The sequence below is a fragment of the Pinus tabuliformis genome, chromosome 3_2, assembly GCF_031772625.1.
Source record: "Pinus tabuliformis cultivar Carrire ecotype Pingquan chromosome 3_2, CPIR1, whole genome shotgun sequence".
Lineage (NCBI taxonomy): Eukaryota > Viridiplantae > Streptophyta > Pinopsida > Pinales > Pinaceae > Pinus > Pinus tabuliformis.
In genome coordinates, this window is record NC_142302.1 from 412107119 (window position 1) to 412251297 (window position 144179).

The following is a 144179-nucleotide window of genomic DNA, read 5'->3' on the forward strand; positions in this document are numbered from 1 at the left end:
GTAGACAGTGGAGCAGTTGACATTCAGCGCAGATGCTCAGTGGAGCAGTTGACATGATCCAGAATTGCCTTGTTTTTGAGTGTTTTCAGGTGGAGAACTTTTATTCAGTGCTGTGGTTTGCTGACCTTGTTCCTCTAGGGGTAGGAACAACATGTTTAGGGACTTTGGATCCCTTAGATTATGGACATTTCATGCTTCATGCTGTAAGGCACAAAAATGTCTATAACAGTTGCCCCCTAAAGTATGAGGTCGTTTATCGGGTGAAATGCTTTATCAGGAGGATCCGAAGTTCATTCAATCGCTGAGAAGTGACCTGTAATGAAATACAATACAATACATTATGATTCGTTCTGCTTTCATGATCTAGCTGAGGCGGGCATTCCCATGCTCATCTTTATAAATTCATTTTGGTACATAGAACAGACGATCGTCTGATGGTAGACTGATAATTTTGGTGAAAATTATCATCCTTTGAGTAGGATGATCATCTGCTGCAATGATGTACATGTCAAATGTCTTTATATTTCCTGAATATATATCGCAGCCCGGATGGATGAAACTAGATCTGGGGTCTTCAAACTCATTCGATCTTCACTCTAAGTACAAGTCGATCCATGTGAGAATTGCGCTGAAGTCGAACATGGAAAGACATCGCTTGATTACCGGTCAATGATGTAAACCGTTAACAAGCGCGAGAGGAATCACCGATAATGATAATGACCCTCAAGGTACGACAGTACAATTCACGTGGTGTGAATAAAGGACTTGGCGTCGAACACCACGCAAAATCTTTCGGTCGAAGGTCATTGATGTATACCTGTCGCCGGAAGTGAGAAACTTGCCATTGAGGCATGCAAGCTTCAAAGTACTGAGGGGGGTGTTCCTAGATCAACTTCTTGGATAATGAGCTGAAGTCGACAAGAAGCGATCCGTCAAAGGAGGGCCTTAATGAATCCCACATCAGTGACACGGAACGGAGCTAATGATTTTAATGGAGGTGAAAACAATCTGTGACATATGATTCAGGGTGGCGGTCATGGATGGATGAAGGATAATGTATGGCAGTGGATGGGACACGGTTGACTCTTTCTGAACAACATCTCTTGAACATATAACGACACTGATGCGATGGATCGGTAGCATTACCCCAAATGTGGATGGTTTGGCGAGACCATGGTGATGAGACCGGTGAATGAAACAACCCAACCCGATGTGATACGGAGGAAAAGTTTCATGTTCAAGAGCGACTTGCTACCATTAAAGCTTTGAGGTTCTCCTAATTTTTTCCCAGTCATTTCTGACTAGTACCTCTTTATTTTTGTCAAGCTTAAGGAGGATAACATATGCTTGTTCTATAACCTGCCCTTCGGGCAAGCCCATCGCTATGTTTTAACGAGCTTAGCGATAGGGAAACTCGTTCTCGTCTAAAGACAAGTTTGTCGCTATTTAATCATTTTAACGAGTCTAACGACAAGGAAAACTCGGTCCTTTTCATTTTTAGAGAGTCTGAAAAGATACATAAAGTCAACTCCAAAATTCCTTTTTCGTCATCTAATCCCTTAAGTCCGAAAAAGTATAAAACAATACAAAAGGGATGAGTTTTCGATAACTTTAACGAGCCGAATAAAACAAGCGCTCGACCTTTTTGTGCAATAATCCCTCAGGTCCAAAAAGATTAAAATCTAGAGGAGGGATAGCTCTTCCGGTCACTTTAACGAGCTGGAAGGCCAAAACTCGGCAAACTTTTCATATTTTACGAGTCAGTTGAAAAGAGCTTAAAGAAGACTCGTCTTTTGAGGAACGAGTGATAAACAGGGATAGCAACTGATTCCAGGTACAGGTTGGAATTTTCCAATCACGGCAGTGTCACAAGGATGGCTAGGTGAAATCACTCTTCGCAGCTGTTCCTCAAAATGGGTAAACAATCATATGGAGGTGAACGATCGGCCAAATGAAAGTGGAGGTGGCAGGTGCAAAACACGACCAAGGCTTTTTATGGCTGATAAATTTACGATCACAGAGGTTATTTACCGGAATAGGTTCATTTTTTATTTAAAAATGAGCTTAAACTCTGGGGGAAACATTGCTCACTGCTTTTATTTATTTTTTAACGAGCATGAAGACCGCGTTAAAACTGCTCGGATCTTGCGTTTATTTTTTAACGAGCATGAACTTTATGCTAAAACTGCTCGATTACCCAGTCATAAGATAAGAGTGTCTCCTGAAAGATTCCATTTTTTATAGAGCTTGCGCCTTACCAAAGCTATGCTCACTCATCCTTTCTTTATGCAAGTTCGGAAACGGCTAATCCTACGAGTTTAAAGGGTTAGACCTACAGGTTTAAAGGGAGGACCTAAAAATTTAAAAAATAAATAGTCGTCCCTTGCTTGCACTCCAAAAGGTTGCATGCCCCCAGGTATAAAACAGAGTTTCAAGGTTACCTCTACTTACCCTCCGCCAAAACATTTGTTTTAATCGAGAGAGGCTTACCTCTTTCAGGCTACCCAAAGATTGTTCTGTTATTCTTTCAACAGAATACCTCCTCGGCAATGTCTACCGAAATAGACAAGGGTGAATGACCTTTGTCAAACACGTAACTTTGACAAAAGAATCTTATTCTAGAACAACCCCTCTTCCATCCACGGACGGGGTACGGACTAGTCATATTCTCCCGCGGAAACCTACTTTACACCCAAGGTTTTCTCTGCCCGAAGCAGACCAGGATGCATGCCCCCTGGGTTCCAGTCCCATCTTTCCGAATCACTCGCACTCATCGGGAAGGAGGACTGGGGGTGGAGACATTTCTTGATTGAATAGACCATTCAGGGTTGGTATGTGACTATTTGCGATGCGTGATCCCGGAAATGAAAGTTGGTCTACGAGCTTGACCATTCTTCCTTCGTGTGGAAAACACATTACTCTAAAGAGTGAGGAGACTATTGCTCCCATGCAATATATATAGTCTCGTCCAAGGAGTAGGTTATAATCCAAGGGTCCTTGAACGACCATCACGTTCATTTGAACGGTCTTCCCTTTCAATGTAACAGGCACATTGGGGAGGATCCCTAATGGTCGACTGGTTCCTTTATCGAAACCCGAGAGATTTCTTATCTCAGGCAAAAGCGCCGGGGAACCCAGTGCTTTCCAAGCAATAGAGGAAAGGATACTCACAGATGCCCCTTCATCAATGATAGTTCCAGCCATTACCATTCTGTATATTTGGACTATGATTCTGAATGGTATACTGGCTGGCAACCGGGGTCTGCCTAATTGGTTCCAATCAAAGGACACAACCAGGTTGCTTGGTGGTGGGACCGAATACACGGCCGGATATGACCCTGACGATGTTCCTTCCTGTGATAAAGGAATGGGCGCATTGCCCTGATGCTCATCAGAGTCTGTGTTGATGAAAAGAATCTGGATGGTGTCATCCTTATTCTCTTCAGTGAGGGTGTCATTTGAAGATGAATCTTCAGTGACGGTGTCATTTGAAGATGAAACTTCTGAAGGGAGAACCGGGTCAACTGCCGTTTCGACCTTTGGACTTTCGTCCGGTCTGGATTCAGTAGGTTCATTTTCAATGACTGACGCTTCAGCTGACCACTTGAGCGGGCCAGCTGTATTCTCAACCAACGAAGGACTTGGCACGAGTTTTTTGTATCCAGGAGGAAGTCTCAACGGTGAAACCGGACGATCTTCCAAAACTCTCTTCGCTTCGTCTAAGAAGGGACAACGGTGGATGGCGTGATCGCCTTCACACAGTCTGCAGGGGGATCTTGCTCCCCTTCTTTGTCTTGAACCTTCACTTTCGCTGGTTGACGGTAAGCATTCAACATGGCTATCAGAGGTTGATGCTCCCGAATTGTGCAAACGAGGGGACCAGTCCCTTAGTATCCGGGGAATACAGGGACAATCTCTATGGAAGTGGTCTCCTCTACATATGACACATGGCGATTTAGGCCCGGTCTGTGCTGTGTGTGGATTTTTGTCAGATCTCTTTTGCTTGCCCCCAGTCGCCTTAGGCTCCTTCTTCTTCTTCTCCTTCTTCTCCATGGGAGCTTGGCTTTTGCCGGCTCTACCTTGCGAAGATGAAGGATTGGAGGAAGAGTTATAGGAAGTAGAAGGCTGGTGGGCAGCTCTAGACTGATCTAACTGTTGACTCGACTGTTCAGGAACCATGGTGTTCTGAACTACATTGGTTGAGAATAACCAAATTGGCAGGCCAATTGTCAGTCCTGGAAGCGACAATGTGGCCATGTGGGGCGCACCAACTTCTCCCCAAGAGGAGAAAGGACTAGGATTTCCATCATGGGGAATTCCTTGGTTGGGGCGTTCCATGTTCTCAACCTACAGATCAACGCAGGAATAGGAGGTGATTATGTTCCGTTTAAAATAAATTTTATAACGACGCTTTAGACACAACTTGCTTTTTCAGTTTTAAAGAGTCGAGAAAAAGCTAAAGATGACTCTAGTCTCCTTCGATGTTTTAACGAGCCCGAAGTGACAAATGCTCGGATGGACTTTTTCAGTTATAGAGTTTGAAAAAGGCCAAAAGAAACTGCTCTGGAGTTCTAGGCAGAGGGTGTGCCAAACTTTTCGCAAAACCACAGAATACGTTTTACGGTACGAGTGGTCGATCTTCGTGAATGCTGTGTTCACTGCATTGCGATCAGTAGGGCGGTCGACACGGCTTCCTATGGATAAAGGCTTTGTTCCTATAGGGGTCTCCCAATATATACGCGACGGTACGTGGGAGCACAAGTCCGTATTAGTGCCACCGACTCTCAGGAGGAATCACCCACCTTCTTCGAGATCGACAGTCACTATGTTTAACGACGCCGGAACACGTCTCTACCTTAGACCTCTATGTGTTTGCGTTATGTTTCAATGCGTTGTTATGTAAATTCAATTTATTTTAAGTTGATCTTGTTTAGCAGTTTTCCTTTATGGATCACCACGAGATGTATGGTACAACTCCTAAATGCAGTCTAAGATGATAAGCAAGCTTTTCAATCTTTCAACTTTGAAAATCTTAACTACTGAGGGAAAAGAAAGACATCATCTTTTCACACAGATCATAGAGCACACGCTAATGCACTTTTCCCTAAATCAACATACAAGCTGTCAAAATGCACATGCACAATGCAGGTATTTCTTTTCTCTTTCTTAATGTTGATGTACTACAAAAAGAAAGCTGTTGTATAACTTTGAATTCAATTTCAAGTGAAAGCAAACAAGCTTTGTCCAAAATCAAAAGACACCTTAAGATTTACTTGTTTCAACACTAGAAATACATAAATTCAAACCATATGACGAAAGCAAAAGCTCAATCAGCTATGAACAGCAAACAAACTAACTCTTAAGATCAAAACGACACTTATCACAGGTCTAGATCTAAGAGGCCACAGCAAGACTAGTTCACTTTCGTTATGGGAAACTGCAAATGATATAAGAAATACACAAAGAACAAATACAGTTTCTTTGTACAACCGAGGCGGAATAGTGGCAAGGAAAGGTGGTTTCAGATAGGTACATTGACTGATAACAGGCTGCAAAAACAAGGATGAAAACAGGGCAACAAACAACAGGGAACCCCAGTTGCACAAGGCAAAACTGGTTCAGCGCAGGTAGTACACTGTCAGTTTGACATTCAGCGCAGGTAGCCCCTTCGGGACCTGCGATGAAATGCAGACTGCCTTCACAGTGCCTGCAATGAAGAGAGAAACTCTCGTTTCTCTTGGTTTCCGGGTTACAGATTGCTCAAAAATCCACAGTTTTTGGCCAAATCAAAAGCTATCAATCAAGTACACACTAAAGGGTAATTAGGAGGATGAAAAGCTATCACTAAGAGCTATTCAGAGTCCTTGTGGATCAGCTCTTCAAATCATAAACATGCCCAGAAACTGAGCTAGAGTAGCTGCCCTCTACTTTGCATTTGAAAGATCCAAATGCAGTTCGATTCGGTACTCCCTGTGTTTAGGAAATGAATAGCAAAAACACAAACAACCAACAAGATACGATCCCCAGTGGAGTCGCCAATTTGTTGTTGGGAAAAGTATCCAATACGGAATGACCCTATCCCACTCTAAGGGTGATAGTACCTCAGCAACAATCGAAGCAAAGCTATCTAAGATTTCTTCTTTATGAAAGTAAAATAGGGGAGAAAGAGATCCACTAACCGATGTCTTTCGCTAATGGTTGATCCAATCTTCTCTCCTTGCTGCTTGCTCCCAGCTCCTTGCTCTTTCACTGGCCCAGCTACACCAAGATCCTGCAAAATGGCAAAAGAGGAAAACTACAAGAAGCATACATTCATAATTGATTCAAGGATTAGAATAAATCAAATACACAAGTATAACAATACATCATTGAGACACATGCATATAGAAGAACCTCAAATGCTTTATTAATGGAAGAAGTAAAGTTCAGGAAGTGATACAACCATAAGAGGCCCAATCCAGCATCACCTTCCCAGCAGAAAGAAATCTCCTCTTCACCTCCTTCAAAGCAAATCACCCAATAGTTCTAAACTCAAACCAACAGCACTTCCTTACATTCACAAGATTCCAGCCTCCTCAGACCTCATGAGAGAGCTCTATATATAGGAGTTTTGGAGAAAGGATGAGTCAGCTTGAGAGCTGACTAGTGTCCTCTCTCACTTCAGTTATTCTTCAGTTCTTGAGTCCACTTGGAGGTTCTTGCTTCCACTTGGAGATCTAGACCCTCTTACTCATCACCAGTCGAATTCCTTGATCCAAGTGTCATTTTGGAAGCTTCCTGGGCATTGACACCTTGAGGAATGACTGTGCCACATGTCCCAACTCGCCCAGCGCAGGTAGCCTTCTTTGCAGTTGACATTCAGCGCAGGTAGACAGTGGAGCAGTTGACATTCAGCGCAGATGCTCAGTGGAGCAGTTGACATGATCCAGAATTGCCTTGTTTTTGAGTGTTTTCAGGTGGAGAACTTTTATTCAGTGCTGTGGTTTGCTGACCTTGTTCCTCTAGGGGTAGGAACAACATGTTTAGGGACTTTGGATCCCTTAGATTATGGACATTTCATGCTTCATGCTGTAAGGCACAAAAATGTCTATAACACCAATGCTTTAAACTCACAAAAAATTGTGAAAGTTTGATCCTTTTTCAGCATGAAAAATATCCAGCATTTACGAGAATAGTCATCAACAAATATAACATAATACCTGTGTTTTTCCGTGTATGCTATCGAGAATAGTCCACACACATTTGAATGGGCTCGCTCTAGAATAGCTTCTGCTCGATTATCTCTATCGTGAAAGGAAGACTTGGTGTATTTTCCCAAAGTACACCCCTTGCATGTATCAACTTGCTCAAGTGTACCTTTGGGAAGACCGGTAGAGATCTGTTGAAATCTTCAAATCCCCATGATGCAAGTGGTCCAATCGCTTGTGCCACAACTCACCAACTTCTCAGCTCTACACCCTTTCTGCTTTTGTGCTCAAAGAAGCACACTCCTCTACCTCTAGTTTATAGATATTCTTCACCTGAATCTCTATATTTTTTACCTGACTTGTGGCTATGTGTCAAAGTAATGCCTTTCCTTTCAAGAAGATCACATCATAGCCTCTATCCTCAAGCATGGCAATGGATACTAAGTTCTTCTTAAGCTCATGTACATATATAAAATTCTTCAAGGTGAGTGGAGCCCCATGCTCCCTCTGAAACATATTTGTGCCCAATCCAGTAACACTATACTTCCTGTCATCACCCATATCGATATGAATCTAAATATCTTCCTCCTCCAGGTCACTGAATAAATCTTTGTCGCCACTCATGTGGAATGAAGCTCCACTGTCCAAGTACCATACACTTCCCATCATTGATGACATCATGCATGTAATGAGGGAAAAGTCCAATTCGAATTAAGAGGCCAAAGCCTCACCCACCGCTTTTCCTGATTAATTCTTCTTGGACTTCTTGAGTGGACAATTTGTACCAAAATGGCCTAGCTCATGGCAATGAAAGCACTTAAATTTTTTCATGTCTTTCTTCTTACCTCCATGATAAGAATTTGATTTGTAATGGGAAGCTTTCCCTTTCCCCTTCTTCGCCTTAATTGCTAAGGCACAATTCTCTTCATCATCAGTCTTTGATGAAGAGCCATCCCTGGTGTTCCTCCTGCATCAAATCCAAAGACAGTCATTCCCAATCGGCAACTTCTCCTGACCATTGAGAGAGTCTTGATAGCTATGCCAACTCTTTGGAAGTACTAGAAGATCAAAGCTCACCATATCATCCTCGGCAACCGTGATTCCAACACTTCCAAGTTCATCACGACACTGAGTGAACTTGGTCAAGTATTTAGGAATTGTCTCGCCTTTCTCCATTTTGATTTTTTGAAGTTTGTGTTGAGAAATGGAAACAAGAAATTCCAGTTTAATTTTTCCTTGAGTTAAACTGTGAATTAAATTTGAATTCTATTCTCATAGCAACTTAAAATAGTTAAATTAATTTTATTAAACTTAATTAACTTAGGAAATTTGAGTTGGAAGTCTTTTGGAAGTCATGTATATGTTCTCCCTACTTTGTAGGAGTCCAATGTGAGTTGTAAAATAGAAGACTCAGTTTCATGAGTCAGTTCAGTTAAATTAGTTTTGAAACTGATTGAGAGAACTAATAATGAGTTAACAATTAGTGGTGACACTAATGAACTCCACTAGTGCTACTCTAGTTACCTAAATATTTACTAATTAGAAACTCATGCATATCAATTCTAAGAAATAAAGAGTTGAGAGTAGAGTGCAGGGATAGTGTACTATTTATTTTAGATTTTTCTGAGTTGCACTGATAGTGCATGCATTCAAGAACTGATCCTTGAGGGATTACACTAATTTCAGAGGTTTTATTTCCCTTTAAATACAAGCTATCCTTCATAGGAATTACACATTGGAATAAAGACTTGGAGAGCTTGTGAAGAGGCTAAGTTTTGGCCTTGAGCTTGCTTATGACTTGGAGATTTAATTTGTTGAGTGTTGGGATTATTCTTGTGAGAACAAGCATTGTAATTTCATCTTGAATTTCTGGATTAATACAAAATAGATAGTGGGGTTTTGAGCTGTGACTTTCAATGGATATTTATTGTGTTATGTGCCTTTGATTCTCTTCCTCTTTTGATTATTGTTTTCTCAATGTTTATGGACTTCCTCTGTAAAGAGTAGAAGTATATTCTTGTCTCTTGCTTTAGAAAATTGCAATAGCCTATGAATCTACAGGATTTTCTACATGGTATCGAAGCTAAATTGTTTTTTAGGCCGATAGTTTGAAGAGAATATATGAGAATTTCTGTGCAAAATTTTTAGAAAAAAATTTCATATCTAGATTCCTTGGGAAAAGATACCCAAATTCAAAAAACAAATCAGTCGAATCAGAGTTCAGATGAGGGAGATATCGCTAATTTAAAATTAGCTCTCTAGAGGAGATTTTGAAGTTTTGAGTTTCTAGGTTACAGGTGAAAGTTGACTTTGCATACATACTTAAGGATCGATAGATGTCATTCCATGGGTTGAGGCTTGAGTATGCCTTGGAAGGAATATCGAATTTCATATCCTTGAGGGACAGGATGGAGGCTGTGCTAGAGAACAATGGCTTGAAGGAATTTGTTGAATAAGCAATTCCTAAGCTAGCAGCTACTGGTGCACAGAACTTGGCCGAGTGGAAGAAGTGTGTGACAAAGGCAAGGTGGATAATCCTTGAGGGAGTTTGAGATCATATTTTCTTGAATCTCCATGGAAAGGAAACCACACATGCTATGTGGAAAACATTGATGGAATTGTATCGGAATAACAATGATTAAAGGAAGTTGGAATTGAAGGATAAACTTTGTAAAATCAAGATGGAGAAAGGCGAGACAATTCCAAAGTAATTAAGCAAGTTCACTCAATGTCGGAATGAACTTGGAAGTGTTGGAATCACGATTTCTGAGGAGGATATGGTGAGCCTTTCTCTTCTTGGACTCCCAAAGAGTTGGCATAGTTATCACGACTCTGTCAATGGTCAGGAGAAGCTTCTAGATTGGGAACGATTATGGTCAAATTTGATGCAGGATGAGATTAGGAGGAATACCAGGGATGGCTCTTCATCAAAGACTGATGATGAAGAGAACCATGCTTTAGAAATTAAGGTGAGGAAGGGGAAATGTAATATTATCGATGTGGAGCCCAATGCGATTGTTGCCACTAGAAAATCTAGAAGGAGGAACCCAAAGATCCATAGGAGGAGGAGCGCCTGTTTCACTCCCAGATGTGGGTAAAGGGTTCCTCGCTATAGTTCATTGTCGAAAGAAGGAGCCAAAAGAACCTCATTTCGGCAGAGGTCGTGAAGTGGCTGGGCTTACCGACCACAACACATCCAAAACCGTACACCATCGGTGGCTTCACCAAAGACGGGATCTTTATGTGAGCCAACATTGTCGCCTTCCATACAATATCAAGCCCTTCATGGATGGAGTATTATGTGACGTTGCTCCCCTTCATGTTTGTGATGTATTATTAGGCCAACCATACTTGTGGAAGTGACATGCTGTGTATGGGTCAAGGCTTCATGCTGTTATTGTTACTTTGGGAAATAAGTTGTACAGGATACCGGAGTTAGCACCGCCTATCGCCATCTCTTTGGTTACTGAAAAACAATGCAGTAAGCTCATTTCCAAAACTGGGAAATTTGTTTTCCTGATGATACACCCTCAAAGAAAGAAGAAGACGGTGGCCACAACCTCCAGACAGGGCCCCTCTGCACGACAACAACATATGAACAAGGTCATGGAGGAGTATGAGGACATCTTCACCTCCCCCACAGGGATGCCTCTACACTGCCAGGTGAAGCAATCCATCGATTTGACCCCAAGTGGACCACTGCCCAATGGACCAATCTATCAACGCTCTATTTTGGAGAATGAAAAAATCAAGAGGCAGATTAAGGAATTGATGTAGAAAGGTCAAATCCGATCGACTTCATCGTGTTGTGGGAACTTGATCGTGTTGGTACAAAAGAAGGATGGGACTTGGAGACTCTGTATTGACTATCGGGTGCTAAACAAGATCACCGTTAGGAATAAGTATCCAATCCCACAAATTGATGACCTTCTGAACCAAATGAAGGGGGAAAAATATTTCAACAAGATCGACTTGAAGTTAGGATATCACTAGGTACCAATCAAACCCTCCAATGTGTGGAATACTGCCTTCAAAGCTAAGGAGGGAATTTTCAAATGGTTGGTTATGCCTTTCGGGTTGATGAATGCTCCTACAACCTTCATGAGGCTAATGGATGACATATTGTAGCCATTCACCAACTCATTTGTAGTGGTATATTTGGATGACATCCTGATCTTCAACCAGAGTTGGGAAGAGCACCTCCATTGTTAGAAAATTATATATTATAGAGCAATGGAACACATAAAATATTGCAGAAATATAAACACAAAAAATGCATAAAAAAAGAGAGACATAGATATACGTGGCTCACCCAATTTGGGCTACGTTCATGGAGAAACAACTAGTCCTTCCTTTTCTATTATCTAGCAAACTGAAGAGATACAACCTACAACAGATCCATTGTAATTCCCTCTTCACTCTCAATCTCCTCTCTCTTCCTCACTCAGAATACATATATATAGACCCAAAAAAATTCCATCATATATAGCGAGGGGTTTCCTTCTAGGGGAAAAAACCCTAAATTAAACATAGCTTCTACCGTCAGATCTACACCTAAGGAATGACCCAGATTGACTATGAAATTACAACATTTTACAAGGCAATTTTACATCTATTTTTAGCTTCGGGGGTGCTTCCCCCAATCCCCCACTAGGGGGGGCCCTACACCCCCCTGCAGCGTATATTTTATGGGCAGCTTTGCCGCCCCATCACGAACTGGGGTCCAATGCGGTGATACCTTTGAATATAGAAGATAATCAGGCTCCACACCCAATAATATCCCACTTGGAGATTGATTATAACAACTCCACCATTGCTTCATTTTTTGGAAAATGACTCCACTTTGGAACTGGTTGTTTTCATCTTCTTCATCATACTTGAAGACTAATTGAAATTGAGCAGACTCTTAGTTTCTCCCTGGTTACAACTTTTGTTAACATATCTATAGGATTATAGCTAGTTTGTATCTTTTCCATCTTCAACTGTCCATCTTCCAATGCTAATCGTATGAAATGGTACTTGAGCTGTATATGTTTAGTCTTAGAATGAAATGCAGAGTTCTTTGTAAGATGTATGGCACTCTGGCTGTCACTGTATAACCTCCCCAACTCCTGCTTCTTACCCAATTCATCCAGAAACCTTTGTAACCAAATCATTTCTTTACTAGCCTCTGCAGTAACAACATACTCTACTTCCGTTGTTGAGAGTGCAACAACACTTTCCGTTGTTTGAGACCCAACTGACCACTGTTCCACCTATAGTAAACACATACCATGTTCTGCTCCTCTTGTTATCTATCAACCACCATATCTGCATCAACATATCCCTGTAGAGCAATGTTTGAATCGCCAAAGCATAATGCTTGATTTGTGGTACCTCTCAAATACCTGAGAATCCACTTCACCACCATCCAATGTTATTTTCCTGGATTGTTCATGTACTTGCTTACAACTCCCACTGCATGTGCAATATCAGGCCTTGTGCAGACCATTGCATACATTAACCTTCCAATTGCTGATGCATATAGAACTTTAGACATATGAGCCATTTCTTCCTGAGTCTTGGGACACTCCTTCTTACTTAATTTGAAATGGCTAGCCAAAGGTATACTAATTGGTTTTTCATTTTGCATATTAAACCTTTTCAACACCTTTTCTATGTACTCACTTTGAGACAATGTTAATTTGCGATTCTTCCTGTCTCTAGTTATTCTCATACCAAGTATTTGTTTTGCAGCACCCAAATCCTTCATTGCAAATGAGTTCGCCAATTTTATTTTGAGCACATTTATTTCCTACATGTTAGAACCTGCAACAAACATGTCATATACATACAATAACAATATAATATAGCTGCCATAATTTTTCCTTTTGAGATAAACACAATGATTAGAGTGATATCTAGTATAACCTTGTTCAGACATAAACCTGTCAAATTTTAGATACCACTACCTTGGAGCCTGTTTTAAGCCATACAAGCTCTTCTTCAACCTGCACACTAGTTTCTCCTTCCATTTTACCTCATATCCTTGTGGCTACTGCATATATCTCTCTTCCTCCAAATCCCCATAGAGAAAGGCTGTCTTTACATCTAACTGTTCAAGATGTAAATCTTCAGCTGCTACTAGACTTAAAATAGTTCTGATTGAAGTCATTTTAAAAATAGGAGAGAATATCTCATCGAAGTCTATACCCTTTTTCTATGCAAACCCCTTCATCACAAGTCTAGATTTATACCTTTTTCTACCTCCATATTCTTCCTTCAACCTGTAAACCCATTTATTTTGCAATGCTGTTTTACCTGCAGGCAACCTGAGTAAGACCCAAGTCTGCTTATGTGCTAAGGAGTCCATATCTTCTTTCATGGCTTGCTTCCACTTCTTCCTGGTTTCTACTTGCAATGCTTCTTCATAACATTCTGGTTCACCAGAATCAGTTAACACTACATAATATAATGAAGGAGAGTATCATTCAGGGGGTCTACTTATCCTGGTAGATCTTCTAACACCACTTTCAGGTGTTTGAGGTGCTTGTTGCTATTGTGGTTGTTGTTCTGGCTGTTGATCACTATGATTTTCAGGCACCATCACTTTTTTCTGTGATCTCTTCAAGCACTGTGTATTCTTTGTTTTTTTTTTCCTATTTCTTTTCCTGCAACTGATCCTTATACAAAAAATTTTCATTGAATATGACATCTCTGCTTCTAATTATTTTGTGTTTTTCATAATCATAAAAGTGATAACCAAAACCATTAACACCATATCCAATAAAGGTACATTTCTTTGATTTTGCCTCAAGCTTTGTTCTATTTTCTTTATTAATGTGGACAAAGGCTTCACAACCAAAAGTCTTTAAAAAAAAGTAGTTTACCTTTTTACTTGTCCATACGTCCTTTGGAATACCACCATCCAAGGAACTTGAAGGCCCTTTGTTTATTAGATAAACAACAATATCTACAACATCTGCCCAAAATTGTAAAGGCAATCCTACATGCAATCTCATGCACGCTCCATGATTATCCCATTCATCCTTTATGACACACCATTTTGTTGTGGTGTTCTTGGAACTATCTTCTCTTTGCGAATTCCATTTTCTGAACAGTACCTATCAAACTCTTTGCTGCAATATTCAGCTTCATTGTCTGGTCTAAGACACTTCAACCTTTTTCCTGTCTCATTTTCAACCAAAGCTTTCCATTTCTTGAAAGTATCAAATACATCAAATTTATTTCGAATACAATAAATCTAGGTTTTTTTTGGTTGCATTATCAATAAAAGTAACATAATAACGAGAGCCACCAAGAGATGATACTTGAGCAAGTCCCCATACATCTGTATGCACAAGCTCTAATTTTTAGCTCTTCTTTTCTTTCCCAACTTTGAGAAATATGGCTCTCTTCTGTTTTCCATAAACACAATTTTCACAGAATTCCAAATCAACATGCTTCAAACCTGACAACGAATTTCTTGAGTGAAGGATCTACATCCCCTTCTCACTCATGTGCCTAAGCCTATGATGCCACAATGCCATATCTTCTCTTATAGAGGTTAACACGTTAACAAAATTAGAAATACCATTGCATAAATACAATGTACCAACCTTTTCTCCTTTTGCTATTACCAAGGCTCCTTTAGTGACCTTCCAGGTTTTATCTGTGAAAGTAGTTACACAGCCTTCACCTCCCAACTGCCCTGTTGAAATCAGATTTTTCTTTAGATATGGAACATGCCTTACCTCCTTCAATAGCCATTGATTTCCATTTTTTTTCTTTATGAAAAATGTACCCATTCCAATGATTTTATAGGGTTTATCATCACCCAATCGAACCTGTCCAAAATCTCCTTGAACATAATCATGAAAATGTTTCCTATCAGGTGTGGCATGGAATCAGGCCCCTGAATCTACCACCCAGGCATCAATAATATTTTCTAATGAAAGAACCAAAGCATCTTGCAACACATCACCTGTCACATTCGCTTCATGATTGTTTTCTTGTTGCACGTATCCTTCTTTTCCTTTCCGAGACTTGCAGTCTTTCTTCAGGTGTCCCGTCTTCCCACAATTCTAGCACACTATCCCTGATCTGGACTTGGATCTTCCTTTTCTTGACTTATTGCGATATCTAGGGCTCTTTCCCCTTTCCATTTTTCTTCCCCTAGTCTTTGCAGTCAAAAAATTACCTGATGTCTCATCGGAGCTTTTCCGTCGCGTTTCCTTGCTAAGGATTGCACTGACAACATCATCAAACTTTAAAGTACTAGATCTAGATACAGAGTTACTAATGGCTATAACTAAACCATTCCAACTTTCTGGCAATGAGCACACAAATAACGGAGCCCTAATTTCATCATCAAAAGTTACCCCTACAGAACTTAACTGACTGGTAACTGTATTAAATTAATTTAAATGATCAACAACAGATCCACCTTATGACATCTTCATATTAAATAAATGCTTCATAAGAAATACCTTATTTGAGGCCGAGGGTTTTTCATATAGTTTGGCCAATGTTGACATTAAACCCTTTGTTTTCGTTTCCTTTGAAATATTAAATGCTACAGACGCTGCTAGGAACATCTGTATTGTTCCAAGTTCTTTTCTGTCGAGAATATCCCATTCTATGTTTGTCATACTCATCGACTTCTTTGCCTTTCCGCTCAATGGTTGGTACAAATCTCTCTGGTACAAATAATCTTCCATCTGCATCTTCCACAGTTGGTAGTTTTGGTCGTTAAATTTTTCAACCCTAAACCTACCATCTTCCACCATTGCTCCCACTCTAACTAGGAACCCTTCTCTCCTGCAAGTTTATCAGCCAAATAGACCTTCGACTCTGATACCAGTTGTTAGAAAATTATATATTACAAAGCAATGGAAAACATAAAATATTGCATAAATATAAACACAGAAAACACATAAAACAAGAGAGACACAAATATACGTGGTTCACCTAGTTTGGGCTACGTCCATGGAGAAACAACCAGTCCTTCCTTTTATATTATCCAGCAAAATGAAGAGATATCCATTGTAATTCCCTCTTGACTCTCAATCTCCTCTCTCTTCCTCACTCAGAATATATATATATATATATATATATATATATATATCTCTCTCTCTCTCTATATATATATATATATAGATGCAATAGAATTCCCTCATATATGGCGACGGTTTCCTTCTAGGGTAAAAAAACCTAAATTATACATAACTTCTATTGTCAAATTCCACCTAATGAACAACCCAGATTGACTACGAAATTACAACATTTTACAAGGCAATTTTACATATATTTTTAGCTTTGGGGGCGTTGCACCCGATTCCATGCAAGGGGGGAGGCCTTGGACCTCCCCATGCAGCGTATATTTTACAGGCGGCTTTGCCACTCCATTATGAACTTGGGTCCAATGCGACGATACCTTTGAATACAGAAGATAATTAGGCTCCACACCCAATATCCATCACATCCAACAGGTTCTCAAAACACTGTGGAAACACAAGCTATGTGCTAATTTGGAGAAATGCACTTTTGGCATGACCCAAGTTTAGTATCTGGGATACATTATTGATGAACGGGGAGTGCATGTGGACCCAGCCAAGATCCAAGTCATTCGGGATTGACCAACCCCAACCACTCTGACAGTGCTCCACAACTTTCTAGGTCTTGCCAATTTCTACCGCAGGTTCGTGTTGGGAATCTCTCATATCACTTGGCCCTTGAGTCAAGTCACCAAGGGAGGAGTGAAAGCAAAATTATTTTGGTCTGAATCTCAACAGGTGGCATTCACAGAGTTGAAACATCGCCTCTGCTCGGCACCTGTGCTCGCATTACCAAACTTGCAACAACCATTTGAGGTCAAGACAGATGCCTCTGACTATGCTATTGGGGCAGTCCTTACTCAACACCGGCATCCAATGGCATATCATAGTGAGACACTTTCAGAAAAAGTCCAAAAGTATCCCACTTATGACAAAGAGATGTATTCCATTGTGCAGGCCTATCGACAATGGAAGCATTAAATTTTGGGGAAGGAAATGGTGATCCACACAGACCACCGACTCCTACAGTTCATATAGAAGCAAAGGAAGTTATAGAACGATCGCCATTAGAAGTGGTCCACATACCTGAAATAGTTCCATAATAAAGTATAAGAAGGGAAACACCAATAATGTTGCAGATTGCCTCAGCCGACCACCAATCATGGCGTTAACCACCGTGATAAACTCTTGTGGGCACAAGACTTCTGATTGGCTACTTCTCTACAAAAGTGACCTAGAATTTGGCCACACATACCAGACGCTCTTGGAGGGTTAGCATGTTCCAGATTTTCACCTCCAGGATGCCGTGTTATGCCATCTAGGTCACCTTTGTGTTCCTTCAAGCGAGCATGCCAAGATGATTTGGGAAGCGCACTATAGTCGTGCTTCTAGCATTTTGGGGTCAATAAAATGATGGCAGTACTGCAGAAGTATTTCTATTGGCCGAATCTTCGAAAGGATGTTGGGAAGTACATCAGATCCTGCACTGCATACACCATTGCCAAACTAACCATCAAGAAGCAAAGCCTCTATACTCTACTGCCTACCCCTAGTCAACCTTCGGAATCCATCTCCATGGATTACATGTCAGGACTTCCTTCTACTAAGCATGGAAATGATTGTGTTTTTGTGGTCATCAACATATTCTTGAAGATGGCCATTGCGGCGGCCTGCAAGAAGAATATCACAACAAAAGCCACTACTAAAATCTTCTTTGAATGAGTGTGGGTACACTTTGGGATCCCAAAATCTATCATCTTAGATTGGGACAGAAAGTTCCTCAATGCATTTTGGTCCAGTCTCTGGTCAATGCTGGACACCAAGCTCACTAAGTCCACAACTTTCCATCCCCAAACTGATGGCCAGATAGAGGTCGTCAACAGGATGATCGTACACATTCTGCGCATGTATAAATCAAAGCATCCATGCACACGGGATGAGAGCCTCCCCTATGTCCAACATAGCTATAATTGGGCTCTCCACAGATTGACTGGCCACAACCCCTTTCAGGTGGGCTTGGGATTCTAGCCACTATGTCCCATTGATGTGGCCATGCCATTTGCAGCTACTCAGGTAGATTCAGCTCATGTCCAGTACGAAAATGATAAGGCAAACAACTTAATTGAGCACATCCAACATATCCATCAGCAGTTACATGACATTATCAAGAAATCAAATGCCAAGTACAAGTAGCGACATGATCAACATCGGGTGCCACAAAAGTTTCTAGTGGGCGACAAAGTATGGTTGCATTTGCAAAAGGAATGCCTCACCGGACCCTATCCGAAACTCAGACCACTTCAATATGGTCCTTACACCATTACCAAGGCTGTGGGAGACAATGAATTTGAGCTCAGTATTCCCCCATTCCTTGGCCTGCACCCAGTGTTCAATGTGGACTGCCTTCGACCATACTTCCCACCATTGCTAGACACATAAGACATTGTAGAACAACTCACACCTGCAAAGTTAAATCTAGATTGCATGGAACAAGCCACAACTGATCGGATCATGGACACATAGAGCAAGAACACCTGACAATAAAGGATCCAACTATATCGATTTGTCAAAGTAGTCCAACTCCTTCACCAGGGCAAGTGGCTCACCAGGGACCAAGTTCAACAGAAGTTTCCTCATCTCATGGAGGAACTCAACACATTGGGGACCATTGCTTCCTATGCAGGGAGGAATGATGCAAGTGGATATTGGTGCCGACCCAACAATTCCACTTGGACCTCCACCATTGTTTCTTTCAATTTTTCAGTTTCCTTATTTGTAGTACAATTTACTATTTTTGGCAGTTTTTTGAGTCCTGAACTTCCGAATCCGTTTTGAGGCCCTAAATGACGTTTTTTGGGAAAAATGGGAGCAACATGGGTCCAAGGGCCAATGTTGCTCACTCAAAAGTTGTATTCCTCAGATAGATCTTTCTAACGAGGTATTTTGCGTGTCAAACGAAGATTGTATGCCAAAGTTATGACCCCAGGACGTTGATGTACCAATTTACCCAAAACGGGCCCATAGTTTGGCGCTTCATCTCCTAGGATTTGGTTTTTGGATGTTTAGGGTTTTCCATTGTTTTTCAACAATAAATAGGCCTTTGAGCCTCATTGTAAGATAGTTAAGAGGAATGTATCCACACATCTCTTCTTAGAGATAACCTACCATCGCCCGAGCGAGTTTATTTCAAATTTTGTTTGTAAGCATATTCAATATTTTACATCAATGAAATGAAGTATTATTTCTATTGCATATTTGTATTTATGGTCATATTTGTAATTCGTTGTGTTCCTGTTTAAATCTGGATCAACTCACCTTGAACTTATGCATGTACCGGACTGAAGAAAAACTTGGTATCCGTTGCCATGCTTGAGGATAGAGGCTATGATGTGATATTTCAAAAGGAAAGGCATTCCTTCGACACATAGCCATGGGTCAAGTAAAGAAGATAGGGATTCAAATTCATAATATATATAAGATAGAGGTAGAGGATTGTGCTTCTTTGAGTTCAAAAGTGGAAAATATGTTGAGCTGAGATGTCGGCAAGTTGTGGCACAGGTGATTGGGCCGCTTGCATCACGCAACTTTGAAGATATTACAACAAATCTCTACTAGTTTTCCCAAAGGTACACTTGAGAAAGTTGATACATGTAAGGGTTGTACTTTGGGAAAAACACCAAGTATTCCTTTGGAGACAGAGGCAATTGAGTAGAGTCTATTCTAGAGAGAGTCCATTCAGATGTGTGTGGACCATTCTCGATGGCATCCACGACCAAACACAAATATTATGTTATATTTGTTGATGACTATTCTATAAATGTTGGATATTTTATCAAACTTTCACAAAGTTTTGTGAGTTCAAAGCATTGGTAGAGAAAGAGTTTGGAAAGAAGGTTAAATCTCTATAGAGTGATAATGGTGGTGAGTATGTCTCCAATGAGTTTAAGAAATTCTGTGTGGTGAAAGGGATTAAACGAGAGTTGGCGGAAACCCATAACCCTCAACAGAATGGGATTGCCGAGAGGAAGAACGAGAGCATAGTAGGGGAAAAAAGGACGATGTTGCATGATTAGGGCCTACCACTACACTTATGGGCTGATGCATGCAACACAATGGTTTATGTTCAGAACTGTAGCCCACATCGGATACTTGAGATGAGGACACTAGAGGAGGCTTATTCCGGTAAGAGGCCAGATGTTGGTCACTTGAGGATTTTTAGGTCATTGGTTTATTGCCATGTGATCAAAGATGCATGGAAGAATCTTGAGCCAACAAAATATTTGGGGATCTTTGTGTGGTACACTGAAACACCCCACAACTATCAGGTGTACATGCCGACCAGTAGCCCACATCATATACTTGAGATGAAGACACCAGAGGAGGCTTATTTCGATAAAAGGCCAGATGTTGGTCACTTGAGGATTTTTGGGTCATTGGTTTATTGCCGTGTGACCAAATATGCACAAAAGAAGCTTGAGCCAACAACATATTTGGGGATATTTGTGGGGTACACTGAAACACCCCACAACTATCAGGTGTAGATGCCGATGAGTTGGATGAAAGTGGTTCACAGGGATATCAGGTTTGATGAGGAGAAGGCCATGCGATTATCCCTTGAGAGGGAGTTTGAGCTACATGCAGATGAGGAAATTTTATCTCCTAAGGTTGAGGGGCCTCAGATTGAGGTGGAGAAGCCACATGTATATGTTAAGAGAGTGGAGACATCCACTCAGGCAGAGTCTTTCAGAGAGGGAAGAAAGTGCACTAGAGAGGCTGACAAATTGTTGGATGATGCATGGGAGAATGTGGGAGCACCCTCTTCTCAGCGCAGATAGAGGAGGTCACTAGAGGTACATTGGATACATGGAACTTATGGGTGGATGTGTTGTGACAGAGCCATCTTCCATTCAGAAAGCAGTTCAGCAGCCGGTTTGGGTTGATGCGATGGTGGAGTATGACTCCATAGTTTTAAAAAATGTTTAGGATGTGGTCATGAGACTGGAGGAAAAGTAATTTGTGAGCTCCCATTGGCTTTAAAAGGTAAATAAAACTACAAATGGTAGTGGAGAGAAGCATAAGGCTAGATTTGTGGTCCATGGCTTTTCACAGGTAGAGGGGATTGACTATGATGAGACCTTTGCTCCTGTTGCAAGGTACTCGTCAATCAGATCTATTTTGGCCCTATCAACACAGATGGGTTAGAAGATCCATCAAATGGATGTGAAGACTACCTTCCTCAATCACATGATTGAGGAAGAGGTGTACCTAGAGCATCTCAAAGGTTTTGAAATCTTGGATTGTGAGTCGCATGTGTGCCGAATCAAGAGAGCGTTGTATGGGTTGAATCAAGCACCCCATGCTTGGTACACCAAGATAGCTACTTCACTAGGTTGGGCTTCATGAAGAGTGAAGTGGATGAAAACCTGTATTACATAGTGGTGGAAGGTAAGTTGTTGATCATTGTACTTTATGTAGATGATCTCATACTAACAGGGGATGAAAAGCTCATCAAATATTGCAAGGAGGACCTTGCAAGAGAGTTTGAGATGAAGGACATGGGGCTCATGCATTAATTTCTTGGCATGGAGGTATGCCAGGGATATGGGGAGTTGTTTGTATCTTAGGTAAAATATGCCAAGAGATTCTGCATGGAGAGCAGTAAACCAATGGAGACTCCTCTAGCTTGTAACTGTAGGAAGGAGGATGCTACTTCAGGGGAAGTAGTGGAAGCTACTGTTTACAGGTAGCTTGTGGGTTCACTCATGTACTTGGTGAACACATGACCGAATATGTGCTATGCAGTTAACCAACTTAGTAAAGAGATGGTTAGGCCTACCAAGCCATATTGGAAGGCGGAAAAACATGTATTGAGATACCTTAGAGGCAATACTTAGTTTGGCTTATGGTACAGACAAAAAGAGGGAGTGAAGCTTCAAGTCTTCACCGATTTAGATTGGGCGGGGAGTCCATCCGATAGGAAGAGAATATTAGGAAGGTTATTCAGTATTGGGTCAATGAAAGTTTCTTGGTACAACAAGAAACATAGATTAGTTGCACTCAGTTTGGCAGAGGAAGAGTACATGGTTGCAAATTAGGCAGCATGTGAGGCTATCTAGATGAGGAAGATCATGGTAGGCTTGTTTGGTCAACAGATGGATTCGACAATGATTTAATGTGATAATGTGAGTTGTATCAAACTCTCTCAAAATCTAGTTTTTCATGATCGGTCCAAGCATATTGATATCCGGTATCATCATCTCAGATATTGTGTATTGAGGCAGATCATGTTGTTATATTACATTCCCATAGAGGAGAAATATGTTGGCATCTTGACAAAGGCATTTTCAAGATGTAAATTCGAGTTTCATAGAAACAGGATCGAGGTAGTTGATAATCCCTTTCTTGTTGAGAGGGAGTGTTGAGAAATAGCAACAAGAAATTCCAGTTTAATTTGTCCTTGAATTAAACTGTGAATTAAATTTGAATTTAATTCTCATAGCAACTTAAAATAGTTAAATTAAGTTTATTAAACTTACATAACTTAGGAAATTTGAGTTGGAAGCCTTTTGGAAGCCATGTATATGTTCTCCCTACTTTGTAGGAGTCCAGTGTGAGTTAATTGTGAGTTTTAAAATAAAAGACTCAGTGTCATGAGTCAGTTCAATTAAACTAGTTCTCAAACTAATTGAGAGATCTAATAGTGAGTTAACAGTCAGTGGTGACACTAATGAACTCCACTAGTGCTACTCTAGTTAGCTGAATATTTACTCATCAGAAACTCATGCATGTTTATTCTGAGAAAGACTCAGTTGAGACTAGAGTGTAGGGACAATGTACTATTTGTTTTAGATTTTTCTGAGTTGCATTGATAGTGCCTGCATTCAGGAACTGATCCTTGAGGGATTGCGCTATTTTTAGAGGCTTTATTTCCCTTTAAATACAAGCTATCATTCATAGGAATTACTCATTGGAATAGAGACTTGGAGAGCTTGTGAAGAGGCTAAGATTTGGCCTTGAGATTGCTTATGAGTTGGAGATTGAATTTGCTGAGTGCTGGGATTGTTCTTGTGAGAACAATCATTGTAATTTCATCTTGATTTTCTAGATTAATACAAAGCAAATAGTGGGTTTTGAGACGTGGCTTTCCATGGATATTTATTGTGTTATGTGCCTTTTATTATCTTCCTCTATTTATTATTATTTGCTCGATGTTTATGGGCTTTTGCTGTAAAGATTAGAAGTAGATTATTGTCTCTTGCTTTAGCAAATTGCGTTAGCTTGTGAATCTACATGATTTTCTACAGTTTGTCCTTCAGTGACAATTTCCTTTGGTCATTACTATTATGATACAAGTCCATTATTTCTTTCCACATAGCATACGGATTTCCTTGCCATGGATACTCGAGACAATGTGGTCTCGAACTCCCTCAAGGATTATCCTCCTCGCCTTCGCCACACACTTCTTGCATTAAGCCAAATTATGTGCATTTGATGCTGCTGGCTTAGGAATTTATTGATCAACGAATTCCTTCAAGCCATTATCCTCTAGCACAAATTCCATTATGTCCCTCAAGACTATAAAATTCGAGCTGCCTTCCTAGGCATATTCGAGCCGCAAATCGTAGAATGCCATTTGCCGATCCTGAAGTATGTATTGCAAATTCAAATTTCACCTGTAACCCAAAACTCAAAACTTCCAAATCTCCTCTAGTATATTGTTCTCAGCTTTGATACCAAGTAGAAAATCCTATAGATTCACAAGTTCATGCAATTTACTTAAGCATAAGATAATAATTTACTTCTACTTTTAACCAGCGAAGCCAATAGATCGATGAAAACAATATGAACAAGAAGAAGATAAATCAATGGCACATAACACAAGATGTATCTAGGGAAAGTTGCTGCTCAAAACCCCACTATCTATATTGCATATATCATAAATATGAGTGAAGATACAAAGCTTGTTCTCACTACAACAATTCCACACAACTATGCTAAAATTTCTCAGCTCATAAGCTAGCTCAAGCTAAATCCTTAGCCTATTCAAAAACTCTCCAAGCCCTTAATCTCTAGTGTAATTCCTAGGATGAATAGTCCGCATTTAAAGGGAATTCATGCTTCCAAAACTACACAATCCAAACATAGGATCAATCTCTGATGCATGCATGGTATTTGCACTCCAGTAAATAATACCACTCATATTACACTGTACCTACACTTTAGTCTCAGTTAGGTCTTTCTCTGAACTGGCATGCATGAGTTTCTCATGAGGGAAAATTCAGTTAACTGGAGTAGCACTAGTGGATGCATTAGTGAACCAACTGATTGTTAGTCCTCTATTAGTTCCAAAAACAATTTGGAAATAATTTATGTGAACTTAACTCAGTAAACTGAGTGATCTAATTTCCAACTCAATTTAAACTCATATTGGACCCCTGAAACTTAGGGAGAAGATATACATGACTATAGAAATACTTCCAACTCGAAATTACTATGTTGATTAAGTTAATTAAACTTAATTAACTATTTACAAGTTGCTATGAGAATATAATTTTATTTTAATTCTCGGTTTAATTCAAGGACAAATTAAATTGGAATTTCTTGTTTCCATTTCTCAACAGGGCAGAGCAAGGAAGTGTTGACGGTGCTGGATTAACCAACATGTCAACGGGATCTCCCTGGTAATAAGTCCCAATTAGACCTTAGACCATTTGGTGTAGGAGTCCTAGCAGTGGGGCGTAAGGTAATTCCTTGACCGCGATGTCGCACAGAGGCAAGTAGGATAACTCTGTAAGTAGCAAGGGTGTGACCGCTGTAGTGAGTCAAGGAAGGTGAATGAGAGGTTTTAACACCTAGGGGGTGAGATGAGTGTGCCCCTTGGAAACTTGTAGCAATACTTAGATGAGAAGGGAACACATGAGCTTAGATGCATCACAAGCTGGAAAGAAGATTAGTCGATAATCCAAAGTGATGGTTAAACCAACAACACATCTGCAACAAGATTCATATAATCGCATATGAAGCAGTTCATACACAACTACATAAGTTAAACAACATATATTTCTAAGCAATCGGAGCAATCCAACTACAATAACAACATATGCATGAAAATGTGCTGCCTCTTATTATATAAAGAAGTGTAAGTCCCAATCATACAATACATCCATGTAAACCTTCTAGCCCCAACATTGGAACGTTACAACCACATCTGCCTGTTCCTCCAAAGAGATGAACTATCTCTGTGCAGTGGAGAAGCCAAGGTGCATTACAATACTGTCCAAGATTTCTCCAAGATAGTCTTATCAGAAGCTTGGCTGACCAAAATCCTATACAATGAGTTATGAGTGACTATTTATAGCAAAGGGTGGGGTGGCCCTTGACATTCCCCTTTGTGACTTTTCAACTACCCTCATGACTCTTCACCTACTCTATGACTGTTACATTCACTATTAACACTTGACTTACACTTGACATGACTCAACATTACAATGCACATGTACCCATGTGAACACAATGGATTGAGCAAGCCAATCTAGAGATCACTCTGACTTAGACAACTATAGAAGTCCAACTGCTCAAAATCCTCATGCTGATAAATAATAACATATTGATGCCAAGCTATGTAGTTTCTGATAGTGTCCGTTTGTTCGCGGTGACATCCTTTTGGAACCTGACCTTCGCCTCCATATCATCCGGGTACACTGCTCGGGCTTCTCTGTCCAACTAATATGAAAGCATGCACATCATTATCTTCAATGTGGCCAGACCAACAACATACTTGTGCATGATGTTTGCACTAATGGGAAAGTATGGGTTGGTGGCGATGTGAATCAACTCATCGAAGTACGAGTCAAGCTCTAGTCAGACCCACTTCTTGGTATTCTCTTGGGTGAGAGTCCCGATTGATGGGATCACATGCATGCGAACCAAAACATCCATACTCTTGAATACTTGTGCATGGGAGGCCTGTATGCTAGTGATGAGCTGCGAGAGCTCTTCATAGTTCTGGATTTGACTCCGAATACGTGCTTTTGGCTTGACCGCATTGACCCTCATCATCTTAGGCAAGTGAAGTGGGGATCTCTTGTACATCATCATCCATGTTTGCATGTCATCAACAACAACATGCATGTTCGTCAAGATGCATGATCTCCTAGCACATCGCTAAGTCTACCATCTGTTGAGATGGACGACTGCCTTGTGCACGGTACCAAACTTGGAGTACAATGCTCGCATAACTGTGTCAAGGAACAATACTTCATCTAGTATTTCCTTCTTTAGTTCAGCTCGAGCGGACATTATCACCAAGTCTCCTTATTGCTTGTCCATTTGTAGTTCCTTTACCATTCACTCATTCTCAGCTATTAGGAAGTGAACACTTGAGCTAGTGGCTTCGACATACACTCTGGTTGCATCAACCAAGGTAGCTGGATGTTTGTGCACATCAGTCACAATCACTCGTTCTTCAACTTGCGCAAGAGATGTTTGATCCTCCGGAGTTGACATTTTGCGAGACTACACAACTCTATGTTGGGATTCATCAAACGAGATGTTTTGCATCTCTTCTTCTGGTTGATCACCAAGGATCTTGGTGCCTCCTTGGTCATCTAATATTGCCTTCTTCAGTTCAGCTCGAGTGGACATTGTCACCAAGTCTCCTTCTTGCTTGTCCATTTGTAGTTCCTTTGCCATTCGCCCATTCTCAGCTATTAGGAAGCGAACACTTAAGCTAGTGTCTTTGACATACACTCTGGTTGCATCGGCCAAGGTAGTTGGATGTTTGTGAAAATCAGTCACAATCACTCATTCTTCAACTTGTGCAGGAGATGTTTGATCCTTTAGAGTTGAGACTCTGCAAGACTGCACAACTCTATGTTGGGATTCATCAAACGATTTTTTTTTTCATCTCTTCTTTTGGTTGATCACCAAGGATCCTGGTGCCTCCTTGGTCATCTGAGACTTTCTCATCATCTGGATGCACTGAAGCGGGTGAGTCGACCTCCTTGTGGTGAGGCATGAGGTCGGTATCCTATTCCAACTCTTGCTGCTCCATGTTTGGATCCAACTATTAGAGTGCCTATTCTATATCATGAGAAAAATCTTGTCCCTATGATGGTTCACCCTATTTCCATGATGCTAGATGTTCAGATGAACCACTACTTGTATGGGCGCTGCTTCTTCTATTTGCACATGTTGCACCCCCTGCTGTCCTTCCCTCTCCTGTTTGTGCAGCTCTTGTTCTTTTGAGAGTTTCTCCCTCATCTCATGCAACTCCTTCTTTGCTTCTTCCATTCTCTTCGTATCCTTCTTCCTTCGCGTGATTTTCTTGTTGCATTGCCGCCTCTTTGCCTCTATAGACATAGCTGATTTCTCTACAAGTGGATCTGCTCGAAACTTGCAGCTTTGCTCCTCCTCCATGCGATCAACAATCTTCCTCTTCCATTTTTCACGCACTAGTATGCTTGGCTCTGCTTCCACTGCTGCTACTGCTGGTGCTCTCCGTGATGCTGCTTCACACTACTTCGTTAACCACTCCACAACAAATTCGACCGGTTCAGTGGGTCTCAGGACATTGTAGCAATATCTCCATGGGTCCTCCTTAACCTAATGAAATTCCCCATAGATCCAATTGAATTGAACTCTCGTGCAGTGATCCTTCACAATGCAATGTGGGTCATACAGATTGTAGCTTTGGAGGTTGAATGGGTACTTCTTCATCAATTCCGCTTTGACATCCGCTTGCTTGATACTTTGGATCTCATATAACCCAATCCGCAATGGAAGAGTGGGCCAAGGTGCCTTCTTCTTCGCTGCAGTCTAGCTGTCAATCCTACTGAGATGTGATATGCTACTTCCTGCATGAAAAGTACATTCAAGGCAAACTTTGGTAGAACATGCGAAGGCTTCTCCACACTGATCATTTAGATGAAAGTGGCGGACAATGAGGCATACCAATCTGCAATACCTATCAATGCCTCCATTGCTTCCTTTGACATGAAGGGTGGATCTGGTTAGAATATCATCTTGTACAAAGGGACAACAAAATGATCGGACAATCGTGTGATTAATCCTTTGAAGCTGCATTCAGACAACAACTTGAAATATGTGTTCACAAAAGTCTCCACCAGTGACCATGCCCACTCCAAGCCTCGGAACTCATGTTAGGCACAGACTGCATCTAGGATGTAGGTGGACATGTAAATATATGCATGCATACCTCTGGGTGACTATCGAGCCTTTGTGACTTGTTCGTTCAGCTAATGAGCTAGTATGTCGGATCAGTTACATGGTTTTCCTTCTCTAGCCACGTGGTCCAGTGCAACTACCCAATTCTGTGGGAATATTTTCGTGCTTGCCTGGCCATACAGTCGACAAGAAAATATGACCAAGTATTGGTACACCTTCCTCAGTATATTTGTCTTGTAGACCTAACTGGGTGTCATCCTGAAATGAGCTGGCTCCTTTACCCAATCCTTCAAAACGTCTCTGGAGTTAGCACTACTGTTGGGTAAGATGAATGGAGTGTCCATGACAGTCACAGGCTTTGACATCTGATACATCTCATCATAATCCTATTCCCAGAAGGTCGTAAGCTTTGTCCCACTGACACTGCGCAAGGTTATCGTCTCGGGATTAGTGTGAGAGACGATCCAGTGTATCATGTCCGCACATGGGAACACAGGATATCTGCATGCAATCTGGTATAAGTGGACTTGTGAATGTTCACATACACCTGACGGTCTTCGAGGTGTTCCCCAAAAGTTCTTGCAAATGTTTCATTGACCTCTTGCCACTTCAGTTTGATGTCCTTGTCTAGATACAACTTTGTATCTTCATAGATCGACATACTAGAGGACATTTGCTTAGCTGCTGCTCCAGCTGCATTTCCGTCAGTGTCCTAAGATCCTATTCTCTTGGAAGCTATTGAGATAGATGAACAATTGAAAGATCTGGAGACAAGCAACATGCATGTAAAGAAATCTGTCCGTGAAAACAAAGCAAATTCTGGGGAATGACACAACACATACCTGGGAAACTAATGAGCAAGATTGTAAAATTTCTTCTTGGAGGCTAGGTGACTAGTTGCTAGAACTGCGCAACAAGAAGTTTGGGCTATCTGGGAGGCAGGATTGGCTACTGGATATGCACAATGCATAATCTAGACTGGCTGTTGGGATTGCACAATGCGTAATTCTAGCTAGGAAGGACTATATGCCCAGGGACTGAATTGCACAATTTCCTGGGCCAATAATCACTGTCCTACAGAAATGTGCAAAACAACCTTGGAGGCAAGTGCTGGGAAAAAATTCTCATTTTTGGAGAGGAAGGCAGATCCTTGCTTCCCTAGATTGCACAATGCAGTCTCAGTGAGGGCAGAGTCCGGGCCAAGGTTGGCCCAACTCGCCAATGGGAAACTGAAAGCAAATAAGACAGTGAATGCATGGTGAAACTTAAGTGAAAGCATAAGTGATTGAAAGTGCATGCAAAACATGAATGAAATATTCAAAAAACAGATCAACATGCATGTGGGTGAAGCAGTTCTCCGGTTGGGTGAACGTTCGTGTAAAACAGTTTCATGCATGTGGCAACAGTGAGATAGCAACGAAAACTGAAACAGAGCTAGGAAAAGCTAGTATACATGTAAACACCAACAAGAACTTAAATAAATAGAGAAAAGAACACTCACACAAGAAAATACACAAAAAGTGACAGAAATGCTGAAAAAGACAAGTTGAGGCCACTTACCCGTGAATAGCTGAGCCAGATGTGTCGAAGAGTCCTAGATGTGAAGTGGGATGTCAAAGCTCCAAGTTCGATGTGAAAGAATGAGCTTTGATGCGTCGAATAAATAATTTTGGGCTCATGACATGCATGCCTTTTGCATATCACCTTTTTCTATTCCGAGAAGAACAAGTCATGCAACCATGCAAGTCAAGTTTCCTTGGTCCTGGGTGGAACTGGTCAACCAGACTGCTCATGCATGTAGCTGCTTAACTGCTTGAGAAAAATGCGTATTTATTTCTGGGAGCTAGGCTGCTGCCCAGGAGGTTTGCACAATTTCTGGGCAAAGTAGCTGAATGTTGCCCCAATTTGCACAAATTTTAGGCTGAGCAGCCCTGCTGGGGAAATTTGTGCAATTTCTGCTGAGAGTGTTAATTGGCATAATTGCACAATTCTGGAGCCTAGTAAGTTTTCAAACAGAATTGTGCAATTTTTGGAGGGAAGAGTGGTTTCCCTCTGGAAATGTGCAATTTTCTTGGGGAAGCTGATCAACCTGCAATTGGACCAAGTCCGGGTGGACAACCAATGAGGGAAGTGGATCAAGCTATGATCGACATGCTGCCTTTGTACATGAAGAACGCTGAAGCTTGTGTACTCGACGAAGCAAGACAGAGTGTTGTGAAAGGTTGGGAGGGGGACTCCAAAACGGGCTAAGGTGAAATTTTGGATGGTAGTTGTAGCCGCTACAACAGGCAACAGGGGTCATCTAGGCAGCTCTATGCAATTCTAGGGAACAATGCAGAAAAAGGACACATATGACCAGTTGGGAAATTTTGCACAATTTTGAGGAACAATATAGACCCAGGTCAGAGCAGTGCAGGATATCGGTGTGCAAGGAGGAGGATTGATGACTGTGCTTGAGAAATGCGCAATTTAGTTAGATAGGGAGGAAATTTCTATGCAATTCTGGGAGGAAGATAGGCTGCTCATCTTTGGGATTGCGCAGTGCAGCTGACCTAGAGGAAAAATTCAAGCACTTCACAATTCCAAGCAGCAGAGTAGGGTTATTAAGGGCTGAGACTATGTAGTGCAGTTCAGTCGGGGTTCGATGGAAGAGGGTTGTCCGGTCGGACAAATTTTCAGGAAAATGGTTAAGTGTTGAACGCAAGCAAACTTGTGTAGACTGACATTGTGAACATACACTTAGCATACTCGATGATGAGACAACATAGACCACCATTACAACAGGACAAAACATGCCCTCAGTGAGACTCTCTTGGAGTTGAGAGTGACAAGTGTGGCACTTGTGATAGACCTTCGGATGACCGTGACAAAACTTGCGCGACATTGTTTAGAACTCTGTGTGTGAGTACAACAAATGTTTACATGGTGAAGATAACCTAAACACATAAAGATAGACCTTCAAACTCACCAAAATAAGATCACAAGCATGAAAAAGTAATGAACATGCATAAATACGACCATTGGTCAAACAAGCAAAAGGCGGAAAGACTTCACAAGAGCTCATCAAGTGAGCTCGAGTGTTTGCAACCATCGAAGGAAAAACCAAGGAAGACTCCAAAATTTGGATGTAAGCCAAAATTTTGGAGGGTGGTTCAGCCGCTACAACAATAATCCATATATGAATCAAATGAGTTGAAATTCTGGGTTTGCATACATGGTGTCACCAAAGAGTGGCTTTGGATATAATGAATTGATGCTCACCTACAAAACATGAGGGTTGAACAACAAAAATGTTGAAGGAACTGGGTTGTTGAGGTAAGATGGAGGGATGAGTAAGTGGGTCATCCCAAGAGTGATTTGAAGTGATATGCGACTATAGAGGTTCTTGTAAATGGGGAATAATAAGGGTACTAGAGTCGACACTACCAGATACACTAGGAGGATTAGGGAGAATTTCTTCCCCTTGATTCTCATAAAGTAGATGCCCCCTTACCCAAACATTGTGTGGCAATGTAATGGCCACAAGGTAGATGTGGTTTGAATTTGTGGGTTCATAGTAAGGGTTTATTGAACCAATAAACCTCACCATGGATAAAGTCTTTGAACTCCGCAACATATTGATCATGGGTTTGTTGTAGAAGGGATTACGCATGATGGTGGATATCATCCCAAGGATAATCAGGGGTGGGCATGGCTTCCATAATATATTCATCAGAATGGAAGATGGAGGGACTAGATGAAGAGAGACCACATGATGAAGAGGATCTACTTGAGGCATCATCATGAGAGAAAATGTTCACATACACATCGTCAAGGTTGGAAGACAGGTCACTAGCAGATGGGACATATATCTATGTTGAGACTGAAGTGTTCGTCAAAGAAGGTTCAACAGAATCACAATAGGGGACATCAATGGATTCCCAATAAATTGATCTCATGGATAACAATAGGTAGAGAATATGAGTAGTACTATTTGTCATCTTGACATTAGGGGTAGGGATCACAATGGGTGGTTGAGAGACCTCTTGTTATGGCATAAGGGTGAGACCAAAATCTGCAGGTAGAGGAGAGGTGGATTCACTACGAGTGACCTCTAATTTTAAAATCACTTGAAGTGTATCATGAAAGTCTTCGAGATGGGGACAACAGTGAGAATAATGGCCATGATTATCACACAAAGCACAACAATGATCCATGCGTAATGATCCTTTCTTCTTAGCTGAATTAGGTAAGGTGACATGTACTTTAGGAATGTTATATTTAGGGAAGGTATCAGAGACCACATTCTTGATATGAGGGAGTTTAGGACAATTATTGGTGGCATGACCAACACATCACACAAAGCACATGGAGGAACGAGATTTGGCAGCTTAGGAGGGGTTGGAGTTATTAGGGGTGCCTTGTCTTTGGTTCCTTTTTTTTGGGCTTTGCTCCCCTCACCAAATGCTTTCGAAACAGGATTAGGTTGTTTTTAAGGTTGTTGTGGAACTGAAACAAAGGAAAGGGTAGGAACAACAGGTTGAACCGAGGTTAAATAAGTGTAAGATTTGATTTGATTTGGGGTTGTGTTTGCAGGAGGATTGATCTACCATAATGGGATTCCTAAGGTAACGTTAGTTAAACTCAACGTAGCCATGATAGGTGTAGAATAAAATCCATGAGGTGGAAATAAGAACGATACCTCACCAGGAGGGTAATGACATAAAGGAACTTCTCTGAGATGGTTAAGACCCAGGGGAATGGTTGCATGTTGAAAGGGATTAGGAGAGATACAAGTGGAAGGAAATGGTCCTTGAGGAGTAGTACCGGAAGGTTGGGTTGAGTTAGGAACAACAGGTTGCAGAGGTGCTGGTTGTTGTGAAGGCATACCCGATCGCTTGTGAGCAACCTGTGATGCTTGAAGCATGCAAACACTAGATGAGTTAGCCTTAGAAGGAGTATGTGGTGGACCATTATAAGCACCAAGCAAGGTGGAATCGTTGTAGGCTCCAAGAGAGACATTGGTGAGGGACGATAGAGTCTTATTGTCAGTCATTGATGAGATATTGGATTGAGGTGAAGTCTGAGATTTGGGATCATAGTGATGATATTTCCATTATGGGGGAATCACATATTATGGTGAATGAGAAATGCGAGAGTTGAAATTGCACAGGTATAACTAAGACCCAAAAGGATGTCGTAATCTAATGGGGCATCAATGACTTCAATGTCAGTAGAGACAGTCTTGCTGGAAACAATAATAGGACAGTTGCAATATAAGCCAAGGGGTTATGAGCGATGAATGTCCCAAGCATGGAGAGTGATGGTGGATGTGGGTATGTTTAGTGAACCAAGTCACTTCCAAACACTTTCATCCATCACACAGGTGGAGGCACCTTTGTGTATGATACACCGTTGAACAGTGGCGTTTCTTATGGAGAATAGGATTCGGAATGCAATAAATAAGGTAGGGGAGGATGTTCTGACTTGTCAACGTCAAAGAAAATCATACAATCGTCATGGGGATCCATAGAACACAAAGTAGAAATTGGAGCTTTCTGTTAGGATGGGAACATCTGGAGAACTTCCATCATTGACATGGTAGCAAGAGATTGTGCCAAGTCATCTACTATGCTATAGGTATGGGTGGCTTTAGCAGAAGAAACGTTTCCATGTAATGGAACTTTTGGGATATTTGTGATAACCTATACCTTAGGCGGAGGGATCTATAAGTTAAGGTACCATTAAATGATGGTAGAGTCTTGGTGGAAACTTGGGGTTGGGACTCAGTTGTTAACTTAGTGGGTGGCTTGTCATATTGGCACGATCGAGTCTGGAGGTTGACTTTCTTGGTATTGACCTCATCAGAATTCATCATAAGAATATGATAATAATTGTGACCAGATGGTGGAGTTGGGGGAGATACATTACCTTGCATAGGTTGAGAAGCATGATATCCTTGGTGAGGAAAAGGATTGGTAAGAACAATCGGTTGAGATGAAGCAGGAGGAAGAGGAGGAGCTATGGGTTGCAGTCCTCTAGAAGCAGCTACTTGAGCTTCCCATACTTGATGCATCTAAGGTAAAAGGGAACACTCATGAGTATAATGTCCATATACGATACAACATGAACAAGATTTGTTAGTATGAAGACCCTTGGTTTACTTTGGCAGTCTGCCCTGTTGTTGGGTTGCAGGATTAGGCTGGTTTCCCTAAGGTGCATTAGGTCGTTGACCTTGGCTACCTTGATTACCTTGAGATTGTTGGTTCTGGTTAAATTTATCCTTATTCCTTTTCTTGGGGTTTGGGGGATTGGCTGTGCTCTACTAAGCACACACTTGACCTTGTGGACAAGGTTGTTGGTGTGGGAGAGGTGGAGGAGGCATGGGCGGCGGGGGTGCTGGTATCGGCAGGGCTTGAGTGCTTGGAAGTGCATACAGATAATAAGGATATGGGGAAACATTAGGATAAACAAGTGGAGCAATAGATGGCCCTGACATCGATTGATTCACGATGAGGATATCCATATGGCGTGCTAGGACTTGGATAAGAGTTTCCATGTGGAAGATTGAGGGAGGGATAGATGTAAGTGAAACTGGTGCCTCCCTGAGGTTGACCATAACTCATCAGAGGTGGAGCATATGGTTGAGGGTGTGAAATTGTTCCAGTTATACCATAAATTCCATGTGATGCCCCTGGTGCATTAGCAACACTAGGTCAAGGAAGATCGGGGATGACAGTATAAACATAACCTGACAGGGCATAGGTAGGATCAAATTTCAAGGCTACTTAGAGCACATCTTCCTCAGATTACAGGAATTTTGAAGCGAAATATTTAGAAATGGGGGCATAAATATATATATATATATATATATATATATATATATATATATATATATATATATATATATATATATATATAGATATATATATATATATATATAGATATAGATATATATATATATATATATATATATATATATATATATATATATATATATATATATATCTATCTATATCTATATCTATATCTATATATATATATATCTATATATCTATATATATTTTAATGTTGAAAAGGAAATAAAAATAAACAACAAATCAAGCACACGAAACCCCACCCAAAAAAGGCTATCAAGTATCTAAGCAAGAGAGGGCAAACAAGCTACTCAATGACACATAAAATGCCTAAAAGAACTAATGTCAAAGGGACTGAGATCTAGAGGCACTAATCTATTGTAAATGGTGCAGAAAAAAAACACAAATCAAAGGTGACAAATGTTGCAAAGGATAGGTATGAATCTCCAAAACCTAGGATGATCAAGTGGATCCTAAGGGGGAAAGGAAAAATACAAACTCTAATGGGACAAAAGGTGAAGTAAACCTATCCAAAAGTGTTATAAACTAATAGATCAGACTGAAAATTAGTGGTTGAAAATTTTGAAACCCTAGACTCCTCACCTAGCCAGTATCTTCCTAAGAATGTGGAGGTGTAGTATAAAACCTAGGGGGATTTTTCCTCCATCAAAGAGAAAAATTAAGAAAATCTAGTCTTAGGGGAGATTGAAACAAAGATAAGAAACTCTTCCCAGTTTACACACTATTATCACTCCTTCAGATCTCCAAGGCTGAGGAAGAGTCCAGCTGAGGTAACCACAGATCAACCTTTTGACTTGCTATCTAGCCCTACCAAGCAGGAGAGGGATCAAACTACAAAATCACAGCCAAGAGGGACGGATGGATTAGGGTTTTAGGCTAGTTATGATGTGTAGAGGGTTTTTTTTTGTATGAAATTGGGTTTCTGGATGAGGATTAGGTCAAAGAAGCTAGGCCTGGGAAAATAAGATATGATTGCAAACATTCAAAGGCGCGAGGTAGGTAGTGTTAGTCTCAGTATATGCATAGTTCCATCAGGGATCAAATCTACTCTATGCATTTTCATTTTAGGTGTGTCATACTGAATTTTGGATCATTCCATTAGGTCATGTTAAAATGGTCCACTGATGGTTGTCTTTTTCTTAGAAAATCAAATCTTCCCTCATGAGGTACATTTTCTGACCCATTTCCATATTGTATTCAGTTGAGGTTTCAAATATGTTACTTTAGGTGTCAAGGCAGTTGTCTTTCCATTAGGTTTTAGGGTTCATTTCCAAGGTTTTTCCATTAGGTCTTAGGGTTCATTTCCAAGGTCAAAAGCATGATTTCAAGTGTAAATAAAGGGCAGCAAAGGTATGAGGATGACCAATAAACAAAGAGTAATTGTCAATAAGTCATAATGATTGTATAAAGATATTTTGTCACTAATGTAATTTTCATCTCAAAAAACATGTTTTTGAGATGAAAACATAGTATTTTTAGTTGATTTATATTCTTTTGATGTAATTCAATCCATTTTATGTAATAAGTGTTCCTAGCTGCCCCAAACATTTCTCCTTGCTGCAAGAAAATGAAACCACTAAAAAAATCAGTTCAATCCAAGCATCATCCACTTGAAAAGAGACAAAGAGAGAAAGGTATTAAACAGAGAATTAGAGGAAAGAAGAAAAGGTTCCAAAACATTAGAAAGTGGGTTTTTCTAATGAAAAATAAAAATCAATCTCTATATAAGATGTCACACTCCTTTTCCAAACTCATCACTCTCATTTGACAAAGAGAAAGAAAAGCATTGAAGGAGAGAGGGGAATTGAGGCCAATTGGTGGCTAAGGAGACAAGGAGCCGCGCATAGGAGACAGGGTGCTGCACATAGGAGATAGGGCATTGCGCAGAGAGTAGTTGGAGGAGGCACTATGCATAGAGCAGTTGGAGGAGGCACTGTGCACAGAGGCTGGAGCACTGCACATAGGAGTGGAGTGCTGTGCATAGGGTAGTTTTTCCAATGAAAATTTGAACAGCGGCATAGAGCTGGAGCGCTGCGCACATATAGGTGGCGCTATGCATAGGGCCAGCAAGCACCAAAACACTTTGTCAGCCACTCAAAACGTGTTGTTTTCCTTCTATAGCCTATAAACAAGTTCTAATCTCTAAGATATCCTCTTGGCATTCAATCCATCAGTTTGAAGTTGGTTTGCTATTTCGAAAATCAAACCCTAGATTTCCTACAAATCCCTCCTATAAATCCCTCCATGTCCCTTTTACCCTAAGTCCCTCAAACAAATCCCTCCATATCCCTTATTCCCTAATCCCCAAAGCAAAATCCTAAAACCTTATTTACTAAACAGTCCCTATCAAAGAAGAATACACTGCCTCTCATTTTCATATTATATATATTCCATCCTACACCACATAAGTTCATCTCCCCTTCCCCTATCCCTAATACCCAATACTTACTCCTTCATTACCTTCTCTAGGGTTACACAACTTGAAAATTTGACAAACATGGACAAAGAGGATAGAGATTATGAGGAGGAAAACAATGGCAGTGAGAGTTTGGGAGATGAACCTCAGCATCAGAGAAAACCACACAAGGGAGGCAAAATTATCAGGGAGGAACCATTAAACATTAGAGAGTTACAGGCTTCTCATATGATTGTCACTTGTTTCATGCATCTAGGGTGCTATGAGTTTTATGAGCAAGGGGAAAGAGTTCAACATCATCTTGAGCTGACTAGGGATTTTGTAGCCAATCTCCGTGATAACAAAGTAAATCTTGTTGGGGTGACATTTACAGTTTCATCCTCCATCATTGTTGATGCTACAGGGATTCCAAATGTGGGGGAGAAATGGTATAAGGCACAAGATTTGAATGAGCACTATTATGATCCATACATCAAATCTAGGTTCATAAATTAAAAGAAGAGGACTTTTCCTTTCAAGTTCCTTGAAGACAAATATGCCCCTATGATGAGGATCATTATGAAATATTTCACATGTGAGGGCAGATTTTCTAGATTATACACCTATCACATTAGGCTTCTTATGCATTTTACAAGAGTAAAAATGTTGAACATCCCTTATTTCTTATTTAGGAACATTGAGAAGATGACCTTCATTGTACAGAAAAAGCCATACCCCCAGCAGATGAGTAGTCTCTATCACTATTCCCTAATTAAGACGATTGTGCTACATCATCTCAACCTCCTTAACATCTCCTGGGAGACACTCATTGCCAATGACATCTTTTAGGGTCCTCAAATTCATCCACCGGTGCCTCAAGAAGCAGAAAGGCCTTCTAGTAGTGCCAAAGTAAAGAAAAATGAGAAGGTTAAAGAGACTAAAGCTGTTGAGGAGCCAGAAGCCTACAAGACATATCAGAGAGGGGCTAGAAAGTTGTTTGCAGTAGATAGGCAAGTGTTTACTCCACTTGATGTGGAAGGGGCCTTGCCTTCTTCATCAACTCATAGGAAAATGCTTGCTCCACAAAATGTGGAAGGGGCTTTTCCTTCTTCATCGACACAACAGGTACAACAGGTGCAACAGCTGCATAAAGGGAAATAAAGGTGCTGGAGGAAAGCCTTGATGATGAGGAGGAAATGGATTTTGATTTGATGGAAGATGATGAACCAGAACAACCACACATCCATCATGGCATTGAGATAGTTGACTTGGAGGCCCAAGATGAGGCAACAAACGAAAACATCACCATAAGGGAAAAAGATGCACAGATCTAAGCACTGATGGACAACTTGGTGAGAGCTAAGTATGTCATTTCATAACTTGAGCAAGAGAATAAGCAACTAAGTGAGAAACAAGTCCTCATGGAGCTGGAAATTCTCAAAGCAAAGAGGCAAAGTGATAAGGGTAAATCAACAATGCAAGAGGAAGAAACACCGACTACCTTGACTGCAAAACAAAGAATTGAGAAGGAAATTAAGGAGGATAAAGAAACTTGGCTTGATAGGGTCAATTTACATTTGGAGAAGCTGATCCAAAAGGCCAACAAGGACAATCGAATCGTGAGGCACATGGCTCGCTATTATAGGACCCGGAACAAGATTTGCAACATAAGGGTCAAGTGGATGAAAACAAGGCTAAAACAAGCACTCAAAGGAAAAAAGGAGGATGATAGGCTTAGTTTGCTTGCTAAAGCTTCCTTGGATGATCAACATACTTAATGGTGGTATTTTACAAAAATTTTGAGCAAGTTTTGAAGAATTTGGCAATTTTTGACACATAAATTTTGGCTCTATGCACAGTGCCACTGGCGCTGCGCTTTTCATAGGGGCATCCAATGAGGGAATGGTCAGAATTTTTGGATTTAGACTGATGAGTACATGTACCCTGAGCATTTTCTAAGCTTTTAGAGCATAAATGGTCAACCAAAAGGTCAAAAAACATCCAAACAATGAATTTTCTGCCCTTTTTTGGACACATAGAAGCAGTCTTGAGAGAATCAATTTTTGGGGGGTCAAATGAGCTTCAAATGAATAAATTCAATATGTTATTGAAAGAAGCCTTGAATTTATTTCCAATGAGCTGTCATGAGCTCAATTTGGACACTGGGAAGGCCTCCAAAATGGATCTCCAAAAAGCGCTGCGCATAGGCTTGGGTGTTGCGCATAGGACAAAAATTGTGCTGAGTGTCTATTTCACTGTGTCTTCACTGTAATTTTGGGTTTCCTCTCATAGATGGTGTTTTAATGATGTAAATGATGACTAGGAATGTAAATATGATTTATAATAAGTATTAAAATGTAGATTCATTATTAAAAGTCATCTTGAGGACAAATGAATCAGTTTCCTCACTTTTAGAGGCAAGTTGTTAGGATGCCTAGATTCCAGTTTCTTGTTCAGTTTTGGTTAGATTAGCTCCTCATATTAGGGATTCGACCCCTGAGGATGGGAGGAATTTGAAACAATGGCTATATATTCTTCTTCTTTTTCATTGTAAAGGGTTGGACTCAGCTGGATGCTTATGCTTTGAGTAGACATCATTTTGTATCAGTTTTAGCAGGAGATTAATGAAAAGTTGCAGATATTTCTTTGGGATCCATGTGGTATGATGCTCAGTTCAGTTTTCTTTATGTTTTCATGTGTTAAAATGTAATTTTGACTCCATTTCATCATTTCATGCTCTTTATGTGAATGTATACAAGTCTGAAAGGCATAATCCATAACTTCTATGCTATGTTTTGGGTAGACATTTCACAATCTATGTTTTCTTCAGTTTAGGAAGAATCCATGTTGCTCACATGCTCTAGCTCCTCACTTGTATTGAATCACCTCACCCATCAAACCCTAGAGTGCTGAGCCTTCTGCCTACATTGCCCCATCAAAACCTGCAATTTTGACCTAATTTCCTTTCCCAAACTGTCCAACTCCTCTTGATCCAACAAAACCCCTTCAAAATCAAATCAAACCTTGTGCTAATATAGCTAGCTTAATATCATTTTCATGATCCAGTCATCTTGGCTGAAATCCTTACAGAGAGAGCCCTCTCCTGGCCTAGTAGGGCTAGCTACTTGGCTAAGCATGGTTTGTGGTTACCTTGACATTGCCTTCCTTCAGCCTGAGGTTCAATCTAGGTGATAACATAGTGGCAACCATACTGGGGAAATGAAAGATTAATCACCCCAGTAAGATGTTTCATTTAAATTCTTAAACTTGTGGATGATGAGTTTTAGAATTTACTAGGCTAAATTGGATAGTTGTAAAGCAATATATAAAATTTCAAAATTAGACATACTGGCTTCTCGAAAGTACACTAGATCCAATTCAGATTTGAATCCTCCAACCATTGTCAGTGATCCTCATAAAATTTGGCGGAAATCTAAGAAAGTTGCAGAGAAATTCAGTTTATCCAAAGAACAATCAAGTGAGGATTTCATTCCTCGTGTAAATTCACTCTCGGGAAGGTTAGATACTTTGCAAGACATTGAGTTTGATGTTAATTTTGAGCAAAGTTTATTTCATAGTAAATATTTAAGTTGGATTGATAAGATAGTTGTTGATTCCTCTATATCTTTTGATAACCCCATTGAAGACTTGTTTCCACAAAGTAAATCAGGGTCACAACTTATTCATACTCTCGATCAGTTGCAAAACCTTTCTTTGAACTTAAACACTTGGGTGCAAAATAAGACTCATAGGCCATCTTTTGATTTTCAAAATATCTCCTTTACATCTACTGCCACCCAAAAAATCCCTTACCCATTGCCTTCTTCTTTACATATTGTTCACACTACTCAAGCTATCGTTAATCCCCCTTTGAGTATACCGAGTACCCCAATCCTTGCTTTAAATCCACCACCTCCCCCACCTCCAATCATGTATGCCCGATATGCACCCCTTGTTTTACCTCAAAATCCTAGTGCCATGCTCGCTGATTATCAAACCAAAATACCTTTATTTGATGGCACCCAAATCATTATAGCCCAATATCACGTAGACAAGATGAACGATTTCTTTGACCTCCATGAAGTTGAAATTGAAGATGTGACGATGAGGCTGTTTGTACAAAGTTTTGGAGGAGAAGTTCAGAAATGGTTCAGAGCCCTACCAGTAGGTTCTATCACTACTTTATCCATTCTCCATAGGTAGTTCCTAGATTGGTGGGAGGTGAAGAAAAATCCACTTCAGATTCTGTCTGAATATGAGAACATCAAAAGAAATGTTAGCGAGAGTGTGCAAGACTATTGTGTAAGATTTAATGCAGTGTACAATGCTATCCCTGCAAACATCAAACCACCAGAAGGATTGGCTTTGCTTAAGTTTCCAGATGGATTTGATGCTGATATGGCATATCAGTTATGTGAACGTGACCCTACAACTATAGAAGACATGCAAAACAATGCTGTGCGTTGGACACGTAATCCTCTATGAGTTGGTGTAGAATGTGAACAACCATGAGAGTCCAAGAGACCTTGGGATGTGGAACCCAACGGTCACATGAATGTACTATAAATGTATATCATTTATTAATAATATATGCACTCTCATACTTATCTTTAATATTCTGTTTCTGCCATGTGTGTGTTTAACATGGTATCAGAGCGGGTGATCTCCTACCCTGCTCAAGTATGAGCCACTTGTTTATGTGAGCTTGTTTTTCTGTGGCCTTTCCATACATGTCAGTCCTATACCTCTATTCTAGACTGCCATCTATGTCAAATCTCTTTTGTTGAATGAGTTGGTCGAGAGTTAAACTTTATACCATACCTTGAATTTCATGAACCACCTTAATACGCTTTCTAGAATCTATCTGCACCGGTCAGAGTGTAGGTCTCAAATTAGTTTTATATAGTGTAACTCCTGTCAGATTTCTCTGCCATATTTTCTATCCTCTACGTTAGTTTTATTGAATGGTGTCTTTAATAATTAGTGGGGTTGGTTGAATGATGGCTCCCTACGCACAATTTGCCTGTTGGCCCCAATACACTGCTCTCTGAATGCTCCTTCGACTGGTACGCTGCCACCCATACCAACCGATTTCCTACAGGCATAACGCCCTCAATCGAGGACCAGAACTTGAGTTTGGCACCTTAGATCACTCGGCCATCCTTAGCTATATCTCACATTCGAGATCCTTAACAGAGAGATAGCATTCGGGTTTGTCACGTCGAATTATGTCTATAATGTATCAAATTTTCTGGAAACCATCCCATGTGTTGCCATCATTGTGTTAATCACATAGACTGGCAACCACGATGATGAAACCTACGAAAGTGAACTTGATGCTAGAACAGACGTTGCTTCGGTGTTTACTAGTTCTAAGATTGTCAGTGGAGAGTATTAGCGTATGGAGTGATTAGAGCGAAGAACACAATGTTTGCAGCAGAGTTTTCGATTCCAATGGTGGTATGACTACACAAGAGAAGCACAACATTATGTGGATGCTCCATACAAATTAGGCACACTGTATCATCCCACTCTTTCTTCTGAGCATTGATTTCTTCATCTTTCAATGAGTTTTCTCCAGAGATAAGATGCTGCTCATTGTAAGGATGATATCTGGAACACCTAGCCTTGTGCGAAACCAAGTTATTGGACTGCTCAAGATCCTTTGGCATCTTTATCTATTAACTGATTTGGGTATCACCTCATAATCGCTCGCAGACGCCGAAAGGAAGTGCTCATCAAGTTCCGCTAAGACCTCATAATCACTCTCATTAAGTTACTCGACGAACGTCTCTGTCCAACTTTATGTTTCACTTCAATCGAGCCAGAGGAAATGGTGGCACATTTGCATTTGAATTTTCATTGTCCTCCTCCATGGCCTCTTTGTCTTCGTTCTCCTTCTAGGTATCACCATTTTGTGGGGAATCTGCTCCGAATGAATGATATTCATACTCTTGTTGCTGTTGTAACTGCTTATCCTCTTTTGAGAGCTCCAGATGGGGATGAGGTTGATTGTATTCTGCCATCTGTGCATCTGTGAGGGATTTCCATAGCTAAGAGAGAGCTTTTTGCGGGAATGTTAGGGTACGATTGCTTGACCTTTTCTCTATTGAGGTTGCAGAAATTGAAGTTTGGCGATAGCTTCTTAGCCTTCTTCACTATTTCCCTTGCCCTTCTTGCTCGATCCAACCATGGTATGTCCCATACAATTACCACTGTTGCTACCTTGATCTGATACTCTGCACAATTGTTCTATGTATAACATCTGATTCTATGTATAACTGTCAGTTCTACAATTCTGGATGTATGTTTGGCTGTTTTTACCCCCAACATATAGTCAATCTTTAGCTACATCAAAGTAGATATTCGATAGGTCTACTATAGCAAAGAGTTGTATAATATAGAAAATATTATAGAACTGATAGTGTCCACCATTTCACTATACCCATCTTGCACCTGAAACAAGGCATAGCTCACCATTATATACATCCACGAAATTATTCTTGGTCCAGAAAAGAAACTGTGTGTGATTCACATCTTGTTGTTGCTTAGGGACATTTTGTGAAACAACTACTCAATCAACTTGCAAGCCTACTCGTACTCTTGCATGCAATACATTTAAGAGTTCAACACAATCCAGAAGCAGAAAGAAAAGGTTGAATGTTATGAGTTTGGTATACGTGTGTGTTGATTGATTGAATTGTGCGTTGATTGAAATCTTGGGAGGTTGAACGTCTCTATGCATTAAATCTCAGTGCACTAGTTTATTTCTGAAATTGATTGTGTACCATTTATATGACCTAGGGACTCCTCAACCTAAGGAATCTAATTGAATCGAAGAAAGGAAGCGTGGACACCATTTTTCCAATCTGCATTGGAATCATATGGACCTGTAAAAAGAGGCAACTTGTTCAGTGAATCAATTCATGTATTTGACGAAATTTGCGAGGTAGAGGAAGGTTCCAATCCAAATAATTGTTCCTGATGAGCAAACTGATAACTAGACTCCTGTTGTTTTGACATCAGAGCACCATATTCTCTGCTTTCATGAAGAGTTTCCTAGGACCTTTCCTCAGGAGAAGGCGCAGGTAGTGGTGACCGACCTCGCCAATCAAGAATATCAGGCTCTGCATATCAAATATGATATTGTGCATGTATATTGATATCACCACGACCCCAACTTGATTCATCAATGACAAGCGCTTTAATGCATGGAGTCCTAAATGCATTGAAGTTTGTGCGTTAAAATCCTGATAACAAAATTATTATTGCTTATATATTGAGCAGTGTTACATATATGGGTTGCTGTGTTGAAGCTTTATTCCAACATTCTTTTTTGAGTTATCTTGAAGATAACTGCAAACAATTTGTATGATCGTTTGGTCCTTTTTCAGAGACATTGTTGTAGATTTTGACAATCTAGAGACCATTATCCAAACCACTCTATTAATTTCTATTTTTATAGCTTACAAAAAGCAGAGCTACTTCAATACTCTTTTGTTGTAAGTGAAAATGGCTCTAATTGGTGATGTATTAGGTTTATTAAATACCTTGATACATTCCACTATATATGAGATGGTAAACATCACCAAGGACAATTTTTTCGACATTAAAATATGTTTGCAAAATGCACAAGACAAGATTGAATTTTTGCAGCTTGAATCTACAGAAAACAAAATTACAACAATGGAGTCGTCATTCTGAACTTGTTTCTGTTTAGAAAAATGAAACAGACTCCCATAAACAACAAGTCAATAATGCTACAAATTCAGATCTAGTGCCCAATGAAGCAGCAAAGTCACATGCAGATGCAAAAGTTCAGTCTGCACTTCCCAAGCCCATCATCAGACCTTGGGAAGAGCTTGTCCACAACAAGCACAAAAATGGCCTTGGATATGATAAGGATGTGTCCTTTCATATTCCAGATTACTCAAAGCCCATCCAGTTTCATAGTGCTGGATTTATTCATGACAGTTCATCTTCAGCGGTTCTAGATTCTGCCCCTCTTCCACAGCAATAACAATAGATTGTGAAATGCCAACATTGTGACCGAATTGTCAATATGAAACAAACCTCCTACAAGAATAAATATTCATCTTGGATGGATCACTTCTTGGCAATGGGCTTCAACAACCAAGAAGATATTTCGCTCATATAACAAGATTTGTTCTCAAATATTGAAAAGTCTTGCAGTTGAGATTTCTTCATCTCCTCACCTTGTATCTGACAGGGGGAAATGATGGTCATCTACAAGCTTGAAAGCCACATCAAGTGAGCCTGAGCCACAACCTGCCATACTAGATTCAGAGTTGTAGCTAGAGACAAATATGCCCCTTGAGCATGCCTTCAGTCGGTGATACCTCTTCAAAGAATTGGGGACACTTCCTCTAGCAGAAGACTTCAGCTTCTTGCCAGTTTTGGAAGAGTTCTAGGAATTGCATTAAGCATTACAGAGTTGTTGGTCATCCTTAAACCATCACAGGATGAGACCTCCCTTTTCAGGTTGAGGTTATCCCTTTTATGCGGGGTGAGACCTCCCTTTCATGGTTGAAGGTTTCCCTCTTCAAAACATCAGGAGCACTTCCTCTAACAGAAGATCTGAGCTTCATGCCAGACTTGGAAGAGTTCTGGGAACTGCACTAAGCATTCCAGTGTTGGTGGTCATCCTTAAGCCACCTCCCTTTATACCAACATTTCAGAGAGCACATTCAACCTAGTGCTGCCATGCATTTTTACACATTTTATATTACAGCTCTCTTCTTGGACTCATACATAACCCTTCAGATAAAGGGAGGGGGGGAATGTTGGACACCTAATCCTCCACGGGTAGGTGTAGAATGTGAATAGTCATGAGAGTCCAAGAGACCTTGGGATGTGGAACCCAATGGTCACACGAATGTACTATAAATTTATATCATTTGTTAACAATAGATGCACTCTCTTGCTTATCTTTAATATTCTGTTGGTGCCATGTGTGTGTTTAACACTGTGAGCGTAGAAGTGAACTTACTGGCCAAACGAGCGAGGATGAGATCAGAGAAGAGAGTGACTGTAAAAGAAAAAGCATCTACTTCAGATGTAAAAATGGATACATTGATTCGAACAATGGAAAGGATGGTTGACCGGTTGTCCATCACAGATAGACCTGAACCTCAGATCCGGAATCCAAACTTTAGAGGGCAGTAGCAACCCCAATTCTGAATCAAGCAAAGAGAACAAAAAGCACCGGAACAACCAACACAACAACAACAACAGATCAGAACTCCCTTACAGTAGAATTATGTTCAAGGCGTAGAAGAAGAAGACGAGGAAGATTCGGTAATTGAAACAAATCACTTTTTCACTACTGATGGTATGCCTATATTTTTGACTAAAGATGAAGAGTATGCAAAAATTTCTGACATTCAAAAGGATGAGGACTACATCTTGGCAAATGATGTTGTTTTGGAGGCTGAATCTGATGATTATCAGCGTGGTTACATGAATGCTTTGAGCGCACAACAGAGGAAATATCCTTTGAGGAGTAGAGATGTACCGGTCAATCCTATTCAGAAGAGGAAGGATGTTCAATCAAAAAATGATCCCCCAAACAATCAGAAAAAGGGAAAGGAGCTTGCCGATCAGAATTCCAGCAAGGTAAATCAGCCATCAACAAGTACAGCTGCAAAAGAGAAAGACAATCAGCACAAGGATAGTGCAACAAAGGATCAAACAGATAAGAGAGACATCAGTGTCAAAGAGGTAGAAAAAGTCACGTCTTTTAATTTAGAAAGTGAAATTGCTAAATTGAAAGTGTCCATTCCTTTGATTGAGCTTGTTAAGAATAGCCATTACAAACATCATGTATCTAGAATACTGCAAATTGATCCTTTGTCTGACATGGTGAATGTTGAGGATGATCACCCTGAACTTATTTTTGGTCCAGCTATAGAAGGTTAGCTAGAAGATAGTGAAGTCCCACCCTTTTATCTGAGTCTTAGACTGCATGAGTATATTCTTCATAATGCTATGCTTGATTCCAGAGCTTCCCACAATTTTATGCCCAAGGCCATCATGGAAAAGCTGGGCCTGGATATCACCCAAAAATATCATGATTTGTATTCATTTGATTCTGGTAGAGTTCGCTACATTGGTCTCATCAAAGATTTGGTGGTTTCTTTAGATCAAATCCTAGCCAAAAATGTCTTGATGGATGTGGTAGTAGTTGATATACCACCTCAATTTGGTATGCTGTTATGTAGATCATGGGGAGCCAAACTCAAAGGCACTTTACAACTTGACTTCTCTTATGCTACAATCCCTGTTTTCGGTCAATTGAGGAAGTTGTACTGGGAAAAGAAGATGAAGTATATGATCACTAGTAAAGAGAAGCCCATAAATCATCCGATAAATGTTGTACATATAGATTTAGAGTCTTTTGTTTTGTACATTGATAGTGGATTGAATGATGTAGATATTCAGCTTGTAGAAGTAGATGATGTACCATAAATTTTTGAGAGTTTTAGAGCAGTTCTTAATCAAGAAAAGGAAAAAATGGAAATTCCTTCTGAGCAGCCTCCACAGGAGCAGAAAGTTAGTGAAGAGTAGAAAAGTGAAGTAACCATCCAAGGTAAGATCGAAACTAAAGCAGAATTCCAACATCTAGAAGATGAAGCTGGCCTTTGGAGCATGGAATTTGATGGTGCTTTGGGTAAAGATGGTGCAGGTATTGGAATTTGGATTAGAAGTCCTGTGTTTCAGCCAGAAAAAGTCCTAAGTAATGTTAGAGTATGTTCCTATAAATTATCTTTTGATTTCTCTAATAATGAAGCGGAGTACGAGGCATTGATTATAGGTCTAAATTTTTTGAAGAAACTGGGTGCGAAAAGGATTTCTGTTTATGGTGATTCAAAGCTTGTGATTAAACAAGTAAAGGGAGAGTATCAAGCAAAGAATCCGCGGATGAGAGCTTATAGGAACGTAGTTCTGGATATCTTGAAAATGTTTCTAGAATACACCTTGACAACAGTGCCGAGAAGTCAAAATATCATTGCTGATTCACTTGCTACAACAACAAGCAATTTGAAAATTCCAATGAATTCTAGCAATAAATTTGAAATTCATGTCAAACATAGGCCTACTGTTCCTAAAAATCTGAGATATTGGCAAGTTTTCTAGAATGACAATGAAATTAATTCCTTTTTGCATAATGAAAGGAAGTTTAAGAATGCTATCATTGATGATGTTTATGATTCTGATGAACAAAACATTGAGGTAAATCAGATGGATGTTTTATAGCTGAAGGATAATGTTATTCCTAGAGGTCTCATACCTTTAGAGGAGATGTTCGATCAAGATGATGTGGTGAGAAAACCAACCTTGGTTCCTACTGACAAGGGAGTTGAAGATGTAAACCTTGGGACAACAGACCAGCCCAAGCTTGTAAAGTTATCAAAAACATTGTCTCTCAAATCAAAGGCTAAGTATGTTAAGTTGCTTTCTGAATTTTCTGATGTTTTTGTGTGGGATTACTCAGATTTGAAAGTATATGACAAGAACATCATTCAACATACTATTCCTATCAAGCTAGATCAAAAACCTTTTAGACAAAAGTTGAGGAGAATCAATCCAAAGCTGCTGCCATCCATCGAGAAAGAGGTAAATAGATTGTTTAAAGTTGGTATCATTGTTCCAATTAGATTCTCTGATTGGATTTCAAATTTGGTCCCGGTACGAAAAAAGACTGGAGAGATAAGGTTGTGCATTGATTTCCGGAACCTGAATAAAGTATCCTTGAAAGATAATTACCCTCTTCCTAAGATGGACCATATTCTGCAAAGAGTAGTTGGAGCATCACGAATGTCACTACTAGATGGCTACTCAGGTTACAATCAGATCTTGGTGCACGAAAAAGACCAAGACAAAACTACCTTCATAACACCATGGGGAACTTTTCAGTATGACAAGATGCCATTTGGGCTGAAGAATGCGGAGCCACTTTTCAGCGGGCAATGGATATAGCTTTCGCTAACGAGAAGGATGTCTTCTTAGTAGTTTAATTATATGACTTGACAATATTTTCTGGTTCTGATGATGAGCATTTACACCACCTAAGGATTGTTTTTCAGAAATGCAAGAATTTTGAGATTTCTTTAAATCCAAAGAAGAGCATTTTTGCCATGGAGGAAGGTAAACTCATTGGTCATATAATTTCTAAAGATGGTATTCACATTGGTCCTTCAAGGGTGGAAGCAATCCAACAAATATACTTTCCGCACAACAAAAAGGAAATTCAATATTTTAATGGTAAGATGAACTTCTTACGCAGATTTATACAAAATTTAGCTAAGCATTTACATGAATTAACTAATATGTTGAAGAAGGACAACACTATGAAATGGACCAAGGATGCCATGAAATCTTTTAACTTTGTAAAGGTTTCTTTGACCACAACCTCGGTTTTGATCAGTCCCGATTATGCTCATGATTTTATTATATTTTCATTTGCATCTGAGCACACTTTGGCCGCGATGTTGATGCAAAAGAATGATCAGGTGGAACAACCCATTGCATTTCTTAGTCGGACTATCAGAGATGCTACTTTGCACTATAACATCATTGAGAAGCAAGCTTTGGCTCTTATAAAGGAATTGAAGGATTTCCGTGTTTACATTCTACATTCACATACCATAGCATACGTTCCTAACGCAGCTGTCAAAGATGTCCTCATGCAAACCGATCCGGAGGGAAGAAGAGGTAAGTGGAGAGCAGCGATGTTAGAGTATGATCTTGAGATTAAGCCTACCAAACTAATCAAAGGTCAAGGCTTGGAAAAGCTCATGGCCGAGTTGAATCTTCATTCTCTAGACATAAATCTCATTGCAGCAATGTCAGATGAAGAAGATGGTGGCACACTCATTCAGGTATTAGAGATGTCTCTCAACTCACCTTGGTATTTTGATATAGTATATGTTCTTCAACATCTTTCTCCTCCTCCTGGAATGTCAAGAAGTAAAGCTAGATCACTAAAACTAAAGTCTGCAAAATTCTGCATCTTGGATAGTGCTCTCTATTGGAATGATCCAGGAGGGGTTCTCCTTAATTGTTTGGTTGAAGATGAAGCTCAGCAGGTACTGAATTATTTCCATAAAGGAGATTATGGCAGTCACTTTTTTTGGAAAACAACATCTAATAAAGTTTTGAGAGCAGGATATTATTGGCCATCTTTGTTTTCAAATTTATATAAGATAGTCATGAGCTACCATGAATGTCAAGTTTTTCAGGGAAAAAGGAAGATGCTTCCTCTTCCTCTGAAACCGGTTGTAGTAAACGCACCTTTCCAGCAACGGGGGCTTGATTTCATAGGAGAAATTCATCCTACATCATCAGCACAACACAAATGGATTTTGACGGCTACCAATTACTTCACCAAGTGGATTGAAGCCATTTCGACAAGGAAAGCTACGAACATGGTAATCATTCAGTTTTTAGAGTCCAATATCTTGTCTGGTTTTGGTTGCCCTCACAAGATTATTATAGATAATGCAGTAGCATTTAAGTCAAAGAGAGTGGTTGAGTTTTGCAATAAATACAATATCACATTGGGTCATTCCACAACATACTACCCACAGGGTAATGGACTAGTTGAGTCTTCAAATAAATCCTTGGTAAACATTATTAAGAAGATGTTGGAAGTAAACAAAAAGAATTGGATGTTGGAATTATGACATAGGTTTGGCGCTATGACACAGGTGTTGTCCTTGATGGCAACTCACTCAGATGACAGATCACAATTCAGGCTCTCAAAATGAAGGAAAAGAGGCATATGCAGGTTCCTATTGACAAAGCCGCGTATACACGTGGATTCATAGACCAAAATGCGCGTATGCGTATACACACACTTTCATGCACAAAAAAGCGCATACAGTTTGGAAAACTTGGTTTTTGGTCCTTGGTATTTGGACCTATGGTTTTTGAACCATGGTATCTCGTCCGAAGTGTTGAACCCAGGTATTTGGACCCAGGTATTGGTTCTAAGTGTTTTTGGACCATGTATTGAGTAAGGCCTAAGACTATAAAAGGAGGAGGAGATCATTAGGCAAAGACACTCAAGGATTGAATATCTTATAAAGAGAAATATCTAGTATATTGGTCATTGGGTTATGGTGCATAGCTGGATCTGAATCAAGGAGGAACCTGAGCGCTAGAAGAAGGATAAGTTCTATTGATGGGTCAAGATCTTAAGGCTTGAAGAGAAGTATCTTTGTGTTATTTTGATCTTTTATATTTGGCGCATGACTTGATCTATAAATCTGATGATTTGGGTAAAAATGATGTTTGAATAGTTGAAAAGGGTAAATTATCTTTTACAGATCTGTACGCAGGTTCAACACAACAAAGGCACATATACACGCTGGTTCGGTAATTCAAAACTACGTATACGCAGGTTTTCCTTGATATAGGAGTGTATGCATGCATATTCTACATATTGAAGTAGCGTACGTCCCATAAAATATGTTTTAGCTACTTCTATTTATTGCAATAGTGTTCTGGGTTTAGGATTGGTTTCTGGTTACTGTTACTGTATTCTGGCTACAACGATCAGAGAAGTGATTGTTTGATTCAGTTTTGGTTGGTGCAAAGAAGATTGGTTGATGCAGATATATTTAATGTTTGATTGATGTTATTGATGGATCCAGTCTGAAAATTTATGAAATGTGGTCCCTGGAAGAAAAGTGAAGGTTGTAGCCTTATGTAAGCCAGCACCTACGCACTAGTACATCAACTAGTACAAGATCTAAGAGGGTTGTAGCTCCCTTCCAGAAGAATTTGGAGAATGAGAGAAGGTTGTAGCCTTCTGCAGGTAGAAGCCTATGTATTGGTATAAGACTGCACCAGTACAAAAATATTGCAAAAGATGTTTCTTATTAAAAGAAGATAGAGACAAATTGCAGTAGGTGGTTTTCACCCACATTGGGTTTCCACCTTATATCATGGTGTTCATGTGTACTTCTTATGTGTGATGATTTGTTCTATTTTATTGCACCTGTTTACTGTTCATATGAAGTTCTGATGCACTAATTAAAGATCAACATTTAATGGATTAATTGAATCATAAGTTTATTGGACATAAGCTAGTTGCATTAGACAAAGTTGGGTGTACACGCATGTTCCCTTAACTGAAGTAGTGTACATGAATATAACTATGGAAATGAAAAAGTTAGTGATTTGATAATACTAATTCAACACCCCCCCTCTCAGTATTATTTCCAACAATTGGTATCAGAGTGGGTCCTTTAGAAGAAGCTTGATCACTTGAAGGAAGATATATCATCATGAGCAACTACGAAAAAGAGGCATCCATCAGGCCACCAATTTTTGATGGGAGAAACTTCGTCCACTGGAAGGTAAGAATCACAACCTATCTTCAATCTCTTGGAATAGAAGTTTGGGATATCGTGGAAGGAGGATACACATTTCCAGCAACAACTCCTACAAATACGGCAGGTAAAAAGCAGTATGAAACAAATGCAAAGGCTGTCAATACTCTATTGGGAATTCTATCACAATAAGAATTCATCAAGGTTATGCAGCTCAAAACCACCAAAGAAATATGGGACAATATTTTTCTAAGCTATGAAGGAGATGATCACGTAAAACGTGCAAAACTACAATCTCTCAAAATTCAATATGAAACTCTCAAAATGCACAATGATGAAACTGTAGCAAATTATTTCCTACGTATAGATGTGATTGTTAATCGCATGAAAAATCTAGGTGAAGAGATAAAATAAGTCACTTTAGTTGAAAAGGTTCTAAGATCCTTGTCTTCTAAGTTTGAATCAAAAGTTTCTACCATAAAAGAAAAGCAAAATCTTCAGAGTATTACTATGTCACAGCTGCACGGAATCATAATTGCTTTCGAAATGAGAAAAGGGGGTCCATCAAACATGAGAGAAGCCACATTCAAAGCTTCAGGAAAAGGAGAATACAATGAGTCAGAACATATGTCAGAAGGAGAGGAAGAATCAAATTTTGTCAAGAACCTTCAACGGGGTTCTGGAAGATTTAGAGGTAAGTTACATTTCAAATGCTTTGCTTGTGGAAGAGTCGGTCACTATGTAGCCAAATGTCCTCATAAAGATAAGCTTGATAAAGGTAAGGAACTGGTTAAATGGAATAGAAAACAGAGCGTAAGTAAGAAGAGCTATTATACACATGAAGACAACAATGGACTTTCAAATAGTGATGAAGATGAACATGGTAATCATTATAGAATTTTGATGGCTTTTGAATATGATGATTTCTTGGATGCTATAGATGAAGATGATCTCTATGAAGAAATTTCTAAACTTAAAATTTGTTTAGAAGAAAAGAGTATGATTATAGATACTCTGACATTCCAACTTGCTGAAAGGGAAAAACACAATGAAAAGTTAGAATGTGAAATTGTGGGACTTAGAAAAGATATTGAGAAAACAAAAGCTCTTAATCTTAGATTTGCTAAAGGATTTGAAACTTTATATGAGATTATCAAAGTGCAACGTTCTCCTCTAATAAAGACATGTCTTGGATATACTGAAGAAGAATCTCAAGCACAAAAGCCATCCACCTCCAAAAGTTATCTTGATGCAGCAAGGAGAAGTGAACAGGTTGACAATCGGCAGCAAAGGCATAAAGCGGATCACCAGGTAAATCGAGGTCAATCTACTTCAAGGATGAATAGAAGCTACAACCAACTGCAGGTAAATCATTCCAAATTTGCTTCAAGAATGAATGTCAATGGAAACTACAATCACATGGTTAGTAGATTTGATAATCATAGGAATTTTTTTAATCACCAATGTTTCTCATGTCATAACTTTGGACACAAAGCTGCTCAATGTGTTGCCTACAAGACCATCATGACTAGAGAAACACAAAATTAAAGGAGTGTGACTGGGATCATGAAGAGGACCTACAATAATTTTTCTGCTCTTGAAAATGAAATAGAATGCTCTATTTGCAACAACTTCGGTCATAAATATTCTGAATGCAGGAGTAAGTTTCGGCAAACTTCTCAGAAGGAGCAAGCTTCATTGAGTCCCAAAACATGGAGAAAGAAAGAATAAAAAACAGAAAGATGTGGTATAGCCTTATATGCGGAAAGACATGAAAATTAGTGGTACACCGATAGTGGATGCTCGAAACATATGACAGGTGATAAAGAAAAAATTCAGTCATATAGTGCCTTAGAAAAGGAAAGGAAGGTCTCATTTGGAAATGACACCCATATAGCCATAAAAGGTAAAGGGTCTGTTCTCTTAAAATAAAAGGTCAAATCTGGGAATTTTATGTATGTTGATGGCTTAAGGCATAATCTATTGAGTGTTAGTCAAATGTGTGATCAAGGAAATGAGGTAGTATTTCGATCAAATGGATGTATTGTTCGTGAGCTTGATACAGGAGAAACAATGATCAAAGGCATAAGAACTCCAAATAATTTATACATACTCAAGGGAGGACAACAACAATGCTATCTAAGCAAAAATGATGAACATTGGCTATGGCACAGAAGATTGGGGCATCTGAGCTTCCCTCAGATAAGGAAAGCATGCAAATATCAGGTTGTTCGCGATCTTCCTGACATCAAAATTCCAGACAATACAATATGCAAATCATGTCAGTTTGGTAAGCAAACCAGAACACATTTCCCTGAGAAGGAAGGATCAGCTAGTAAGCCACTTGAACTTGTCCATACTGATTTATGTGGTCCATCAAGGAAAAAGTCACCTCGAGGAGAAGAATACTTTATATTGTTCATTGACGACTTTTCTAGGATGTGTTGGATAGGACTTCTGAAGCATAAAGACGAAGCTTTCGAAAAGTTCAAATATTTCAAAGCCTTGGTTGAAAATGAATCAGATCACAAAATCAAATGTCTCAGGTCTGATCGAGGAGGGGAATTTACCTTGGATGAAATTTTCGACTTTTGTGAAGAACATGGAATAAGAAGGGAATTCTCTACTACAAGGACTCCTCAGCAAAATGGAGTGGTAGAAAGGGTGAACAAAACGGTTCAACAAATGGCTCGTGCTATGCTTGATGAGTTTCGAACTCCTGCAACCTTTTGGGGTGAAGCTGCATTTGTTGCCGTTACTATTCTCAATAAAACAAACGTCCGGGTAAACAACACTCAAACTCCTCATGAACTTTGGTATGGTAAGACTCCCACTGTAAAATACTTCAAGATTTTTGGAAGCAAATGTTACATCAAAAGGACTAATGAAAAGCTTGGCAAGTTTGAACCTAGAGCAGATGAAGGCATTCTCCTTGGTTACTCTTCCCGAAGTAAAGGATATAAGTGTTACAATAAAAGACTTGGTAAAATTGTTGAAAGTATTGATGTGGTGATTGATGAAGCAGGCAACAATCCAAAATAGATAAAAACCGAAGATTTTGAAGATGATGAGGACTATCCTTCAACATCAAATCAGACTAATGCTGAAGAAGAAACTTATGAGGCACCAGAAGAACAGATAAGGGTAGAAGAAAAGACTCCATCCAGGTACGTCCAGAAGAACCATCCAGAGACTCAAATTTTGGGGCAAAAAGAGGCAGGTGTACAAACAAGAAGAACTATTACAGAAGCTTCAAGCTATCTAGCATTGCTCTCCTCTGTCAAACCACAAAATATAAGTGAAGCATGCAAAGATGAATGCTGGGTCAAGGCCATGAATGAAGAACTTGAGCAGATTGAAAATAATAACACTTGGGAGTTGGTTCCTAGACCTAATGATAAGAATGTCATAGGGACCAAATGGATATTCGAAAACAAGCTGAATGAAAATGGAGATGTTATTAGAAACAAGGCCAGACTTGTTTGTAAAGGGTATGCTCAACAAGAAGGTATAGACTTTGAAGAAACTTTTGCACCGATTACCAGACTTGAAGCCATAGGAATGTTCCTTGCTCTTTCTAGCTTTCAAAAGTTCAAAGTATGTCAAATGGATGTGAAATCTGCCTTTCTAAATGGAGACTTAGAAGAAGAAGTGTATATTGAGCAACCAGATGGATTTATCCTTGGAAATGATCCAAAACTTGTATGCAGACTCAAAAAGGCTCTCTATGGTCTTAAATAGGCTCCAAGGGCTTGGTATTATTGTCTGGAAAAATACCTCCATCAACAAGGTTTTTCAAAAGGATCAACAGATAGCAATCTATATATAAAAATAGACAATGATAAATTGCTAATACTTGTTGTGTATGTTTATGATATCATCTTTGGTAGCAATGAAGAAGCCATGAGTCAAAACTTTGCTTTGGTGATGCAGAAACAATTTGAAATGTCCCTGCTTGGTGAGCTCACATACTTTCTTGGTTTACAAGTCCAACAAAAAAAAGATGGTATCTTTCTATCACAAACCAAGTACCTCAAGCAGATCTCGAAGAAATATGGCATGGAAGAGTCGAAACCAGTATGTACTCCTATGGTAACAGGATGCAGCCTCAACAAAAATGATGAATCAACAGTAGTACATCAACCAACCTATAGATCCATGATTGGTAGTCTGCTCTATCTAACAGGTACCCGACCAGACATCATGCATGCAGTGGGAATAGTTGGAAGATTTCAGGCAAATCCGAAGGAATCTCATCTTCAGGCAGTTAAAATAATTTTCAAATATCTTCAAGGAACTCAAAACTATGGCTTATGGTATCCTAGAGATACAGATCTCACACTTCATGCATATACAGATGTAGATTGGGAAGGAAGCGTGGATGACAGAAAAAGCACTAATGGTGCTGCATTCTTTATGGGATCCATATTAGTGTCTTGGTTCAGCAAGAAACAAAGTTCAATTGCTTTATCTACAGCTGAAGCAGAATATGTGGCTGCTGCATCTTGCTGCACACAACTACTTTGGATTAAATCACTTGTACTCCACCCATCTCCATTCTATGTGATAATACAAGTGCAATCAGCATTTCAAAGAATCTTGTCATGCATTCCAAGACCAAGCACATACCTATCAAATATCATTTTCTTCAGGAACAAGTGCTTGAACAAAAGGTCAAATTGGAGTATGTTCCCTCCAAGGAACAGGTTGCTGATATATTCACCAAACCACTGCCTAGGGAGACATTTGGATACCTCAGACAGAAGCTGGGAGTAGTTGATTCATCATCTTGCTATTGACACTTATCTCTTTCAAAGAAAAGTGGGTCTACATGAGTTTCATGAAGCGTATCTGCGTACATACGTCGGTTTTTGTGGATACAGTCGCGTATATGTTGGTTTGAAGAATAACAGTGGAACAGACTTAGGATGAAAAGAGTCTGATGTGGGGCTGATCACCTGCCACAGGTTCAGGGGGAGCATATAATTATAATAGTGCATTGTTGGCATTACCTTAGAAGATCTTGGTACAATTTCACAGCTGTTTTTGATTCAGGTGGAACAGGTGTAGAGGGAGATCATGGTTGCTGGTCTGGATGGTGATTAACAGATGATGCTGATGATAGTTGTTGATGACTATCATAGTATTGTCTTAGATATTTGGTCTCCATGCCATGTATTTCTTTTATTATCAAGGTCATGTAACGACCTATTTTGTTTCCCCACTATGCCTGGGATGGATGATGTAATATTCTTGTTTTATCATGTATAAGTTTTTGGTATATCCCCACGTGGTTGGGTGGATGAGTCAATTTTGATATATCCCCACTTGGTTGGGAGATGGATGTATGTATGAGTCTTTGGTGATAGGAAGGTCATTTATGATGTATAGAGTCATGTTCTTTCTTGTAGAACATCTTGTTGCAGACCTTTCCTACAGTTAGGGGGAGCATGGACTGCACAATAGAGCAGAGTTTCAGCATGTACTCAGGGGGAGCATAACCGTTTGACCTTGATGACAAAGGGGGAGAATGACTTTGAGTGACTTGGGGTTGCCATCAAGTCCAAAGGGGAGATTGTTGGCATTATGACATAGGTTTGGCGCTATGACACAGGTGTTGTTGTTGATGGCAACTCACTCAGATGACAGATCACAGTTCAGGCTCTCAGAATGAAGGAAAAGAGGTATACACAAGTTCCGATTGACAAAGCCACGTATACATGTGGATTCATAGACCAAAAGGCACGTATATGTATACACACACTTTCATGCACAAAAAAGCGCTTACAGTTTGGAAAACTTGGTTTTTGGTCCTTGGTATTTGGACCTATGGTTTTGGGACCATGGTATCTTGTCCGAAGTGTTGAACCTAGGTATTTGGACCCAGGTATTGGTTCTAAGTAGTTTTGGACCATGGTATTGAGTAAGGCCTAAGACTATAAAAGGAGGAGGAGATCATTAGGCAAAGACACTCAAGGATTGAATATCTTATAAAGAGCAAGATCTAGTATACTGGTCATTGGGTTATGGTGCATAGCTGGATCTGAATCAAGGAGGAACCTAAGCTCTAGAAGAAGGATAAGTTCTATTGATGGGTCAAGATCTTAAGGCTTGAAGAGAAGTATCTTTGTGTGATTTTGATCTTTTATATTTGGCTCATGACTTGATCTGTAAATCTGATAATCTAGGTAAAATTAATGTCTGAATAGTTGAAAAGGGTAAATTATTTTTTACAGATTTGTATGCAGGTTCAACACAGCAAAGGAGTATATACACGCCGGTTCAGTAATTCAAAACTGCATATACGCAGGTTTGCCTTGATATAGGAGTGTATGCACACAGGTTCTACATATTGAAGTAACGTACGTCCCATAAAATATGTTTTAGCTACTTCTGTTTATTGCTGCAGTGTTATAGGTTTAGGATTGGTTTCTAGTTGCTATTACTGTACTTTGGCTATAGCAGTTAGAGAAGTGATTGTTTGATTCAGTTTTGGTTGGTGCAAAGAAGATTGGTTGATGCAGATATATTTAATGTTTGATTGATGTTATTGATGGATCCAGTTTGAAAATTTATGAAACGTGGTCCCTGGAAGAAAAGTGAAGGTTGTAGCCTTCTGTAGGCTAGCACCTATGTACTAGTACATCAACTAGTACAAGAGCTAAGGGGGTTGTAGCTCCCTTCTAGGAGAATCTGGAGAATGAGAGAAGGTTGTAGCCTTCTGTAGGTAGAAGCCTGCGTACTGGTATAAGATTGCACCAGTACAAAAATATTGTAAAAAGAAGTTTCTTATTAAAAGAAGATAAAGATGAATTGCAGCAGGTGGATTTCAACCACATTGGGTTTCCACCTTATATCATGGTGTTCATATGTGCTTCTTATGTGTGATGATCTGTTCTGTTTTACTGCACCTGTCTACTGTTCATATGAAGTTTTGATGCACTGATTAAAAATCAACATTTAATGGATTAATTGAATCATAAGTTTACTGGACATATGCTAGTTGCATTAGACAAAGTTGCGTGTAGACACAACTTCCCTTAACTGAAGTAGCATAAATGAATCTAACTATGGAAATGAAAAAGTTAGTGATTTGATAATAATGATTCACACCCCCCCTCTCAGTATTATTTGCAACATTGGAATTGAAAGCTTGTCAATGCTTTATGGTCCGATAGAGTGAGCAATAAGAAATCAATAGGTATGTCACCTTTTGAATTGGTATATGGTACTGATACAATGTTTCCCACATCCCTTGCAGTCCTGGTCATGAGATTATTGCAGGAAGCCAGCAGTGAAGAAGATGATATTCAGTGCCAGATTAATCAAATGATTCACCTTCACTAAAAAAGAAACGAGGTTTCCGAAAACACTTTCCAGCTACAAGAGAAGATAAAGAAGATTTATGACCGCAAAACCAAGGCAGAAAAGTTTCAGTTGGAAGATGTAGTGCTGTGATGGGATGCACGAAATGAAGAAAAAGGAAAGCATGGTAAGTTTGACAATCTATGGAAAGGACCGTATAAAATCTCAGCCTATCGAGGACATAATGCATTTTTATTAAAGGAAATGGATGGTCAAGAATGCTCAGGAGGACTAGTGAATGGTAGGCTCCTGAAACACTACTATTTTTGATGCAGTTTGCTGAAGTTGCTTCACTGTCATTGTATATACCAGTTTTCTTTCCTTGCAATATTTGAAGTACAATGTCATTTGAGCTTGGGGCCTGAAGTGAAGGCTATAAAGCTTAAATGATTTTTGCTGAGTTTAGTTGGTTTTTGAGTAAGTTTGGAGTTAGTTGTGAGTCAGTTTTTAGTTTGTATCAAGTCATCATTCTTCAAAATTTTCAAAAAAGTTTTCAGTCTTTCATTTGTTTGACTGTATTGGCCCAATCAGCTAGGCACTTGGTCTACGGTGTTCTTGACACCTCCAAGGAGCTGCCATCCCCAATAAGGCCAATGTTAGTGTAAGTATATGCATACTTCCATTAGAGATCAAATCTGCTCTATGCATTTTCATTTTAGGTGTCTCATACTGAATTTTGGATCATTCCATTAGGTCATGTTAAATGGTCCACTGATGGTTGTATTTTTCTTAGAAAATCAAATCTTCCCTCATGAGGTACATTTGCTGACCCATTTCCCTATTGTATTTAGTTAGGTTTCAAATATGTTACTTTAGGTGTCAAGGCAGTTGTCTTTCCATTAGGTTTTAGGGTTCATTTCCAAGGTTTTTCCATTAGGTCTTAGGGTTCATTTCCAAGGTCAAAAGCATGATTTCAAGTGTAAAAAAGGGCAACAAAGGTATGAGGATGACCAATAAATAAAGAGTAATTGTCAATAAGTCATAATGATTGCATAAAGATCTTTTGTCACTAATGTAATTTTCATCTCAAAAAACATGCTTTTGAGATGAAAACAGAGTATTTTTAGTTGATTTATATTCTTTTGATGTAATTCAATCCAATTTATGTAATAAGTGTTCCTAGCTTCCCAAAACATTTCTCCTTACTGCAAAAAAATGAAACCACTGAAAAAATCAGTACAATCCAAGCATCATCCACCTGAAAAGAGACAAAGAGAGAAAGGTATTAAACAGAGAATTAGAGGAAAGAAGAAAAGGTTCCAAAACATTAGAAAGTGGGTTTTTCTAATGAAAAATCAAAATCAATCTCTATATAAGATGTCACACTCATTTTCCAAACTCATCACTCCCAATTGACAAAGAGAAAGAAAAGCATTGAACGAGAGAGGGGAATTGAGGCCAATTGGTGGTTAAGGAGACAAGGCGCTATGCATAGGAGACAGGGCGCTGCACATAGGAGATAGGGTGTTGCACACAGAGTAGTTGGAGGAGGCCCTGCACATAGGAGTGGAGCATTGCACACAGGGGCCGGAGCACTATGCATAGGAGTGGAGCATTGCACACAGGGGCCGGAGCACTATGCATAGGAGTGGTGCACTGCGCATAGGGCAGTTTCTTCAGTGCAAATTTGAACGGTGCTGCACATAGAGCCAGCGCGCTGCATACCCGTAGGTGGCACTATGCATAGGGCCATCAAGTGACAAAACACTCTGTCAGCCACTCAAAACATGTTGTTTGTCTTCTATAGCCTATAAAAAAGTTGTAATCTCTGAGCTATCCTCTTGGCATTCAATTCATCAGTTTGAAGTTTGTTTTCTATTTCAAAAATCAAACCCTTGATTGCCTAAAAATCCCTCCTATACATCCCTCCATGTCCCTTTTACCCTAAGTCCCTCAAAATCCCTCCATATCCCTTATTCCCTAATCCCCAAAGCAAAATCCTAAAACCTTATTTACTAAAAAGTCCCTATCAAAGAAGAATACCCTCCCTCTCATTTTCATATTATATATATTCCATCCTACACAACATATGTTCATCTCCCCTTCCCCTATCCCTAATCACCAATACTTACTCCTTCATTACCTTCTCTAGGGTTCCACAACTTCAAAATTTGACAAACATGGACAAATAGGATAAAGATTATGAGGAGGAGGAAAACAGTGGCAATGAGAGTTTGGGATATGAACCTCAACATCAGAGAAAACCACACAAGGGAGGCAGAATTATCAGGGAGGAACCATCAGACATTAGAGAGTTACAAGCTTCTCATATGACTGTCACTTGTTTCATGCTTCTAGGGTGCTATGAGTTTTATGAGCAGGTGGAAAGAGTTCAACATCATCTTGAGCTAACCAGGCCTTTTGTAGCCAATCTATGTGATAACAAGGTAACTCTACCCGGGGTGACATTTACAGTTTCATCCTCCATCATTGTTGATGCTACAGGGATTCCAAATGTGGGGGAGAAATAGTATAAGGCACAATATTTGGATGAGCACTATTATGAGCCACACATCAAATCTAGGTACAGAAATGAAAAGAAGAGGACTTTTCCTTTCAAGTTCCTTGAAGACAAATATGCCCCTATGATGAGGATCATTATGAAATATTTCACATGTGAGGGTAGATTTTCTAGATTGTACACCTATCACATCAGGCTTCTTATGCATTTTACAAGAGTAAAAATGTTGAGCATCCCTTTTCTTACTCAGGAACATTGAGAAGATGGCCTACATTGTACAGAAAAAGCCATACCCCCATCAGATGAGTAGTATCTATCACTATTCCCTGATTAAGATGATTGTGCTACATCATCTCAACCTCCTTAACATCTCCTGGGAGACATTCATTGCCAATGACATCTTCAGGGGTCCTCAGATTCATCCACCGGTTCCTCAAGAAGCAGAAATGCCTTCTAGTAGTGCCAAGGTAAAGAAAGATGAGAATCTTAAAGAGACTAAAGTTGTTGAGGAGCCAAAAGCCTACAAGACATATCAGAGAGGGTCTAGAAAGTTGTTTGCAACAGATAGACAAGTGTTTACTCCACTTGATGTGGAAGGGCCTTGCCTTCTTCACAAACTCATAGGAAAATGCTTGCTCCACAAAATGTGGAAGGGGCTTTGCCTTCTTCATTGACACAACAAGTACAACAGGTGCAACAATTGCATAAAGGGAAAGAAAAGGTGCTACAGGAAAGCCTTGATGATGAGGAGGAAAGGGATTTTGATTTGATGGAAGATGATGAACCAGAACAACCACACATCCATCATGGCATTCAGATAGTTGACTTGGAGGCCAAAGATGAGGCAACAAATGAAAACATCACCATAAGGGAAAAATATGCACAGATCCAAGCACTGATGGACAACTTGGCGAGAGCTAAGTATGTAATTTCATAACTTGAGCAAGAGAACAAGAAGCTAAGTGACAAACAAGTCCTCATGGAGCTGGAACTTCTCAAAGAAAAGAGGCAAAGTGATAAGGGAAAATCAACAATGCAAGAGGAAGAAACACCGACTACCTTGACTGCAAAACAAAGAATTGAGAAGGAAATTGAGGAGGATAGAGAAACTTGGCTTGATAGAGTGAATTTGCATTTGGAGAAGCCGCTCCAAAAAGCCAACAAGGACAATAGAATCATGAGGCACATGGCTCTCCATTACAGGACCCGGAACAAGATTTACAACATAAGGGTCAAGCGGATGAAAACAAGGCTAAAACAAGCACTAAAAGGCAAAAAGGAGGATGATAGGCATAGTTTGCTTGCTGAAGCTTCCTTGGATGATCAAGACACTTAATGGTGGTATTTTCCACAAATTTTGAGCAAGTTTTGAAGAATTTTTGCCTTTTGAAGAATTTGGCAATTTTTGACACAAAATTTTTTGCTCTATGCGTAGCGCCACTGGTGTTGCTGTTTTCCTAGGGGAATCCAATGAGGGAATGGTCAGGATTTTTGGATTCAGAATGATGAGTACATACACCCTGAGAATTTGCTAAGGTTTTAGAGCAGACCTGGTCAACCAAAAGGTCAAAAAACACCCAAATAATGACCTTTCTACCCTTTTTTGGACACACAGAAGTAGTCTTGGGAGAATCAATTTTTGAGGGGTCAAATGAGCTTCAAATGAAGAAATTCAAGATTTTATGCAAATAAGCCTTGAAGAGCTTTCCAATGATCTATCATGAGCTCAATTGGGACACCGGGAACGCCTCCAAAATGGACCTACAAAAAGCGCTGCGCATAGGGCTTGGGCTCTGTGCATAGGACAAAAATTGTGCTGGGTGTCTATTTCACTGTGTCTTGACTGTAATTTTGGGTTTCATCTCTTATATGGTGTTTTACTAATGTAAATGATGACTAGGCATGTAAATTTGATGGATAATAAGTACTGGAAGGTAGTTTCATTAGATTAAAAGTCATCTTGAGGACAAATGAATCAATTTCCTCACTTTTAGAGGCAAGTTGTTAGGATGCCTAGATTCCAGTTTCTTTTTCAATTTTGGTTAGATTAGCTCCTAATATTAGGGATTCTACCCCTGAGGATGGGAGGAGGTTGAAACAATGTCTATATCTTCTTCTTCTTTCTCATTTTGAAGGGTTGGACTCAGCTGGATGCTTATGCTTTGAGTAGACATCATTTTGTATTAGTTTTAGCAGGGGATTAATGAAAAGTTGCAGCTATTTCTTTGGGATCCATGTGGTATGATGCTCAGTTTAGTTTTCCTTATGTTTTCATGTGTTAAAATGTATTTTTGATTCCATTTCATCATTTCATGCTCTTTATGTGAATGTATACAAGTCTAAAAGGCATAATCCATAACTTCTATACTCTGTTTTGGGTAGACATTTCACAGTCGATGTTTTCTTCAGTTTAGGAAGAATCCATGTTTCTCACATGCTCTTTCTATCTCCTCACCTATCTTGAATCACCTCACCCATCAAACCCTAGAGTGTTGAGCCTCGTGCCTACCTTGCCCCATCAAAACCCTGCAATTTTGACCTAATTTCCTTGCCCAAACTGTTCGACTCTTCCTGATCCAGCAAAACCCCTTCAAAATCAAATCAAACCTTGTGGTACTATACCTAGCCTAATATCATTTTCCTCATCCAGTCGTCTTGGCTGATATCCTTATGGTGAGAGCCCTCTCCTGGCCTAGTAGGGCTAGCTACTTGGCTAAGCGTGGCTTGTGGTTACCTTGGCATTGCCTTCCTTCAGCCTGAGGTCCAATCTAGGTGATAATCGGTAGGTAGGCTAGAAAATTAGGGTTTCTTAGGATGAGATGATTCAGATAGGTGAGGAGATAGGAAGAGAATGAAAGATGTATTCTTCCTAAACTGAAGAAGGATGAACAAACTATGAAAACTTCCCCAAAATAGAGCATGTGAGATGATTTCTGTTTATCAACTTGAAAGATATAATAAAATAGACATGAAATGGAATATGAACCAACAATAAATTCATCCAAATGAAACTGAAGAGAAAACAATGCTAGAAAACCATACCATAGGTATCCCAAGGAAATAGTTGTAACTCATCTATTAAAACTGGCCAAATTCTGATACAATAGAGTCCTTGATCAATCTAACAGCATCCAATTGAGTCCAACCTTTGAAAAGATTGAAAAATATGATATATAGGCCTAAAAACAAAGTCGTCCCAACCTTAGGGGTCGAATCCATGAGAGGAGGAGTAGTTCCACCAAAATCTGAACTAATAGCTAGAGTGTAGGGTGGTCAAAGTGACTCATCCCTAATTACAATGAAACTGATTCATTACACCTCATAAAGTCTATTTACATAATGTATTTACCCTAGGTAATAGTAAAAAAGACCATAATTACTTTTACATCATCAATTACAACAGTAAAAAGTTGATTTCCCACGATGAAAATCAAATCTGGAGAAAAACAGTGAAAAATCAAGCAACTGGTCAAATGCGCCCTCCAACTTGCAGGCTGATTTTGACGTCCTTCTCGGTGTCTAAATTGAGCCCAGGATATCTCGTTGGAAATATTATCATGTATAGTTTCCATATCTACATATATTTTGAACAATGGACGTGATTGGACCCCCCAAAAGTTTATTCTCCCAAGACTTGTCAAACACACAATGCCAAGGTGAAAAATGAGGCAGAACATTGATTTTTTAGGTGTTTTTTCACCTTTTCACCTGCCAGTTGTGAAAACCAAGGCTTGTAAATTTGTTTTACTAAAAATTTTCCCTGCTCTGAATCTAATGGTGGTCTTATTTTTTCCAAAAAATTCCCCAAACAAAAGCGCAACGCTACCCTTGGCATTCTAGCTTTCAAAAAACTGTGTATGATTACTTGAAAAGCACAAAAACTTCAAAATTACCCCATAACTTCTCAAAATTGATGAAATGATTTTTTATCATGTGGTTTTTGCATGGAATGAGACTTCAGAAAGGATGTCAAGTATTCCTTCCTCTTCTTTATTTTTTATGGCTTCAATCTTTGCATTAGCTCTTCTAAGCTTTGCCCTTGCAATCTTGTTCCTCATGGCATAATGTTTTTCCATCTTTATGTGAATGCCATTTTCTTGACTGGCCTTGTCTAGGAGCTTCTCTAAATGATTTTTTTACCTTTTCAAGCCAATGCTCTTGGTTCTCATTAATCATGATGGAAAACTGTTCATTCTGTGTGAGCTGATTTGCAAGCTCAACCTCCTTTTGTATCTCTAGTTCTAAAGCTCTTTTCAACCCTCTAGTCCTAGGTCTAATTTTTGGTTCTTGTTTAGGTTCACCATACCTGTCATAGGCTTCATCAAGCAATGCTTTAGCTTTAATTTATTCTCTTTTTTCCTTGATGAGCTAAATCTTCATGGTATCATACTTGGCTTGAAACTGCTGGTTTTCTTGCTCATAATATGAAATGACAAATTTATACCTTTCTAAATTGGTCTAGAGCTCCCTGATGAGTGCATATTTTTCTTTGATGAAAATGATGGTGTCCTCATTTTCATCATGCTCATCTAGGTCAACAAGGTCAAAATCCTGCTCTATCTCATGGAGGTCCTCCTCCTCATGTTTGATCTCTGCCTGAACCTCCACTTCTATCATCTTTTCTTTGCCTTTGTGTACCTATTTTGTTGGTGAAGAAGGTAGGGCCCCTCCCGTAATCTGTGGGGAAAACACATGCATATGACCTCTCTGATATGTATGTGCCAATTTGCCCAAATATTCCCTCTTAGGCTTGATGACCTCAACCTGCTTTGTCTGCTCCAGCTCACCGATCTCATCTTTGCTAGGTGACTCAATGTGCTCACGAAATGGTGATGTTGGAGGTGATTGTGAAGGAGAATGATCTGATGATGATGCATGATCTGTGGGCTGAGATGATGAAGGCACATCTTGAACATGCTGAATAGATGGATCAGTGAATATGTCATTGGCAATTAAGGTACTCCATGCAATGTTCAATTGTTTGAGGTGATGGAGGACAACGATTTTGATGAGGGAGTGGTGGAAAATACTCATTTGATGCTCATATTCTCTTTTTTGGACAATATATACCATCTTGTCAATGCTCTGGAAGAGATAATAAGGTATGTTGAGCATATTGATCCTTGTGAAGTGCATGAGTAGCCAAATATGATAGATATAAATTCTAGAGAATCTTCCTTCATAAGTAAAGTATCTCATGATGATTTTCATCATGGGAACATATCTATCCAGGAGGTAAGACAAAGGAAAAAACCTCTTTCTATCATTCTTGTATCTACGTTTGATATATGGCTCATAGTAATGCTCCCCCAAGTCTGTTTGCTTAAACCATTTTTCCCCAGCATCTGGTGTTATAGACATTTTTGTGCCTTACAGCATTGAGCATGAAATGTCCATAATCTAAGGGATCCAAAGTCCCTAAACATGTTGTTCCTACCCCTAGAGGAACAAGGCTAACAAACCATAGAAATTCACAGAAGTTCTCCACCAGAAACTGGTCAAAAACAAGTCAATTCAGGATCAATTCAGTGGCTCCACTAGCTGTCTGCGCTGAATGTCAAAGGAAACACTGGCTACCTGCGCTGAATGTCAAAGGCAACACTGGCTACCTGCGCTGAGCGAGAGTTGACATGTGGCAAGTTCATTCCACGAGGTGTCAAGACCCAGGAAGCTTCCAAAATCTTCCTCAATGACACTTGCCTCAAGGAATTCGACTGGTGATGAGTAAGAGGTTCCAAATCTCCAAGTGGAAGCAAGAACCTCCAAGTGGAATCAAGAACTGACAGAGGGAGAGGACACTAGTCAGATCTCAAGCTGACTCATCCTCTCTCCAAACATCTATATATGGATCTCTCCTCCATGAGATCTGAGAGGCTGGAATTTTGTTATTGCAAAGAATTGCTGTTGGTTTGAGACTAGAACTATTGGGTGCTTAATGCTTTGAAGGGGGTGAAGATAGGAATTCCATTTGCTGGGAAGGAGATGCTGGATTGGAGCCCTCTGGGTTGTATCTCTTCCTGAACCTTGTTATTCATCAATAAAGCTATCTTGGTTTCTCCTATATACTGATGTATCTTTGATGTATGATTGCATTAGTATGTTTAGTTTATTTCTAATCCTGAACTAGTTATGAATATGAATCCATGTCTTGTGTAGTGTTCTCTTCTTGTGATCTTGCAGAAACCTCTTGAAGCTGGGCGAGCGAGAAGGCAAGTAGCTGGGAACCCTCAAAGAGAAGAGAGACCGGATCGAGGGACAAACGGAAGACACCGGTTAGTCCATCTATCTCTCTTCATTCTTAATTCATAAAGGAAGAATACTAGAATAGGTATCTCTGTTTGTTGCTAAGGCACTGTCACACCTTAGGTGGATAGGATCGTCCTGCATAGGCATTTTTCCCCACAACAAATTGGCGACTCCGCTGGGGACATCTGTTTAGTCATTTTATTTGTGTCTCTATCATTGTTTGTTTCATAGACTCGACAGCAACAATCGAAGTGCATCTGCTATTCCTGGATGCAAAGTAGACAGTTGCTGCTTTGATCCAACCACTGGACTTGTCTATGATCTGAACAATGGACTCACAAATGATTTGATGATCCTTTGTGATAGATCTTAGTACTCCCTCAAAGCATCCCTTTGATTACACCTTGCTTGTTGCTTTTATTTGGCCTGAAACAGTAGATTAAATAGCAATCTGTGACCCAGAACCCAGTGAGAAACGAGAGTTTATCCTTCAGCGCAGACCCTGTGAAGGGATTCTGCATTTCAACGCAGGTCCCATGAAGGCTACCTGCGCTGAATGTCAAAACCCCTGTGTTGAGGTTGTGCTGAACCAGTTTGGCCTTGTGCAGCTGGGGTTCTCTGCTCTGTTTTGCCTTGTTTTGATCTCTGATTTTTGCAGCCTGTAACCAGCATAGGTACCAATCTGATAACTCCTTTTCTCTGCTTAAATTCCGCCTCCTTTTGTACAAAAAGACTGTGAGTGTTTTTATGTGTTTGTGGCATCATTTACAGTTTTCCTTTGCAAGAGTGAAATAGTCATCCTGTAGCCCTTGATTCAGATCTGTTCATTGTGATCTTAGGAGAGAGTTCATTGGCCGTTTGCAGTTGATTATACATTTGCTTTTGCTAATTGGTTTGAGTTTGTCTCTTTTAAGTGTCGAAACAAGTATTCATTTCGAAAATCGTTAAGTGTTGTAATCTCTTCTACCCTCTCTGATTTCGAAAAAGCAAACTTGTTTGTATTTGTCATTTAAAAGCAAATTCAAAGTTGTACAAAAAGCTTTCTTTGTAGGCATCAATACTAAGAAAGCGGAAAACAAACACCTGCATTGTGCATTTGCATCTTGATAGTTTGCATGTTTGATTTAGGAAAAGTGCATTAGAGTGTGCTGATTTCTCTTTGAGAAAAGATGGTGTCTTTCTTTTCCCTTTGTAGCTAGGATTTTCAAAGTTGAAAAGATATAAAGCTTGCTTATCATCTTTAGATTGCATTTAGGAATTGTATCATACATCTCGTGGTGAACCTTGAAAGGCAAACTTCTAAAAAATATCAACTTAAAATAAATTGAATGAACTTAACAACGCTTTGCAACATAACGCACAACATAGAGGTCTAGGCTAGAGACGTGTTCCGGCGTCGTAAAGCCTGGTGACTGTCGATCTTGTTGATGGTGGGTGATTCCTCCTGAGGGAGGATAGCGCCAGTACGGATTGTGCTCCCACGTACCGTCGCGTATATATTGGGAGACCCCTATAGGCATAAAACCTTTATCCTTAGGAAGCCGTGTCGGCCGCCCTACTGATCGCAATGCACTGAACACAGCATTCAGGAAGATCGACCGCCCGTACCCTAAAAAGTATTCTGCGGTTTTGCGAAAATTTTGGCACATCCTCTGCCTAGAACTCCATAGCAGTTCCTTTTGGCCTTTTTCAGACTCTATAACGGAAAAAGTCCATCCAAGCATTTGTCACTTCGGGCTCGTTAAAACATCGAAGGAGACTAGAGTCATCTTTAGCTTTTTCTCGACTCTTTAAAACTGAAAAAGCAAGTTGTGTCTAAGCGTCGTTAAAAATTTATTTTAAACGGAACAATCACCCCTATTCCTGCGTTGATCTTTAGGTTGAAAAAATGGAGCACACCAACCAAGGAATTCCCCTTGGTGGAAATCCTAGTCCCTTCTCCTCTTGGGGAGATGTTGGTGCGCCCCATATGGCCACATTGTCGCTTCCAGGACTGACAATTGGCCTGCCGGTCTGGCTCTTTTCAACCAATGTCGTTCAGAACACCACTATTCCTGAACAGTCGAGTCAACAGTTAGATCAGACCAGAGTTGCCCACCAGCCTTCCACTTCATCTAATTCTTCCTCTCCTCCTTCCTCTTCGCTTGACGGAACTGGTAAAACAAAAAACCAAGTTCCTAAGGAGAAGAAGGAAAAGAAGAAGAAAGAGAAGAAGAAGAAGGAGCCAAAAGCGACTGGGGGCAAACAAGTGTCGTCTGACAAAAATCCACACACAACACTGACTAGGCCTAAATCGCCATGTGTCATATGCAAGGGAGACCACTTCCACAGAGATTATCCCTGCATCCCTCGGATACTAAGGGACTGGTCTCCCCATTTGCACCATTCGGTAGCGTCAACCTCTGATAGCCATGTTGACTGCTCACCGTCAACTAGTGAAAGTGAAGCCACAGGACAGAGAGGGAAAGCTAGATTTCCCTGCAAACTGTGTGAAGGCGACCATGCCATCCACCGTTGTCCCTTCTTAGATGAGGCTAAAAGAGTTTTGGAAGATCACCCGGTTTTACTAGTGCAACTTCCTCCTGGATATCAAAAACTCCTGCCAAGTCCTTCACTAGTTGAGAACCCGGCTGGCCCACCCAGGTGGTCAGCCGAAGCACCTATCATTGAAGATGAACCGTCTGAATCCATACCTGACAAAAGTCAAAAGGTTGAGACGGCAGTTGACCCGGTTTTGCCTTCAGAGGCTCTATCTTCGAATGATACCATCACAGAGGAGAATAAAGACGACACCGTCCAAATTCTCTTCCTCAACACAGACTCCGACGAACAAGGGGGCAATTTGCCCATTCCTTTATCACAGGAAGGAACTTCGTCAGAGTCATACCCGGCCGTCCATTCGGTCCCACCACCAAGCAACCTAGTTGTCTCGTTCGATTGGAACCAACTAGGCAGACCCCGGTTGCCAGCAAGCATACCATTCAGAATTATCGTTCAAATATACAGAATGGTAATGGCTGGCACTATCATTGATGAGGGGGCATCTGTGAGTATCCTTTCCTCTATTGCTTGGAAAGCGCTTGGTTCGCCAGCGTTTTTTCCTGAAATGAGAAATCTATCAGGCTTTGATAAAGGAACCAGTCGACCTTTAGGGATCCTCCCCAATGTGCCCATAACATTGAAAGGGAAGACCGTTCAAATGAACGTGATGGTAATTCAAGGACCCTTGGATTATAACCTACTCCTTGGACGAGACTATATATATTGCATGGGAGCCATCGTCTCCTCACTCTTTAGAGTAATGTGTTTTCCGCATGAAGGAAGAGTGGTCAAGCTCGTGGACCAACTTTCATTTCCCAGATCACGCATCGCAAATAGTCATATACCATCCCTAAATGGTCTCTTCATGCAAGAAGTGTCTCAACCCACGGTCCGTCCTCTTGATGAGCGCGAGTAATCCGGGAGGATATGACTGGAACCCAGGGGGCATGCGTCCTGGTCTGCTTCGGCAGGAAAACTTTGGGTATAGAGCAGGTTTCCGCGGGAGAATATGACTAGTCTGTACCCCGTCCGTCTAGGAAGAGGGTTATTCTAGAATAAGATTCTTTTGTCAAAGTTATGTGAGTTGGCGGGCTACGTCGCTTACCTTTGTTTATTTCGGTAGACATTGCCGAGGAAGTGTTTTGTTTGAAAGATTAACGAGACAATCTTTGGGTAACCTGAAAGAGGTAGGCCTCTCTCGGTGAAACGGAAGTTTTGACGGAAATGAAGTAGGGGTAACCTTGAAATCGTACTTTATACCTGGGGGCATGCAAACCTTTTGGAGTGCAAGCAAAGAGCGGTTATTTACCTGTTTTTTAGGTTAGCCATTTCCTAACTTGCATAAAGAAAGGATGCGGGGCAAAGCTTTGTGAGATGAAGCTCCATAAAAAATAGAATCTCAATGAGACACTCTTATCATATGACTGGGTTATTCGAGCAGTTTTAGCACACAGTTCATGCTCGTTAAAAAATAAACGCAAGATCCGAGCAGTTTTAACGCAGACTTCATGCTCGTTAAAAATAAACATAAGCAATGAGCAAGTGTTTCCACCAGCGTTTAAGCTCATTTTAAAATAAAAAATGAACCTACCCGGTAAATAACCACTGTGAATGTAACCTTATCAGCCATTAAAGCCTTGGTCGTGTTTGCACCGTCACCTCCACTTTTCCATTGGCCGATCGTTCACCTCCATATGTTTGTTTACCCATTTTGAGGAACAGCTGCGAAGAGTGATTTCACCTAGCCATCCTTGTGACACTGCCGTGATTGGAAAATTCCAACATGTACCTGGAATCAGCTGCTAACCTGTTTTATCACTCGTTCCTCAAAAGACGAGTCTTCTTTAAGCTCTTTTCATCTGACTCGTAAAATATGAAAAGATTGCCGAGTCCTTGGCCTTCCAGCTCGTTAAAGGAACGGGAAGTGCTATCCCTCCTCTAGATTTTAATCTTTTTGGACCTGAGGGATTATTGCACAAAAAGATCGAGCGCTTGTTTTATTCGGCTCGTTAAAACTATCGAAAACTCATCCCTTCTGTATCGTTTTATACTTTTTCAGACCTAAGGGATTAGATGACAAAAAAGGACTTTTGGAGTTAACTTTATGTACCTTTTCAGACTCTCTAAAAATGAAAAGGACCGAGTTATCTTTGTCGTTAGACTTGTTAAAATCATTAAATAGCGACAAACTTGTCTTTAGACGAGAACGAGTTTCACTATCGCTAGGCTCGTTAAAACATAGCGATGGGCTTGCCCGAAGGGCAGGTTATAGAACAAGCATATGTTATCCTCCTCAAGCTTGACAAAAATAAAGAGGTACTGGTTAGCAATGACTGGGGAAAAATTGGGAGAAACTCAAGAAAACTTTGATGGTAGCAAGTCGCTCTTGAACATGACACTTTTGCTCCGTACCACAATCGGGTTGGGTTGTTTCATTCACCGGTCACATCAATGGTCTCGCCATACCATCCATATTTGGGGTAATGCTACCGATCCATCGCATCAGTGTCGCCATATGTTCAAGAGAATTCATTCAGAAAATTCAACCGTGTCCCATCCACTGCCGTACATTATCCTTCATCGTTTCATGACTGCCACCCTGAATCATATGTCACAGATCGTTCTCACCTCCATCAAAATCATTAGCTCCGTTCCGTGTCATTGATGTGGGATTCATTAAGGCCCTCCTTTGACGGATCGCTTCTTGTCGACATCAGCTCATTATCCAAGAAGTTGATCTAGGAACACCCCCTTCAGTACTTTGAAGCTTGCATGCCTCAATGGCAAGTTTCTCACTTCCGGCGACAGGTATACATCAATGACCTTCGACCGAAAGATTTTGCGTGGTGTTCGATGCCAAGTCATTTATTCACACCACGTGAATTGTACTGCAGTACCTTGAGGGTCATTATCATTATCGGTGATTCCTCTCGTGCTTGTTAACGGTTTACCTCATTGACCGGTAATCAAGTGATGTCTTTCCATGTTCGACTTCAGAACATTTCTCACATGGATCGACTTGTACTTAGAGTGAAGATCGAACGAGTTTGAAGACCCCGGATCTAGTTTCATCCATCCGGGCTGCGATATATATTCAGGAAAGATAAAGACATTGACATGTACATCATTGCAGCAGATAATCATCCTACCCAAAGGATGATAATTTCATCAAAATTATCAGTCTACCATCAGACGATTGTCTGTTCTATGTACAGAAAAATGAACTTATAAAGCTGAGCATGGGAATGCCCGCCTCAGCTAGATCATGAAAGCAGTATGAAAAATAATGTATTGTATTGTATCTCATTACAGGTCTCCTCCTAGCAATGGATGAACTTCGGATCCTCCTGATAAAGCATTTCACCCGATAAACGGCCTCATACTTTAGGGGGTAACTGTTATAGACATTTTTGTGCCTTACAGTATTGAGCATGAAATGTCCATAATCTAAGGGATCCAAAGTCCCTAAACATGTTGTTCCTACCCCTAGAGGAACAAGGCTAACAAACCACAACAATTCACAGAAGTTCTCCACCAGAAACTGGTAAAAAACAAGTCAATTCAGGATCAATTCAGTGGCTCCACTAGCTGTCTGCGCTGAATGTCAAAAGCAACACTGGCTTCCTGCGCTGAATGTCAAAGGCAACACTGGCTACCTGCGCTGAGCGAGAGTTGACATGTGGCAAGTTCATTCCACGAGGTGTCAAGACCCAGGAAGCTTCCAAAATCTTCCTCAATGACACTTGCCTCAAGGAATTCGACTGGTGATGAGTAAGAGGTTCCAAATCTCCAAGTGGAAGCAAGAACCTCCAAGTGGAATCAAGAACTGACAGAGGGAGAGGACACTAGTCAGATCTCAAGCTGACTCATCCTCTCTCCAAACATCTATATATGGATCTCTCCTCCATGAGATCTGAGAGGCTGGGATTTTGTTATTGCAAAGAATTGCTGTTGGTTTGAGACTGGAACTATTGGGTGCTTAATGCTTTGAAGGGGGTGAAGATAGGAATTCCATTTGTTGGGAAGGAGATGCTGGATTGGAGCCCTCTGGGTTGTATCTCTTCCTGAACCTTGTTATTCATCAATAAAGCTATCTTGGTTTCTCCTATATACTAATGTATCTTTGATGTATGATTGCATTAGTATGTTTAGTTTATTTCTAATCCTGAACTAGTTATGAATATGAATCCATGTCTTGTGTAGTGTTCTCTTCTTGTGATCTTGCAGAAACCTCTTGAAGTTGGGCGAGCGAGAAGGCAAGTAGTTGGGAACCCTCAAAGAGAAGAGAGACCGGATCGAGGGACAAACGGAAGACACCGGTTAGTCCATCTATCTCTCCTCATTCTTAATTCATAAAGGAAGAATACTAGAATAGGTATCTCTATTTGTTGCTAAGGCACTGTCACACCTTAGGTGGATAAGATCGTCCTGCATAGGCATTTTTCCCCATCACATCTCCAATTTTGAAATCATCCTCCTTTGTTTTCCGGTCATAGATTTTCTTTATCCTATCATGGAGCTTAGAGGTGTTCTGAAATACCTCATCTTGTGTTTGCTATAGGTGAATCATTTTATTGATCCGAAGCTGTATATCATTCTCTTCAATTCCTGCTTCTTGTAACAATTTCAAGATCAGGACTACTGATGATGAAGGAAAAACAATTTCTACTCCATACACAATTTGAAAAGGAGAAAGTCCAAGATATTTCTTACTACTCACCTGATCTACCCATAATGCATTGATCAACTTTTTGTGCCAATTATTTTTGTTGGCCTCCAACATTTTCTTGATGGTGTTGATTAAGGATTTATTGGAGGACTTCGCCAGGCCATTTCCTTGTGGATAGTATGCTGTAGAATGTCCCAGCTTAATGTTATATTTGTCACAAAAATCAATCATCTTTTTAGACTTGAATGCAGTCGGGTTGTCTGTGATGATCTTATTAGGACAACGAAAATGGGACAAGATATTAGTTTCTAAAAACGGAATGATAACTCAATTTGTTGCTTGCCTAGTTGGAATCGCTTCGATCCACTTAGTAAAGTAGTCTATAGCTGTCAATATCCACTTGCATTGTGGATGATGATGGGTTAATCTCACCTATGAAATCAAGGCCCCACTGCTGAAAAGGTGCATGAACTGATATAGGTTGTAAAGGCAAAGGAAGAAGTTTTCTTTTTCCTTGGAAAACTTGGCACTCATGACAACTCATCACTACCTTGTAGATATCTGCAAAAAGGTGCAGGCTAATAGTAACCTGCTCTCAGTACTTTGTTGGCAGTGGTCTTCTAGTACAAGTGGCCCCACAATCTCCTTTTTGGAAGTCATTTATTACTTCTTTAGATTCATCTTTGGTCAAACAGTTCAACAACACACCTCCAAGATCTTTCCAATAAAGTGCTCTGTCCATAATGCAATATTTAGAAGCCTTCAGCTTCAATGACCTGCGCTTAGCATTAGACATGCTTGGAGGGGGATTTAGATGTTTCAAAACATAAATAATATTATAATATCATGGAGATGATAAAAATATATCATATACCTGAATGAGATCTACTTCTTCTTGATTATTGGACAATGCTGCTACAAGGTTGATATCTAGAGCATGAATATTTGAGTCAGCCATGAGTTTGGCTAAGCCTTGACCCTTGATCAAATTGGTAGGATCGATCCCAAGATAATATTGTAATAATGCTGCTATCCATCTACCTCTTCTACCTTCTAGATCATTCTACACAAGAATTTATTTTACCACTGCATTAGGCACATAAGCAAGAGTATGCGAATGTAACATGTAAACTCTGAAATATTTCAATGCCTTTACCAAAGCCAAAGCTTGTTTCTATATGATGTTGTACTTAAGGGCTGCATCCCTTATGCTGCGACTGAAAAATTCTATTGGCAGCTTGATTTTATCCTTTTTTTGCATCAATACTGCTCCCATGGTATGCTCAAAGGCAAAAGAGAATATTATGAAATCAAGGGAGTAATCGAGACTGATTAAAATAGGGGCAATGGTCAAGGCAAGTTAATTACTGCATGAAAGAACTTGCAGGCTTCTTCGGACCACTTTAAATCATTATCGTTTTTCAACATATTTGTCATCTCTCTAGGATGTTCAGCCAAATTAGGAATAAATCCGTGTAAGAAATTCATCTTACCATTGAACGCTTGGATTTCTTTCTTGTTGCGAGGGAAATCAATTTGCTAAATGGCTTCTACTTGTGAAGGGTCTATCCGGATGCCATCTTTTGAGATGATGTGGCCGAAAAGTTTGCCTTCCTCCATAGAAAACACATTTTTCTTCGGATTGAGAGAGATCCCAAAATTTCTACATCTCTGGAAAATAACTCTTAAATGATGCAAATGCTCATCATCTGAATGTGAAAATACCGTTACATCATCTAAATATACAACCAAGAAAACATCTTTTTCATTAGAAAATGCTATGTCCATGGCACGCTAAAAAGTGGCCCTTGCATTTTTGAGACTGAATAGCATTTTTGCATATTTGAATGTGCCCAAGGAGTGGTAAATGCTGTCTTGTCTTGATCATCCTCATGCACTAAAATCTGATTGTAACTAGAATAGCCATCTAGTAGTGACATACAGGAAGTGCCAACAACTCTCTGAAGGATATGGTCGATTTTGGGAAGCGGATAATTATCTTTCAGAGATACTTTGTTTAAGTTTTTGAATTCTACATAGAGCCTAATTTCTCCGGTCTTCTTTCTCGTCGGGACTAGATTTGATATCCAATCAGAAAATATGATGGGAACAATGATGCCCACCTTGAAAAGTCTGTTAATTTATTTCTCTATGGATGACAACAACCTTGGGTTAATCCTTCTAAGATTTTGTCTAAAGGGCTTTTGAACCGATTTAATTGGGATGGTATGATGAATTATTTTCTTGTCATACTCCTTTAAGTTGCATAATCCCACGCAAAAACATCATAAAATTTAGACAATAAATGAATATATTTTTGTTTTAACTCAAGAGATAATGATTTGGACAGCTTGATCATTTTTGGTTTGTCTTCTATTCCGATGTTCACGTCTTCGACACCTTTCTTCGTAGGAACCAATGTGGGCTTCCTTACTACATCGTCTTGATCAAACAAGTCTTCCAAATGTACAAGACCTTTCAAAATATTGTTTTCCTTCAGCTGTAGTATATCAACTTGGGTTGCCTCGATGACCTAATCATCCTTGTCGTAAACTTCATCCATGGGACAATTCTCAAACTCTCCTTCACTCTGAAGAAAATTATTTACCTGCTTGTCATCCCATAATACTTGCTAATATCGCAAGTTGTCAGGAACATAGGGCTAATGCTTTACATGTTGGCATTATGATTCAGGTGTTGTCCTTGATGGCAAACCCATTCAGGTGATAAATCAAGAAGGACGCAGGAAATATGTTCAGCAAGTGCGTCCCCGCAGGTATACCATACAGAACCCGTGTCCAGGGACGCAGGCCAGCCGTTCAGGAGGTGCGTCCGCCCAGTGCACACATTTCAAGGCAGAGAAAAGCACGTGGGGGTTTCTTGTGTGGTATCTAGCCGAAGGTTTTGTGTTTCTATGGTGTCGGCTCGTGGTTTTGTTCCATGTTTTGGGGAGAAGCTTGCCTATATAAAGCAAAGGAGTTCATTTGGATTAGGCATAATCTTGGTTGAATATCTTTTGGTGAGATCTAGTCCAGATCTATGAAGGCGAATCTTCTAATGGACTGTGATCTCTATGGCGCATGATCAGATCTGTGGATCTGAGTGTTTGGGTTGGTTCTGAAGTCCTCATATCTTTTATATCTGAAGGGACGCAGGTTCAGTGAAGGGAAAGTGCGCCGGGACGCAGTACAGTAAATGCTCAGGTGCGTCTCTGAGGCAAAGGACGCGGCGCGACTGTGTTATTGGGTGCGTCTCTGAAGCAAAAGACGCGGCGCGATAGTGTTTCTGGGTGCGCCGGTCGCAGCAAAGCATAGAGGAACAGTGCGTCGGCACGCAGAACAGTGGAAGGTAGACTGCGTCCAGTCGCAGGTCACAGAAAGAAAATATGCGTCCCTGTCTTAAGATGATCTGTTGACTGTATATTTCTGTTCATAAGGTGTTCTGGGTTATTTCTGTAATTACTGATCTGATATCTGTAGTGGACTGTATCTGTTGTATACTTGTTGATCATTTGATTCTTCATGAAAAAAAGTAGGGGGTTGTAGCTCCCTTCCAGGAGAGACTGGAAAACAAAGAGAGAGTTGTAGCTCTCTGCAGGTTGCAGCCTGCGTGCTGGTAAAGGACTGCACCAGTACAAAATCATTGTAAAAAGAATTTCTTGAAAGAAGATAGAGACATATTGCAGCAGGTGGTTTTCTCCCGCATTGGGTTTCCACCTTACATCTTGTGTTCTTTGGTGTGACTGTCTATTTTCTTTATTCATGCTCATTATTTTATGGTACTGATATGCAAGAATAATTCAAAAGATCAAATAAGGAAGATTTGGTAAATTGCTTAATAATACTGATTCACCCCCCCTCTCAGTATTATTTCCAACAATTGGTATCAGAGCAGGTCCTTCAGAAAAGCTTGATCGCTTGAAGGTAGATCGTTCATCATGAGCAACTACGAGAGAGAAGCATCAATCAGGCCACCAGTTTTTGATGGGACAAACTTCAATTATTGGAAGGTAAGAGTTACTGCATATCTTCAATCTCTTGGTACTGAAGTCTGGGACATTGTAGAAACAGGCTATGCTTTTCCTTCAGCTACTCCTACAGATCCAGCTGAGAAAAAGAAGTATGAAACAAATGCAAAAGCAGTCAGTACTCTATTAGGAAGTATATCCCAAACAGAATTCATGAAGGTAATGCACTTCAAATCAGCAAAAGAAATATGGGACAAAATGATCACAAGCTATGAAGGAGATGAACAGGTAAAACAAGCCAAACTTCAAACTCTCAGAATTCAATATGAGACTCTCAAGATGTATAATGATGAAAGTGTGGCTAATTATTTTCTTCGGGTAGATGAGATTGTAAATTGTATGAAAAATTTGGGTGAAGAAGTAAAGGAGTCTCTAGTAGTTCAAAAGATTCTAAGATCATTATCCCCCAAGTTTGAATCCAAAGTATCTGCAATAGAAGAAAAAGAAAATCTCCGTGTTCTTACTATGTCTCAGCTACATGGAATTCTAACTGCTTATGAAATGAGAAAGGGAGGACCATCAGACAGAAGGGAGGCTGCGTTTAAAGCATCAGGCAAAGAAGATTACTATGAAGCAAGCCATGATCCAGAAGAAGAGGAAGAAGAATCAAATTTTGTCAGAAATCTTCAAAGAGGTTCTGGAAGGTTCAGAGGTAAGCTACCTTTCAAATGCTTTGCTTGTGGAAGAGTAGGTCATTATGCTGCAAAATTCTCTTATAAGGATAAAGGAAAGGAACCAGTTAGATGGAACAAGAAACAAAGCGCAAATAAGAAAAGCTACTACACCCATGAAGATAGTGATGGCTTATCAAACAGTGATGAAGATGAACAAGGTAATAAATATAGGTTGTTAATGGCATTTGAAGATGATGATTATGAGGATGCTGTAGATGTGGATAACCTTTATGATGAAATTACTAGACTCAAGAGATGCATAGAAGAAAAGAACATGATTATTGATACTCTACAATTCCAAATTGATGAAAAGGAAAAACATCTTGAAAAATTAGAAGGTGAAATTGTTGGTCTTAGAAAAGAAATTGAGAAAACAAAAACTATTAATCTCAAGTTTGTCAAAGGATCTGAAACTTTGGATGAGATTATCAGTGTGCAGCGGTCTCCACTAAATAAGACAGGTTTGGGCTATAATGGAGAAACTTCTCAAGCATCCACTTCAAAAAGTTATCTTGATGCAGCAAGAAGAAATGAGCAAGAGCACAAGGAAGATCATCAGGTAAAGCAGGGACAAATGTCAAGCAGAAACTATCAGGGGCAATCCAGCTTAAGGATGAACAAAAGCCACAACCAGCCACAGGTAAAATCTTCTCAATTTGGTTCAAGAATAGATGAAAATAGAAATTACAATCAGTTGGCTGGTAGATCCAATAATCGCAGAAGCTTCTTCAATGGACAATGCTTTTCTTGCCATAACTTTGGTCACAAAGCAGCTCAATGTGTTGCGTATAAAACAATCATGACTAGAGAAGCTCAAAAACAAAGAAGTATGATAGGGATTACAAAAAGGACCTATAACAACTTTTCAGCTCTTGAAAATGAAGTTGAATGTTCTATTTGCAATAATTTTGGACATAAAGACTTTGAATGCAGAAGCAGGTTTCCGGAAAGAAAGGTACAAGAGCAGAAAAAGGAACAAGTTGCTGATATTTTCACCAAACCGTTGCCCAGGGACACTTTTGAATACCTCAGGCAAAAGCTGGGGGTTGTTGATGCATCATCTTACTGTTGATCATCTTCCTATTGGTGGTATAGGCTCAGGGGGAGCACATAATGCATTGTTGGCATTATGGAGAAGGAGATCTTGGAAATAGCTGCAATATGTCTCTATCTCCTTCATGATGGATTTCTGGTTACAGATCTGGAGATGCATGAGCATAGGGGGAGCATACCCTTTGCCCTTGATGTCAAAGGGGGAGAATGAAGCTGAAGATTATGTGGTTGCCATCAAGTCCAAAGGGGGAGATTGTTGGCATTATGATTCAGGTGTTGTCCTTGATGGCAAACCCATTCAGGTGATAAATCAAGAAGGACGCAGGAAATATGTTCAGCAAGTGCGTCCCCGCAGGTATACCATACAGAACCCGTGTCCAGGGACGCAGACCAGCTGTTCAGGAGGTGCGTCCGCCCAGTGCACACATTTCAAGGCAGAGAAAAGCACGTGGGGGTTTCTTGTGTGGTATCTAGCCGACGGTTTTGTGTTTCTATGGTGTCGGCTCGTGGTTTTGTTCCATGTTTTGGGGAGAAGCTTGCCTATATAAAGCAAAGGAGTTCATTTGGATTAGGCATAATCTTGGTTGAATATCTTTTGGTGAGATCTAGTCCAGATCTATGAAGGCGAATCTTCTAATGGACTGTGATCTCTATGGCGCATGATCAGATCTGTGGATCTGAGTGTTTGGGTTGGTTCTGAAGTCCTCATATCTTTTATATCTGAAGGGACGCAGGTTCAGTGAAGGGAAAGTGCGCCGGGACGCAGTACAGTAAATGCTCAGGTGCGTCTCTGAGGCAAAGGACGCGGCGCGACTGTGTTATTGGGTGCGTCTCTGAAGCAAAAGACGCGGCGCGATAGTGTTTCTGGGTGCGCCGGTCGCAGCAAAGCATAGAGGAACAGTGCGTCGGCACGCAGAACAGTGGAAGGTAGACTGCGTCCAGTCGCAGGTCACAGAAAGAAAATATGCGTCCCTGTCTTAAGATGATCTGTTGACTGTATATTTCTGTTCATAAGGTGTTCTGGGTTATTTCTGTAATTACTGATCTGATATCTGTAGTGGACTGTATCTGTTGTATACTTGTTGATCATTTGATTCTTCATGAAAAGAAGTAGGGGGTTGTAGCTCCCTTCCAGGAGAGACTGGAAAACAAAGAGAGAGTTGTAGCTCTCTGCAGGTTGCAGCCTGCGTGCTGGTAAAGGACTGCACCAGTACAAAATCATTGTAAAAAGAATTTCTTGAAAGAAGATAGAGACATATTGCAGCAGGTGGTTTTCTCCTGCATTGGGTTTCCACCTTACATCTTGTGTTCTTTGGTGTGACTGTCTATTTTCTTTATTCATGCTCATTATTTTATGGTACTGATATGCAAGAATAATTCAAAAGATCAAATAAGGAAGATTTGGTAAATTGCTTAATAATACTGATTCACCCCCCCTCTCAGTATTATTTCCAACATTACATGAATCTCAAATTTCTTGTTTGAAAAAATGGGGATTTTGAAATTGCTTGCAGGTGTAGCCAATGAATCAGCCATAAGATTCTGACTCCTTGGTACAACCGAAAGAGTATATTCCAGAAACATTCTCAAAATATCTAAAACAAAATTTCTATATTGTCTCGTCCGCGAATGGTGAGCTTGATATTCACCTTTAGCTTGCTTGATCACAAGTTTTGAATCACCATACACAAAAATTCTTCTTGAACCCAATCTTTTCAAGATCTTTAAGCCCGTGATCAATGCTTCGTACTCCGCCTCATTGTTAGTGAAATCAAAAGATAACTTGTACGAGCATAATCTAACATTCTGAGGGACCTCACCTTGTTGATGACATGGAATCCAGATCCAAATGCCAATGCCCGCCTCATCTTTCCCGAGAGCACCATCAAAGTCCATGGTCCAAAGAACATGCTCCTCTTCCAAGGGCTGTAAATCTGGTCTCTGCTTTGGGTTAATTTTCTAAACTTTCTCTTTAGGATGTTTTGAATTTTACATTACCTTCTCTAATGGCTGTTTTCAGTCTTTCTCTGCCTTGTCCGATGGCTGTTTTGATGAACTTGGTAGATTTTCTTTTTCCTGATGTAAAACTGTCCTTATACAATTGGAAATATCTGGTACATCTTTTATTCCCACAAGCTGACTATCTACATCATTCAATCCACTATGATTTTATAAAATAAATGATTCTAAATTTGTATGTATAACATTTATAGGATGATTATTCAGCCTCTCCTTGCTAGTTATCATGAATTTCATTTTGGTTTCTCGGTACAATTTCCTCAATTTCCCAAAAACTAGGATGGTGGCATAGGAGAAGGCTAACTGTAGAGTGCCTCTTAGTTTGGCTCCTTAGGACCTTGATAATAACATACCAAACCATGGTGGTATATCAGCTACCACCACATCCATTAAGACATTCTTTGTCAGGATTTGGTCCAGGGACACTACCAAATATTTGATTAGAACAAGACAACAGACCTTAGCGGAATCAAAATAATACAAGTCATGGTATTCATGAGTTATATCTAGAACCAACTTTTCCATGATGGCATTGGGCATTAAATTATGGGAGGCTCCGAAATCAAGCATGGTGTTATGAAGAATGTATTGGTGGATTCTTAAACTCAGGTAAAAATGGAGGAACCTCACTATCTTCTGACTGACCATCTATGGCTAGACCAAAAATCAATTCAGGCTGGTCATCTTCAATATTAACCATGTCGGACATAAGCTCAACTTTCAGCATTTTAACTATATTATACTTGTAATGGCTATTTTTAACTAGTTCAGTAAGAGGGATTGACACTTTCAACTTTGAAATTTCAGTTTCTAAATTGAATGAACTAGATTTATCTACCTCTCTTTGGATGATGTCTCTTTTCTTGGGCAAATATTTTGATGTTTGATCCTTCTTTTGACTGTCATGGTCCTTGTTTGGATTGCTCATAGATGGCTGATTTACTTTGTTTTAGTTAGCTGCTACCAACTCTTTACCTTTACTTTGATTACCTTGAGGATTTGTCTTCTATTGGGTATGTTTCTGTTGCGATGCCCTTTTCTAAATAAGAGTGATCGAGACATCCATGTTTCTCAAGGAATATTGCTTCTGCTCAGAGCTGAGTGCATTCAAGTACCCTCTTTGATAATCATCTGATTGGGTTTCCAATGCATAGTCATTCGCTAGTATGTAGTCTTCATCTTTAGGTTCCTTCGTATTCTTGACATACTTCTCATTTTAAGTCAAGAAAACGGGATGGTAATCTTCCCTAAAGAAGTGGTTTTCTTCGACAGTTAGGTCTATTTCACCTCCAATTCTCCTTGAGCATAATTTTGCTGTAAGGGTGTCCGAATTTGTTGCTGAGATGTTGATGCCTCAGGAGCTTTCTACTCTCTTTGTTTTAACCTGTACTGAGGTTGCTACTAGTTTCTGAAATTCAGATTCCTGACTTGTGGCTCTTGCTGTCTATCTGAATTTATCATTCGGTCAGCCATCCTCTCCATGGTTCTAATCAGATCATCTAGTTTAAGATTGGTGGAAGAAGAGGGTTCTTCATTAATTGTTACTTTCTTCTTTGGTTTCTCATGTTTCAATTGAGACTTTTTAATCATCAAGTTTTCTTCCATGTTCACTGCGTTATTCTGCATTTCTTCCAGAGTGGTAGGATATCTTTCCCTTAGTTGATAAGCCATATTCGGATCAAAGACATCTGGATAATGTTGAAGTGCCAAATCAGGTGGAGGTTTCATGTTATTTTGAATGGAATTGTAGATCTGATTGAACCTTATAGTAAACTCTTGAACCATTTCATTAGGATTCCTTTTCAATATGTTGTATTTTGCCAAGATCTGCAATGGATTTTTCTTTTCTTGCCACCTGGATAAGAACAACTCATTTAGCCTCTGAGGAGTATAAATGGAGTGAGCTGCCAAACCACGAAACCATTTTTTCACATCTCCAGAAAACATTTGAGCCATTAGTCTCATTTTGTCATCATATTCATCAACCTCCTCTAAATCAATGAAATCAACCATCTTGTCAATATGTTGCTGTGTTGTGATTCCCAAGCTACCATAAAAAATAGGAAGTCTCTAGCCATAGGTCTGAGGCCAAGCTGCAAACTGACCAGGTAATTGTAAGGGAGAAAATCTCGCCATGATTACTGGGGGAGGGAATATGGGGATTGCAAAAGGTTGTGTTGGCTGGGATGAAGATGAAGGTATGGATACAGATGTTTTTGAAGGTGCTATAGAGGGTATGGCAGAAGATAATATTTCAAGCTGATACTTGATATGGGATTTTTCTGTAGTAATTTGTAATTGATTAGCTAGGCTTTGAGGTTTCTTGAAATTAGACCAAACCTCGTGCTCAAGTTTTAAGGACTGAGATCTAGCAGAAGGTTGATTAAACAAAGATTTTGAGGCAGGTAAGTATGAATCAAAATTTATGGGATCAAACACTATCTCTGTAAGACAAGACTCAGACTTCGAATGAAATGGGGATAGCTCGAATTTAATGTCAAAAGGAATATCATCAATAGTTAGTATCTGATTTGGCAAAGAGGTAGTTCTTTCCAATTTTTTACTTTCAGTCTCAGGGAAATGAATTTTAGGTTTTCTTAACAATCTTTCAGGATCATCAATAGGAGAAGTAGGGTTTAGGTTAGGGTTTGACTTGGTATATCTTTTCGGATCCAGAATATTAACAGGGTCAAATACTATGTAAGGTAAAATATTTGAGACTTGAACAAAGAAAGCTTCAAACTTCACCACCAAGGAATTTATTCAATAGAAAATTTTAACAGGTAATGATAAAGAGCTTACCAATGCAATGAGGTTTGATTGAACTTGTGATTTGTAAACTTCTTCGCCTTTTCAACAAGATTTGAAAATCTTTGACTGAATCAGCTGGATCAGGATCTGGATTTAGATCTTGTTTGTCTCCTCGAAGCCAACTCTACAATCTTGACACTGCAATTATGAAATCAACCTTTTTGAAAGTTTTCCTATCATACAGAGGACTAAATTCCAATGAAAACTTGTCGTACACCAAGGGAAAATGAATCTTTCGTTCCCTGGCAATGACGCCAATATGTTATCACTCCTCCGAATCTCCAAGGCTGAGGAAGAGTCCAGCTAAGGTAACCACATACCAACCTTTTGAATTGGTATCTATCCCTACCAAGCCAGAGAGGGCTCTCTCCACAAAATCACAGCCAAGAGGTCTAGATGGATTAGGGTTTTAGGCTAGTTATGATGTGTAGAGGGTTTTGTTTGTTTGAAATTGGGTTATTGGATGAGGATCAGGTCAAAGAAGCTAGGTCAGGGAAAATAAGATATGATTGTAGACATTCAAAAGGGAAAGGTAGGTAGGTAGGCTAGATAATTAGAGTTTATGGGGATGAGATGATTCAGACAGGTGAGGAGCTAGGAAGAGCATGAAATATGTATTCTTCCTATACTGAAGAAATATGAACAAACTATGAAAACTTCCCCAAAATAGAGCATGTGAGATGATTTCTGTTTATCTACTTGAAAGGGATCATACAATAGAAATGAAATGGAATATGGACCAACAATACATTCATACAAATGAAATTGAAGAAAAAGCAATGCTAGAAAACCATACCAAAGGTATCCCAAGGAAATAACTGCAACTCATCTATTAAAACTGGCCAAATTCCAATACAATAGAGTCTCTGATCAATCTAACAACATTCAATCGAGTCCAACATTTGAAAAGATTAAAAAATACAAGATATAGTCCTAAAAGAAAACTCCTCCCAACCTTAGGGGTTGAATCCATGAGAGGAGGAGCAATTCCATCAAAATATGAACTGATAACTAGAGTGTAGGGTTGTCAAAGTGACTCATCCCTAATTACAATGAAATTGATTCATTACACCTCATAGAGTCTATTTACCTAATGTATTTATCATAGGTAATAGTAAAAAATACCATAATTACATTTACATCATCAATTACATCCGTAAAAAGTTGATTTCCCAAGATGAAAATCAAATCTAGACAAAAATAGTGAAAAATCAGGCAACTGGTCAAATGCGCCCTCTCAGTGTCAAACGCGCCCTCCATCTTGCAGATTGATTTTGACTACCTTCCTGGTGTCCAATTGAGAATAGGATAGCTCGTTGGAAATATTATCCTGTCTAGTTTCCATATATACCTTCATTTTTCAAAATGGACGTGATTTGACCCCCCACAAAAGTTGATTCTCGAAAGACTAGTCAAATGCGCAGCACCAAGGTGAAAAAGGAGGCAAAACATTGATTTTTTAAGGTGTTTTTTCACCTCTTCACCTACTAGTTGTGCAAACCAAGGCTTGTAAAGTTGTTTTCCTGCATTTCTTCCCTACTCTACATCCAATGGTGGTCTTCATTTGCCCAAAAAGTGGCCCAAACAAAAGCGCAATGCGCCCTTGGCATTCTAGCTATCAAAAAACTGTGTATGATTACTTGAAAAGCACAAAAACTTAAAAATTACCCCATAACTTCTCAAAATTTGTGAAATGACTTCTGATCATGTGGTTTGTGCATGGAGTGAGGATTCAGTAAGGATGTCAAGTCTTCCTTCCTCTTATTTCTTTTTTAGGGCTTCAATCTTTGCATTAGCTCTTCTAAGCTTTTCCCTTGCAATCTTGTTCCTCATGGCATAATGTTTTGCCATATTTCTCTGAATGTCATTTTCTTGATTGGCCTTGTCTAGGAGCTTTTATAAATTATGGTTTACCTTGTTAAGCCAATGCTCCCAGTTCTCATTAATCATGATGGAAAAATGTTCATTCCATGTGAGTTGATTTGCAAGCTCAACCTCCTTTTGTCTCTCTAGTTCTAAAGCTCTTTTCAGCCCTCTAGTCCTAGGTCTGCTTTTTGGTTCTTGTTTAGGTTCACCATACCTATCATAGGCTTCATCAATCAATGCTTTAGCTGTAATTTCTTCTCTTTTTGTGTTGATGAGTTGAATCTCCATGGTATCATGCTTGGCTTGAAGCTACTGGTTTTCTTACTCATAATATGAAATGATAAATAGACCTTTCTAAATTGGTCTAGAGCTCCTTGATGAGTGCATATTTTTACTTTATGACAATTCTAGTGTCCTCATTTTCATCATGCTTATCTAGTTCAACAAGGTCAAAATCCTTCTCTGTCTCATGGAGGTCCTCCTCCTCATGTTTGATCTCTGCCTGAACCTCTACTTCTATCATCTTTTTTTTTCCTTTGTGTACCCATTTTGTTGGTGAAGAAGGTAGGGCCCCTCCCACAATTTGTGGGGCAAACACCTGCCTATGACCTCTCTGATAAGTATGTGCCAATATGCCCAAATCTACCCTCTTAGGCTTGATGACCTCAACCTGCTTTGTTTGCTCCGACTCACCCATCTCATCTTTGCTAGGTGACTCAATGTGCTCATGAAATGGTGATGGTGAAGGAGACTAATCTAATGATGATGCATGATCTGTGGGCTGAGATGGAGGAATGGATGTGGAAGGATGAGATGATGAAGGCACATCTTGAACACGCTGAATAGATGGATCAGTGAATATGTCATTGGCAATGAAGGTACTCCATGCAATGTTCAATTGTTTGAGGTGATGGAGGACAATGATTTTGATGAGGGAGTGGTGGAAAATACTCCTTATTTGATGCTCATATTTTCTTTTTTGGACAATATATGTCATCTTGTCAATGACCTGGAAGAGATAATAACGCATGTTGAGCATCTTTACCCTTATGAAGTGCATGAGTAGCTGAATATGATAGGTATAAAGTCTAGAGAACCTTCCTTCACAAGTAAAGTATCTCATGATGATTTCATCATGGGAACATATCTATCCAGGAGGTAAGAGAAAGGAAAAAGCCTCTTTCTATCACTGTTGTATCTAGGTTTGATATATGGCTCATAGTAATGCTCCTCCAAGTCTGTTTGCTTAAATCATTTTTCCCCAACATCTGGGATTCCAGTAGAAAGTGATATGATGGTAGTGGACACAGTGAAAGTGACACCAGCAAGGGTTACTTGGTTGTCATGGAGATTGGATATGAATAGTCTAATGTATAAAGTATTTTTCGGAAGAAATCACATTGAAGATTTTGGTTGACACGTTTTGAACCAACAAGTGTGGTTCATCTTCAAGACATGATGAAGAAGAAAATCTACGAAGAGGGTTAAATAGGGATACAAGTCAACCTAATAGCTAGAAAAATGGCTATATTGACCAGGGGAGGCAAAGGGAAAATTTTACTATTATTTAAATAAATTTAATTATTTTAATAATTGTTTATTTAATCAATATATATTGAAGTCAATTTATTAACCCAATGGTTATATTTGACTAGGGTCCTGAAGATGAACCACACTTGTTGGTTCGAAACGCGTCGACCAAAATCTTCAATGTGATTTCTTCCGAAAAATTATTTTATACATTATGATATGGATCATAGAAGCTTGAATTCGAATATGAATAGTCTACTCAACATAGGATGATGTTGAACCTTTTGTAATTTCTCATAGAATTCAAAACATTCTAGATGTTTAAAATATGTCACAGTCATGGGAGATTCCATGAGTTCATTGGTATTTCTTGGCTCAAATCTAAGGATTCTCCCTCCTTTGTTTGACTTCCTCCCCTTCCTTTCCTCCTCACTGGAACTTCTATTTTCTTCTTCTAACATGGTGTCTTGATTTTAAAACCCTAGGGAGATGAAATGATAGTGGAATGTAGGTATAGGGAGTTAGGAATGGTGTGAGGAAATTTAGGGAGATGAGGGAAGGGGTTTATGGTTTAAGGGAAGTGACAGGGAGTGGGAATGTAAAGGGATTTGGGATAGGGAATTTTATTACAGGTTAGGGGTTTTGGGAGCCTAGGTAAATAGAACACCTAGGTCTTAGGGTTTTGGGAATAAAGGGCTTTGGGAGATAGTGAAATGATATGAGGGTTGGGAAAGGGTTTAATAGGGCTATGGGAAGGGAATAAAAGTACTAGGGTGTGAAATTGGAGGTGTGGGAATGAAACTGGGGTTTACAGGTTTGAAATCTCCAAATTTCACTCAACAGACTTAACACCATGAATTTATGAGTTGTGAAATGCAAGGAGGGTATACTTTAGTGCTAATTACTTGCTGGAGGAGGAAAACAACCAAATTGAGGCTTCATAGGCAATGGCACTTTGTTTTAGAGGCTGGAGAAAAAAATATGGTCAAACGTGCAGCATACAACTGAAACGCGCCCTTCACTACACAAATGCGCAATGTCTCAATAAAATGAACCCTCCACTAGTCAAACGTGCATCGTAATACACAAACACGCCCTCCAGAACACAAACACGCAACGAAAACTCAGTTTTACTAATTTCACCTCTCAAACTTGAAAATTTCTCCTTTGTTGAGGTTGCTCGACCATGACAAAAGCAAATGAGGTGTAAATGGATGTCTTGAGGGTTTTAAATACTTGATGAAATTTGATTTTGTTGATTTAAGACCCTTTTTCTAATGTTTGAAATGGATTTTGAAACATTGCACTGATACCCTTTTACCTTGTGCTTTTGCTTTGCAGATTGATCAATTGTTGGAGTAGACACTTTTTGTTTTGACATTTAATGTCCACTTGGCATGTGGAACTAAGTTGGAAGCTTGGGAAAAGTTACTTATTATATATAATGACATAAAATTACATAAATATAAAAAATAGAATTACATCTATGTTTTTGGAATGAAATTAGAATTTGGGATGAAACTCATACTTGAAATCAAAATTACAACTTTGGCAAGCATCTTCACATGTTTGCAAATCCTTTTTACATGAAAAAGGGATATTATTTTGTTCACTCTCATACTTTTTTGCTGGCTTTATGCAGTGAAATGGAGTATTATTGGACCTTGGAGAATGAAACGTAGTGACCTAATGGGACCTTGAATTACCAGACTCCATGTGGACTTAACTGACATGAAACATGATGAAATGGGATTTTGTGATAAATGTATGCTCAGTAAGACACAAGAAGATGGGCTAGAAAATATCGATTTTGAGGGAGAGTAGGGATTTTTTTACTGGGGCTACCATCAGTGAGTAAACTTTTGCATGAGGACCTAGGTGGAATGAAAAAAAATTCATAAATGGGACCCTAACATGATATAAAAGAGGGTTTTTGATCACTGATGGTAGTATGCAAATACTGACTCTAACACACACAACACTCTTGGCAAGTTTGAAAAATTTCTGAAAAATTCTTGGAAAATTTTTGAAACGCAGGTAATGACCTGGAACATTGGCAATTGCAATTTTTGGGCCAAAAAGTGCACTTTGGAACACAGATCTGGGGCTGAAAAGTGTGTTTTTCTCTCGGGACTCTCAATCAACATATCTCGCACATATGTTTCTGTATCCTACTTGACTAGTACCTGTGACCTCCGGAAAGAACCAGAAAACCACTAGAATCCGAAAATTTGACAAAAAAGGAAAGAAAACTACAAATATAAATTGAGAGGTTATAAATAGTTGTAGAAAACCTTGAAATTTACTGAAACTTCAGTCACCCAAGAACTAAATTACTACACTAGTGGACTACCCATTTTTTGACGACAAATGTAGTTAAAAACCTAGTGGATTCGCCATTTGTTAGTGTGAAATTTCTTGGAAGGTGTATAAAAAACACTTCACTTAAGTCACTAGGTGACATGTGGCCTTAACAATAATTTGTGGTTTCCTGCGCTTCAGATATGCAATAAAACTATAAAAACGTACAACAAAACAACATATATGATCCAAAACAGTAAACAACAATGTATATATCCAGTGTAATAACCCAAATGGAATTTTTTTTAAAATGAATAAATATTTTATTGATAACACTTGGTGAAGGAGATCTACAAAAAAGGGTTTGCAAACCCTCCTCCGTGGGATGGGTCCTTTGATGTCCTTGATGCTTCAGTAATCGATTCTCTCTCTCAATGTGTGAAAAACCCAAAACAATGTGGATAACTCAAATGGGAGCTCAAGTGAAAAGAGACGATAATGGTGATGATGATAATGATCATGGTGAAGAATGAATGGAAAACCCTCCTATTTATAACAAAGTATTGAGTTAATCTCGAAAATGGAGAATAATAAAATAATATTGACCAAATCAAGATCTAACTGTTAGGAATACTTTATTATATTTTTTGGAGAGGGAAAAGATATTCAAAATGGTTAAATATATTTATTTAGAAATAATTAACAAATAAAATGATTTATTAATTATTTCACGAGGATTAAGAATGGTGTGAAATTGAAAAATTTATTAAATAGTGATTTAACAATTATTCCAATGATAGAAATAAGGAATAATGAATAAATAGTGATTTATTTAATTATTCCTAGGTGATTTAGTCAAATGTGACAAGGAATAATTATCAAACAATGATTTTATAATTATTCTTAGAGAAGATTAAATAAATAATGATTTATTTAATTATTCTCATGGTGTTTTTTAATTTTAATCATAAAATAATTTAATAAAAATGGTTTACTAAATTATTTCCCATGGTGAAAGTGATTTTACTAGGGTAAAGTTAATCCTACATGGTGTATTTCAATCCACCTAGTTAGAAATGGTTAGGTGATAACAATGTGGGTTTGCTAGTAGTCTTGGGGTTTGATACTAGGTTTAATATTGGGTTTGTACTAATGAGTTTAATATTGGGTTTAATATTAGGGTTTAATGTGGGGTTTCTAATATTGGATTTAATATTAGGGTTTAACAATGGTTTTATAATAATGGGTTTAATATTGGGGTTTATAATATTAGGGTTTCATATTGGGTTTATAATATTAGGTTTTATAATGTTAGGGTTTATAATATTTGGTTTAACATTATGGTTTAATATAGTGATGTTGGAATAGTATTGAAATTTATCCAACATTGTGTTGGCTTGTGGGGGCCTGACCCAGATTCGGCGTTAGTTAGCCAAACAAATCCCTACACTACTCACCCTTTCGACATCAGCCCGTGGAGCGTGGACTGAAGTCTCACCTGAAGTAGTCTGCTCTACCCTTCAGTACCTTCGCGAAATGTTACAATCAGCTTCCATGCGACCCTAAGCAGGGGTTGATATTCTTTCGTGATGTTAGGGCAACGAACTATGATATTTCCCAAACTACGCTAAGTATCTTATATTATTAAAAAATCGTAGTTAACTTCGGGTAAACAAATGTTCTTACTTGTGTTCACTTAACCAATACAATTATACACATTCGCACATCATATAAGCATTATAAGTGAAATTTATACCCAATATAACAAATGCATAAACAAGAAATAAAGGCATAGAAATTATAGAATACTTCTCTTTATTGATACTTCTAGATGACTACATACTCGACTTGCCCTGTGCACTCAGCTGCAGAGCCTCTACCTATGCTACGACCCAACACTTAGACTTCTATTCAGAGCTATCTCTCATACATCATTCCATTCTTCGTCTATTGATCTTCATTTTTTTTCTATCTACTTAGAGCTTAGCTCTATTTATACAATCCCATGGTTCACGGACCATGGGTGGATCTTTTACGACCGACATTACATTATCAAAATAATGGCAAAAAACCCTATGAATCTTTAAATCTATGCACTCTGCGACAAAAAAAATGTGGAGTCTTTATATTAGGATTACAAAAATTGGACAAAAATATGGGCTTTAAGCCCCAAAACTGCCCTTGGGGGATCCCGCGCCCAACAGGCCCCCAACACAAACATCGTGACTCGCCCTCAAGTCACTCTATAGGTGTGGAGATCTTAGTGTGAAGACCTCCCAGCTCTGTTTGGATCACTGAAACTTCCACAAAGCACTGAGCGACCGCCTGCTGGAATTCTTCCACACGTTGTTCTGTGACTACTGCTCTGAATATTCTGCTCAGCTGCCTGCAGTTTTGCAAGATTTCCTTCAATGGAGGCTGTGATCGCGTAAGCCTTGTCAATCCATGATTGTAGGTGCACTTTTAAGACTACTTTCTTATGCCAAACGACATCCACCTGTTCCTTGAGCGCCTTTGCCTCTTGCATCTATGTAAGCCTCTATGTAAGGGAAACCGTCTGCGCGGTCCCTTTTACCTTGTCGTACCTCTATTGGAGCTCGCACGCCTCTGTCTCCACGCACTCTACATTTGGGTCCTCCTGTAGGGTACTTAGGACCTCACATGATTGTTCGAACAGTTGCATGTAGTCTGCCACTACATTGTCAACCGCCACTATTGCTGTTGTAAAATCGATGGTTCACTATTCCCTGATCTCTAGCGGAGTTGAAGGCTAAACCTTCAACTACAGTTTTGTGATCTGCAGGTTTAGCTCCAGCTGAACCCTGGCCATCTCTTCTTGAGCATTGTGCACCCTTATGGCCAATTTTCGGACACGCGCCTCCACCATTCTTCTGCTTGAATGTCCAACTCCGGGACCATTTGGTAGGCTTCCTCCACAACCTGCATTATCTGCCTGTTCTGCTCCACTGCCTCATTGCGCTACAGGCCCAACAACTCAATATTGATGCGATGCTCTCTTATCACCTGCAGAGCGTGACGGGCCCTAAGTTCCGCGATGACTCCATCTTATAAGAGGTAGATCATCTCTCGAGGGAGCGCAGCCATTTTCAATCCTACGCCTTTCAGACTGCTAACCATACACTTGTCAGCCTCATTTTCTGTAGTGAGCACCCCATTAGGTAGCAGTACTGCGTTGGTCACCCTTGTGCACAACATCTCCTCGGTAGCTGAAGTGCCATTCGTGAGGTTGGTGGACACTATACCAGCTTGTGGAGTGCGAACCTGCAACTTTTGTAGTTTTGTTCAAAGAGCCCCCAATATGAGTTGCTGCTGTTCTTCAAATTGTTGGAGGGCCTTTGTGGTGACATCCCTCACCATTTCTCCTATGTCATGCAAATCCCCCTCAGTGAGGGTGATTGGGTCAAAGGACATCTTGGATGCCTTGGTTTTCTTTCGCAGCACTGTCTTCTCTCGCGGTCGGGGATGCTTGAGTTGGGTGGATGTTGTTTGCAGGTCCACGCCACCTTGTTCTATCTCTATTTCTGCCTCAGTGCTAGGCGAAGGTGACCAAAGTCCTTCACACTCTTCTTACCCTGTTTTCTGCTGTTCCACCACTTTCGCGGCGTCGTGCATTTCCTGGGCCTTAGCCTTTGCTTCCTCTTTTATGTGCTTCTCTGCCAGCTGTGCCACCCGAAGCTTTGTCTCTTCCTTCTTGTGTTGTGCGACGGACTTGTCCGTTTCCACCACGGAGCCAGCTAGAGTGCACCACTCCGGCGTCCAAGACCCAAGGACTGTGAAATTGATATCGTCAGTCGCCAAGTATGGTAGGTTATGCCATGTCTTTGTAGGGTATTTCCATGCCCTAATAAAGACATGGTGGAAATCTGCTTTGAACTCTGTAAAGCTCTGTAGTCTAGCATATACTATTGGTGACAACCACGGCTTGCGATTGATCCCCATTCAGATATGCATCTCGATTAATATCCAAAATATCTTGCTCTACTTTATCCACTGCACGTCCCTGGTCACCCACAACGAAGCGTACTTCGCTACCTTTGGAAGGTCTGGCATGACCGAAGGGAACTGGCTTTCTTCCAGCAACTCCCATGCCACCAGTATCGTTGACAACATGAGCCATGTGTAATGAAATGTTTTGCCTTGCTCCTGTGCCTCGTGAGAGTTCGCAAGGAACTCAACGCATAGATAGTTAGCCTAGTTGAACTGGACTTATTTCGCACATTGGGCCGCTAGTGCAACTAGGGGCATGGGCACCTCATCCGTGTGACACTTTCGCATCACCTTCCTTTATAGGATTTGTTTTGCGACCTTGATGACAAGGTTGTTAATGCTGGAGATGGTGTATCCTTGCTTCTTCTTCTCCAACATAAACCTCTTCTTCATTACTTCCGCGAGGGCCAACTCACCACCTTTTCCTTCAAAAATATTTGCTGGATCCTCCCCTGAGTAAGGCAGCCATGTAATTCAATGAATCCAATAGTTTGTGATGGGGATGGGCTCTTCTAGACACAAACACCCATCATGCACCAAGCAAAGCAGCTACCTGATGATGAAGACGGTCATTGGGGCATAGTGGTGTTGTGACACCCAAAGCAGGTTTAGCAACCCAGCTTTCTCTACACCTCTGAGCCATGTGTGTGGCTCCAATTCAATCATTCTAGTCGTTGCGTCCATCCTCTGGCACATTAGCTTTGCAGATGCTAAATGCGGGAACTTCTCATGGTCTGTGAGGCCCCAATCTTCAAATTTCAACACAAGGACCCACCCCAACCATGGCCCATCAAAAACAATATCGTCTAGGAGCAACCGAGTTTGCAGAGAGCTCTTGCTCTCATCTATGTCCTTCGACACTTTGGTTTTACCCTTGTGTGGAGGAACATATTCAGGTAACTAGTTAATAGGGTCTGCACCTTGGGTTTCAACTTTCATCTCTAAATCCTCCTCCTCCACCAGGATTTCTTCAGACTCCTCCTCATCGGCATCCAGATTAATGGCCTTCCCCTTTTCCTACAGAGTGAGCTTGGTCCTCTGTAGATTTCTGGACGAGATGCGTACTGGGATCATGGCCTACTTATCCTTCTTAGGTTGCAGTGTTCGAGGTGATTTAGGGACCTCAACTATGATTCCGACGCTCTTTGGGGCTTCCACTTCCACAATTTCCTATCTGGCTTCCTCGGGTGTCGACATCATTCTAGTCAGGAGGTCTTGCGTCTCCTTCGACAATGTTTCAAACACTGAACTTGCTCTCAAAGCCTCAAATTTCAAAAGGTCCATACACACTTGATAGCACAACAACTCAGCTCTAAAAATGCCAAGTGTTTTTTGTTGGACAACCAATTATAATGTATAGGGCCTTTTGAATTTGAATTCGACTATTCCCCCCACATTCGACCCATTAATGCTAGATTGGTGGAAAATTTTCAAGAATCTAGCCCATAAAGTTCGCCTTAAATGCCTTCTTCTCACTCCATTTGGCCTCAAACCAACCATCAAATCATGAATAGTGACTTTAATGGTCACTTTCTGGCAGACCTGTGCACGAGTGTAGCTATCTTCGTGCTGTTGCGGACCTTGTGAAACTTCGCTGCTTTGCACAGTCCTGAAATCACGCAGCCCCCGGGCAATGTAGTTTATTGTCCCGTGCCTCCTTTCAGCTACTTGGAGCGCTAAGACTGTGCTTCTGTCGGCTAGTGAGATGGCTGGGCCACCTGTGTATGGCTTTAAATGAATGCCATTCACATTTCCTGGGAAGGGATCTCCATTTAACTTAACCAGCTGGACCGCGCCACCGTCGGTAATCTTCTTAATAACATACGGCCCTAGCCAATGCATTCTGAGTTCCCTTGGAAATTTATCAAACTTACTATCATATAATATCACCAAATCATTCACCTTAAAGGTGCACAACTTAATATGTCGGTCATGCCATGCCTTTTTGTCGTGGCGGAAAAAGTCGTTTGTGCGGACACAACTGACCTCCCTAGGAGTCTAAACTCTCTAGCGACAAACAAGACAAAATGGAGCGATCTTTCTCTAAATACACCTTTTAAAACATGAAAACTACAAATGTTTAGGCTTACCTTATTCCAAAACGCTGTTGTTGTAGTCCGTCCTTGCCGATCCGGATGAGCTCCTCCTTCACATCAATTCCTGCAACCACAAACAATCAAACAATTACCAAGCACTTGCATCTCATATAATAAAACATATATTCAACATGCAGACCAAGGAACACATGAAATAACTCATTAACACAAGCTATTGAGAAAAATGAACCAGTCTGTATTAATAACGAAACAAAGAAACTCTTACAACCTGGCCTTGGTGTTGTGCAAGTTCCTCCCAGGGTCCATCAAGAGTCTTCCTCTACTTTGACAAAGCTCACCCACTTCCAAATAGAACAAGCAAAGATGGCAATCTCTCCTCACAAGCTTCTAAATGGGAGTCCTAATTCCTGCAGCATTTACCCTTAGAAATGTATAGCTTTCAACCTCTTTCCTTCTGGCTCAATGCCTCTTTTTATAGTGCTCAAGAGGAAGTTAATCAAGTCCACCATCAATGGGATAGTCCCCTCTTTGGATGGGATCACTCCCTTATTGATGGGATACGTTCCTCTTTGATAGGAGTGCATGAACCATCTGGAGGCGCTCAATACACATCAAACAACCTTATAGAATGCTCTAGAAATGACCACAAGTAAGTTTTTGAAGATAAAACTTGCGCATTTTAACCTTTTCAGAGGGACGCACCTGCCCCTTTAGATACAGAGCGTCCTTGGACGCAGACCTTATGAACAAAAGGTGCATACCCGCAGGCAAGGCTTGAGAGAACCTGCGTACCCAGAGATAAACATTTTTATAAGGACTTTCTCTCTTTCTTGGAGTTTGACATGAATAGTAGAGGCATAAGACTTGCTCAAGAGGGTAGTATGACTGTTGATAGAGCCATACCAACTGTAAATAGTCATGGTGACATTTTTTAGTGTAACAGATTGCCCCCTAAAGTGCGAAGCCTGGAATAGATTAGGGTTTGTAATATCTAGGAAGGGTGAAGTGCTTTATCATTTCAAGGATTATCCCGTGGAGAGCCTGGTCAGAACCTGCAATTTTCAACACAAAATACATGTATAAGATTATATCATCACTGAGGTAGGCATTCCCATACTCAGATCAAAACTTTAACTAACAGACTAACTACTCTGATACAGGAATGATCTTGCAGTACATCACAATCATAGACTTTTGTAGACACAGTATGGACGCAGCCATCTGTTTATGATTAGTCTACTTAGATTATGAATACAAAACTCCTCGCAGCCTGGATGGTGGAAACTAGATCCAGGGTCTTCATTTCTACTTCCCGAATTGGTACGATTCTAGCCATGCGAATAAATGAGTTGATGTCGAACATGGTAGAAACCACTTGATTACCAGTCGATGATGTAAACTGTTAACAAGCGTGAGAGAGACCACCAGTAATGTCAATGGTTCTCAAAGTACCCAGTACAATCCATGAGATGTGAATGAATGAGTTGATGTCGAACATTTCATGGAATCCTTCGATCGAAAGTCAATGATGTGAACTGACGTCAAAGGCGAGAAACCTGCCATTGATGCATGCAGACTTCAAGGTACTGACAATTTCTAAGTCATCTTTCTAGATAATGTGCTGATGTCGATAGAAAGTGACCCGTTGCAGGCAAGCCCACAACACGAAATCATAGTTCAAGTTGAAGAAAATGTTGCTGTAAGGACTGACTCAGGGATGGTCAAAATGGATGACAAAGTATTTTGCAGATGAAAGTTTTGTTTGCAGACCTCTTGAACACATAACGACACAACAGATGGCTTGGTAACGAGTGACTCAAAGTTAATCCCCGGAACCCGGCTGAAGACTTTCAATGTGGTTTGATCAACTGTGAGGCAAAGGATTTCCCAACCCAGGTGAATGAAAAGTGTCGTGTTCAAGAGTGGTAGTAAGGTTTCTTCTGAGACAAAGGATAACAAATGGGCTCATTCTTCTCTCTTTTCCCCCACCATTTCTGGCAAGTACCTCTTTATTTTTAACAAGCTTGAGGAGGATAACATATGCTTGGTTATAAGCTCATCCTTCGGATGAGTCCAACCTAGTTTTGATTCGAACCCTAGGAAGGAGTGGTTCGTTCCTGTTTGTAATTGAACAGGTCCTTTACTGTGAAATTTTAACGAGTCCAGTATAGGAGAAACTCGACGTTTTTCAATTTTAGAGAGTCTGAAAAACTTAAGAAGACTCCACGGTGAACTTTTTCGTAAATTTGTGTCCCCCAAGCCCGAAAAAATATAAAATAATACCTGGGAGAACCGCTTGATCTTGCGACCAAGGAGTACTTTCATGATTAGTGCCACTGACCTAAAAAGTAAAAAGCGATCAAGGACACGTCGTTTTATTTCCAGTATCGAGTTTGAAACGACAAAAACCCGGCAATCTTTTCCCGTTTTTACGGTCAGAAAAGAGCTATAAGGGGACCGTCTTTTAATTCCGTTTTAACGAGTGTAAAAGAAACGCTAGGCAATCTTTTCATGTTTTAGGAGTTTGAAAAAGGGCTTAAAAGAGAACTCCAAGGTTTCACTTTTTCGTAAGTTTTAACGAGTTTGAAAAAGGGATAAAAATGTACTCATGGTTTTCACTTTTTCATAAATTTTAATGAGTTCGAAAAAATGATAAAAATGTACTCATATGGCCGACTTTCAATTTAATTTACGAGCAGGAAAAGACGGAAAGAACTCGGAATTTTCATTTGTTTTATGAGAATGAAAGATAGCAAAATAATCTCGGTATTTTCATGAGTTTAACGAGTCTTGAAAATAACTGAAATTGACTCGAGATAGGTTTCATTTTTACAAAAGCTTGAAACAGACAAAAACTATGCTTCAAAGTAGTTTCATTTTTACACAAGCTTGAAACAGAGAGAAAACTGTGCTTGATGCCCCCTAAGCGTAACTGCTAGAGCACATGCCCCCCATCTTGATTTCATTCAACTAAGTACAAGCTGGATGGAATGAAGGTTCATGTTACGAGATCATTTGAAAGACTTGACCTAAAACTGTAAGAAACTTATGCAAAACACTGAAATAACTAACCTAAATATACAACTTAACATTTACGAGATCTAGTCAATCTCTTGACTCAAGTACAGGAGGATTTGTTTCATTTTTTAATGAGCTTGACACAGGAAAAGAACTATGCTCGGATTCAGTTTCATGTTTATGCAAGCTTGAAACGAAAAACTATGCTTGTTATAAGTTCACATGCCCCCAGCATAAAGATGCAAACCAAGGTACATGCCCCCCAAGCTTCATTGCATTCAATGAGGTGGATGGAATGAAGGTTTACTTTCAAGATCTTGGAAAGACTTGTGGGAGTTGTTTCATTTTTAGTGAGGTTGACACAGGAAAAGAACTATCCTCAAAACCCTTGTTTCATTTTTTAAACGAGCTTGACACAAGATAAGGAACTATGCTCATAACTACTCTCTACAATCTACTTAACAAAAAACTCTACTCTAAAAACCTCGATTCATTTTTTAACGAGCTTGACACAAGACAAGGAACTATGCTCTAAAATCCTTGATTCATTTTGTAATGAGTTTGACACAAGACAAGGAACTATGCTCATGACTACTATCTACAATCTACCTACTTAACCTACCCTTGTTTCATTTTTTAACGAGCTTGACACAAGACAAGGAACGATGCTCAAAAAGTTCGCATGCCCCCAGCATAATGATGCAAAGCGAGGTACATGCCCCCCAGGCTTCATTGCATTCAACCGGCTGGATAAAATGAAGGTTTACTTTCAATATTTAACTTGAAAAGGGAGTTGTTTCATTTTTTAAGGAGGTTGACACAAGAAAAGAACTATCCTCATACCTGATTCATTTTTTAACGAGGTTGACTCAGTAACAAGAATTATCCTCAAAACCCTACTTTCTACAATCTATCTACATATCCTAAAATCTACCTGATTCATTTTTTAATGAGGTTGACTCAGTACAAGAACTATCCTCATGCTAGCCTATTTCATTTTTTAACGAGGTTGATACAGGAAAAACTATCCTCATTCCTGATTCATTTTTTAACGAGGTTGACACAGTAAAAGGAACTTTCCTCTCACACACTGATTCATTTTTTAATGAGGTTGACACAGTAAAAGGAACTTTCCTCATACTCCTTGTTTCATTTTTTAACGAGGTTGATACAAGAAAAAACTATCCTCGCACACACTGATTCATTTTTTAATGAGGTTGACACAGTAAAAGGAACTTTCCTCATAATCCTTGTTTCATTTTTTAACGAGGTTGATACAAGAAAAAACTATCCTCGCACCTCCTTGTTTCATTTTTTAATGAGCTTGACACAAGACAAGGAACTATGCTCATGACGTCCAGTTTCATTTTTTAACGAGGTTGAGACTAGAAGAAACTATCCTCACTCCTCGTTTCATTTTTTAACGAGGTTGATACAAGAAAAAACTATCCTCGCTCCTCGTTTCATTTTTTAACGAGGTTGATACAAGAAAAAACTATCCTCGCTATCCAATTTCATTTTTTAACGAGGTTGAGAGAGGAAAAAACTATCCTCGTAACATTGATCATGGCTTCCAACTGGAAGAAAGACATGTCAATGGACACACCTTGATCATGGCTTCCAAAAGGTCTTCATCCGAAGGAAGAATAGTTTTTTGGAAGGAACACACGTCAAGGGACTCAAAAGGGATAAGAACATCGTGTTCAAATAATCCCATAGAGTTTTCCATGTCAATTACCGGATCTAAATCAACAGTGAGAGGCTCACTTACATCGGTAACTGAAAACATGGGACCAGTTGCCACATAATTAACCCGTGGCAGGGTAGATACCACTTTAGAATCAGGAACATTTAGGGGTGTCATATTATTGGTAGTTGAGATAAGACTAGGGAACGAAAGCTGGTCTACACTCACAATACTGCCATTGTGAGGGAAAGACATCACGCGAAAGAGTGTCGATACGATAGCTTTCATTGCATAAACATAGTCTCGCCCAAGGAGTAAATTGAAATCCAAGGGACCTCGAACTACCATAAGATCAATACAGACAGTTTTACCTTCCAAGGTAATAGAAAACTTAGGAAGAATCCCTAAAGGTTCACTGATGGTTTTGTTAAAAGCTTTCAGATTCTGCGTCATAGGCGCAAGCTGAGGGGAACCCAAAGCTTTCCAAACAGTTGAGGATAAAATACTGACAGAAGCACCTTCATCTACCTGAGTACGATGTATGTCCCTACCACCAGCCTTGACAATGATTTGGAAAGGGATGGAGGAAGGAAGATGAGGTTCTGTCAGTCTATTCCAATCAAAGGAAAAGACCTCAGTGCTTGGAGGGGGTTCTATGGAAACAGGTGAAGTGCCCCCCGACATAGAAGAATCTGATGTAACAAGAAGAACCTGAGCGGTATCAAGTTTACTCTCGAAAGGGAGAGTGTGATCGACTGAATGTGAAATTGAATCGACCACTTGATCAACTAAAGGATCATCAACTTGAGTGACATGAGTTTCACTATCCAATGGAAGAGTGTGATTGACCGTACTTGAAATTTGATCAATCACTCCGTCAGTTGACGGTAGGTTGGGAGAAAGTTTACGGTAACTAGTTGGAAATTCTTGCTGTGGAACAGTAAGGTTTTCCAACAATTTCGAGGCTTCATCCATGTGAGGGCAAATGTGAGTTTGATGACTCCCTTTGCATAACTTACAAGGAAACCTAACTTTACCCTTTTTCCCAGGAACCTGACTATCACTGGTTGATGGATCAATGGAAATTTGATGAGAGTTTTTTGACCATACTTCCAAGACCTTTGGAATACCAGGACAATTGACAAGGAAGTGGTCACCCTTACAAAGCCTGCAAGGGTATTTGGGTTTACGATGCATGTCGGAATTTTCCTCAACACAACTAACACTTACAACCATGGTTGGTTGGTTGACTTCTTTCTTATCTTGCTTCTTCTTCTTCTTCTTATTCTTCCCTTTCTTCTTCTTCTTAGCATCCTGGTTACTAGCATTAAGGCTTTTACCAGGCGAAGAGGAAGAAATGGAGGAAGAAAAATTAGGCGAAGAAGGTAAAGGGTCAACAGAAGGTTGGTGATGTTGAGATGGTGAACTCTGTTGAGGTGAAGCATCCGGTTGAGATGGAACAATTGGAGTATTTTGGGCCAACGAAGTTGAAAATAACCATATCGGTAAACCTATTGTAAATCCAGGTAATGACAAAGTAGCCATATAAGGAGGACCAACATTCCCAGAGTAAGGAAAAGTACTAGGATTCTCATTAGGAGGGGTTCCTAGGTTGATAAATTCTGGAACATTTGCCATTATATTCAACTTCAGCGAATTTTATTAACAATTTAAAACTAAAATTAACAATTCACAATTCACACTTTACAACTAAAATTCACAATTCACACCTATGGTCTCTAAGAGTAAAAACAAACAAATTAACACGTGCTATCAAATCTAGGAGTCAAACCACACACAAACAGTAAGCTCTCCGGACTGAAAACACTAGTTGGTGATTAAGCCCAACCTCGCAGAATCCAGTACAAAAATAGTGGGTGGAACAGTTACCCCGACAACCTGCTTAATGAATAGACTGGACCAAGTTCCTCCACTTTAACCATCTCGAGTGAAGTGAACCCCCCAGAAAATCCAAGTGAGTATAGCCGACGTCTGCTCCAGGTACAGTGGGACCTTCCCTCCACCGTCACCTCGGTAGAATCCTAAAGATAATGGTCACTAAGGTTACCAACCGCAACAAATGCACCTGGGGGAACAGTCTAAACTCCGACAGCACGCAAGGGCAGAGTAGCAAGCTCAATCCCCTTGCCGGCTCCTTGACAATAATCCAAGGTTTACCGACAAGTGACCCCTGGCTCCTCGACAATGGTTAATCCGAGGTTTACCGTTTGTAATACGTGCGTGTCTGGCGTCGTTCCCAACGAGGGGGGATTGATCCCCTCACTGGTTCGGACACGAGCTCGTGCTTCTCCTTTAAGAGGAGCTTTCCCAGAGTACAAATGAGACAATTGGATTTATTCTATCACAAGATAAGCTACTTGTTTGGTTTTGTTGTCTTGGAGAGTTAATTACTCACCTACTCCAAGACACTAGCCTAAGCTATGTTGGTGTTTCAGAGCCCTAGAAATGTAAAAATTACTAGATGAATTTTAATTAAGCGCTGTGTTATTAAGGCTGTTATTACTCAAAGAGGTAAATGGATATGAAACCAATGGTGTTATGACCCGACTCAACTGAATGCAATCGAATATGATAATTTAATCTTTTCAATTCGATGAATCCTAACTAAAGTAGGGAGAGAGTTTCCATTCACTTCCAACAATGCAAAAAATTGATCACTAAGAGAAAATATGACAAATTCTCTAATGCACTAATTTCATCAAGAAAAACTAATGCAAATCAATTCCAAACCAATTTTTTTTATTTTTATTTTTGTGTAAATTCAAATCAAAGAAAACTGATCTAAATCTACGATTGATTTTCCAGAATGTAAACTATGCAATTGTAATCTATACACAATTCACTTGAAAAGTATGCAAATGTAATCTATGCACATTTTTCATTCATATTCCGAAAAGGAGAATTCTAATTATGCAAATGTGATCTATGCAAGAGAATTCTCAAACACAAGATGATTCTAATGTAATCTAAGAACCAATCAAGTGCAAGTCGAGAAAATTGGGCGAGAGTTCCAAAGATCAAAAATAAAAACACTCAAAGGCGATTAACACTCATACACAATTTAGCCCCCCCCGGCGAATGAGGGGGAATTTTTTTTGCAAAAACAGAAGCAAAAAGATGCAAAATTGTGAAAGGACTGAGACAAACCTCCAAGTAATGACCAAAGGAAATCAAATTCAGAATTTCTCAAAAAGGAGACTCAAAACACCCAATTGATGAAAGCTTAAAGTAGAAATGCCAAGGAAACAAGCCTAGGTGAAGATTTATGGCAGGCAAGGAGTGGATCTGGGCAGTAAAAACTAAGAAAAAACAAAATCTAAGAGCAAAAATGCAAAAAATGGAATTTTTTCAAATTTTAGCAGGGGACGCAGGCAACCCGTTAGAACAGGTGCGGGCCCGCACTGTGCACACAGCGACAGTGCGTCCAGGGACGCACTGTGCAATACTCAGAGGGTGCGTCCTACTGGAAAATTCAAGAAAAACTCAAATGAATCTAACCCTAAGCTAACCCACCCAGAGACAAAGTCACAGAGCCAAAACCAGAAAAATAAACCAATTTTCTCAAAGCAAAGTTCACACAAAAGAAAAGACTCTTCTCATCAATGGAATCTATCCCCAGTGGAGTCGCCAATTTGTCGTGGCGGAAAAAGTCGTTTGTGCGGACACAACTGACCTCCCTAGGAGTCTAAACTCTCTAGCGACAAACAAGACAAAATGGAGCGATCTTTCTCTAAATACACCTTTTAAAACATGAAAACTACAAATGTTTAGGCTTACCTTATTCCAAAACGCTGTTGTTGTAGTCCGTCCTTGCCGATCCGGATGAGCTCCTCCTTCACATCAATTCCTGCAACCACAAACAATCAAAAATTACCAAGCACTTGCATCTCATATAATAAAACATATATTCAACATGCAGACCAAGGAACACATGAAATAACTCATTAACACAAGCTATTGAGAAAAATGAACCAGTCTGTATTAATAACGAAACAAAGAAACTCTTACAACCTGGCCTTGGTGTTGTGCAAGTTCCTCCCAGGGTCCATCAAGAGTCTTCCTCTACTTTGACAAAGCTCACCCACTTCCAAATAGAACAAGCAAAGATGGCAATCTCTCCTCACAAGCTTCTAAATGGGAGTCCTAATTCCTGCAGCATTTACCCTTAGAAATGTATAGCTTTCAACCTCTTTCCTTCTGGCTCAATGCCTCTTTTTATAGTGCTCAAGAGGAAGTTAATCAGGTCCACCATCAATGGGATAGTCCCCTCTTTGGATGGGATCACTCCCTTATTGATGGGATAAGTTCCTCTTTGATAGGAGTGCATGAACCATCTGGAGGCGCTCAATACACATCAAACAACCTTCTAGAATGCTCTAGAAATGACCACAAGTAAGTTTTTGAAGATAAAACTTGCGCATTTTAACCTTTTCAGAGGGACGCACCTGCCCCTTTAGATACAGAGCGTCCTTGGACGCAGACCTTATGAACAAAAGGTGCGTACCCACAGGCAAGGCTTGAGAGAACCTGCGTACCCAGAGATAAACATTTTTATAAGGACTTTCTCTCTTTCTTGGAGTTTGACATGAATAGTAGAGGCATAAGACTTGCTCAAGAGGGTAGTATGACTGTTGATAGAGCCATACCAACTGTAAATAGTCATGGTGACATTTTTTAGTGTAACACTTTTCGCGCTGCTTTTGGACCTGTGGGTGAAATCCAACCAAAAATCTATCTTCTTCCAGCTCATCCAACTACGTGAGCCTCTCTTCCAGGGCTCTGCGATCTGTCATACCTGTGAGCACTGCTATGTACAGACTAGGCATGATGTATTCGATAGGCATCACCGCTTCAACCCTGTATACCAGCCTAAAGGGTGTTTGTACTGCTAGCTTCTTGCACATTGTCCGATAAGCCCACAATACTGCAGGTATGCGTAGGTCCCAATCAATTTGCTGAGCATTGCTTACTTTGGTCAGCACATTTTCAAGCACTTCGTTGAACGCCTCCACTATCCCGTTAGCCTGTGGGTGATAAGGTGTGATCTTTTGATGATAAACCTGAAATTCCTCCGTTAGTGCGCTAATCGTTTCGTTCAGAAAGTGTGTACCCCGATCTCTCATCAAAATCTTTGGATATACAAATCACGTCAGTACATGTTCAAATAGAAACTTCATGACAGTTGCGCCCGTGCAATCCTTCACTAGCTGCGCTTCTACCCAATGAGTCAAGTACTCCGTTGCAGTGATAATGTACCTCGCGCTTGTCTTCCCTTGGGGCTGAATAGGTCCTACAAAATCTATTACCCATTTTTCGAAAGGTTGCAACGTCATTTGTGGATTCAAAGGCGTTTCATCCCTCTATGATGGCCTACCTGTTCTTTGAAATACGCCACACACCTTGCAATATGCTTTTGAATCTTGATGAAGGGCTGGTCACCACATCCCTACACGTAGAACCTTCTGCGTGGTTGCCCTCCCTGCATAATGTCCTCCTGCGGTGCCCCCATAAGCATATGCGAGGATGCTGCTTCATTCAAATTTAGGTACATACCTTCAAAATATTTCATCAGTCCCCATCTTGTATAGATGCCCAACAATGACATAGAAATCTGCCACGCGCACCACTAATTCCTTCTTTTGCTGTACAGAGTATCCTTCTGGCATAGTTCCAATTGTTAGGAAGTGCATTATATCCTAGAAATGTCCATCCATGAAGCACATAGCAAAGAGCTGCGCATTAGGTAATCCTTCCTCCGAATTATTAGGTTCCTCCCCTGTCTCAATGCGCGACAGGTTGTCGGGTCCCTCGTTCAGTTGTCCAGGATTCACAACAAATTCAAAATTGTATTCTTAGAATAATAAGAGCCATCTATAGATGCACCCCCCCCAACACAGGCGTATTGACTAGGTACTTTAGCGTGGAGTGATCCATATTATTATCTCAAAATCAAGCTCTGGAAGGCTGCAAACCAGGAAGACTTCAAGTAACTATTTCAAACCAATCTTTAGACTAAGGCTTAGCCTCCTCAGCCTGAGAGGGCTCTCTCAAAGGGTTAATGATTTAGATTAAAGATATGAATAGATGGCTAACTCTATGGTTTGTAATTGTATATGTTTATAGGTTGAAAGATGAAGGCTGGCTACCATTGGGATATGGAGTCAAAGTATGTTTCAGTACCACAACAAGATCAGCTTAACATGAAGTCAGGGCATTCAGCATTTGAATATTCAGAACACAACACACATATGGAACCACAGCTCATAAGTGCACACAGGAAGTCAGAGCACAATCAGTGAATTCTGAGTGATTGTACACCTATGCAACTGTAAACAAAACTAAGGAAAGGACAACACACATTCTGAATATAAGAAATCCTTCATGAATCCTGAGTAGTGAAGCCAAAGCATTCTACCTAGCATGGAAGTCAAGGGATTATAGAGTTCGAGTGTAGGAATGACAATACAAAACAGTGAAAGATAGTAAGTTTATCTATGAAGGAAGTCAGAGCATCAGTGATGAATTCTGAGTATCATAAGTAAACACCACTACAATGTAAGTATTGGAAGATGCCATCATAACAAGAACATACAAGAACTCTTCATGAATCTTGAGTTGTCTAAGTAGAAATCTGCATTAGGTTAAAAATATACACAGTCTGCACATAGAGCAGCAGCTGAGCCAAAAAGTCTCCAACCTTTTGCTAATTCGACCTCTTGCTCTATATAAAGCATTTAAAATTAGGATTCCATCATCCCTCCTCAAGAGAATTCGAATTTGCCATTAGTGACACCTATTCTAACCATAAAACAAACCATTAAATGTATTTGACAACTAACTAGTAGTCCTAGAGACCTAATACAACTAGGAGTGTAACTCCTTATTATGACTAAAACAACCTTATCTAGGAATTAAAGACTCCTTTTGACACCTAACACTCCATGAAGTCGAATTTGATGGTGCTCATATCCTTCCATCTGGCCCTTGATGACTCATCCTTTTGCTGTTCCTATAAACTAGGAGGCTGTCCCTTGCTCTGTTCTGGCTGAAAAATAGGTCTTGAGACAGAGCTCATAACTTATCGTAAAAAATTTATTTGGAAAAACTGAAAGAGGTTTTTGTGAATAAATCCATGATGAACAAAAACCTCTTTTTGTTTTTTGAAACACGACTCCAGCTGCCCAGAATCGATCCTTGAAGAAGACATGTAAAACAGGAAATTTTGATTTTTTGAAAAACTGCACCTACAACAATTTTGTAGCGCAACTTTGGTCACCCGTTTCTCCCAGATAATAATGAATTTGAGGAAACTAAAGGAGGAGTTTTTGAATCAATCCATGCTGAACAAAAACCTCTCTTGGTTTTTTGAAACATCGTTCCTACCGCCCAAGATAAGTCTTTGAAAAATAGTTGTCAAACAGGAGATGAAAAACTGCACCTACAGCAGTTTCGTAGCGCAACTTTGGTCACCCTTTCCTCCCGGCTCATAATCAATTTGAAGAAAGTGGAAGAGGTTTTTTCACTTTAGTATCTTAGGAATGAAAATCTCTTTCACTTTTCAGAGAGTAGTTTTCCACTGCTCAGAAACTCTTCTAGAAGTTGACTGGTAGAAACTAGGAGACAAAGTTCCTCTTTTCTAGAGTTTCTTTTTTATTCTTGTCTTCGACCTTCTGCTACTTGTTTTGCCCTTGCTGGATGTTTAAACCTTGTAAATACTCCCTTTCAGAAATCCTTCTTCACAAATATTTGCTTTTTGTCTCTCAAAATTGGTCCATCAAGTCATAATATGCAGCTACAGCAGTTTCGTAGCGCGCTACGAAACTGCTGTGTAATTCTAAAAACACAGCTTGAGGCCAAAAATTCAACTCTTGATCTTTCCTTTGCTTGAAATGGCCTTTCCATATGTCCTAAATTTGTTCAAAACTGAATGCAATGGCATCATTCTTCAAGGAAAAAATTCCAAAAGGTAAATCATCAAAATTTAAGGACTTAACCTTACTTGCTGCGTGATTTTCCTTAGTTAAGGAAACCTTTCCCGCTGTATCTTGCTTCCTTTATTGCAGGTGAAGTATTTAGCATGACAACTGACCACAGAGCCTCCATTTTCTTTACATGATCTTCCTTGGTTGCATGTTTTCCTTGAGATTTTTCTTATTTTGGCAATTTCAAAATTTTCCAAATTCAACTTTCTCTTCAACTCTTCAAAACTACATTCCTCTTGTTGAGAGATGACTGCCTTACCTCTGTCATTTTTATACAGTTGTGATGATGTTTCCTTAGCCCTAGGGCTAAGTCCTGTTTCAGCTCTTATGATATCTCCCTTTCTTTGGACACATTCTCCTTTGAAATCACTTTAGATAAATCAACGTGGAAGAAAATACCTTGCTTAATTGAGGAGCTTCCTCGCTTGAATTTGATGAAGATTTCTAATCTCTGATCACCATGGGCTTGTTTGATCAAACTAAGAATTGTATCAAATGTATATTGCATGAACACGACCAAGATCAACATGAGTATGTCTAGGATCAATTAACTTTTACCTTACCCTTTTCCTTTGAAATTTTTCCAGTGATAACAGTGGCTCCACTTGGGATAGTGTGCCCTTGTGGTACACTAAGAACCTGCAGTTCCAGTGCCTTATCCTTTTATGATAAACAAAAATTTATTTGAAAAACATCTCCTTCAAGCTTCTTGGGCCTTCACCTCGGGCTTAAGCTTGATGATGACTGTAGGAGAAAGAAATCTACATCTACTGAAAAAAATGCTCAGTCAACCTTGAGCTTATTTGCATTTTCCTATCTACCTACCCTATCAGCTGCAAGCTCCACTTGTAGCTCAAGCAACATGATATTTCCAATAAAGCCAATCAATTGTCTTCTCTGATATTGGAGGCTCTTGACTGCATTCAACCTCAAAATAACCATGGTAGTGAGATGACCACATCAACTCATAATATACTTGATCTTCATAATACAAATGAAAATGAAAGACCAGAGTGCAAAGCTTGTCCATATATTCACTTATAGGGTCAAAGAATACATGGTTATGTTGATGATCATCATAACATTCTACATCTTTAGACAGCTGATTCTCAACCACACAAGATTCTTTTGATATGCTATCGAACTGCTTTTCTGAATGCTGCCTACAAACAATGTAATTTTCCTCTTTCTTATGATCAGTTATTGCTGTAAGCTGCTGAGAAGTTTGACATAAAAAACCAACCTTTTCCTCTGCCTGAGGGTCGTAAAAGCTATCTTCCAGTACTTCTTCTTGCTGTGTGTAATCATTTTCATCTTCATTATGATTCGAAGACTGAGAAGTCTGCTGCATCTCTACATCAATCTCAGAGGATGTAATATGATTTTCATAAGTAAACCCCTGCTGATCTTCATGCTGCATTTCATGAGATGTTATACTTTCTTCTCGGTGCTGGAATGCATTGTTATGAAGAGCCTCTAAAATTTCTTCATTCGTAAATTCATCATCATCATAACAATCTTCCAAGTACTGAATAAGACTTAAAGAATGTCTACATCAATCTTTAAGCAGCAATAAGGAAGGATAACCTTCTTTATACATTTCACAGAATTCATCATGAAAACTAGCAAGCGAAGAAATTGAACCATTTTCCAGACTTTTATACCAAGACCATGCTTTTCCTACTAAAGTCCTCATAAACATTCTCATGAGACAATCTTCAGGGAAATGAACCTTAAGACTGCGTATATGCATGTGGAATTTAACCAAATGAAGAGCAACATTATCCTTCTTTTCATCTTTGAATATTGGAAGATCATCTAACCAATCAACCTCTGGCATAGGATTTGGAAAACCAGGGATATGAGACCGATTCATAGGAGCATACCTGGCATTCATTCTTGCAGTGGAATTCATCTTGAAACTTCATCAAGCTACTGATCTTCTAGCAGTGGAGTCACCTTCCAATTTCTTATTTGATGTGTGGAGTCGCCAAGGTAGTTTTGCAGCCTCAAAAAGATGTCTGAGCTCCTGCTACCTTCAGAAGTTCAACCATTGATTTCGGGAATGAATAACCTTCAGACTCCCGGCAGACGCACCAAAATGTTATCTCAAAATCAAGCTCTGGAAGGCTGCAAACCAGGAAGACTTCAAGTAACTATTTCAAACCAATCTTTAGACTAAGGCTTAGCCTCCTCAGCCTGAGAGGGCTCTCTCAAAGGGTTAATGATTTAGATTAAAGATATGAATAGATGGCTAACTCTATGGTTTGTAATTGTATATGTTTATAGGTTGAAAGATGAAGGTTGGCTACCATTGGGCTATGGAGTCAAAGTATGTTTCAGTACCACAACAAGATCAGCTTAACATGAAGTCAGGGCATTCAACATTTGAATATTCAGAACACAACACACATATGGAACCACAACTCATAAGTGCACACAGGAAGTCAGAGCACAATCAGTGAATTCTGAGTGATTGTACACCTATGCAACTGTAAACAAAACTAAGGAAAGGACAACACACATTATGAATATAAGAAATCCTTCATGAATCCTGAGTAGTGAAGCCAAAGCATTCTACCTAGCATGGAAGTCAAGGGATTATAGAGTTCGAGTGTAGAAATGACAATACAAAACAGTGAAACATAGTAAGTTTATCTATGAAGGAAGTCAAAGCATCAGTGATGAATTCTGAGTATCATAAGTAAACACCACTGCAATGTAAGTATTGGAAGATGCCATCATAACAAGAACATACAAGAACTCTTCATGAATCTTGAGTTGTCTAAGTAGAAATCTGCATTAGGTTAAAAATATACACAGTCTGCACATAGAGCAGCAGCTGAGCCAAAAAGTCTCCAACTTTTTGCTAATTCGACCTCTTGCTCTATATAAATCATTTAAAATTAGGATTCCATCATACCTCCTCAAGAGAATTCGAATTTTCCATCAGTGACACCTATTCTAACCATAAAACAAACCATTAAATGTATTTGACAACTAACTAGTAGTCCTAGAGACCTAATACAACTAGGAGTGTAACTCCTTATTATGACTAAAACAACCTTATCTAGGAATTAAAGACTCCTTTTGACACCTAACACTCCATGAAGTCGAATTTGATGGTGCTCATATCCTTCCATCTGGCCCTTGATGACTCATCCTTTTGCTGTTCCTATAAACTAGGAGGCTGTCCCTTGCTCTGTTCTGGCTGAAAAATAGGTCTTGGGACAGAGCTCATAACTTCTCGTAAAAAATGTATTTGGAAAAAATGAAAGAGTTTTTTGTGAATCAATCCATGCTGAACAAAAACCTCTTTTGGTTTTTTGAAATACTACTCCAGCTGCCCATAATCGATCCTTGAAGAAGACGTGTAAAACAGGAAATTTTGAGTTTTTGAAAAACTGCACCTACAGCAGTTTTGTAGCGCAACTTTGGTCACCCATTTCTCCAAGCTCATAATGAATTTGAGGAAACTGAAGGAGGATTTTTTGAATCAATCCATTCTGAACAAAATCCTCTCTTGGTTTTTTGAAACATCGTTCCTACCGCCCAAGATAAGTCTTTGAAAAACAGTGGTCAAACAGGAGATGAAAAACTGCACCTACAGCAGTTTCGTAGCGCAACTTTGGTCACCCTTTTCTCCCGGCTCATAATCAATTTGAAGAAAGTGGAAGAGGTTTTTTCACTTTAGTATCTTAGGAATGAAAACCTCTTTTACTTTTTAGAGAGTAGTTTACCACTGCTCAGAAACGCTTCTAGAAGTTGACTGGTAGAAACTAGGAGACAAAGTTCCTCTTTTCTAGAGTTTCTGTTTTATTCTTGTCTTCGACCTTCTGCTACTTGTTTTGCCCTTGCTAGATGTTTAAACCTTGTAAATACTCCCTTTCAGAAATCCTTCTTCACAAATATTTGCTTTTTGTCTCTCAAAATTGGTCCATCAAGTCATAATATGCAGCTACAGCAGTTTCGTAGCGCGCTACGAAATTGCTGTGTAATTCTAAAAACACAGCTTGAGGCCAAAAATTCAACTCTTGATCTTTCCTTTGCTTGAAATGGCCTTTCCATATGTCCTAAAGTTGTTCAAAACTGAATGCAATTGCATCATTCTTCAAGGAAAAAATTCAAAAAGGTAAATCATCAAAATTTAAGGACTTAACCTTACTTGCTGCGTGATTTTCCTTAGTTAAGGAAACCTTTCCCGCTGTATCTTGCTTACTTTATTGCAGGTGAAGTATTGAGCATGACAACTGACCACAAAGCCTCCATTTTCTTTACATGATCTTCCTTGGTTGCATGTTTTCCTTGAGATTTTTCTTAGTTTGGCAATTTCAAAATTTTCCAAATTCAACTTTCTCTTCAACTCTTCAAAACTACATTCCTCTTGTTGAGAGATGACTGCCTTACCTCTGTCATTTTTATACAGCTGTGATGATGTTTTCTTAGCCCTAGGGCTAAGTCCTGTTTCAGCTCTTATGATATATCCCTTTCTTTGGACACATTCTCCTTTGAAATCACTTTAGATAAATCAACGTGGAAGAAAATACCTTGCTTAATTGAGGAGCTTCCTCGCTTGAATTTGATGAAGATTTCTAATCTCTGATCACCATGGGCTTGTTTGCTCAAACTAAGAATTGTATCAAATGTATATTGCATGAACACGACCAAGATCAACATGAGTATGTCTAGGATTAATTAACTTTTACCTTACCCTTTTCCTTTGAAATTTTTCCAGTGATAACACATATACATCTTAAAGTGAGTCCCTAACAAGTAGTGTCGATACTTCTGGAGCACATACACCATAATAATCTACTTCAAATAATCTGTGACTTGCGAACGTGATAGGGTGGTCCAAGCCTTCTTCACCATCCTGTGTTAGTACTGCCCCCAACGCTATACATGATGCGTCAACATGTACATGGCATTCTTTCTTCTAGTCCGGGAAGACTAGAATCGATGCGGTAACCATCTTCTCTTTCAATATATCCAAGATTTTCTTATAGTCATCATTCCAACAGAAAGAGACATCCTTCTTCAACAATTTTTCCATCGACGCGAAGATCTGGGCATAGCCTTTGATAAACTTTCTGTAATATCCTGTATGTCCCAGAGTAGTGCGCAACTATTTCACACTCCGCGGTGCTTCCAAGTTTAGAATCACCGTGATCTTCGTGGGGTATACCATCAACCCTTGTATGCAAACCACATGTTGCAATAGGTTCCCAAAAGGAACATAAAACAAACACTTCTTAAGGTTGAGCGCGATCTGGTATCTTCGACAGGTATACAACATCAAGCGCAAGCTCGCTACATGGCGCTTAACTAGTCCAAATATAGTCCAGTCATCAAAATATACCTCCAGGAACTTATGAATAAATTCCTTGAATGCTGCAACAACCACACCGAAAAGATAGCAGGTGCATTATTCAATCCAAACTGCATTACAGTATATTGAAAGCAACCTCACTCAATTGCGAAGGTTGTATTGCTCCTATCCTCTAGCACAATTTTGATTTGGTGGTACCCAGAGAACCCATCAGTGAAGGAGTATGCTTCTTGGCCATCTACATTGTCCAACACTTCATCTGTGAACGGAGTTGGGAAAGGATCATGTACACAAGCGTCATTCAGTTTTCTAAGATCCATGCATATCCTTATCTCATCCTTCTGCTTCTTCTCTTGCACCAACATTGGGCTTACCCAATCAGACTCTTCCACAGGCTCGATGATGCCTGATGCTAGCATTTTGTCTAACTCTAAGTAGACATTCTCCTTGTATTTCAGATTTAGGCGGTAAGGCCTCTGCTTAATTGGCTTCGCGTTGGACTTTAGCATGATCTTCATCACTCCAAGGTCTCCGATTATTCCTTTCAAATTCATAAACTGGGTAGGGAATAAGTCCTGATAATCATGGATTAATTCAATGACCTTATCCACCATCACATCATCCCAGTAGTCTCCGATCTTCACGAACTTGAGTTTTGCCTCTGTACCAATGTTCACCTGTCTAGTTTTTACTGGCGCGGTTATATCAAGATTCTCAATCTGTGGTCCCTGAACCTTGCAGTGGCCTTCTGTCTTTGGAATGTTAATCTTCTGCGGATCCTCATTCTCTTCTTTAGTAGCTACATTATAACATTCCAGCATGTGACTTAGCTGAGTAGCCCATTAAGACTACGTTAGGTCTAAAGGATCCTGCGGTATCCTAAAGATGGCTGATTTCACCTCTTGTAGCGCTTCCTCAATACCGTCAAACCCGTCCTTAAAACGAAATGTCATAATGAATCCTTCACGCTATATATCCCATTCGCCTGTCCCATGGAAAAGCTCTGTTTCTACATACCAATTCATTGGGATAACATCTAGGGTATGACAGAATAGGTGAACCCACTCAGGTTGTGGATTTTCTCCATAAGCCTATGTCCACTTGGCCAGATGTGTGCGTGGATCATTCTGCCCATCATACTTGTCTGTCAGTCATATCTGAGGCTTCCCAAATCATACTCGAATCATTCTCCTACATTCTCGCTAATCATCAAAGCTCCGCTTGTGCGTACCCCACCATCTTACGGGCATAGTGCGCAGTCCAAGGCCTAGAAGTGTTGCTTTTCTGGCACTTCCCTTTCAATTGCATCAAAAAAGATATCTACCTCATTAAATCCATCATAAGTAGGTAGATTTTTTTCCTCTGATGACACACATCATAGCGATCTGGTCATCATGTTGCAATTAAACGTAGTCACTCCATGTAACCGATTCTGTCAACGTTCTATTTCTTCATCGGAGTCCGAAATGCAGGAACTCTCGTGCTACAATATAATCCACCCATCTGCGGTGTGATTTACCCAGTCTTGGTCTCATGCTGTTATCTTATAGATGCAATCTAGATCATCATCACTCTCATAGTCGCGAACCGGCTCTGTATAGCACGATCCTTCCACAGGGTCTAGGGGTATTATTACGCACAGTGATTTCTTCTCAAAGATCATCTTTCGCTTCTTCAGATTGATTACCCCATTTATATCAGTAGCCAAGTCAATTCCCAAGAGCGTGGGGTAGGGATTTTTTTCATCAACAATCTCTATTACTTCAAAATCTACTAGTGCGCTCGCTCCCTCAATATCCACGGTTATTCCCTCCAGCCACCCCATGGGTATGATTTTTTGCTGATTCGCCATCCTCAACTGAATTGGAGACCATTGCAGTGCAAGTATCCCCATTTGCTCCCATGTCTGTTTCGGTAGAACATTCGCATCTGATCCCAAATCCAGAATGACTTGATCCATTTCGTATTCTCTAATCTATGCGGTGAGTCTCATTTCACATCTCGTCCTTGCCTTATGCTTTCCAATCTTGTGGACTACGCGCAGTTCACTTGGCGCGGTCCTAGTGCATCTATTGATAAGTTCCTTTAACCCTTTCATAGCCTTACTGATGTGCAGTAACTTCATACAGGTTTCGAGGAAAGTTGTCAGCATAGAGGGGTCCATCTTCGGCTCCAGTTTACCTTTGCTTCCTAAAGTGGAGGCCTCAACGAAGCTCTTCTTAGCTTCCATGAAGGTTTCCTGAGTGCACTCCAAATCGAACTCAGCCTCTTTCACTGGGGCTTTGCGAATCCATGTACTATCTTCCGGCTGTTTCCCCTTGTCATCTCCCATCAAGATTCCACTTTAGAGCACTATGTTTAAGTTCGGATCTTCCTCGCATGGCTTAGACCTCATCATCTACAGGTTCTGAGTCAGGGGAGGTGGTAGTGCTCCTTTGTCACGTATCCTGGATATCAACATAGGGCAATCTTCTGTCTCATGATAAAAAAACATACAATACTTTCACAACAGGCGCGTTGGATTAGTGCAATCGTGTAATAGTGTCTTGGCCCTCTGCAATTGTAGAAAATCAACTTTCCGCGACCTCTACCAGGTCCTCCTCTGCTTCGGCCTCGTCCGCACCTTTGAAATCCTATCCGCGCCATCCCTGCATTCTGGTCAAGGGGCCACATTTTATCGTAAACCTGGTAGGTGGGAGTTCTATCCATCATGAACTCATAACTCCTACAGGTATGCTCATCATGTCCCACTGATCTACAGAAGTTGCAGAACAACTGTTGCAAAGTTTGTATATACTTCTGTAACAAGTGGCAGTTATCTGTGGCATGTTTTCCGACTATTTGATTGATAATGCACCACAAAGCAGGCGCCGCGCAAGGTCCTGCTTGATCTTTTGGCCTTAAAAGCATCGGTCCTCCTCCTGTAAGGTAATTTGTGAATACTGGGCATTGGTCTTTGTCATGACCCTGACTCTTGCATTTCACGCACCATATTTCTTTGCGTACCTCTGGCCGAACCGTCATATCCTGCTTCAAGCTCTGCATCTCAAGGCACAGATTCTTCAGTTGCACCTGGATCTTCTGAACTCCTAGATTAGGATCCTTCATTAGAGTCTCATGTAGCCTCATGGCAATCTCCAAGGCATCTGCCTGAGTTGTTATCTTCTACTGCAATAGCGCACTCCTTAAATGTGGTAGTAGTGAAGCCACAAACCACTCGTGATGTTGTCCATTTGTCAAATTCATGTTGGCTTCGCAGATCATACATTTCAGCCTCTGATCTAGTTCCCAAGGCATCTCGCCTGGTAGCATCATGATCTCTTTGAATCCCACAATCGACTGTGCTTCAGATTTAGGCTTGCTAAATTCCCTATTCAGTGCTGCTTGGATATCCGCTACTCTAGCATTCAAGTTATCACTAGAGTACTTAATATATCGGGTTAGCGTACGATCTTGCAGAGCACTAACCAATGTTTCCTTCTTTATGTTATCATCTATAACACCTTGAGCTTCCCATATAGCCCTCACAATGAACCAGAATTGGTCCAGGTCCTCATTTCCCAAGCCTTTGAACAAAGGAAACTTCACTGTGTTTGCCATACTGAATCACGGTGGTGGTGGAGGTGGTACGGGTGAAGTTGGAGGTGATGGTGGTGAAGATGGAGGTGGTATTCACAAAAATCCTTGTCTTATCAATTGAATATCACTTTGCGGAGAGACCTTCACTATCCCTTCTTCATCCCTTCGCGATGGTGAAATCAAGGGGCTATACTCCGGACCCTTATTTCCTTTGTTTTTGTAACTTTTTCCACTTCGCGTAGTCCCAAACATCAAGGTAACTGCATAACCCATTTTTCACACAAGAACATTTTAATCCAAGTATTCAAAGATTTTACATACTTACCTCGCGGTCCTTTGAAAAAGCGTCGTTCTGCCTTACTATCGCTGACTGAGGTGTCGACCGTGAACTCAGTAAAAAATACTCTTATAATGTGATCAAGCCAATGATCGATGGCACGCACGATCTTATGCTCCGATGCTTCCAACCTTCGCACTAGCTCTGGGGTCCACACAATAGGACCGTCAAGTTTCCACCTTCCTTCGCTATCTTCTAGCTTCACGATCCACTTGTATAGCTCAGTAGGGAAATATGCGAAAAAATATTTCATGGATCTCTGTATACAGGTATTGGTCCAACCACTATTCTTTTGATAGTCGTGAGTTTCTGTTCTCCTGCGTCGCGAACTCGTGAATCCTTCTGTCCAACTAGCCTTCGATTTCTTTCTTAATTGGATTCTAGTGATATGACATCACACATCTCTCATGCAGAATGTCCTGCCAACGAGACCATTTGTTGGCTTGTGGGGGCCTGACCTAGGTTTAGCATTATTTAGCGAAACAAATCCTTACACTACTGGCCCTTTCGACGTTAGCCCGCGGAGCGCGAATTGAAGTCTCACCCGAAGCAGTATGGGGGGATGCTGGAACCAAGTTTCCGCACCCTTGAGATGGATGTGATGTCGTTTTATTCCAACTATACCTGCCTTCGCGCATGTTTCTTATCCCTCTACTCTACCCTTCGGTACCTTTGTGAAATGTTATAATCATCTTCCGCGCATCCCTAACCAGGGGCTGATATGCTTTCACGCTGTTAGGGCAACGAACTATGATATTTCCCAAACTATGCTAAGTATCTTAATTATATTATTAACACATATTAGTTAACTTCATGTAAACATATGTTATTACTTGCGTTCAATTAACTAATACAATTATAAACATTTGCGCATCATATAAGCATTATAAGTGAAATTTATACCCAATATAATAGATGCATAAACAAGAAATAAAGACGCAGAAATTATAGAATACTTCTCTTTATTGATACTTCCATATGATTACAGACTTGACTCGCTCTCCGCACTCAGCTGCAGGGGTCTGTGCACTCAGCTGCAGACTTCTAGGCCTCTGCGCACTCAGCTGTAGAGCCTCTACCTATGCTACAAACCAACACTTAGACTTCTACTTAGAGCTATCTCTCATACATCATTCCATTCTTCATCTATTAATGTTCATTTTTTCTATCTACTTAGAGCTTATCTCTATTTACAACCAACATTACATTATCAAAATAAGGGTGGACAAACCTATGACTCTTTAACATCTATGCGCTCCGCGATCATAAAATGCAGAGTATTTATATTAAGATTACAAAAATTGGACCAAAATTTGGGTTTTAAGCCCCAAAACTTCCTTTGGGGGATCCCGCGCCCAACACATTACATTGTGACAAACATCCTCGCAACGTGACAATCAATCTAACAATCATTGTGGAAATGTTACATTACATTATAATTTATTCAATGTCGCATTTGAACATTACAAAATTAGGATTTAATATTAAGGTTTATAATATTACAGTGTATAACATCGGGTTTAATATTTGGGTTTAATATTGGGTTTAATAATAGGGTTTTGAATATTTGGGTTTTAAAAATTGGGTTTATAGTATTGGGGTTTGATATTGGATTTATAATATTGGCTTTAATGTTAGGTTTATAATATTGGGTTTAATACTGAGGTTTTAAAATTAGGGATTTTAATATTGGGTTTAATATTAAGGTTTACTATATGGTTTCAATGTTAATTAAAATTTGGTCACTTAGTTGAATACTTAACTTGTCCTAATATTAAAACCCTAATACTAAGGCATAATACTAATATTATAATTATATATTAATTGATGTTAATATTATAAAATTAATATAATAATAATAATAATTTTTTTATAATTATAATATGATAACAATATTTATTATAATTATACTAAAACCTAATTATTATAATTATATATTAATTAATATTAAATCCCTACAATACACCTAATAAGTATTAATGTGGTTGATATATTGCTATAGACGTATATCAACCACATTTGTTAATGTGGTTGTGCTAGGAGTAATATGCAACCAAAGAACTCGAACATCATTTGTTTTACTTTTTTTTTATGAGAGAAACTTCACTTGCCTCTTCAAGGGGGGAACTTCTAAATGAGCAGTGCTCTGATCACAATATATTTCAGAAAACGCCCCATTGCATTTCTTCTACTTCTTTATATAATTATATCTACTCATAACTTTATTTATTTCTTTCATGTTATTTCTACTACGTAGAACTAGTAAGCCTTATCACAATTATTTGTTTCACATTACATGCGTTAGTATGAAATTTATTGGAAGGTTTACCAAAAACACTTACTTAAGTCACTAGTGACAAGTGATCCTAACAAAAATTTGTGGTTCCTTATGCTTCAGATATGCAATAATAAAACGAGAAAAACCTACAATAAAAATACATGCGATCCAAAATAATAAACAGTAATAGAAATCCAATGTAATAACCCAATATGGAAAGACTTTGAAATGAATAATAATCTTTATTGATAACATCCGGTGACGCAAATCTACAAAAGGGTCTGCAAATACCCCTCCACGGGACAATTCCTTTGATGTCTTTGATGCTTTAGTTATTGATTCGCTCTCTCAATATACGAAAAACCCAGAATAGTGTGTAGAACTCAAGTGGGATCTGAAATGAAAGAAGAAGATAGTGGTGACGATGATAATGATCATGGTGAAGAATGAATGGAAACCCTCTTATTTATAACAAAGTATTGGGTTGATCTCGAAAATGGAAAATAATAAAATAATATTGACCAAATCAATATCTAACCGTTAGGAATACTTTATTATATTTTTTGGAAAGAGAAAAGATATTCAAAATGGTCAAACATCTTTATTTAGAAATAATTAACTAATAAAATGATTTATTTAATATTTCGCGAGGATTAAGAATGGTGTCAAATTGAAATAATTATTAAATAGTGATTTAAAAAATTATTCCAATAATAGAATTAAGGAATAATAAATAGATAGTGTTTTATTTAATTATTCCTAGGTGATTTAGTCAAATATGACAATGAATTATTATCAAATAATGATTTAATAATTATTCCCGAGAAAATTAAGTAAATAATGATTTATTTAATTATTCTCATGGGATTTTTTAATTTTAATTAGAAATAATTTAATAAAAATGGTTTACTAAATTATTTCCCTTGGTGAAAATGATTTTACTATCTTAAAATTAATCCTACATGGTGTATTTCAATCTGCGTAGTTAGAAATGACTAGGTGATCATCTTTTGGTGATAAGAGATTGCCCCACAACGTATGAGTGTTAGGAGAAAATCATATGACCAAAATACGTTGTAGGTTACGCTTCAACGAGACACCAAAGGGAGTCAGAGAGAGAGAGAGAGAGAGATAGTTCAAGGAATGCAAGGATAGAAAAAAATGGAGGGGTCGATACCTATTAAACTGATAGAAGTCTCCTTTTATGTTGAAGTACATGATCTCAAATAAGGCGGGGGAGGCATACCCATACCCGCCAACATAACTATGTACAAAGAATAATGGTGAGCCCAACAATGTGGGTGTTGGGGAAAAGTAATTGCTTAATAAAAACAACTGATCACCTAGACATTAATTATCAATCCGAGGAGCGTCTTTTTATTTCAAGGCAATCGGAAAAATATATGCATAACAAATACCAATAGCTAACACTAGTTTTATATGATTGTGTTCTATACTATCAAGCTCATTCAACAAGAAATAAAATGCTAGACTTGAATAATAAAACTAAAATTAAGAAGAAGAAAGTAAATGACAGGAAAAACAATTATGCTAATCACACAACTTGAATCATTGCTAAATTAAACCACACATTACTGGATTGGAAATTTAATCTATTACACCCAACATAATTCAAACGTTAATATAGAGTAGTAATTTAAATGAAATCTAGAAATTGGATGAAATAACAAATCTGGAAAATGCAGAAAACAACAAATTAGTTAAAAGAAAGGAAATCTACTTTAAGGAATGACAATTGAAATTCAAATAAAGAAAAAGTAACTACACTAATTTACATGTTCAAGGTAGAACCTCATCCAAGGTAGTGGGCCCAACTGCCCAAGATTCAGTTTTGCCTTGTGAAATAATTCAGATCAGATTACAAGTAACAAATGTAGAACTCAATGGATAACTTGTATTAAAATACATGAGAGAAATAGTTACAGCATAATGAAGCTCTTAGATTTGCCTCAAATTCAAAAATTTTTCATCTCCCATCTCTCATCTCTGATCTCTTCTCCTACATCCTATCTAATAATTGTCCATCTCATATCTCCTACTTATCTCTCATTATCCCCCTCTTTTTGATCTATATTTTCATTTAAACACACAAAGAGCAAAGGGAAGTTACAAACAAGTTGATTACAAAATGATTTCCATTACAATTTTGGATTGGTTACATAATCTTAATAAACAAGATCAGATCTGAAATATCTTCCCATCATGATTCAGTTGAAACAAGTCGAATTGGTATTGCAATTGGGAGAATTTAGAATACAGTTGCAACAACAAATATGAGAAAATCACCTTCATAGAACCTTGCTTTTCTCTTAATCAAAACCGAATTTTCGAAAACTTCTCCTTAGATAACTAATTTGGTCTGTTCTGGACAAAACCCATGTTTCGGATTTTCAAGATTCTCCTTCATTTGTCTGGAAAATCCAATGGAAAACTGTAACTTCTTATTCCAGTGAATTTCTGAGTTGGAATATTTGATTATGAGCTGGAGATCAAATTTGCAATTTGGAAAAGATCTTGAAGGCTAAAATAGTGAGTGGTGTTATAAAAAATTCATTAGTAAACCATCATTGGAAAAATTATGCATAATAATCTTAAAAATATTAAAAAAGAGTATTTATCAATAAGAGCATAAATAATTATAAAATGAAATTATATGATAAATTATGTTAAATGACGTGATAAAGAATGGTAGAAATGGATGAAATAGACGTTAAAAAGTGATAATAATAATGAAAAATTAGTGGCCCAACAATGGTACTAATCTACAAAGTACATGATACATGATATAATGGCATCAAAGAGCCATAAAATAATACAATGAATCCCATATGCATAATGTTCTTGGAAATACATAGGTTAGGAATGAATATAATAACATCTGAGTACATGAAACATAATGCCCCTCAAGTTGACATGGTGAGGGGGGATCATAACCAAAGAATCCATGCTGAAAAGAAAAGGGCTCTGAAGGTCTAAATGGATTATCTGAAGGAGACATGCATGTTGTGGGCATTGCAAGCTACTAAAATTGAACCCATCACATCTGTGGAGTTGCATTTGATGCTGGATCAACATCTGTAGACACCCGAGCATGTGGGGGGCTACCTGAAGGGCCACCCCCTCAGGAGGTCTGGAAAATCTCATGCACACCCAAGAATCACTGGTACAATTGTCTTGATCACCGGACCATCAAGTGTATGATTCTCAAACATGTGAAAATGAGATGGCATCGAGCACGTGAGAAATAACCAAGCCAAAGGGCAATGATGATTCCCTTTTCTTAATCTAAGGAAATGAATAAATATGAAGGTTGGAACCAAGGTACACCATCCTCTAGACCACAGTTCTATAATAAATGTGTTGAATTCTACAGAAGAGGGATTTTCAGAGTTGAGGCAATGAGGAATCCTCAACAAAGGCACGAAGGATCATAGTAAAGTGACTTATGGACTAACACAAGGGATGATGATGGAAGGAAACAAGTTGAGTGGTGGATTGATGACTTCCCTTGTTAGAGAATAATATGCATGGTTGACCTGGCAGTGCCTGAATCGATTCCATATGGGATGTCAATTACTCAGACTGGGGCTTTTCAATGGAGAGTAGTGTAGCTGGAGGTCATATGTGAGCATGATGGGATGAATTTGACACAATCATGGATGATATATTGTAACAAGACTCAAGGGGACTTGAAACAGACTCCATATATGCAATAACGACTCATTTATGATTCTTTCAACAAGGGTGACTCGATGATGCTACCACATGGGGGAAGGCCCAAAGGGTACCATAAAAACATGAGTAAATATGGTTACTCGTGACGAAAATTGACATGTGAGTCGACCAATGGAAAGGTAAAGTGGTACAAGAGTATAGGCATCTCATATGAAGAAATTTTATTTTAAAAGGCAACAAAGTGATATCTCGTGGAAAAAATGGATTCCTAGTGAAGTGTTAAATTACCAAAAACAAATAGAGGCCCATTCTAATACTTGTTGAGAGATTTCCAATGGTGTTGACAGTTTTTCAATTAGATCTATTGTTTGGTCGTAGTGGGCAATGGAAAAAACTAGGGTTTTTCCTATAAATGGATTCTTGCCCCCAAATCCAATTCATTTGCATAGTGAGTTGTTGGTGAATTTAGAGAGGAGGAGGAGGCCCTAAATCTTTTGGAGATCGTAGCGGAAAGAGCAACCATCATAATTCAGATCTACAACTTTCAGGTAGGTAGCCTTACTTGTTTGAAAATGGCCTTAATTCTTCATGGAAGGATGGTTCCTAATGAATAATTAAGGTAAGAAAGGAATACATGAATGAACTACAAGAGGAGGTTTAGAATCATCCCCACCCACCAAGTCAAAGATGGGGACCAGATGGAAACTAGGGAACCACATAGATTAGAATGTTTGAATATATGGTATCAATCTTCTAAGATATGCAATGTTTCTATGGCTCATCAGAGAGGCTGGTAGGACAAACTATCCAAGGAATGAAAGGATAATGGACCATACCTAGATCGTTGGGGTAATAAGGTGGGAATGATGCCCCCTAGCTAGATAAGGATATGGAGCACCATTGTGTTCCAAGTGCTAAAATAACAGATTCAAGTAGTTAGCCCAACTGGCACAAGATCTTCGAGAGGATGATGAAGAGATGGAGGGGCATATTCCCCCCCCAGTGTTGTATGTCTGGTTGCAACATGCTATGGCCATGCTGAATGTATTTAGAATAGTGGACTTTAAACCCATTTTAATGATGTGGTTCACCATTTGTTTATGTTATGGATGTCTTCTTGTGGGAAGAATGGATAAAGGATGCAATAAGAGAAAGGAAATGTTGGATTACCAATCTCATTTGGCACTGCATATATGAATCAAATGGACTAAATTTCTGGGTTCAGATACATGGTGTCACTGTACCAAAGAGTGGCTTCGGATATAAGGAATTGATGCTCACCTAGATGACATGGGGGTTGGTCAACGACAATGTCTATGGGACAAGGTTGTTGATGGAAGATGGAGGGAGGATAAAGTGCATCATCCCCATGGTGATATGGAGTGATACGAGACTCTAGAGTTTCTTCTAAATGAGGAAGAAGAATGGTACTAGAGTCAAGACTACCATATGAACTAGGAGGGTTGGGGAGAATTTCTTCTCCTGGACTCTAAAAAAAAGATGCCCCCTTACCCAAACATGAGTGGCAATGTAATGGCCACAAGGTGGATGTGGATTGAACTCATGGGTTTGAAGTAAGGGGTTATTGAACCAAGAAACCTCACTGTGGAAGAAGTCTTTGGAACCCATAACATATTAATCATTTGTTTGTTGCAGAAGGAAGTACACACTATGGTGCATATAATCCTAAGGATAATCACAGGTGGTCATGGGTTCCATGATATCTTCATCAGAATGGAATATGGGAGGACGGGAGGAAGAGAGACCACATGATGAAGAGGAGCTATCTGAGGCAACTTCATGAGAGACAAAGTTCACATGCGTATCATCAACAAGGGGAGACAAATGACTAATATATGTGACATCTACTGATGTTGAGACCAAAGTGTTCATCAAATAAGGTTCAACAAAATCAAAATAGGAGACGTCAAGAGAGTCCCAATATATCAATCCATTGGATGACAATAGGTAGTGAATAGGGGTGGTACTATCTGTCATCTCAACATCAGGAGGGGGGTCATGATAGATGGTTGAGAGACCTCCTATTATGGCATAAGAGTGGGACCATAACCCATAGGTAGAGGAGAGGTGGAATCACTATGAGTGGAATATAACTTGTGAAGCACTTGAAGTGTATCATGAAAGTCTTTGAGATGGTGAAAATGATGAGAATAATGGCCATAGTTATCACACAAAGCACAAGGGTGATTCGTGCGTAAGGATCTGTTCTTCTTAGCTGACTCGGGTAAGGTGACATGGACCTCAGGATTGTTAGAATTAGGAAAGGTGTCAAATACCACATTCTTGATATGAGGGAGTTTAGGACATGTATTGGTGGCATGACCAACAACATCACACAAAGCACATGGAGGAGTATGCTTTGGTGGCTTAGGAGGACCTGGAGTTGGTTATGATGCCTTGTCTTTGGTTCCCTTTTTATATGATTTTCCTCCCTCACTAGATGCTTTCACAACAGGAGTGGCTTCTTGTTGATGTTTTTGTGGAACTGAAACAAAGGAAGGGGCATGAAAAATAGGTTGAATCGGGTTCAAAGTAGTATAAGTTTTGAGTTGATCAGGGGGAGTGTTTGTAGGAGGATCAATGTACCAGACTGGGATCCCCAAGGTAATGTTAAGTAATCTCAACTTGGCCATGACAGGTGTAGAATAAAATCAAGGGGGTGGAAATAAGAATGGTATTTGACCAGAAGGGTAATGACCTAGGGGGACTGCTTTGAGATGGTTAAGGCCTAGGGTAATGATTCCGGGATGAAAAGGATTAGGAGAGATACCAGCAGAAGGAAGTGGACCTTGAGGAGTAATACCTGAAGGCTGGGTTGAGTTGGGAACAACAGGTTGTAGAGGTGTTGGTTGTTGTGAAGGTATACCAAACCACTTGTGGGCATCCCGTGACGCTTGAAGCATGCAAATACTAGAAGAGATAGGCTCTAAGGGGGTAGGTAATGGACCATAATAATCACCAAGCATGATGGAATCTTTGTAGGCTCTAGGTGAGATGTTGGTGTGGGATGAGATAATATTATTTCCAGTCATAGATGAGATAGTGGATTGAGGGTAAGTCTGAGACTTAGGATCATAGTAAGTCAATTGATTGATAGTGATGATATTTCAATTATGAGGAAACCACATCTTGCGATAAATCACATATGTGACAATGGACATGGCATAAGTGTAACTACGACCCAAAAGGATGTTATAATCTAGTGGGGCATCAATGACCTCAATGTCAATAGAGATAGTCTTGCCAGAAACAGTGATAGGACAGTTGTAATATAAGCCAAGGGGATGAGAGGGACGATCGTCCCAGGAAAAAAGAGTGATAGTGGAAGGGGATAGGTGAGGTGAACCCAGTTGCTTCGAGACACTAGCGACCATCACACAGGTGGAGGTGCCTTCGTCTATGATACACCGATGAACAATGGAATTTCTTCTGTAGACTGGTATTTGAAATACAATGGATGAAGGAATGGGGGGATGTTTTGATATGTCAATGTCAAAGAAAATCATACGATCATCAGAAGGGTCCACAACACCCAAATCAAAGAGTAGATATTTCCATTGGGATGGGCACGTCTGGAGGGCTTCCAACATTGAAATAGCAATAGGAGATTGCGCCAAGTCATCTAATATGCTATAGGTATGGGAAGCTTTAGTAAAACCAATGTTTCGACGTAATAAACCTTTGGGGATATTGGGGATAACCTCTAACTTATGCGGAGGGATCTGTATGGTACCATTTGATGACAACAAAAGCTCAGTCAAAACTTGAGGTTGGGACTCAGTCATTGACTTAGCAGGTCGCTAGTCATATTGTCATGATCGATTTTGAAGGTTAACTTGTTTGGTGTTGACTTCGTCGGAATTCATCATAAGAATCTGATAATCATTTTGACCATATGGTGGGGGTTGGGGAGCTGCATGACCTTGTGTAGGTTGAACAACGATATATCATTGGTGAGGAAAAGGATTGGTAAACACAATCGGTTGAGATGAAGTAGGAGAAGTAGGTTGTTGTCCTGTAGAAGTAGTTGTTTGAGCTTCCCATACTTGATGCATCTAAGGTTAAAGGGGACACTCATGAGTATAATGGTCATAGACGTTGCAATAGGCACAAGGTTTTTTTGTATGAAGAGCCTTGCTTTTTTTGGGTTGCCTACCCTATTGGTGGGTTGCGGGATCAAGCTAGTTTCCCAAAGGTGGATTAGGTGGTGGACCTTGGTTACCTTGATTACGTTGAGATTGTTGGTTCTGGTTACCTTTCCCATTATTTCATTTCTTGGGGTTGGGGGGATTGGTTGTGCTCTACTGATCATACACTTGACCTTATGGGGGAGGTTGTTTCGTGACAGAGATGGAGGAGGTATGGGGGGTGTTGGCTTGTGGGGGCCTGACCCAGGTTCAACGTTTGTTAGCCAAACAAATCCCTACACTACTGGCCCTTTTGGAATCAACTCATGGAGAACAGACTGAAGTCTCACCCAAAACAGTATGGGGGGATGCTGGAACCAAGTTACTACACCCTTGAGATGGATGTGATGTCGGTTTATTCCAAATATACCTGCCTTTGCAGTAGTTACTTATCCCTCTACTCTACCCTTCAGTAACGTCACAAAATGTTACAATCGGCTTCTGCGAAACCCTATTCGGGGGCTGATATGCTTTCACACTGCTAGGGTAGCGAACTACGATATTTCCCCAACTACGCTAAGGGTCTTACTTATCTTATTAACAGATCTTAGTTAGCTTCACGTAAACAGATGTTCTTACTTTCATTCCCTTAATCAATACATTTACATACATTCGAACATCATGTAAGCATTATAAGTGAAATTTATACCCAATATAATAGATGGATAAATAGGAGATAAAGACACATAAATTATAGAATACTTCTATTTATTGATAACTCTAAATGATTACCGACTCGACTCGCCCTATGCACTCAGCTGCAGGTGTTACGGGAATAAGTCCCCTAGGGATTTGGGTCAGAACCCCAATAGAGCAAGAGTAATATACACCAAGAAAAACACATACAACTCAGGAAACATGCTTAAATAAACAAACTATGTATGGATGAACATACCCAGATGTCCTTCGTTTGGGTAGTTCCAGTAGGGTTCAGATCGTCTGCAACTCCTGATGATCTTTGAATTTGCAAATCAACCAATCCGAGCATACATAACATCATATAGATAAAGCATTTTAATGAAATAAACTTTATATCATATAAGTAAGATGATTAATTATACATCTAAATGACATTCATGCATGAGTTACAACAACATCTGATGCATAAATAAGGTCAATCTCAGGAACAAGACAACGTTTCTTTTTATTGTAGAAAACTATAATAAACATGGAAAGAGTTCACCCGAGTCTCCTTCTTCCGGCTCCAAGTGGAACCGTCCTCCAGGTCCATCCAGTCCCAATCTTCACCAACTTCCTTCCATAACCAATACCATGATATCTCAAGCAAGTGGGAGAATATAAATACTCAAGGAAACAAGGGTTTCCTGAACTTGGGGAAGTGCTTGAAGAACAGGGATACTTCAGACTTGATCAGGGGATAATCTCAGTATAGTAATTTTATCTCTTCTCTCCTCCTTAAGGCCTTCCCATAGAAGTCTTATTTATACTTCTCCCAATTAGTTTTTTAGTTGGGAAACAGTTGGGAACAGTTGGGCCATGGGTACTAGGAGGTAATCAACAGGTAAAACCCGTGAACTCCGCCCATAGTTAAGGAAATTTAATTTTTTTAAGTGTTTTAACACATATACGCGGGTTGGGTATTGACTAACCCACGTGTACATGATTTTATCACAGGGCAAAGTAGCGTACAGGGAGCAAAACACAGTTTTTAAAATATTTGGACCAAGTCTGGAAGGAGGGGTTTCCCTAGGTCATAAACCAAGCATCACAAATACCAAGGGTGATATTTGGAGATATAACAGATGCCCCTTAATATATGAGGTCAGAAGGGGTACATGATGGCTGAAATGTATTAAATATATGGAAAGGAGCCTGTCGAAAACTGAGGACTTCACTAGATTTCAGCCTGCCAAGCCATCAAAAAGAAGACCAGAAAGAAACAACGGTCTGAGGTGGGCATACCCATGCTCAGAGAAAGTAAAGCATGTCCACATATCAAGTACAAGTAGATCCACTATGTATACGAGTATAAAAGACTGAAAGTACATAATGAATCATCTGATCATGATCGAACAAGTACATGTCTAAACATCACATATATAAGAATATGATCAATGAAGCTGATCACTAATGTCAAAAACTGATCCTGATAGTACCGAATGAACATGATGGAAAAAGATGATACTACATCGCAACTCAGATGCCGGCATATAAGATGTCACTGTGAAGGACTGCAACATATAATGTGGATGGTATCAACTAGTAGCAACAGGAGCAACTAATAAGTGAACCAAAGAATGCTGATGCAACCCGAGGTCTTCATCGACCACTGTGGTACATTTCTACACAATGGGAATAAATGATTTGATGTTGACCATGTGAGAAATCGTTTGATTACCGGTCATTGATGTATACCGTTAACAAACGCGAGGCTACTCATTGATAATGATAATGAGAGTCAAGGTACCCAGTACAATCTAACAAGTGCGAATAAATGAGCTGAGGTCGAACGCCTAGAAGAATCTACCAATCAGGGGAAAATGAGGGTTTCCCATTGTCGATAGCGAAGGATATACCACTGATGACTGCAAACCCCAAGGTACTGCAAAATGGACTCTAGATCTTTGCCCTAGAGAAATGAGTTGTAGTCGATAGGAAAAGATTCGCTAGAAGGAAGTCATTAAGGCGTCCTTCATCAATTTAGCGCAAGTGTAACCCGTAGGCCAATAATGTGGAAGGAATCAGAAGAAAAAATATGTAGTAACCCAACCGAAGCACGTTTCTGGCGTACACAAGATGTAGCTAGCGCACAATAGAAACCCTCTGAACCAACCAATAATGAAAGCTGACACAGAGGTGAGGAATCTACCAATAGAGTAAAATGGAAACCAAGGCACTGCATGAATCCCAATGTGTGATAATGAAAGCTGATGTCGAACATAAGGGAAACCACTCAGTCAAAGACCCATGATACTATTTGATGCTGAGCACAAGGTGACCTATCAATAATGAAAATAGAGCTAGGGTGCGGCTGTAGGCCTGCCCTCAGAGCAATATGTTGTCATCGATAAGTACAAGACCTGCCAACAAGAAGTCAATGGAGACATTCTCAAATTGGCACGAGCGAAGGACCAATATAACTGATGTGATGACAAACAAGACACTGACAACCAAGGATGGCCGACTGAAAAATAGTGATGAGCCCCGGAAATGGGTAACTATATGGGCTCATTTTGCCTATTATTCACATTTAATCCACCATTCTCCATAGTTTTATGCATGCTTTTGAATATATTTATGTTAATTGTGTGAATGGGAATAGTCACTTTACCACAAGGTTTATCACGTGCTTATTGCAAATTTTTGGACATTTTTGGACCAAGATCAGGCATTTATGAGTAGATTGGCAACCAAATATGAAGAAACAAGGCTGAGGATTTGTAGGAAGGGTGTCTCCTACACTAAATGACCCCTTCCTCAAGTTCTCCACCATCAGCTCGGAGTTCTACAGCCCACCAAAGATGATTTCAAGGGGCAGCCGAGCAAGTCTAGTGAAGTGGCTGATTAACTGCAGTTTTGGGCAGCCAAGCTCCTAAAGTTAAGGAGGAATGTTGGGGGTCCTCATTTGCATAAGTAGGAAGGCTTCAAGACTTAGTATTTTAGTAATTTGTTAGTCTATTTTCGTACTTTAGTGCAGCCCTGTATCAACACATTTTCGAGCTTCTCCTTGTAGACAATTTTTGGGATGTAACTGTTTTTTTTTTTATCAATGAAGATGAATCCAGCTTTTCACTAGCTCTGATCTTACTTAGGAGGCTGTAGCTCTTGGGGTTTGGCCTAACCCAAGTGCTAGTACCTCCTTTGTGTACTTTTATGTGTTTTTCTTGCATTCATAGAATAATTTCTATTATTTAGGTTAAAATCTTGCTTCATTACTTAGGTTGTTTTTGATGATTAAGATAGTTTTTCATGCTTTAGGTTGATTTGATAGTTTGGTAATAGAAAAGATCCATAAAAAGGCTACCAAGCAGTCCTTGATCTCATTTCTCCCTCCTTGGGATCATGAATTGAGACCAAGGCACACTTGCTGCCACAAAAACACTGTTTTTGCCTTCCAATGCAATTGCTAGTGTTAGATTTTGAGTTGGAAAAGTTGATATCAATTGTGTTTCCATGTGTAGATCTATTCTTTCTCAATTTCCATAGCTCTCTTGCATGATTTTCTGTCTATAAACTTCTGTTCATCATATTTTTGGTTTTTAAGGGCCGATTAGGTCAAAATAGATAGATCTATGCTTTGTTAGTCTTTTTTTGGATCAGTTTTGGAAAGTAATGTGCAGAGTACTCGTAATACATTCCTACCTACCCTACAACCTGCTCCAATCCCTCACTCAAGATTTCTTCTCTTCATTCGCCACACTTTCCCAACTTGCCCTAATCTCTACATTTTTGTGCAACATTGCTTTTTTCATCCTTGAACAAATCCAACCATCCTCATCACTCCTTAGCTTCATTTACCAGGTCCTACACCTCTTAACATCATTATCCATCCTTCATTTCCACTTCCCCACCGTTTTTCAACCATCAATCCTCTAAAAAATACTTTCGGCCTGTTCCTGTAGAATTTCCTGTAGATCCCCTACAACCTCCTGTAGAAGATAACGCGAGTGATTTTTTGAGATCTGAGTGTGCTGGAAATCTCCAAAAGGGTGCTAGGGACCCCTTAGGTCCTCTGCACACCTTCCTAACCCCTTGCAAATACCCACTCCATTTCCTTTCGCCAATAAATCTCTGCATAGTAAAAAATAGTTAAAACACATGCATAATAATTCTGCATAAAATTGCTCAAAAATACAAAAAGATGATTTTTCCATATTTTTCTTCAGAAGTAGCTTAAACAAATTATTTTACCTCTGCAATAGTCCATTGCATCCATTTCATTAGTTTACATCTCTTTTCTTGCACAAGTAGGGTTAGTCGGTAAAACTAGGGTTTGTTAGGGTTTGCATTTCCTTTTAGCTTTCATCTTCTTTCTCCAAGTAGACTAGCCTCTTTTGAGTTAGCTTTCATCCATCATAGTTAAAAGCTTCTTCTAAGAACTCATAGAAGTTGGCTTAAGCTCCTAGCGAACTTGTGCCAGCTAATCAAGTGGCAGCCTGCAGTAAGAGCTAGTACTTGTGCATATAGCATTGTCGCTTCCAAGTTTGTTACGAATTACCGAGTTGATAAAAGTAAAGTAGGGAGTCCCAGGAGTTGCAACATCATTGCTGCAATACTAGAGCTCACCATCTTTTTGGCACCATTTCCGGGGAAGCGTCATAGTATTTTGTGATTACTGCTTTTCTTCTATTTTCTACTGCAACCTTATGCTAAGTAGTTTATTTCAGCAAGGGTAGAGTAGTTCTTTCATTTCATTTCTGCAATCTCAATTTTACAAAAGTAGATTAGACCATTTCTTACTTTCATTTCAATTCCGCAAATTCAATTCAACAAGTGTAGATTAGACATTTCTTGCTTTCATTTCAATTCCGCAATTTCATTTCAGCAAGCATAGATTAGCATTTCCTGATTTCATTTCAATTCTGCAATTTCATTTCAACAAAATAGATTGTCCTTTCCTGCTTTCTTTTCAATTCTAAATTTTCATTTCAACAAGATAGATTTTAGTTAGTTGCAGTTCAATCTATTTCAATTTTTGCAGGTACAAGCAGAAAGAAACAACAAAAATCACCCAAAAAAGAGATTTAATTTCATGCCTCGTAGGAATAGAGACAATTCAGGAAAATTCCTACCCAACATCCCCACCACATCACTGAGTCACCCTTCTCTCTTCTTTGGTGGCAGTGATCCTGAAGAACCTATAGGTGAACCTCCAAAGATATACGAAGATCCTATAATAGAAGAAGAGCAAGAAACCATTCCTCTTGAGACCATGGCTGAAAACAGAACGATAGAGGAAATGGGGAGAGAGTAGAAGGTACCTTTCCCATATGAGAGACTAATGGGGACAACAATGAAAAACATCAGTCCCTCAACCTTACCTCACTTCCATGGATTGACTACTGAACACCCTGATACCTTCTTTTTTGAGTTTGCTGTCCTTTTTCGAACTTATGACTATGCAGAAGATGAGAAAAAGTTGAAACTCATTCCTTCTATCCTCAAGGATGCAGCACTGCACTGGTTCATGGGGCTACCTAGAAACAATATCACAACTTGGGCTTAAATGCAGCAAGCCTTTAACAACAAATACCGGGACTACTGTAGGTCAAAGGATACAAAGGAAGAAATCTTTCAAATGACCATGGGAAGTGATAAATCTTTAGAAGATATGAAGAGAGGTTTCAACTCAATTATAAAAGGGCCAGGTGCACACTTGATCCCAAATCTCTGAAGTTGGTCCTGCTCAGAGGAGTCCCTGAAGACCTTCTAGATACCCTCCATTTGCTGGCCAGGGGAGACATCTACCAACTACCTTATGATGACATAAAGACTGTATTTAGAAACCATTCTAGGGCAGCCAGAAAGAGAGGTAGGGGAAGTCAACTCTTAGCCAGTACCCCCTTATCTAGTTCATTCCTTAAATTTGAGTTTGCAAATTAGATGGAAGATTTCAAAAGTGAGATGAGATAGACCATTTCCATGCAAATGGATACCTTGCAAATCCAAAAGAAGCAGTAGGAAGCTGAGAAGGCTTTGGCCATCTTCTATCCCAGGTGCACTAGAAATCATCTTAGGAATGAATGTCCATTGCACTCTGTAGAAGTGTGTTTTGTCTGTGAAGAAGGCCATCCTACAAATCAGTGCCCTTCCTTGCCTAGATTTAAAGCTATGTACCAAGGGGCTGAAGGAGCCACTGAATCACTGTACTTCATGAACCAAAGGAGGCCACATGGACCCAGACCTTACCAGCAGGGAATGCAAGGGACATCCAAGACTTATTACAACCCCAATCAAGCCACTTCCATGCCTTCTTGGGGTCCCCCTACTCATCCTTCCTGGTTCACACCCCCTCCTTGGTCATATCATCCTCAATACCATACTCAACCAGTGGCTCACTCGTTTCATTCTCACACTCAGCCACAACCTTAGTGGAATGCACCTCATCAGGGGTGGAGGCCCCAATACAACTCACCTCCTGCTCTTTTGCCTGCACCACCTGCTCAACCACAACCATTACCTCCTGCTCCTCCAAGACAACCCCAGATACCTGCTCAACCTAACCCGAACCCCAATAACAGACAGAACTAGTAGGTATATAATGGCGAAACTACATGCCCTACCTATGCTGTGGAGATTCAGGAGATCAACCTATGATCTGGGAAGGTCCTCCCAGATAGCTAACCTCCTCCTAAGGAAGATGAGGAAGAGAAACAGGAAAGTGAACCCAAAGCCATTCCACCCTTTCCTAAGAGACTAACTGGAACCACGCAACCAAACCCAGAAGAAACTGAACTTTTGGGAGAACTTAAACAATTATGTGTGAAAATACCACTTCTCCAGGCCATAAAAGATGTACCAATCTACAATAAGTTGATCAAAGAGAAGTGTTTCAGGCACCTAGGTAGGCGCAAGAGAGATTCCCCAACTATCAATGTCATAGGACAATTATCTGGCCTAATGTTGGGACAGGTAATTTGTTAAAAATATCTGGACCTTGGTAGTCTTATAGTCGATGTCCACATAAATGGCACCATAATCCCCCACACATTGATTGATCTAGGGGCTGCCATTAACGTAATGACCAGGGACACTATGCTCAAACTCAACCTTCAAATTTCCCTAAGAAAGACCTCAACAGTACTGCAATTGGCAGACCACTCCACTGTGACTCCTGAGGGGATTGTGGAAGATGTCATGGTCTCCATTGATTCTTGGGAGTACCCTGCTGACTTCTTGGTCCCTCAGCCAAAGGAAAAACTCACTGGGTATCCCCTCATCTTGGGAAGGCCTTGGTTAGCTACTACAGATGCTTACATCAGTTGTTGAGATGGGAGCATGACCATCAAGAATGGGCATATGTCCAAACAGCTAGTCCTATATCCTCCTACCCAACCTCTGCTAGAACATGACTTACCTCTTTGGTTGGAGGAGGAAGATGAAGGTGAAGTCTACTCTGCCTCGTTGTGCACTGTGGGGGCCACCAGGGGAGGTCCTCAAACCGAGGATGATCTTATTGATAATTTGATTCAAAATCCGCCCCCTAGTGTGCTGCCATTAGAAGAGTTAGTAGAAGAAACCCAAGTTAGTGCTTTAGTTGATCTCTATGGGGCTGATCTGACCTCTCTTCGAGTTAAGAATGTGGAATTTGGCCCTAAAAGAACCTTGAAGATCAACTCATCCCTATCCACCTCTAAGGAGAAAGAGCTATGTAGCTTATTGAACAACCATTTGGATGCTTTTGCTTGGACCTATAAGGAGATGAAAGGAGTCCATCCTTCAGTCTATACCCATCAAATTTACATTAAAGAGGACTGTAAACCAGTTAGGCAGCCTCGAAGGAGGATGAATCCAGCCCTTAAGGACATTGTCAAAGAAGAACTGCAAAATTTGCTGGATGCAACATTCATCTACCCCATCTCTGACAATGAGTGGGTTTCTCCTTTGGTGTTTGTGCCCAAGAAAAACAGGAAGTGGAGAATCTGTGTAGATTATCGAGAACTTAAAAAGCCACCAAGAAGGACCATTTCCCTTTGCCTTTCATAGATCAAGTGTTAGATGCCCTGGCAGAGAAGAGGTTCTTTTCCTCCCTAGATGGATTTAGCAGGTACAATCAGATCCAAATCAGTTTGGAAGACCAAGATAAGACCACTTTCACTTGTCCATGGGGTACCTTTTCCTACCGGGTCCTTCCCTTTGGGTTATGCAATGCTCCTGCCACTTTTCAGAGAGCAATACTGAGTATATTCGCTGAGCTGGTTCATGATTCAATGGAAATCTATATGGATGACTTTACCCCTTATGGTTCTAACTTCCAAGAAGCTCTAACTAACCTGAGGAAAGTTTTAGCCAAGTGTATTGAGATGAACCTGTCCCTCAGTCTTGATAAATGTGAATTCCTAATGACTGAAGGGACCGTGCTAGGTCATACAATTTCTCAGCAAGGTTTACAGGTGGATCCCAACAAGATTGCTATCATCCAAAGGGTCCCACCTCCTCAAAAGGTAAGAGATGTTCGGAGTTTTCTAGGCTTAGCAGGATATTATAGAAGATTCATTAAAGATTTCAGTAAGCTAGCCTCTCCATTGTTTGGTATTTTGGGAAAAGATACTGAGTTCACATGGACTGACAACTGTCAAGAGGCTCTGGATGCTTTGAAAGGTAAGCTGATAACTGCCCCAATCTTAAGAGTTCCAAATTGGGCCCTGCCTTTCCACATTCACACAGATGCCTTGAACAAAGCCATAGGAGCAACCTTAGGACAAGTTGAGGAGAAGCTACTATATGCTATATATTTTATTAGTAAAAACTTGTCCAAGGCAGAGTTAAACTATACTGTAACCAAGAAAGAGCTCCTGGCTGTAGTCCATTCCCTAAACAAGTTCAGACACTACATCATTGGCTATCAAACATTCGTGCATACTGATCATGCTGCAATTAGGTATTTGATGAACAAACCTGATGTAAATGCTTGTATCATTAGATGGTTACTTTTATTGCAGCAATTTGATTTGACCATTGTTGATAAGCCAGGTAAGGAAAATATTGTTGCTGATTTTATGTCTAGACTAGATTTTCCTGCAGGTGAAGAAGGGATGGTGGATGATCAAATGCCAGATGAACACCTGTTTGCTATTTCAGTACTCTCTCCATGGTTTGATGATATAGCAAATTATTTGGTTTCAGCACAGTTTCTGCCATACCTATCCTCAAAAGAGAAGAGCAAGATCGTGAGGAAAAGTGCCCCATTCACTTGGATTGGGGGAAATCTTTTTCCATTTCTATACACCTCTATTCCACTCGTTTTCATGTCCTTGCAAAGTCACACACATAAATTCTATTTTTCATGTTGCAAACAAAATTTTAATGACAAATCAAAACAACAGTTTTTTTCACTCACCATACCTGATACCCTCCATCTGAGATTCCTTGCCAACTGAGACTCTCGTCAACAGTTGTAGCCCTACTCAATTTAGCTCGAATCTCAAAAGGAGAAGCAGCTACAGAAAATCCTACAGGATTCCTGTAGCAGCTGATCCCTCTGAAAAACATACGACAGAGCCAAGGACAACAAGTTACAGCATACGAAACATGCATGGAGCTCTGTTTGAATGTGTAAACATTAGCAATAGTCTGAGGTCGAGCATGCAGAACGCAAGCAACAACAACAATGAAGAAATTGGTTCCAAAATCCGAAATGTGCATACAACGACCATGCCTGCAAAGGTAAGTGCCTAAACCTATTCCGCAATTACATGAATCATATTTCAAGGCTGCGTGACTATGGGAATGGTTCGGTTTGAACGGAATTGGTGGCCAGTTCAGTCGGTTACACATCCTCGTGGAATCCAAACGAGCCCTGTCAAATTCAAAACTGCTAATCAGATGCGCAACCAACACGTGTGGAATGTCCATGCAAGAAGAAATATTTGAGACTGGTAGTGGTGGCGGCGGATAACATGAGTAAGGGAGGTGATGGTGGTCAGTCGGCATGCATAAACATTATAGCTGTGACATAGGATCAACGGTTTGGTCTGGCCACCTCATCACCTCACCACGAATCATGCCTGCAGATAAAAAATAGCTCAGTTAAGACATTCACCACCGTTTGTTCATTCTGCACTCACGATGTTCTCGACTGGAGTACACATCTCCCACTTCCAGAGCAGCTAACCAATCATCCTCCGCCAGATTTCTACCTATTTTTCGAAAATCTCCCACCTATCAGACCCTACAGGAAGGATAGTTTCATTCTACAGGAGCCAGGTGACTCTACAGGAAAGGCAGAGAACAGCTCTGCAGAAAAAAACCCGAAATTTTTGTCGAATTTCAACCTCAAAATGAGGTAGGCTCAGGAAAAATTCTCTGTGCATGATTTGTTTGTGCAAGGTGGTGAATTGAACATGGCATTAGATTGAAAAATGAGAGTAAAAGTCTGCCTGTGCATTGAGAAAAAAGTGAAAGTTTGCCTGCATATTTCACTGAGTTTACCCAGTTTTTTCTCTGCATCCGAAATCTCCTCATCATTTTTTTAAATTCTCCTGTAAGGAATATACATGCAACAGTAGAGGCCAACCCATGTGTGTGTGAAAAAAACCGATTTTACATATCTATCTATGTGCTGAGAAAAGAATCTGTGTCCTTATGCTCTGTTCTGTAATTTTTTCTTTTTCTTTTCATAAACAGACAATCAAATTCAAGGTGACAGTAGTTTTCAAACAAGGGAATTATTGCCATTTGATACTGTAAGGAGCATGTGAGAAATTCCTTCTTGGATTCAGTAAAAACCGAATTTAGCTATCCTCTGTTTCAGTGATTGACTTGTTTTTTCCCACCTGAGCATTTTCTTTGCTGGTTAAAACACGAACTCAACACCATGCCAGGAGGATTCATGAGGAAAGAACCATTAAATTCTAGCAAATTGTATGAGCACCCTGAGGTGGTGGACCTTTTCACCAGGGCAAATTGGATATCCTTCTTTCACAGAATTCAAGGTTATGATGAGGAGGTGATTGAAGAGTTTTTGATGTCCTTGAGACCACATTTGAAGACACATGCCACAGTGAGTTTTAGGGGTTTGACTGCAGAACTTACGCCTAATTTCATCAGCAGAATTACCAGTTACCATTGGATCTCCCTTGGAGAAAAGAGGAGAAGTCATTGGGATAAGTGGCTAAGAAAACATTTTTTTTTTTCTGCTTGAGGAGCATCCTGTAGAAGACAAAAACGAGGTTAGGAGGACAAGCTTGCCTCCTCTCTGGAGTGAAGTCAGTTATCAAATAATGAAGTATATCACATGTGAAGGGAGGTTTAGCATCATTTATGGTTATCATTTCATGTTGCTACATGAATTGAGGTATGGGATGGACTTGCCTCCAGCTAAGAAACTGAGCATCCCATATTTCCTCCTTCAGTCTTTAATTGAATGTGGTACAAAGCTAAATGCAGGTGTTCCAGATCAGTTAGCCCACCATGGACTCATCAAACTATTGGTAAAATATGCTTTACACACCTATACTGTCCCCATATCTTGGTAAATCTTCAGAAATATGTCCAGGGATGATAACATCAGAACTTTGGCTGAGAACATCAGCCCATCCAGCAGTGATGAGGGGGAGAAAACTGAAGAAATTGAGAAGAACATTGATGAGGGAGCACAGGACATTCAAGCAGAGGGTAAAACAGAGGAAGAACAAAAGGAAAAAGAGGAATTTGACAAGACTACTGAAACTAAGATAGAAAAGGAGAAAACAACAAAAACAGAGAAAGGAAAAAGGACAAAAATTGGAAAGAAAAAGGCCAAGAAAGCCCAAAAGAAGGCTGCCACAACCAAGGTAGGCATCCAGCAAGAGAAAGAAGAGACACACCCTGAGATATCAGGGACACAAGCAGAAATAGGGGGCATAGAGATTTCTACAGGAAGTGAAGAAAAAGAACAACAGAAAGAGAAATCCCCTGAAATGTTGGCAAGGGAGGCAACAACTGTGCTTGCTGCATTAAGCACACCTACAAAACAAAAAGGAAAAAGAAAAAGGCAGACCTCCATGTACTTTAAATCCAAAAAAATCACAAGGATCAAAGTGGGCAAACCTCAGCCACCATCGAAGGAACCAATTGTCATTGAGGACTCACCCACTAAAAAGAAGGAAGAGTCTCCTTCCAGGATATCTATCACCTATGAAAGAGGAAGCCCAAAAACCTCCACATGGAAAGAGAGAATTAAGTTGATGAACTCAAAGGCAGTTCTACAGGAAGCTGAAACATCTCTACAGGAAACTCTAGCCAAGTTAAAAGAGACTGAGGAATTGGAGGAGAAGGCAGCAAAATAGTCACAGGGGGAGAGAAAGGCCAAAGAAATACCTGAACCTACCCCTTAGCCTGATTTGGGCTCATATTACAATTTATTGGAGGGTGGGAAAATCATCCCACACAAATTTGCTCTACCATTATTTTTCGAATTAGAGAAAGAGAGGATCAGAACGCACACATGGATGCAAATCGCCAAATCTAAAGGATTTGAGGACATAGGCCACATGGAGGATAAGTTAAAAGAATTAAGGGGAGAATTGGCTATGGTGAGACACATAGAACGCTGCAAAAGAGCCCAACTACAGGAGGAGAATGAGCTGCTGATAAAGCAGTTACAAGAAGTCCATAAGGAAGATAGGCTGTCCATTTTGGGAGGGCAATAGCAGCAAGAAGGGCCTCCAGTAGAAAAGGAAACAACCGAGAAATAGTAGAAAGAGGGAGAGTTAAAAGCTAATGTGGAGATGCTA